The sequence below is a fragment of the Perognathus longimembris genome, chromosome 16 (genome assembly GCF_023159225.1).
Source record: "Perognathus longimembris pacificus isolate PPM17 chromosome 16, ASM2315922v1, whole genome shotgun sequence".
NCBI lineage: Eukaryota > Metazoa > Chordata > Mammalia > Rodentia > Heteromyidae > Perognathus > Perognathus longimembris.
In genome coordinates, this window is record NC_063176.1 from 45,212,860 (window position 1) to 45,356,066 (window position 143,207).

The window sequence follows — 143,207 nt, forward strand, 5'->3', positions numbered from 1 at the left end:
GCACAGGCCACCCTTTCCTGGAAGCCAATGGCTCTGAAAACAGGGCCTCACTCAGCTCCAGGTCAGTGCTGCCCCAGAGCTGGTGGGGACCCAGTGAAACAGAAACTCCAGGGCTGACCCCACCCTGCTGCTGCTCTAACAATCCCCTCAGGGGCTTCCCACCAAGTTGCTTGAGAACCTTGGAGTCTGTGACTGCCGGGGCAGGGGCCTCACCCAGGGCCAAGGCTCTTGGGTGACCTCAAAAATAGTAAGGGATGACTCAGCTGCCAGTTGACAACCCCAGTAGGACCAGGCCAGGGCCAAGGGCAGGTGCAGGCCCCAGGGGTGGGGCTAACTAACCCAGGACCCGCCAGGCCACCGCCTACCTTCTCACCAGGCCTGTGGCAACTTGACTGACCCACAGCAAAGGCACCTCCACGGGGAAAGGGCTGTGTCCTCTCAGACTTCCATTCTATTATTAGTTCCAATCCGCACAAATCCACCAGTGCCAAGGGGGAAGCTGCGGAGAACTTTCCGAGGTGGGTTAACTGTTTCGGAGCAACAGCCTTGGGCCCCCAGAGCAGTTGTCTTGAGCAGCAAGACCCAGCCAAGCTCTCCCCAGAGCTCCAGGGCGCAGAGCGAGCTGGTGGCCCTGGTGTCCCCTTAGTCCCCAGAACCCAGATGGGCGGGCAGCCAGTGCCAACCCACGTTCCCCAGGCCGAGGAGGATGTGTCCTGATTTCTTAAGCTGTTGGCGCACTTCAAGGGCCTCGCCCCTCTTTCTTTTGGGGCTGGAGCAGGATTGTACTGGCCTCATTAATTCATTTTCTTTCCGCTCCAAAGTGGAAGCCGGAGCCCAGGGATGCAAATCAAACACACACCGGCTCTGGGCGCCAATACTCGGGACAATTAAAACAAAGAGTGCGGCGACAGCGGGGGTGGGGTGGGGGTGGGGGTGGCACCGCACAACCTTCCCCCCACCCACCCCCTCCACCTCGGGGAAACCTCGGGCACCGCGGCGCCCATCCGCCGCCGGCAGGGTGGGGCTCGGAAACCGGGGAGCAGCCGGGCGGCCCCTGCCCTGCAGGTGGACAGGTGGAGGTAGTCAGGGGTCAAAATCCATCTTTAAGGACCGGTGTGTGTGGATGTGTGTGTGTGTGTGTGTGTGTGTGTGTGAGCGCGCGCGTGTGTGTGGAGAGACGCGTGGCACAACTCCAGGGGGCACACTCGCCCTGTGGGAATGGCGCCCCGGCCCAAACCAACCAAACAAAACCCTTCTGCACCGGCGGGAACTGGGGTGGGCGCGGGAGGGTGGGGGGGGGCGAGATGGGGGTGAGGAAAGAGCGAGAAGGAGGAGGGGAGTTGGGGAGAAAGTGGGGGGGGGAGGGAGGGAGAGTGGGTCGGGACCAGCCAGGAGAGAGAGAGGTGGGGGGGTGGTGGAGAGCGGGAAGGAGGGACGCCGGAGAGAGGAGGGAGATGGGGCGGGCAAGGGCGCGGAGGGGTGCCCAGAAGGGAAGGGAGGGCACGGGAGGGCGGGCCGGAGTGGAGCGGGCCGTGTATGGGGGGAGGGCAGGGGGAGGGACGCCGGTCGGTCTCCACCTGCGCGGGCTCCCGCTGCCCAGGGGCTGGGAGCGGGGTGGGTGGGGAGGGAGCGGGCGGGCGGGCGGAGGGAGGGAGGGAGGGGACGGGACGGAGCGGGGAGGAGCCGGCGCTCGGCGGGGCGCGGGGGCGGCGCGGCGGGAGCGGCGGTGGCGGGTCCGGCGGTGGTGGCGGCGGCGGCGGTGGCAGGTGGCCCTGCGCGCGCGCCAGCCCGGCCGGGGGCGGGCGGGAAGGTGGCGCCTCGGGCGGGGGCCGGTCCCTGCACCAGGTGACCCGTTCCGGCCGGGATCCCCGAGGCCTGGCCATGCAGCGGCGCGGCGCGGGGCTCGGGTGGCTCCGGTGGCCGCGGCGGCAGCAGCAGCACCAGCCCCCGCCGCCCGCGCTCGGCCCCCGGGCCGCAGCAGCGATGGTTCCCCAGGGCGCCCGGGTCCCCCCGGGGCTCGGCGGTCACCCTGCCGGCGCACTGTTCCTGCTCTGCTACCTGGTGAGCGCCGGACCCAGCTCGGGGTCTGGGGACGCGGGTGGGGGGCGGCGGGGACCCCCGCCACCGGAGGCGGGGACCGCGAGGCTAGTTTCCTCTCCTCCCTCGCTGCGGGCGCTCCGGGCACCAGGGCTGGGAACCCAGGGCGCAAAGTGGGGCGCGTGGACCGGACTTGCGGGCTACTCCCTCCCGTCCCTTCCTCTCCTCCCCTGACTCCGCGCAGACCCGGCCAGGGCCCCCCTGTAGACCCCTTCGGGTCCCCCACTGCCCCCCGGGGGCTTCGCCACCCCGCGATCGCTCCCTGCCCAGCGGCTCTCCGGACCGTCCACCCCTCCTTCCTTCCCCTCTCCCCTCCAAGCTCCTTTTCTTCTGGTGCCCAACTTGCCCCCTGCCTCTTTGTACCTGCCACCCCCGTTATCCCCCGAGTTCCCTTCCACCAGGTCCTCCTGGCCGGGACGCTTCTGTGCCAACGCACCTCGCGTTTCCGGAACTCCTCAACTCCTCCTTGGTCACTCCAGCCAAGTTGCAGATGCCAAAAGAAACCTAGTTTTCCGATCCCCGCTTACCGCCGGAGTGGTGACTTTAGCGGCGTCTCCAATGGTGTCTTTTCAGAGACTTGTGTTGGGTTTTATTTGCATGCGTCCTAGCTTCAGTTTTACTCTTCAGATAAATGGCAATAACTTTGTTTTTCCCTCCAGAACCCACTCATTTAAAATACCAGAGTCACTGAGCCCCTCAGGAGGGATGCATTTCTCAGATCCTTGGGTGGTTTGCTTTCTGCTGGGTTTGAATTGTCTTAAAATTCACCCTAGCAAATTGACAGGAGGCAACACCCTTCCAGCCCTGCCTACCTTCTGTTCCAGGACCCCTGAGGAAACCTTGGGGCTATCTCACTATATATTACTGTAAATAAATGAAATGGAAATTGCTGAATCATGAAACTGATGTAATAGGAAATTCACAGAATGCTAAAAAAAAAAAAAATGAGCAGTGTCATTGTCCAGAATTCTTTTCATTTATGTGTCATTGGCTTTATTTGCAATTTTTTTTCTTCAGAGTAGCCAAAAGCTGCTTCAGAGATACTGGCAGGAATTTGAATTTAATTCTGAACAAATTTGCCACCCAACCCAAGTGTTGTTGTTGTTGTTTTAAACACTCTTTACTTTTTGGATGTTTCATTTTCTGAAGTAAGACAATGTAAAAATGCACATTGTAATTCTGCTTTTTAAAAAATCTACCTGTTGAGCAATCTTTGTTTTTTACTTGTATTTCAGAATTAGCCAATATCAAATTTTGTGGCTGAGTTTACTTCATATTTTCATAAGAAGTTGTCAGTTAGCATGACTGATTTCTTTTTGGCCTAAGGGATATTGTTATTTAATATTTATGCCACAGGGTTAGAGCATGCAGGCTCATAAATAAATCTGCCATAACAAATGACAGGGTTTTCAGTTTAAACAGATGATCCTTGTACACAAGATGCTGCTGGTTCCCCACAGAAGCAGAAATGCTGGTGTAAAACAGTGTGTGGAATATCCACACACAGGTGAGCTCTGAAAAGTTCTACATGAGCGTCTCAACAGTTCAGGTTCAAAACCTGAAGGCTTTATAGACTGTCTGTGGGCATGGATGCAGAGGAGAAGACAAGTTCTAAAGTTCTGTGCGGGCCAAAGGGAGGCTGGAGAGAACAGGTCCCTAAGAGGGGACATGTCCACGGAGTAGACTGGAGCAGTGGAAGGAAGTGGTGGGGTAGAGCTCCAGAATGAGAGGCTCTAGCAGACACAATAAGCCAGGTATCAGTGGCTCACGCCTATAATCAGAGCTACTCAGGAGGCTGAGATCTGAGAATTGCGGTTCCACATCAGCCCCAGCAGGAAAAGTGCACACATTTCTTGTCTCTAATAAAACACACACACACACACACACACACACACACACACTCACAAATACTATAGTGTAGAAAATAACTGGTATATGGATGACCGCTTAGCAGTCAGAAAAGGAATGGATTGGGAGCATGTGGAGGGGACTTGTTGATGCTTCCTGCCTAGAGGGGCTTCCTTCTGGTGCTGTGATGATGTAGCCAGGGCTGGGGGCAGTGTGTGTGTGTGTGTGTGTGTGTGTGTGTGTGTGTGTGTGAAAGAGAGAGAGAGAAAGAGAGAGAGAGAGAGAGAGACTTAGATAAGCCAGAGAGGCTGTGCACCTAAGTGTGAAGGTTTACATACCCAAGACAGCTAAAGTCATCTTAGGAGATGGGCTCCATGCTCTATTCTGAAGGTCTAGCCATGTGCCGTGGGTTTTATTTTGCTGTCTAGCTGTATTCTCCTGATGTTTCTGAAAAGTTAGGCTTCTTGATCGTTGAGAAGGGTGGGAAAAATGTACACATCCACATGAAAAGCATGAAAGGTCCACAGACAGATGAAAATCCATCAGTGTCCATCCTGCTCAATCAAGAATGTGTCTTTCGTTGGCAGTGACTGGTCACAGGAGAGAGATGGACGGGTGAGACACAGCAGCTAGGCAGGATCTCAGCCACACAGCACAAGAAGGGGAAAGCCAGTCAAAAATTTGAATTCACAATAATAGCTTCCATTGTGCTAAGTCACTTTATAGGCGTTGCCCGATACTAGTTTTAACTGTAAACTTGTGAAGTAAGTGCTATTAGGGTCTCCTCCACTCAGATAAATAAGAGAGGCTCAGAGAGGCCCAGTAAGGTCCCTTAAGCCAAACAAATCGTGCAAGATTAAACCTAAGTCTATCTATCCTCCAGAGTCCTAGCTTTAACTCAGTGGTAGTATATTTATTGTCTTTGGGGATTTGCTGCTTGTAACCCTTTCCCCTCATGCATAAATGTACAATCCATTAGCAAAGCTCTAGCAATTAGCAGCTACTGTGCCATTGGTCAGGATGTGAGGTCAGATCTAAAGTAATCTAAAATATACAAAGAAGGAAGCTGAGTCCACAAAATAGAAGCAGGATGTTAAAAGCAAAAAAAAAAAAAGTAAAAGAAAATATTTGCCATTGATAATGGAGCGGTAAAAGATTAGGCCTTTATGTAGTTGGAGGCAGCTGGCAGGTTGAGCCTTTGGGTTTGTGTGAATGTGTGTCCCTGGTGTATAGTGAGTGAGTGTGCACGGGAATGTTCCAGAGACAAAGTGACTATGATTTGAGCACAGATTCTGGATTCCCAGTTTATGTTTGCTTGCTCACTAGGAAAGGATTCAAAGTGCTTTTCTGAGCAGATGGCTCTGAGCCCCTGCCTTGATGGGGAGTCAGGGTCCTGAGGGAAGGGTGCCTTTCTTCTCCATCAGCTGGGACAGAGTAACCTTCAGGATCAGCCCACCACAAGTAGTGTGACTGTAGCTAGGATACTGCCAAAGCGTGAATAATTGTGATGAGGCCTGAAAGATAAGTCACAGAATGATGCCAAGGAGATTTCTGAAAAGATGATCCCTGGTCCCCAACGACTGCCAGCAAATTCTGAGGTCACCAAAGGTCAACAGGCAGAGAGCGTCCTCAGAGAGGGCAGCCACCCCCAAAGTGAAGGGTAAGGAAATTGCTCTTACTGGGGTCACTGTTGCTGACAATATCACTCCACGCAGGATTCTTTTTCTCCCTGCCCAACAGATCCTCTTGCCATTTGCTTAAACCATTGAAATTCATTTCCTCTACTAGCTAGAGCCAGACTGAATCTGCCTCAGCCCTGCCTGTGACAAGGAAGCTTCTAGAAGGAAATTCTGTCCCTCCCAACTCTAGTCTCCCATGCATGGTTGTGTTTTTTTTCTTAAGTGAGAACATAAGTCTCACCATAACCAACACTGATGTCAACTGTAGTGCTGAAATATTCGGAATGGCCATTTGAGCTTGTTAGACAACTAAGTGACAAAGAAATCCGAGGACATTAGCAGCTCAGATGTATGTAGAGATCATTCGCAGACAAAAGAAGGTTAGAGACTCTTACTCAGCTTAGGGAAGCATGATTGTGTGCATTTGAAATACAGAGACAGTCCCCCAATTCCATGTCCTCCAGTGTGCTACACATTTGTATTAACGGTGGCTGTACCATTTCCCCCGCCAGGGTGTCTGCCTTTCCTCCCTTCTATTTCTCCTGGCTGCCTGTTGGTGAGAGCATAGGAGCAAGGGAAAAGGTAGAGGAGAAGAAATAAAAGAACCCAGGCAATTCACTGAGACGATGGATAGGCCTGAGTGCACCATAAATAGCCTAAAGTGAGTTCCGTTATCCTCTTTATTGGCTAGTCCTGTCCCTTTGAGAGTGGAGCTGAGGGGCAGGAGGGCACTGAGAAATTATGGAGTCTTCTTTGCTTTGGAAGCTCTTGCCTACCAAAAGAAAAAAGGGCTCCTCCCGCTGGCTAGTTGGCTCCCCAGAGGTGTAAGACTGTGGGGAAGACACTAGCTATATTCCCCCCAGACTTTAGGCACACGGATGAGTAGGAATCTTAGCCCTCTCTCACTTTCAAGATGGAAGTGATAGAGTTTCCAGATGCTCTCTAACTTCTAGCCAGAGAGTGGTTAACAGGCAAAAGCTAATGAGTGGAGAACATCCCTTCAGGTGTTCCTGGAAAGCAAGAGGCAAACCAGCTCTGCCTTTAAAGTTAGCCAATGTGGATTCGATGTTCTTTTTAGTAGCTGGTTGACCCTGGGCAAGTTACAAACCCACCTGAATCCAATCCATGCCCCCTGCCATAAAACAGGAATGTTGTGTTTCTCACAGGCCTCTCGGAGAGGGTTAGGTTTATGAAGTTATACATGAGAGGATGCGGTTAGTCTTTAGCAAGTAAAATGATTTTATGTACCTTTGCCAATGGCTAGCACACAGTAGGTCCTCCATGAAATAAAACCAGATCAGCCTTAATGATCCACATGCAATTGAGTTAGAAGGAAAGAACTAAGTACAGGGCAGGAGGAGGGGATCTTACTATTGACTGTTGTCATGAAGATGTTTTTCTCTGGCTAGCTCAGTTTGGGACAGAGCAATTCTGTTTCCCCAGGCACATCTTGAAATCCATATTAACATCATCACGTCCATTCTACTTAAGTGCATGCTTTGTTGACATAAACAGAATTTTTGCTTATATCTAGTCAGCAGAATTGGAAAAGAAAAAAAAAAAGGTCTTTTAAGCCAATACAATTACCTCGTTGACCTATGGAAAGTTTGATCCAGCCAATTTGGAGAGGGAGAAACCGCCAAGGTTTTCTTAGGTGACAGATGGAGAGAAATAAGCAGGAGTGAGAGAAACAGAGCTCCCATTACTGGTTGCATATCTGACCTATTCACACGTACGTATGTGTGCAAGTGTCCTTCCCGTTTAGGTTGCCTGGACAGTTCTGTTCTTATCTAGCTGGAAGAGACACGAATTCATTTGTGTTTTTTATTTCTAGCCTGGATTCGAATTGTCTACCATTCACATGCACTTTATTTTGTTAAAAAAATGACAACACATACACCATTGCACAAAGGCAGAGCTGTGGACAGTTTTGCGCCTGTGCATTAGGCTCCCTTCTGCTATCCACGGTTCTTTGAGAGCCCAGATTGCTTTCAGCTACCAGCTCCAAGTGTCTAGAGCAGCTCCGTGGCTTTGAGTGAGAGCATCTACATGGCAGCCTAAATGGCCCGCAAGTGCCCTCTCTCCACCCTAGATCTCTCGCATGGAGCTGCAGTGCATTTGAGCTGGGCTTTTTAGGGCGTTATCTCTCTAAGCTGGCATAGAAATGCAGATATGTGACGTTGTTTCCGTATTTATTCATCATCACATTAACGTGGACACATTTGCCACAGGAATGGGAGCCCAGGAGAGAGGAAAGGAAGGGGATATTTAAGCGTTTCGTTTTGTACTTACAGTGTGGAGAAATGGAAAAGCTCTAGAATGTAGGGTTGCTGTCTGAAAGATCCAGAGAGACAGGAAGAGCAAGGAGTTCCTCCCAAATGGGTGAGGTGGAGACCAGAGTGCCATCTTCTGGGAACTAACAGTCCCCAGGGGTCCCAGGTACCAATGGGTGAGGCTCTTTGGAGGGAACTGACATGAGTGAGTGGAAAGTAGAGAGATGTGTTCCCCTGGAGGACTGGGGGCTATAGGGGAAGGTTAATGGATGATTCTGATCTGTTTCTAGGCAGGTATCCCCCAGGCTGGACCACTGAAGTACCAGGCAGAAATACCCCTGCCCAAGACTTGATTCCAGCTAGGACCACACTAAATTCTTACTGTGTGTCAAGTGGTGTCTTAGAAACTGCCCACACAAGGACATAGACTCTGTCTTCCTAGTTTCTAGACAAAGGACTATGTGAATAATTTTTAACCTCATGCTAATGCGACTTGGCATGTGAAAATACCTATAAAGGTTGGACACGTGTCATGCCTGTAGCCGGAACTCTTCAAGTTAATTGCTTTATTTTCCTGGCAGGAAACAGCTTATAACCACACACATGGCTTGAGCCAGGAAATCAGCTTCAGCTTAATCAATATTTAGAGTGTGATGTGTTGCTAATCGGTGTTGGTTTTGTACATAACAGAGGTAGCCACAACTCATAGTGTAGCAGCTGCCCACTGGGTCTGGTCCAGTCTGTGAGATGCCAGTTTCCTTCATGGCAGAGGAGCCCCAAAGACCGAAAGTGGTGAGGCCTCCCTGAGGGACTCAGGCTACGCTTTGCCACAAAGGACCCTTCTGAGGCCCAGATGAGAGCCAACAGAGTTCCAGCACATTCTGAAACCCCTGTCCCGTCCCTCACGTTGCTCTTCCCCCACGCTCCAGCTTTTACTTCTTGAATAATCCATCTCAGTCTGTGAAATTATATCTCTCTGACTAGCCTAGCTTCAAGCTTTCATCTGACTTGGCTCTAAAATAAACAATAGCAAGACATCAACACCCACCACCTGGGAACTTTAGAAAACTATGGTGTCAAGCCTCATTGACTGCTGAGATATGAAACTGTGCCTAATTGGGTTTTTCATCCCATTTCTCCCAGGTGATAACTCCTTAAAAAACATATCTTCTGCCACTGTGTGCATTTCAGACCCTACCTAGGATAATCTCATGGTAATCTAAAACAGTGGCTGGCAAACTAGGGCCCATGAGCCAGTGCAGCCAGCTGCCTGCGTTTCTAAATGAAATGTGGGGCCACACTTCTATTTGTTTCTGTGATGCTTCTCTAGTTCCTTTCACACCACAGCAGAGCCAAGTCACCCGAAACACCTGGAATAAACCCCCTGCATCCATGGGTTCTCAATCCTGAAATTCAACCAACCCAAAATTTAAAAAAATATTTGAAAAGTAATTACTTCTGTACCAAACATGTACAGATTTTTCATGTCATTCTCCAAACACTATAGTACCACAATTACGTGCATTGCATTTATTTTGTATTAGATAGCATAAGAAATCCAGATATGAGATAAAGTATACAGGAGAGCCAGGTGTCAGTGGCTAATGCCTGTAATCCTAGCTACTCAGGAAACCTGGAATATTGTGATTGAAGCCCGCTTGAGCAGAAGAGTACAGGAGATGCTATCTCCATTTAACCAGCAAAATGCCACATTGGAAAAGTGATTCAAATGGTAGAATGCCATCTGAGCAACCAAGCAAGAGGCTGAGTTCAAACCATGAGAGAGAGAGAGAGAGAGAGAGAGAGAGAGAGGAGAGAGTGAGCATGCACTATCTGGTTATAATTATTTTAGTGCGCACTATCTGGTTATAATTATTTACAGAGAATATCAAGTGGAGAATGATGCCATCCATAGAAAATCTAAGCAACATACACAACTTTATATTCAGCAGTTATCATATTAATAAAATAAACAAAATCTGGGTACCAGTGCCTCATACCTACAATCCTAGCTACTCAGGCTTCTGAGATTTGAGGATTGTGGTTCAAAGTCAGCCTGGGCAAGAAAGTCCATGAGACTCTTATCTCCAATAACCAGCAAAAAAGCCAGAAGTAGAGGTGTGGTTCAAGTGGTGGAGTGCCAGCCTTGGACAAAAAAAAAAAAACAAAAAAAAACAAAAAACATAAAACAACTCTCGGACAGAGCTCAGGCCCCAGGACAGGTTCTAAACAAATAGCTAAATAAACAAATAAACAAGAACAAGTGTGATTCATTTAAATATAGTTTAATTGATGTATCCAACTATTAATGAGATAGTTCATCACCTTATTGAAATCAGCAAGGCTTTGAAATCCAGTTTATTTTTCCCCTTCCTGCCTGTCTCAATGAGGACTAACCACATTACATTACTGGTGGCTCATCTACCTTCTCGGGTGACGTGTGTCTAGAATCTGTATCGTTTGGGTTTGCTTTTGCACTTGAGGTATGGAGCCAGGAGAAAACAAAATAATCTTCCAGCGAGTATACAGAGATTTTCTTTGAACAAGGATTTGAAGGGAAGGCCCCAGAGAAGGACGGCAGGCATGAAATTTCCCCTTCCCACCCACTGTGTTAGGAGGGCAACATTTCTGGTCATGCTGACTGCCCAGTACATTGTGCTTATTAATGCAGAAAAGTATGATGGGGACATTTTTGGCAATCAGATGTAAAAGAATGAACAGGATTATTACTAAATGCACTTTGCAACGAAATCTAATGAAATCGAATGGGCAGTTCTCCAGCATACTGTTTTAAAAGAGTATTTTGCTGAAGTTTGTAGTATTGGCATTAGAAATGTGCTGGAAATCAAACAATCAAAACAAGAGCAAGAACTGGGCCCGGGTGAGATTTTCAACACTGCATAAAAAGAATGAGGAAGAGGCCTAGCACAGGATGGTATTTAACGCACGGGGAGGCCTCGGTGTCGGTGTCTTCCCTCTGTTGTCCGTTGGATGGGCAAGGGTCTTGTGCAGGAGCTACTGGGGAGGTCTGCCATCCCTGCCTGGCTTAAGGTGCATAGGCAAGTGGTCTGGGATTCTAGTGGCTCTGGAGAGCCCTAGGTTTGGGTGAACTTTGTTGTGTCCCAAAGGCTTGATTAGGTGCTGTGACTTGGCACACCTGGTCATTCATTCATCCAGTGCATGCTGCGGTGCTGGGCACATCTCTTTACTTGTGTGCATGCAGAATGCAGCCCAGACTTCAACTCCATCTTGCTGCCATGTGCTCCCAAGTGGGTAGGTGATGGAAAGGTAGGCCTGGATCTAGGCTGGCCTCTGCTCTCCGCGTCCCCCCGCCCCCCAGAGGAGCCATGTGGGAGACACAGGTTGTTGTGGGTTGTCATTTCCTCATCCATTGAGAGGGGGCGGGTGGGGCACCACCCAGGGCTCATCCGCTCTAAGGCGTGCTCTACTTCTAATTATAAGATTATTTTTTATAGTTGTTTTCTCCCTGTAATTTGGCAGTATGAATGAGAGCATGAAACAATTAAGCCAGGGTGGACAGTTTGGATTTTACTATTTACATATTTATTCCCATAAGATTCTCAGGATGAATGGAAAAGGGAATCGCCACCCCTCCTGTTCTCTTTTCTGCCTTTTCCAGAAATTGCGTTTCCCGTGTGCACCTTTTAATATGATTGCCCTCCACACTTTTTGAATATTCATGTGGTTCAGAATGGAAAGAGAAATGAAAGCCTATAATGTACGGCTTGTTCCTTCTTATTGTCTCCTGGTCAGTCCCCTCATCCTTATCTGTGGCCCTACTCCTTAGCTTTTTCACTGAGGCTGGCACTCTACCACTTGAGCCATAGCTCTACTTCCATTTTTTCTGGTTATTTGGAGATTAGAATCTCACACACTTTCATGCCTGGGCTGACTTTGAACCTCAATCCTCAGATCTCAGCCTCCCCAAGTAGCTATGATTACAGGCATGAGCCACTGGCACCCAGCTACTTATTTATTTTCAAGAAACTCCCATACTGTTTTCCATTGCAGCTGCTCCATTTAAGTTCCCACCAGCCATGCATGGGGATTCCAACTTCCCCACAACCCCATCAATGCTTATTTTCTGCTTGTCTTTCTTTTCATGGAAGCTATACTCATAGATACAAAGTGGTCTAAGATGACCTTTTCACTGCTGTGGTTTTGAATACCTGAACCATGGCCACGTTCACAAGAAATCCTAGCCGCACACATTTCAGAACCTCATACTCTAAACAGCACCTTGATTTCATAGCCAAGCTTCCTGGATTTTCTTCAGGAAGAAATGCCCACAGTGAGAGCCTTTGTCATTTAAAGAAGCAACGAAATGAACACATAGCTACAAATCTCCTTGGCACAGAGAGCATTGTTTGTGGTGAAAAGATCAGAGAACCCAGCTCCTGATTCAGGAGTGCCAGTGGGTGACCTGGAGAGGTAGAAACCCCCCACTGGCCCATCCATCTTGCAGGCTTGGGCACAAGGGGCCAGGTTGGCATCTTCCAGTGTCTCGCCACCCTTTGAAGTCAGGACAATAGTTTGCAAATGGCTGGAGCTGGGTGTCTTCGGTTCCCTGCAAAACAGGTTTCTCTGCTGCTGGATTGGAAGCGGGCTCTGGAATTACTGCAAGTAACTTTGAAAGTCACATTTGAACAACAGATGTTACTGAGCCTGGGGAGAAAGGGGTGTGTATGCGTGTGTGTGTGTGTGTGTGTGTGTGTGAGTGTGTGTGTTGGGTTTCTCCAAATGTTTAGTAATACATTTCTCCACATGTTCAGAGTTGCTTTTGACATCTCTAAGCTTCCACGTTCATTGCTTTCTGTCAATTTATCCAGGAAAAATAATGATTCACACATCTATTCATGTGATGATCTGCGTGTGTGTGTGTGTGTGTGAGAGAGAGAGAGAGAGAGAGAGAGAAAGAGAGAGAAAGAGAGAGACAGTACTAGAAATTGAACTCAGGGCCTCATATTCTCACTTGTCTTTTTCCAATTAAGGCTGGTGCTCTACCACTTGAACCACACCTCCCCTCCACTTCCTAATATGATATTTTTTTGTTAACTTTCTGTATCTTTTTTTTTTGTTGTTCTTCTTCACCTTTTCAGAATGTTGTACCATCTTTGGGTAGGCAGACTTCCCTGACTACGTGGGTGATGCCCAAAGCCGAGCAGAGCACGACTTACAAAGACTTTATTTCTTTTACTGCCTTTGAAGGAAGCGTGCGCAACGTGTCTGAGGTCTCGGTGCAATATTTATGCTCGCAGCCTTGTGTTGTCCATTTGGAAGCCGTGGTGTCCTCCGAGTTCAGAAGTAGCATCCCCGTGTACAAGAAACGGTGGAAGAACGAGAAGCACCTTCACACCAGCAGGACACAGATAGTGAGGGTGAAATTCCCAAGCATTATGGTGTACAGAGATGACTATTTCATCCGGAACTCCATTTCTGTCTCTGCCGTGATACTACGGGGCTGGATTACACACAAACACCACGGTGGAGACTTGAATGTGAAATGGGAGGAACACTTGCTCCATGCCGTGGCCAAGAATTACACGCTGCTGCACACGGTCCCTCCTTTCCAGCGCCCCTTCAAAGACCATCAGGTGTGCCTGGAGTGGAACATGGACTATCTCTGGAACCTTTGGGTGAACAGGATCCCCCAGTGTCCTATGGAGAATGGTAGGTCATTGGCTTTGCCGGGAATCCTGTGGCTGTGTCTTTATAGATGGCAGGAGAAGTTTCTTTAATTAGCAGTGGGGATGCGAATGCAAATATAGGGGGGGGGGCATTTGGACTTTGGGGACAAGAGGAGAAAAGTAAAAAGACTAAAGATCTCTGGGGCCACTTAGAATTGGGTCTGAAGTCCTGAGGGTTCCAGGAGTCCCCTGGCTGTGGGGAGACTGAACTTCAGCAGGTTCTGCCCCCTGCCCGTACCAAGGAGTGAAGCCAGGCTGATACCCAAACCCTCAGCCAAGATCTGTTATGTTCCTACTAGAGCAGCCCCCTGCCCTCCGCCCCAACTTCCTGAGAGAATTCCCCAGAGCTCTGTGTGTGTGTGTGTGTGTGTGTGTGTGTGTGTGTGTGTGTGTGTGTGTTCATCCACACACATGCCACTACTAGGAAGGGCTTGAACTCAGGGTCTGGGCTGCTGTCCCTTAGCTTTGTCATTCAAGGCTAGTTCTCTATCACTTAGGCCACAGTTCTGGCTTTTTGGTGGTGAATTGGAGATTAGAGTCTCTCGAACTTTCCTGGCCAGGGTACCTCAAACTGTGATTTTCAGGTTTCAGTTCCGATCCTGAGTAGCCAGGACTACAGGCATGCACCACAACCATCCAGCCAGGTTTTTGTGTGTGTGTGTGTGTGTTTTTAAATAAATGATGTTTTGGAATTAACAGACATTTCTAGGGCACATAATGCCTTTTGGACAATTTCACGACCTTCACATGCTCTCTTTGCTTCCTTCCCTCCCCCCTCCTTTGTCAAACAGCATTTGGTGGGGTTCATTATTCTGTCTTCTAATATGTAGAAATCAATGTGTGCGATGCCCTTTGATCTCCATCGGCCCTCAGGGTCCCCTCTTCGCCCCCTCCAGTAAGCCACCTCCTAAACAGTCGTTAACTCTAGTACAATTGCAAAGCCAGAAAACGAGCACTGACGAGTACTGTTAACCAGATGGCAGGCAGAACTCAGGTTCCTCTGCTTTGCGCAGTCATGTCTGTGTGTGCATGGACACGTGTGTGTGTGTGTGTGTGTGTGTGTGTGCATTCTCTTCAGCTTCATCCTGCAGCCTGGTGGTACTTTGATACAGAGCTCCATAGAAGGAGGCAGACACTCACCCATGTGCACGCATGCGCATGTGTCACAGGTAGAGTAGGGAGGGTAATTAGATGTCTGAAATAAGTCGAGCTGCGTGCATTTTCATGACCGATGGGCGGCCCTCCTCTAGGCGGAGCCCCCTGCTCACATCTGTCTGGAATGCCTTCCACGGGGATTCTTAATTTGTTGCGCAGAAGGAACACGGGGCACACGCAGCCACAGTTTTTGCTTCGCCTCCGACTTTGCCAGGCCTTAATGATTCCATTTCATGTTTGGCAAATCACATATTTCTCATTGAAGAATGGCTGGATTGCAAGCTGGAAGTTTCCAAATGAAATCATTTATGAACCGGCTCAGTTCTTCAGGCACCTGAACATGCCCTGAAAATGTGAAACGTCCTTCTCATTCTTTGGTTGTTCCTTTCTGGTGCTTACAGGGCACAGGAATGGCACAGTGGGATTTTTTTTCTCCCCGCCTTTCTTGGAGCACTAGTTTGAGTGTGAGAACTAACCTAGTCAAATCAGAATGCAGAGGAAAACCTTTGCTAAGAGCTAAAGTAGCTGAAAATGATTTGGGGGAGAGCCGACCCCTTCCAAAACCAGCCCGGTTCCTACCATGTTTTGTTGGTCAGATTAAGGAAACATTTCCTCTTTTTCTCCTTGAAAGCCAGGTATTAGTGGTTCATACCGCTCATCCTAGCTCCTCAGGAGGCTGAGATCTGAGGATCACAGTTCAAAGCCATCCCAAGCAGGGAAAGTTTGTGAGACTTATTGCCAATTAACCAGCAAATAGCTAGAAATGGAGGTGTGGCTCAAATGGTAGAGTGCCAGACTGAAAAAACTAAGGGACAGCACCCAGGTCCTGAGTTCAAGCCCTAGTACTCCCACCCTTCCCACTCCACCCTCCCCCCCCCCACCCCAGATACAGAGCAGCGGCTTTGTGGCAGGTATTCCTGACCTTGGCCCTCTGCCCTCTGCCCCCCTCTGACAAGAGAGTCAAGTCAGAACAGGAGACAGCGTGGTGAGGCACAGAACTGAGCTCGGGGTCACCTGCCACATCTGCTCCTTGCCACCATCTATAGCCCCCACTGCTGCGCGTTTGGGGGTGTTTTGTGTCATAAGCCTGAGGTCCTGCCAGGGCCTCTGAACTGTATCATCTCCGGCTTCTCCCAAGTGGGTTGCATAGCTCCTTCACTGGGACCCCGCCAGGCCACTGATCAGACTTTTCTCTGGCTCTGAGAGCAAACAGCTCGAATCAGAAGTCAGCAGCCTTCCAGACACGTGTGTGCCAGGCTCAGCCATGGCCCCTCTGGCGCCCCTTTCCCTACTGCCTGCAGGGTGTGGGCCCCACAGGTACTTAGACAGGCAACGCCCACTGCTCCATTGTGGTCTGCTTCCTTGAGGGAGAGGACAGGTGGAATCTACTGTCCCACACAAATCACGTGAGCCTGACTCATGCATGAACTCCTGTGGAAGAAAAGAAGTCACATACACACACACCCTCAGGGCCTTAGGCTCCCCTGTCTGGGGCCGCTGGACTTCTCTTCCTGCCACACCCTTTGCTGAGACTCCGCCGGCGCCGTGAGGGACAGCTTCAGCCCTGTGTATCACATGTTACAATCCCTCCTTGCCTCAACCTGGTCTAAGTCACCTGCAATGGCCCCCAGCCTTACCCTGTCCCTCCCTCCTTCTGCCTGTGGGGGCTGTCTCTGCCGCCTCGCAGACTCTGTCTCCTACTTCTTATTCTTATCCTCAGCCACACAGGCCTGCTTGCTCTCCCTGAGCAGACCAAGTTCATTCATTCCCACCTTGCACATCCGGGTGACTGTTTCCTCCTCCCACAATGCTCTTTTGCAAGATCACTGTGTGGCTCCTTCTTGTTTCCTCAAATGCCAGCTTCCCTGACCACTAGTCCCAGGCCTGCACTTCACAACCCCCGAATACAGCCTTCCCAGCCCCCAGCAACTCTGCCCTAGCACCCGGCCCTCACCTCCTCCCTGGGCAGCCCCACGCCACTGCTATCCGCTTTTACTTTTCTCTACAGCCTCATCAGCACTGGGCATTATAATTAAGAGAACATTCTTGCCAGTTTGCCTGTTGGATGTCTCCCATATTAGAAGTCCGGCTGGGGAAAGGCTAGGGTCCCTGGTTTCTTGTCCTGGGACAACATGCAAATGTCCTCAGTTGCTCTTTTGTGGCATTGGGGAACATGGAAAGGTGAGGAGCAGCAATATACACTGCCATAGCTCCCCAGGAGCTCACCCCCAAGGGGCACTGGTTAAGATGGCAGACTCCTATCCTAGTCATCCATTCTCCTCTGCAAACCCATGTGGACCTCCTTAGTGGGCGGGGCCTGTGGTTCTCACAGCCCCTCCCACTGCTCCTGCCTTTGCTAACTCTGCTCTTTTATCTAGCCCCAAAGCTCTCCACCACCTTCAGCCCATTTCCTCCTTCCCTGTGTTCCTGGCACAATCGTGCTAGTCCCTCCATAGCCAGTTCAATTTCTACACCCACCCTGAATTTAGATATGTATGAGTCTATATATGTGAATATGTTTATGCAGATATATGTAATTTTCTTTTGGTGCCAGTCTTGGGGCTTGAACTCAGGCCCTGAGCTTCTTTTGCTCAAGGTTAGCACTCTGCCACTTGAGCCACAGTGCTGTTTCTGGCTTTTTCTGTTTATGTGGTCCTGAGGAATCAGACCCGGGACTTCATACGTGCTAGGCAAGCACTCTACCACTAAGCCATATTCCCAGCCCTACTTAATTTTATTTCCACCATCAGAAATGAACTCCCTGGCCTCCCAGAGCCCTCTGTGGGTACCTCTTATGTGATCAGTATCAAATTCAATTCCATGAAACAAAGGCTGGCTCAGCCCGTCTACTAGGTTCCAGTTTCTAGACTCAGATTTGGAAGCTCAAGGATGAAGGCCCAGCGCCTCTCTTGAAGGTAGTTCCTGGGAGGCGAACAGTCCTCCAGGACTGTAGCCGCTTTGCATGGTAAGGCCTCCCTGTGTGCCAGGCACTGTGTGAAGCACTTCTCGTGAGAACGGGATTCTTCTGCAGGACAGAAGAGGGAAGGGACTTGTGCAGGCAGCACAACTCGGCCAAGGCTACTTAGCCATGAGGCCACCCCGAGGGATGAGATCTTGAAGCTGTTTCTCTATTCGTTTACATATTTACTTAAAAACATTCACCTTTGACGGTTTCTGAGACACCTTTATATATTAGGTGCTTTGCTAGGCTTCTTTACAGAGGTGACATTTGGACAGAGATCTGAACTGTGACTACAGCTTTCACCGTCAAAAGAATGTAGTGAAGGACATCCATGCAGAACGGAAAGCATGAGCCACCACAGCCTGATCAGGGAATAATGACTCACCTGCCTCCCTTGATATACAGATGGTGGAGAGGCTTCGCTGTGTGTGCTTCCTAGGGCTGATGGGAGGGGATACCCAGAGCACCGCGTGTGTGTTGATGGACAGGTTCTGGGGCTGAGTCTATTGGTGGAGAGCCATGTCAATTAGTTAAAACATCTGCCATGGGACGGAATGTAGACATATTTGAACTTGAAAGCAGAATGTCGGGTGTGAGATCAATATTTCAAGTTAGGACCATACTGCAAAGTGCCATGCCAAGGGTTATTAAACAATCTCTCCTCGTGCCAGCCTTTATGAACATTTCTCCTGTCTCCCTTCTTTAGCTAAGAAACTCCTCAGAAGCCTGACAGTTCCCTCCTTTTCCCCTAAAAATTCATTGTGATCTTCAGCTCAGTGGATCAGAAGTATGATCTCTTTGTAACACAAGTCCCCTTATAACAAAATAATTCAAAGTTAAGTCAAATGTTAGAGTCAGGCTTGAACTGTCTTTGGAAAAAGAAAAGTGTATGCAGCAGCCTGTTCAAGCCAAGGCAACCATCCTTCTTCTAATTATAAGCTATATATTTGGTACTTAAAAAAAAAAAAAACGAAAACCATACAGACCTAGTTCTTTTTCCCCCCTGTTAATCACGGTAGTCTGAATTTTTCAGTAATAGCACTAATTAGTGCCTAGCATCTGCATTGCCCTTTCCAATTTTCAAAACACTTTTTTTCCATGCACAATGTCTCATTTAATCCTCCTGATAGTCCCAGGGGAAAGACAGTATTATTTTCATCCCTTCCTTAACGAGGGGGAAAAGCAAGACTTAGGGAATTTATTTAACTAGTTCTTCCTCCTTTCGACTCTGTTAGGCCGCCTCTGTGCAATATGCTAATACAATCCTAACTCAGGTTCTAAATTAGAAGGAATACTTTTTTTATAAGTTGAATTTTTATCTGTGTGAATCATCCCGTCTCCTTCCCCCACTGGACTTTGCCTCTTTGAAGCCAATTGGGCCGTGCGGAAGAGATTCAGAATCTCAAGTGGAAGACTGTGGATTATGGCTGATTTCTTCTCTCTACCTGTGCAGAGATGTTCAGGGCGTTTATTTTCATCTTCCTTAGCTGCCAAAGTAATTCATGTTGCTGCTATAAAAAAATTTAAATAGTGTAAAAGGTTTAGAAGAAAGAATACGTTCTGCCCACCCTAGTCTTCTGGTCCTATTCCCAGAAGCAAACTTGGTACAAGAGTTTCTTGTGTCTCCTTCCAAAATATTCTCTGCACATAGAAGCATTAAGTTTAGCTTGTCTGCATGAGCAAATGAGAGAATTCTAGCAACTCTTGTCTGTGCTCATTAGCAATACAGTAGAGATCTTTCTTTATCAGTACCCATGCATGACCTCATTCTTTTTCAAGTGATCTTTAGCATTCCATTGCCTGACAGTCTATAATTTATTTAACCCATCTGCTATGGACAGTTACACAGGTCATTTCTAGTCTTTTTTTCTTTTAACCAGGCTTCACCAAACATCTCTGCACATGTGTCTTTGTACAGACATGTAAGTGTATTTGGAGGATAAATTACTAGGAGTGGGATTTACTTTACTTGACAGGTACCACAGACTTTTTATTCTCAATATTCCATAGACTTCCACGTCCCCACCTTGTATTCTTCTTGGGGGAAGTTGTGACTTAAGTCACCTCTGCTAGAATGTAGCATCTTTATTCTCAAGCTTTGGCTTCAAAGGAAATAAAACACCTGATCGTGGCTGCCTTTCAAATGCCCTGTCTTTGGAAAGTATTATTGAATTACCTGGGCTTTGGGCTGTACGTCTCAAGTTGAAAGATTGTACTTTCTCTGCCCCCAGGTTGCAATCACAGACTTTTAGACACTGATTCTTCGCAGGGAGCCTGGCTAACTTCTCCACAAGCAAGATGAAGGTCGGGCTCAGCTTCATTCTGGGCTGAGTTTGGAGTTCAGTCTGACTACGTTTGTGTCACGTGGTAACAGGACCTTTCCCAGATGAGGTTTTGAACCCCCTGGCTAAACTAGAAAATGGGCCTTGTGGTTCACTCACCAGGGATAAGATTAAAAGTGGTTAGCAAGCTGGGTGTTAGTAGTTTATATCTGTAATCCTAGCTACCCAGGAGGCTCAGATCTGAGGATCATAGTTCATAGATAGCCTGGGACAAGAAATTCTGTGAGTCTCTTAACTCCAATTAACCACCAAAAAAACTGGAGGTGGAGCTGTGGCTCAGGAAGTAGAGCATTAACCTTGAGCATAAAAGTTCAGACCTAAGTTCATACCTAGGCTCCGCCATGCACACACGTACGCACATGCGCACACACACACACACACACACACACACACACACACTAGTTAATAAGCAGGAAGGGTTGCAAGCCCCCAGTAGCTTTATAGGAGCACTAGACTTAGTACCAAAGCAGAAAGCTCCACAGCTCTAACCTGAAGGTGGGATTAGGGTGGGTAGTGAGGCCTTAGCAGTTTACTTTGAATATAATATTCAATAAAGTATATGATATTCAATACTTTATCATAAGCTAGGCTTTGCCCAACTGTAGGTAAATGTACATGTTCTGAGACTTCCTTTTTAGTGGTACTAGAGTTTGATCTGAGAGCCTCATGCTTGACATTCTACTACTTGAGCCACTCTACCAAGCCATTGCTAGAGATGGGAATCTTACAAAACTATGCCCAGGCTGGCCTCAAGCCATGGTCTCTTGATCTCTGCTTCCCAAGTAGCTGAACAGGCCTGAACCATCACACCCTGATCTGAGCATATTTAAAGTAAGTTAGGATAGGTTAAGCTATGATGTTTGGTGGGTTCGGTGTATGAAATTCATCTTTGATACTTTTAAGTTTTGCCACTTACATTTACTGGGCTGTAGCCTCATCACTAAGGAATATCTCTGTAGCCTTCTTAGCAGTCACAATCAGCAATAAGTCTAAATATTATCCTGGGCTAGATGAATTCTAAAGTCCAGTTCCAAAATGGTGTTCAATACTTCTGATTATAATGGAAAGATAGTATTATAGCCAAGGGGACTACCACAGAAGTCTAAATTGTCGATTGCTAAAGCTGCAGATTTTATAAGAAAATGATTCTTACTATAGCTTTGCTGGGTAAGAAAGAGATGCTTTAAAATTATTTTAGATAACAATCAAAAGGCTTCCTGGGGTCTAACCTGGTGTCTTCTGCTTCATTCAACATGGCGGAAGGCAAACCAAGTTTGAACTGATTGTCAACCTGTCTGGGAAATCTCTCCCTCAAATTCCAATGATACCTTTGCAGAATTTCTATTTAAGCTCCTCTCCACCCTCAAAACACACCAGCAAGTCCAGTGTGCCCAACTGAGTTCAAATAAAAAAAATTTCTAAGTGTTTCTGTTGGAACTGGTAATTCTACCCTTTTGGGTCTTCATATACATCTTTAAGAACATTTATAGGCACTGGGGGAACACTGGCTTATTTAATCTTATTAAATATATACACAAGGGCCTGAGATTCTCCAAACTGCTCTTATGATTTCCAAATTATATTAAACCAAATGTACAGCTCTACTTAGTAAAAAAATTTTTTTGTTTCCTTCTGGGAAATGAGAGCGAAATTAGCTAGTGCCTCAGGCTGAAGACCCCATAATTTGTGCCAATATTGGTGTTTGGTGACTCTCATAGGAGACAACTCTTTTCCTTCTATGACACTCAGGAAAGTGGATGCTTCTACCAATTAACTATAGATGTTTAAACCTAGAAACACTTTTTGCTACTTTAAAAAATTAGTATAGCTTTTTTTGGTGGTTAATTGGAGATGAGTCTCATGGACTCTTCTGCCCAGGCTGACTTTGAACCATGATCCTCAGATCTCACTCTCCTGAGTAGCTAGGGTTACAGGCATGAACCACTAGCGTCTGGCCATAAGAAACATTTTAAGAAAGAAAGAGAAAAATATTCTTATTCCTTGGTTGATTGTTAAGTGAGTTTCTTTCTTTCTTTATTTGTCAGTCATGGGGCTTGGGGCTTGAACTTAGGCCCAGGCTCTGTCCCTGAGCTCTTTTGTTCAAGGCTAGTGCTTTACTACTTTGAACCACAATGCTATTTCCCATTTTCTGGTGGTTAATTGGAGGTAAGAGTATCATGGACTTTCCTGCCCAGACCAGCTTTGAATATGATCATCAGATCTCAGTCTCCTGAGTGGCTAGGGTTACAATCGTGAGCCACCAGTACCCTTTTTCTTTGGTGGGGGAAATATGGAAAAAAGAAAATGTATCCTTAGCCTTATTCATGGCAGTAAGTATTGGATAGAGAACTGAAAGAATGCAGTTTTCCTTGTGTGATAATAGTTGGGCATCTCTGTGTTTGCTAGAACCACAGAAATCTCCCAGGTTTGTGAACCAACTGTAAGGGGTGTGCTTGGTCACTTTTATGTAGGGTAATGTGCTCAGTGTATCTGGAAACTTCATACCAAAGCCAAACCAAAACAGCACTTGGGATGTAGCTCTGTAGTAGAGCATTTGCCTACCATATAAACCATTAAGTGTGTGTGTGTGTGTGTGTGTGTGTGTGTGTGTGTGTGTCAGTACTAGTTTGCCTCAGCATTGTTCTTAGCTTTTTTTTTTTTTTTACTCAAGGCTAGTGCTCTACCACTTGAGCCACAGCTGCATTTACCACTTTTTTGGTGGTTAAAATTCCTGCCCTGGCTGGCTTTGAACTGGGATCCTCAGATCTTAGCTTCCTGGGTACCTAGGATTACAGGTATGAGCCACCAGCAAATCTGGCTAAAAAAAGGTTTTTGGTGTTGTTTCTTTTTTTTTTTTTGGCCAGTCCTGGGCCTTGGACTCAGGGCCTGAGCACCATCCCTGGCTTCTTCCAGCTCAAGGCCAGCACTTTGCCACCTGAGCCACAGCGCCCCTTCTGGCCATTTTCTGTATATGTGGTGCTGGGGAATAGAACCTAGGGCTTCATGTATGGGAGGCAAGCTCTCTTGCCACTAGGCCATATCCCCAGCCCTGGTGTTGTTTCTTAATCCCCAAATAAATAGAAACCTGAGTTCAAGACCTGAAATGGGGCTCTGCCACTGCTAAACTTTGTGAACTTAACCTTGGACTTTCTGTCTGTAGAATGGGGCTAATAATAGAATCCAAACTCATAGGGTTGTTAGAAAAACTGGTGAGAATAGGCTTGCTAAAATGCATAGCATTGTTCCTGGCTTGTATTTAGTGAGCCATGAATGTTTGCTGGATTTTCTAGGCGATCACATTTATGTGCTTGGTTGCAGCTGGGCAGAGGGGCCCAGGGGGCGTGATTTGGAGAGGCACGCTTTCCTAGAGCTAATGGATGGGGACTTTGGCTGTTTGCAGATGAGGCTACTCTCCTTGCCTTTCCCTATGCCTCCAGTGGAGAAAACACAGGCATTGTGAAGAAGCTCTTGAGGTTTCAGAACCGAGAACTGGAGGCCACCCGAAGCCAGAGGACCGACTACCCCGTGTAAGTAAGGGTGGGCGATGCTGGGGGCTGGCTTGATAGGATGTGTGTGTGTGTGTGTGTGTGTGTGTGTGTGTTGGTGTTGAGGCTTGGGCTGAGAGCCTGGGCACCTCTGATCTTTTTGGCTCAAAGCTGGCACACTACCATTGATCTACACCTCCACTTCCAGCTTTTCGGTGATTATTTGGACAGTAGAATCTCATGGACTTTCCTGTTCCATCTCATTTGGCACAGAGATCCTCAGACCTCAGCCTCCTGAGTAGCTAGGATTCAAGGTGTGAGCTACCAGTACCATAGGGTAGGGCTTTTTTTTTTCTTCTCTGAGCCAAAGCTGGCTAGCAGATGAACTGCTAAAAAGGACACAGCTTGGGCAGGTGCTTTGTAAAGATCCAATATTCAGCTCAAATGTGCAGCTAGACCTGTGGACCTGGAAGCCTTGCATTTGCCTTTATAGTTTGGTCCTTGGAATGAAGTGATCAGGTAGCAAGGGGTTCATGCTCCAGACCTTACAAGGTTTCCAGGGCAGCCAGCCCAAGCCAGCACAGCCTTGGTTTTGCCTGTTCTGTTCTGGAAGATTTGGCTGAGCTGCTAGAAATCTCACAGCTTCTGATCTCCTCCATTGATTTGGGCAAAATCCACATATATCTATTTTTGCCTTCTGCTGAATTGAAAATGCCGAATATGGTTCCTGATTCACCTCAGATCAGATGGATTTAGCAGAGTGATTTAATTCTTCCATACTGCCGGCTGCAGGAAGATCTTGACTCACTTTACTGAGCGTATGTTCTTGCTAAGCTTCCTTGTAATAACTTGTCGTCATGAGCTTGCTCAGCTGGGCGGGTCAGGAGGGAGCTTTGGGACACCATCTGTTTGCATATCATGTCCCTGATTTTGAGACTGGATTATAAAGCCAAGAATATTCTAAAGGACTCGTTTGGATATATCCCCAAAAAACCCCAGAGCCACTGATCCTTTATTCCAAACTGAATTGGCTCCAGGGGCAAATGAAGAGAACTTGGTGTATTTTTTTTTTTTACTTTGGTTCTGCTTGCCTTTGACCTTGACTTGTGTTTCCTATGGAAAAGGCATCCATTCCCAGCTCCTTATCTTTGAATTACTGGCCATGGTGCAATGTGTGGTTTCAAACAAGTGTTCAGCAAGTGTTTTCTGAGTACCTTGATGCATCACACTAGCTTGGCTAAGCATGTACTAGTTAAGTAGCTGTTATTTCATCTTCGCTCCACACATCACAGATGTGTGTTTGCAATTGAAATAGCCCTATCTTGGTTAGACAGACATCCAAGACTGAACAACCTGAAGCAAGTACTAAGATGTATCTGTGTGTCCAGTTATCCTATAAGGAAGCCATTTGCAGATTATTACATTGTTCTACCTTAGGGCTTTTATCTTCGAAAGAAACAAAATTGCCTAAGAATCCCTAATTGTGCTTTTTTTCTCTTAATCATACATATTAGAAGAGCTTCTTATCAAACCACCTCTTATTAAAATCCATATTTTTATTTGATGTCTTGGCTTTATTAGCCTTAATCAAGAATTCAAATGGCAAACACGTGAGGTACTCCAGGAGGCAAGGAAGAGTTAGAATGTCTATTGGTCTCGTATGATGAAACTTAAGTCTTGTCTCTGCATTTATGAGGACTGCTACTTTTGTCTCAAAATACCAGGCTTTGCAAGCTGATCTCCCACGATGAACACTAAGGCAAAGAAAGCAATTTACTCGGTCATTGTTAACTGTAATTACCCATTCTTGGATGATATAAATCTACAGATTATTTTTCCCCCTCACTCCTTCAGGTTTACTGTTTCAGTGTGGCTTTATTTACTCCATTATTGCAAGACCAATCTCTGTGGGATTCTGTACTTTGTGGATGCTGATGAGATGTATGGCACTCCTTCCATATTCCTTACTGAAGAGGGTGAGTGTAAACAGAACCTTAAAGTGACACTGTTATTTTCTTATCCGCTGTCTGTTGGCAAATGTATCTGTCTAGAACAAGGAGGATTTTCTCAATGTAGGAGGCTCAGTATAAAGTGTGTGTGTGTGTGTGTGTGTGTGTGTGTGTGTGTGTGTGTGTGTGTGTACTGGTCCTAGGACTTGAACTCAGGGCCTGGGTACTGTCCCTGAGCATTTTTGTTCAAGGCTAGTGCCACTTGAGCTATAACTCCACTTGCAGCTTTTTTGGAGCTTAATTAGAGATTGGAGTCTCACAGACTTTCTTACCAAGGCTGGCTTTGAACTGGGATCCTTATATCTCAGTTTCCTAAGTTGCTAGGATTACAGGCATGTGAGCTCCTGGCTATATCTTAATCATGCCAGTTACTTAAAGATGAAATCCAGTAAGATTGGACTGGGCAAGAAAAATGTAGTCCTTCTATAAAAACTAAGTTTAGCCGAGTGTCGGTGGCTCCTAGCTGTAATCCTAGTAAACTCAGGAGATTGAGATCTGAAGATTTCAGTTTGAAGCCAGCCTGGACAGACAAGTTTTCAGTTAACCAGCAGGACTGGGAGTGGAGGTATGATTCAAGTGGAAGAATACCAGCCGTAAGTGTAAAAGCTAAGTGAGAGAGCAGGGTTCAGAATTTAAGCCTTAGAGCTGACACACACACACACACACACACACACACACACACACACGCACACACACACACACACCAAAAAACCCAAGTTGATTATTTTGGATAGACTCAGTAGAAAGAGGTTACAAAAAATGGTTATGGAATTAAGACAACTAAAGGTCGAGAATATAAATTGAGAAAATCTAGATGGCTGTTGGGCTTGGATTGTTTGCCAAGTCTCATTGCTTTCTTTTGATTTGGAAAAAACAAAACAGATTGGGTTTTTTAAATGCAAAATAAAGACCACAGGGAACCAAATGTGAGCTTCAAATGAAACCTTTATGTTTTTTTCTAGAAGCTTAAAATAAATGTCTTGTTTATAAAGGCATTTTTACTTTTCTTTTCTTGCCTGTGGGTGTTTAAGGTACAGGGTCTTGCTAGGTAATCCAGGCTGATCAAGAACTTGCAATCCACATTGTTCACAAAGAAATGTACTCATTACCTAACGTGTGTAACTGTACCCCTCCGTATACCAGTGCTGGGATTACAGGTGTGCATCATCACACCTAGCTTTTGATTTTTTGTTTGTTTGTTTGTTTAAAGGGAAAACAGAACATAACTTAGTATTATAGCTTCTTAGGACAATTGTTGTAAAGGCATAGCCATTTCAATTACATCTGAGAAGTGTTTGTTTTCGTTTTTCATTTTCATAGCCTGTAATTTTCTTTTTAGGACATTTGCATATTCAGATGCATCTTGTCAAAGGGGAAGACCTGGCTGTCAAAACCAAATTCACTGTACCACTGAAGGAATGGTTTCGCCTGGACATCTCTTTTCATGGAGGACAGGTGTCTATCAGCATACTCCATTTCGAGCCATGGTGGTGTTTGCCTTTCCACTCAAGCAACAGCTAGAAAGCCAGAAAATAACCAAATCTGCCAGTAATTTTGTAGTAAATGATGCCTCTTTACAGCACTGTACTTGCTAAATCAAACTTTTATAGTAGAAGTTTCAATCATAAGAATCTCATCCCATTTAATTAACTTTTAAAGTGCTTCTTTTGGCTGTGGCATGAATGAGTAAATAATCTAGCTACTCTTGAGACACAATTATCTGAGCAAATCCAGTCCTTTTCCCCCTAGGGAGGTAGATGTTGTGGGAATTGATGTGAAGACTGCATTGGCCATGTTTACATTGTGTTATCAGAGCTAGGACTTTTTTCAAAAAGGAAATTTATTGGCTTCATTCAGCTGAGAAATGGTTGGACTGTTTTTTTTTTTCAGTCAAAATAATTACTGTGTTTGGCGTTGAATGCATTTGTAAGAAACCCCTAAACAAAAATACTAACGCTGGTAGGTTGGAGATCTTTATCTGCTTTATACATAAAAACTAACTGTTCCAAACTCCCATAACACAGATCTTATGGATGATGGCAAATCTGTTGTTATAATTGAAGACAAATCCATTTGTTTCTGTACCCAAGGCCAGCATACTGCTTTAAAAAAAAAAAACAAAAACCTTCTTCTTTTCTGGTTACTTTATTTTTCGCATCAGCTTTCTTTATTGATTTGTGATTTTCCTGTAACAAAACTGGATGAAGCATTTTGTTTGTTCTTACATATTAGATGCCACACAGCTTTCCCTTGATGCTTGGGGTTGATCACATTTCCTTTTTTTTCTAAAGAGAAAAATAAATCAAGCCAGTTCTTTTCTGCCTTCCCTAGAAGGCTTTGCAGACTTTGTAGCTGAGTGTTTTGGGGTGTATATTTCCATAACACTGTGAAGTGACTTAGCTGTGGTCCTTGGTTTCTCTTTGGTGTCTGGAGGCCGATGATGGTAGCACTTTCCAGCTGCTGTTTTCTATGGAGTGCTGTGTGTCATCGAGGCAGGCATCCGGTCTGCAGAGCACATACACGCATCTTATTTGCACCTGCTGCATGTAAAGCATTAGGCTCCAGTTGCTTATAGACTATTTATGGAAGCAGCATTAAGCACGTGAAGTCACAAGACAAGTTTAATTGCCAAATGATTCATATTGATTTTGAGGAGGGAGACAGTGTTTCATGCGGGGATGCTTCGGGGGGGCGGGGAGTTTGGGGAGCAAAATCTTTCAGCTTGAGTAGAATTTAGATGGGGGAAAAAAAAGGAAGCAGCTTTTTGAGATATCTAAAAAAACTTTTCTGCCCAGGCTGGCCTTGAACTCTAATCCTCCACATCTCAGTCCCCAGAGCTGCTAGGATTATAAGAGTGAGCTACTGGCACCTGGCTACAACAGAAAATCAGAGACAGGATATTTTATATAAAAGGTATTCTTCTCTCACAGTAGTAAAAGGTAGCAAGCTCAACATCAAGTTTCAGCATCTGGTGAGGGCCTTCTTCCTGCATCCCAACATAGCCGGAGAGTAGGAGCATAAGGACGGAGACCTCATCGTGGTGTGTTTCTTCCTCTTTGTATAAAGCCACTAACACCATAATGGCAGACATCTGAGGACTGAGGTTCATAGCCAGCTTAGGCAAGAAAATCTGTGAGACTTTTATCCCCAAAAGCCAGAAGTGGGGCTGTGGTTCAAGTGGTAGAGCACTAACCTTGAGTGAAAAGGCTCAGAAACAGTGCTCAGGCCCTGAGATAAAGCCCCAGGACTGGCACCAAAATAAAACAAAACAAACCCACAAAAAACAAATACAAAGAGAAGGACACAGGAGGACTTTATTGTTGTCGTTACATTTAATGTTCTCAGTGAATTTCCTTTAGGCGTACATGGTTACTGTATATGATTTTGGTACACTGGATATTGTATATACACTTACCTGAACTAGGGAAGGGCAAGAAAAATGAGGGAGGGTGTAACAAACATGACAAGAAATGTACTCACTACCTTATTATGTAACTGTACCCCCTCTGTACATCACCTTGTCAATAAAATTCAATTAAAAAAATACAACACAAAACAATAAAAACTAATAGAAAGTAAAAGTATATCTTTCAGGCTAGAATATGTAGAATCTTGAGCATCAAGGAATTAATTTTTCAGCTTGCAAGGCAGTATGGCATCTTGGAGAGGTTTTGAGCAGAATAAGAAAAAAAAATCATCCCTTAGAGGGTGAACTTGATAACATAGTACATGTCGGGTAACGTGGATGAGAAGCTGAGTGGACAGAGAGGTGAACAGAAAACAAAGAGTTTTTCTGTGTTAGGAAGACTTTTGCCCACTGGTCATCCTTTCTGTTCTATCTGCTCTCCCTAATGCACACAGCATAGGTGACTTGAGTTGGTTTCTATTTTTTGTTTTCTGAAAATACAGTAGGGTCTCCACAACTGTGTTTACCTAGGGAAACCAGGAAATCTACTCAATGATTTTATGTGTGTGCCAGTACTGGGGCTTGAACTCAGGGCCTGAGAGCTTGTCCTGTAGTTTTTCTTGCTCAAGGTTGAAGCTCTACCACTTGAGCCACAACTCCACTTCCAGTCTTTGATGGGTTAATTGGAGATAAGAGTCTCACAGACTTTCCTGCCTGGGTTGGCTTGGAACTGTGATTCTCAGATCTTAGCCTCCTGAGTAGCTAGAAATAGAGGCACAAGCCACCAGCATCCAGCTGCTCAATGATTTTTATGGAAGTGTTGGGGGAAATAAAAGTAACTTGTAAGTCCAGGGACTTACTTTATCACTCACAGCAGGAGCAAGACCCACATGAGACCTCAAACAGCATTCATGACAAAAACACTGTCCCTGCTGAACAAGGGTGATGATTTTTTGTGCTTAGGGGCAGGCAGGGAGGTAGGAAGAACAGAGTGTGAACATCTAGCCACAATCTTATTTCTATCCCTAAGGCTTTTAGGGAATCAGAGTGAAGTTCAAAACCTCCTTGTAGTATCACACACATTGCCTTGTCTTTTCATGAAACAAGCTTGTAAGCCCAGACACATCAAATGAACCTTTGGCTTAGAGTTTGAAAGCATCTGAAAGCCATTGGCAGAAACTACGCCGTAGATATTTTTAACCGAGCCATTTAGGGACGTTACATTTGTTAAGTCTTAAAATATATGCAGGGCTAGTAAACTGTCGAATTTATTTTTGCTGAAACGGATCAGGTGAAAGACTAGCATATTTTATGAGCAATTTTTATCAAGGACTATATTTGTAACGGAAGATAACTAATCCTTGTATCTGTCTTCCAATGTAGATAATGGTGACCACCAGCCTTGGCCAGGACTTGAAAAGCCATCATAATCAGACCATAAGGTAAGTACAGTACTTGTTTAGGTAGTTACTGGAGTTTGAACCCAGGGTCTTGCACTTGTAGTCACTGTACCTCTGAGCTATATTTCATCCCTTTTGTCAACTATTTGCCATATTTTTGAGTTTGGTTCCTGCTTCATGCCCAGGCATGTACCTGAACTGTGATCCTCCTATTTGTTGCTTTTTGTCATAGCTGGGATGGGCGGAGGACACCACCATGACTAGCTTCTTCCACTGAGACAGTCTCATGGGAAAGAGTCTCACTTTCCTGCCTGGGCTAATCTGGAACCTAGTCCTCCCAATCCCAGCCCACCATGGAGCCAGGATGTACCCCATTGCACCCAGCTATTGGTTGAGAAGAGGTCTCGTATATATTCCTGGACTAGTCTCAAACCATAATCCTTCTGATCTCAGCCTCCTCAATAATTACAGCATGAGCCACTGGTACTTAGCTAATGAGTGTGATTTTTTTTATCTTAGCTAAGTCAAGGGTTAAGGACTCTTTATACTTTAGCCTTCAAACATGATATTACTCTACACATCTAATTCAGCTTTTCCAAGCATAGACTGTTCTCTGCCCTGTAGCTAGGCTTTGTTCCTGTTTTTTTTTATTTTCCTTTCACCAGGCCCCGACTCCCTCTACTTTCCCGCAACCTTTTTTATTTCTAAGCAATAGAAACTAGTTCTCTCTCCAGATCTCATTGTAAATTCTTCCTTTCAAGGCACTTCATAATTCATTTTCTTTGAAAATTATCTTCTACAAAGGATTCTGCAAAATATAAATCAAAGTATTAATGTTGCTTATTGAGAATGGTTGGTAACTTTGGCTTGGTGTAAAACATAAAAGCAGACAGTCTTCATATTTATGATCATAATCTAGATTTGAAATGTGTGCAACTATTGATATTAGAGTAACTTTTCATCCTTGTAGAACTATTCTTTCCAAGATTACTGCAACAGAGAACTGGATTCCTTGCATTTGCTTCATAATTTTTTAATTTGCTCCTCTGTTTGTAGTGTTGTGTTTTTTTTGTTGTTGTTTTTTTTAACAGAGTCAAAGCCACAAACCACCTTCCTTAGGAATTTGCAATGCCTAGGGTTACACTGGTGGCTCATGCCTGTAATCCTAGCTACTCAGAAGGCTGAGTTCTCAGGATATTGGTCCAAAGCCAGCCCAAACAGCCACATCCATGAGACTCTTATCACCAATAAACTACCCCCAAAAAGCCAGCAGTGGAACTCTGGCTCAAGTAGTAGAACACTAGCCTTGAGCAAAAGAAGCTCAGGGCCAACTCCCAGGCCCTGAGTTCAAGCCCCAGGACCAGCATAATAAAACAAAACAAAAAAGCTAATCGATAGCACACAGGGCTTGAGTTCAAGGTCCAGTATCAGCACAAAAAAAGAAATAATAATAATGAAAAAAAAAACAGAAATTTTCAATGACCCACTGTAGTTAGATAATATATGTATAACTGAATGTTTGTAAGTGTAAAGATTAGAAAGAAGAACGATCAGATTTTAAGTATACGCCTTTAAAAAAATGTCTGTCCAGCTGGGAACTTTGTGTGGAGTGGGGAGGGGGTTTATGACTTGCCTTCATTTGAAGATGCCTTTCCTGTAGGCTCAAGATATGACGCCTCACCCAACCCAACTTCTGTCATAATCAGATTCTTAAAGAAATAAGGCAGTGGTGGGACAGAAGAGGCTCTCTCTCTCTGTCTCTCTCTCTCTGTCTCTCTCTCTCTCTTTCTCTCTCTCTCCACACCTCCCCTCTCCTTTAAGCCATTCCTATTTACATTTAAGTCAAACTGACTTCTTTTGGACTCTGGCACTTAGAACAGTTCTTATTTTCCCAGCTGGATTAGAAGCTTAGAGGTTTACAGTCAGGCTAAGAAAGTGTTGTCACTTAGCCTGCAAGGAGAAGGTCAGAGGATGCCTTGATCACTCCAGTGAAGTCTAGAAGAGGGGCAGGATGGAGCAAAAGCCTTACAGTGCCCCAGGGTCAGCAGACTGCTGCTTTTAGTTGTGTGGCTGGCTGTGAGTCTTGGGTGACAAACTCGAAACTGGAGAGGCTAGAGACTTCCATTGGCAAAACAGGATCTGTAGTCCTTTGGAAATCCCTCCTAGAGCTGTGTTCTGTGAAACTCGAGGAACGGAAGGTTTTTATTTTAGGATGTGAAGTCGAAAATAGTAGCTTCTCCCCTTCCCCTGCCTCCCACTCCAACCTAAGGATGTTTTCTGACAGCGGATCAAATATCACTGGCTCCTGTCTATTTCTCCTGTAAGGGCTTCGTTGCCTCTGAGATTCCAAAAGCCTGGAGGCTGATGTGAGTGAGTGAGGGGGACAGGATGGTGACGTGATGGGGACCGGATGAGGTGACTGACAGACATGCCTACAACATATCATTTTGAGGAGTACCAGAAAGCTCAGTACTGGGGCATCCAGAAGCAAGTCTTGAAGCTGTGTGTCTTTAGGAACTGAACCATATCTTCCTATTTCTAGAGGTCTCAGGTTCAAAATCATGGTTTCTGAAGGCCCGCTCTCCCTCTAAAGGTGCTAGGAGAGGATTGGTTTCTGGCTTCTCTTCTGGTTCCACTAGCTTCCTGTTTGGAACAGTAACTCCATCTCATAACTCTTCCTGTGCCTGTGTCTGTGTCCTGATGTCTCTTCTGATAAGGATATTTGTCATATGGAGATCATCTGACTCCAACATGACCTTACCTTAACTTACTGCATTTGCAATGACCCTACTGGCAATTAAGGTCACAGTCTAAGGCTCAGGGCTCCAGACTTAAGCATATGCCAGGCTGGGGTAGAGAGGGGGGGAGGTTGGAGGGCAATTCCACTCAATAGGAATCATGATCACACAATACTTGAATACAGTTTTTCCAAGAAAATGAGTAAAATGACTCTACGGTAAGTAAAATACCAAATTTTGAAGTAAAGATGGGATTAAGATGACTGTTTAAGATCCCGAAGACCAGAATAGATTGGGGGGTGGGGGGACATCAATTCAGCATCTCAGTTAAATCATCAAAAGTGATGCAGGCAGTAGCAGCCCAAATTTACTTCATCACCACCTCGGAGGCCCTGCCTGTTCTACTGGGATTCCCCAACAGCAGAAGTGCTAGAATATAGCCAGTCCCAACAGAGTAAAGATCAGTCCTGGGGCTCCTAGGCTTAGAGACCTGGACTCTGCCTTGACAGAGTCCCACTTTCATAGTGAGCCAAGCCAGTGAAGTGAACATCAAATATTTCAGGCTTTCTGGTCAGAGATGTTCTAAGTAAAGTTTTATATGCTCCATTTGATCCTGAAATGTAAACATGATGTTGGCTCTGCCCTACAAAGATGGTGTTAGAAGACCATGAAAGAAAGTGCTCAGGAGTGTACTGCTACCACAAATGAAAATTTGTCAGTAACGCTTGATGACAGGAACAACATCCATCTATCCATCATCTACCATCCATTTATCATCCTTCCACCTTCCATCCATTCATCCATCCATTCTCCATTCTCCATCCATCCATTATCTACCATCCATCATCATCCATCCATTATCTACCATCTATCCATCATCCATCCACCCATTCATCCATTCATTTACTCTCCCATCTCTCCATCCATCCATTCATCATCCATCCACCTATCCATCCATTCACCCACTCACATATCTATCTGTCCATCCATCCATTTATCCATCCTCCAAAATTCATCCATCCATCATCCACCCACCCACCCACCCATCCACCCATTCATTCATCACCTATCTGTTGAGTATATATCATGTGTCAGACACAGTGCTTGAGTCAGAGAATAACATGATAAACAAAAAGAATATAGTCCCTGCCTTCAGGGAGCTGAGAAACCAAATAGAGAAAAAAGGTAATACAAAAGTCACGAATCGATTAAAATTTTAATGTGGAAAAATTGCCGAGAAGAAAACAAGTAGGGTCACTTCAGAGGCTCTCTAGTGGGTCAAACTTGTGACCAAGTCCCTCGGAAGTGACAGGGCAGGCAACTATTACATCGGTGATGAAGGACAGCTATTGTGAGGCTCTAGGTTTCCTGCCCAATCAGTTTCTTTCTTTAAAATTTTTTTTATTGCTGTAAAGGTAATGTACAGAGGGGTTACAGTTATATAGGTCAAGTAAAGAGCACATTTCTTTTTGGACAATATCACCCCTCCTCTTGTACTCCCCCAATTTTGCCCTCCCCACCCGACCCACACACCTCTGTTTCTTGGCTCTGCGTGGGGCCTGTCTGACAATGTCTGTGAATCTTTTGGCCCCGTGGTGCTCAGCAGTAATAAAGCAGGGCACTCTGTGTCCAGATAACAGGAAAGATAGTTCGTGGGTTATGTCTGAGATTGTCAAAAGAGACCAGTTTGGGCTTTGAAAGAATGTTGCTCAGCTTTTATGTCAACAGAATTGATGGCCATCTAACAACGCACAGTACAAGGGATCCTCTTGTAATCTTTGTGCAGACACAGAGGAATTTCAGAAGAGAAAGTGGGAACATCAATATACAGATGGAGGAGACCATTAGACAGATCCACTGATGGCTGATAATAATGACAACTTAAAAAGTATAGTCCAGGGACCGAGAATGTGGCTAAGTGGTAGAGTGCTTGCCTAGCATGCATGAAACCCTAGGTTCAGTTCTGCAGTACCACATAAATAGAAAAAGCTGGAAGGGGCGCCATGGCTCAAGTGTTAGAGCACTAGCCTTGAGCATAGAAAGGCTCAGGGACTGGCAAAAAAAAAAAAAAAAAGCCCCAGGACTGGCAAAAAGAAAAGTATAGTCCAGTGCCTTAAGAACTAAGTAATTTCTTGTTGGTTGAAAAGTATCAGTTAAATCAAAGACCCATTAAAAAGATATCCAGACTGGACGCCAGTGGCTCATTCCTATAATCCAAGCCACTCATGAGGCTGAGATCTGAGGACTGCAGTTCAAAGCCAGCTTGGGCAGGAAAGTTCATGAGACTCTTATCTTCAATAAACAAGAAGAGGTGGAGATGGAGCTGTGGCCCAAGTGGTTGAGCACTGGTCTTTAGCACAAAAGCTCAGGGACAGTGCCTAGGTCCAGATTTCAAGCCCCCAGACAAGAAAAATAAAATTAAAAAAGGTTTGAAAATCTGTAATCTGAACATCTTAAATCTAAAATGCTCTGAAGTGTGACAAATTTTAAGTACCCATCATGTCAGGTTTTGTACTGTTTCATAGGCTCTAAAAGTTTCGATTTCAGAGCACTTAGGATTTGGATTTTCTGAGTAGAGATACTCAGCCATTTGAATCTATTCAAATATCCCCAAATCCAAAAACAAAATCTCCACAATCTAGAAGACTTTTTTTTTTTTTTTTTTTTTTTGGCCAGTCCTGGGCCTTGGACTCAGGGCCTGAGCACTGTCCCTGGCTTCTTCCCGCTCAAGGCTAGCACTCTGCCACTTGAGCCACAGCGCCGCTTCTGGCCATTTTCTGTATATGTGGTGCTGGGGAATCGAACCTAGGGCCTCGTGTATCCGAGGCAGGCACTCTTGCCACTAGGCTATATCCCCAGCCCCCACAATCTAGAAGACTTTTGATCCCAAACATTTCATTTATTTCAACCTGTCATTAATTTTACCTCAATAATCAAATGGTTAGGTGTTATTACTATTTTCCTGGGGCTTGAACTCAGGGCTTGGGCACTGTCGCTGAGGGGTGTGTGTGTGTGTGTGTGTGTGTGTGAGAGAGAGAGAGAGAGAGAGAGAGAGACGACAGAGAGACAGAGAGACAGAGACACCTAGGACTTGAACTAAGAGCCTGGGCTCTGTCCCTGAGCTGCTTTTTCTCAAGGCTAGCACTCTACCCCTGAGCCACACCTCCACTTCTGGCTTTTTTTGGTAGTTAACTGGAGATAAGAGTGGCACAGACTTTCCTGCCTAGACTAGCTCTGAACCATGAGATCCTCATAATTCAGCCTCCTAAGCAGCTAGGATATAGGTGTGAGCCACCAGCGTCCAGCTGCTATTTCCATTTTGAAAGTGGGGAGATGAAGGTACCAGAGGAGCAGCCTGTGGCTGGAGACATGATCACATCCTGGACTGGATGGCAGAGGAGATGGGACTTCCAGTAACCTGCTGGGTTGGTTAACTGCAGGCCATTTCTGCTTCTACAGCAGAAACCTTGTATCCAGTGCCAGACCTGTCTCCTGGGAGTTGGTAGAATGTTCAAGTCTTTTCAAGGTCTTGGAAAAGAGAGTCTTTTTTTATTCAGACTTAATAACTCTGTCTTCTGTCCTAGAGAAAAAACAAACAAAACAAAAAAAAAAAAAAAGAGGAAGATACTTCCTCCTCTAGTTTTCAAGGCGAAGTCCTTCCTTTCCTTGGGGTTGTGTGAGTGTAGACTAATGCATGAGCGGGTCTGGCCTTCCCACTTCCCCTCCCCTGCCTCCCCTCAGCCCCGGGCACCTGCTAGATAGCTAGGACTGTGGTCTGTGCTCAGAGGCAGCCGGCTCCTCCACTGTCCTGGAATGACCCTGGCTGGCCTGACTTCCCTGGTCCAACTGCGTGTTTATCTTGCCTTGCCCCGTCCACGTCACCCTGGCCCTTGGCCTCCTCGGCTCCCCAGGCTCCTGGTGGCCTGCCTAGCATTTTCCTCTCTCTCCTTGTGCTCCCATCTGCCCTCAGCGCTTCTTGGCTCTTTCTCCTTTGCCTGCTCTGTCACCTGGCTCCTGTCCTGGTCCTCACCCGTCCCTGCTGATCACATATGCTCCGGTCATACCATGGCCATCCATTCCTATTGTAACTTTTGAAACAGCTAATAAGTGCACGTGCATCCAGAGAGGAAAAAGTAAGTCATAATCATCATGAAGAAACAATGAAATGTTTCCTTTCAACTCTGCCCCCACCCCCATTCGCCTATATTCCTTATTCTCCATCCTATGAGGAAATATCATTATTATTTTCTTATATAGACTTCTAGGGTTTATATATGGCAAAAGAAAAAAAACATTCACTTCTTTTTTAGATGGATGCTATAATCTGTATTCTGCACCTTTATTTTTACTGTACTATTTTATTCTATTTGCTCTGCTGGGGTTTGAACTCAGAGCCTTATCCTAGCTAGGCAGGAGCTCTACCTCTTGGCTCATACCCCTAGCCCTTTTTTGACTTTTTAGGTAGGTCTTTCTTTCTTTCTTTTTTTTTTTCCTTTGGGACCAGGCTAGCCTTGAACTACAATTCTCCTACCTATGCCTCCTGAGTAACTGAAATCACAGAGAAGGGCCTCCTTGGCTTATTGATTTAGATAGGGTGTTCGTTAATGTTTTGCCTGGGCTGGATCATTTTGGTGGATAATCCCCATCTCACCTCCTGAGTCACTGGGATTACAGATGTGAGTCACTGCTCCTGCCCCTGCATGTTTGTTTTTTACTGGACAGTATGTTTTGGAGATCTCTCTAGGTCTTGCCTAATAAACAGCCCGCACTGTAGGCTTTGTGAAGGAATGTGCCAGCCCTTACTATTAGACACCTGGAGTTTGCCGATCTTTGGTGAATGTAAACAGCACAGCAAGGAATGTGTCATGCATTTCACATGGAGCCTTCACTTTCTGTGTTCTTTCTCTTGCTTCCAAGGCTCTGGACAGCCATCATGTCACCTGGGGTGGCCTCAAGGTCTGTGGCCAAACTCACTGACTATGCCATAGCCTTCTCCTCAGCAGTCCTTAGCACAGTTTGCCTTTTAAGCCCTTTACATTCACCCCTTCTTTTTCGTTCAATAAGTTTGTGTTTCTTGTAGAGTAGAATGATTTCAGTTAAGACCAACAATTGCAAACAAGTCCATCGGCATTATTGATTGATTCATTTTCAGTATCAATACTCGGCATATGAGATTGGTTGGGATACAGGGTACTCATGTGTAAAAATGTTACAGTGAAGTCCTCAGAAAACTAATGGGTACTTATTATTATTGTTGTTGTTGTTGTTGTTATTTTGGTGCTGATTCCAGGATCTGAACTCAGAGCGCTGTCCCTGAGTTTTTTTGGTCAAGGCTAGCTCTCTATTACTTGAGTTACCGCTCCACTTCTGTCTTTTTTTTGCTTATTTGGATATAAGAATCTTGTAGACGTTCCTGTCTGGGCTGGCTTTGGACTATGAGCCTCAAGATCTCAACCTTGTGAGTAGCTAGGATTACAGGCATGAGTCCCAGGCACCCAGATGCTCATATTTTTTAGTAGCATATATTGAATATTTATTGTTGGCTAGGCATTCCATTGGATGCTTTACATGTATACAAATCTTAACAGTCCAATAAGTGAATAAGTTAATTTGCAAAAAAAAAAACAGTCTCAGTCAGGTCTTAGAACAAATCATGTTGAGCGGAATAAGCCTAGAACATAGAGACAAATGGCTCATGGTCTCCCTGATATGTGGGTGTTATAAATAACAAAGAGACATGACAAAGAAAGCAGGACCCAAGGTACCAATTCACAGGGAGACCAAAAAAGGACAGTCTTGGGAGAAAAGCAGCAAAAATTAAACAAACACTAATTCATATGTACATAAACTAATATCCAGGCTATACAGAACTCCAAAGATAAGGAAGCAAAGAACTTCTTTGTATTTAGTCTTAGAGAATTTAAAGGACCTGTACTCTTTACCTCACACAAGGTGTACACAGGTACACATCTGAAAGGTGGGAGGAGGGCACAGAATGAGTGGAAAATGGGGGAGGGGGAGATATACAGTAGAAAGGGCCCAACAGCTGCAATGGACAGTGATGAGAACCAACTAAGCAACTCAAGGGCAGTAGGGAGGAGGGAAGAAATTAGAGAAAAAGAAGGAACAGATTACACTAAGCAAAAGAAAAGAAATATATATATATATATATATACGTATATATATATATATATATATATCACCCGACCTGGAAGGAATTGTTTTATGGTTAATAATCAGAGATCATAAGCATTGTAGACTAGATTAATGATGTACCTCAAGGGTAAGATTGTTTTTTTAATTGAAGAAAGCAAGGGGCGAGGGTTGAGGGGTTGGGGGAAGGAAGGAGGAAGAAAAATGAGGAAGGAGGTAACAAGTATGACAAGAAATGTATATGTATTCACTACCTTAAGTATGTAACTGTAACCTCTCTGTACATCATCTTGACAAAAAGAAAACAAACCCCAAAACATCCAAAACCAATCTCAGAGAGGTTAAGTGACACTAGGTGACACAAATGGAAACTACCAATCTATCTCATCCCACAGTGGGTCCTTCTGCTTCATCCCTGAGTGAAAGGCTTGTGATGATTTGAGTTTGGTCATGGAGGGTCAGGATCAGTGAAAAGTCTGTATTTATTCATTTAGTAGGAACTGGCGCCTAGGTATTCTCCTTAGCCTTTTCACTTAAGGCTGGTGCTCTACCCCTTCAGCCACAGCTCTACTTCCAACTTTTTGGTGGTTAATTAGAGATAGGAGTCTCACAGACCTTCCCTGGGCTGATTTTGAACTATGATACTCAGATCTCAGCCTCCTGAGCACCTAGGATGATAGATGTGAGCCACAGGCTAAAAAGTATGTTTTAAAATAACCTAGTTGCAGTTCAGTGACCCTTGGTGCGTGTGTGTGTGTGTGTGTGTGTGTGTGTGTGTGTGTGTGTGTTTTTCTAGTTTCCTGGAGGATTTCCATTACAACGACACAGCTGGATACTTCATTATTGGAGGGAGCAGGTATGTGGCTGGTATCCAGGGTTTTTTTGGACCCCTGAAGTACAATCGCCTGCGAAGTCTCCAGCCTGCCCAGGTGAGATGGGGGGCTGGCATCAAGAAGAAAATGATGGGATGCATTGGTGATGGGTGGGCCACTTGCAGGCAAGGAACCCACTGTAAACAAAAGATTTACCCAAGCAGATCAGGCCCCGAGCCATGAGCTCAGTCATCCAGCGTAATTAATACCGAGGTCTTTCCCCCAGCCAATACAATAATAGATTTCGGTGCACATTTGCTTCATTTAGTACTCATAAAATGGAACCCATTTACTTCCTCTGTTTTAATAACTACTAGCTTAATTATAGAGTAGATTTTTATCAGGCCGTTGCCTATCTAGTGATTAAGCTAATGAAAGGAGCGAATCTTAGTTATTTGGTAAAGCTTCTTTTATACGCTATTATTTAAAGTATCACAAGAGGAGATAGATACTCCAGCGAATTAAAATCTTGATGGTGTCTCCTGCTCTCTGCAGAAGCTGGGATTTGGGCTCCTGCTGGGGTGGGCTGAGGCTTGAATTGCAGAGGGCTAAGTACTGCCTAGAAGAGCTCCCATCCAAACCCACCCATGAAGGGACCTTCCAGCTGCAGGCAGCTCCAGCCAGCTGGGGGAACAGAGGGGCACTTTAGCATGGAGCTTCAGAGGGGTCCGTTTTTCAGCTGTACTGAGGAGATCAGAAGCCCCATATGCTATCTGGAAGTTTTATTCTCTCATGCTCCTGATCTGCAGAGTTTCTGCTGGAGAATGCAGAAGGCACTAGGCAAAGCCATAATTAGAACAAATGGGAAGTCCTTCTGCCCATAGAGACATCTTAGAATTTCTGGGAGGTGGAAAAAGGAATTTCATTTATTTGGCTTGTGCAGTAAATACCGAATACCTACTGCACATCAGACTCTGGCCTAGGTTCTGAGCTGGATTAGAATGGTGCTTTAAACACTTTTTGCAGGCAGTCTAGTTAATAACATACATCTACACATGTGTATTCCTACAAAATGCACACCACGATTTTTTAATAAGAAGATATGTTCTTGCTATGTATGATGTACAGTGGTATGTTGTATTCTCACTCAAAAAATGCATTGGTAGCTATTCAGGAAGCTGAGATCTGAAAGATTACAGTTAAATGCCAGCCTGGTCAGAAAAGTCTGCTTGCGAGCGTCCACCTTCAAAATAATTAGCAACATGCCAGGCTGGAGGTATGGCTCAAGTGGTAGAATGCCAGCCAGCAAGCAAAGTAAGCAGGAAGCCGGGAGTTCAAACCCCAGTACTTAACAAAACAACAACAGCAACAAAGGGAAGAAAAAATTGTGGCTGAGAATATGCCTTAGTGCTTGCCTAGCATGCATTAAAAGCCCTGAATTTGATTCCTCGGTACCACATAAACAGAAAAAGCCAGGAGTGCTGTGTCTCAAGTGGTAAAATACTAACCTTGAGCAAAAGAAGCTCACAGACAGCCAGGCCCTGAGTTCAAGCCCAAGGACTGGCAAAAAGAAAAGGAAAGAAAAGGGGGCTGGGGTGTGGCTTGATGGTAGCAATTTTCTGGGGGTAATGTGGGGATGGGTGATGTGTGTTTACACACATCATGGGGCTTGAACTTTTTTTTTGGCCAGTCCTGGGCTTGGACTCAGGGCCTGAGCACCGTCCCTGGCTTCTTTTTGCTCAAGGCTAGCACTCTGCCACTTGAGCCACAGCACCACTTCTGGCAGTTTCCTATATATGTGGTGCTGGGGAATCAATCCCAGGGCTTCATGTATATGAGGTAAGCACTCTTGCCACTAGGCCATATTCCCAGCCCTCTCTGGGCTTTTTGCTTAAAGCTAGCACTCCACCACTTGAGCCACAGCTCTACCTCCAGCTTTTTTTAGTGATTAATCGGAGATAAGAGTCACATGGACTTTCCTACCCAGATTGGCTTTGAACCTCAATCCTTAGGTCTCTGCTTCCTAAGTAGGTAGGGTCACAGGGTTGAGCCACGAATTCCCTGCAATCAAATGGTGTCAGTTTTGAAGCCATGAGTTCAAAGCTCATTTCATGAGCTTCTATTGGGCCCAAAGATACATTTGGAAACTCAGGGTTAAGATAAATCCACTGTTTCTGAGGTGCTCCCTTTCTGGGCCTTCAATGGATAAGTCACAAAAGACCAGGTGACAGGTTTTAAATCCCACATGAGCATGTGTTTGGTCATGCCAAGATGCATGTGTGTACCCACATGTGACAAGGGTGTGTTGTAGGCAAATGTGTCCAGAGGTAGCTTCCGAACTATGGCTTTATGTAGAGACTCCTGCTTGTGCTTGTATTGGGCTTTTGCAGGTAAGTAGGAGCTTGTCAAGCAGAAAGAAGTGGGAGGCAGCAGGCACAGCCTGGTCAGAATTGGCATCACTCAGTGAGAAGAGAGACCAAGATAGATCCTACTTTCTAGGGACCACCATAGCAGGAGAGAAGAAGAGGGTAGAGGCCTGGTGTCTGGGCAATCCTAACAAAGGAAGATGTCACAACAGGAAGCCAGAGGTGGCATCTTCTTGAACCTTTACTAATAACCTTGATTTACGCACCTAGAGTAGACAATGTGCATTCAGACAAGACACCTGGTGATGTCATGGAAGAATAAAGTAGACCGATCGTATCCTACTAGATCAGCAGAATCTGATTCTACCTGTTCATCCCATCTTCTTCTTGTAGATCCATAATCCCTTCTTCCAGGAGCAACTAGCTGAACAAATCAAGTTGTATTATGAGCGGTGTGCTGAGGTGCAAGAAATAATATCTGTGTATACTTCAACAGCACAGGTGGCACGAGAGAGGCAGGAAGCATGTAAGTATCGAGGGCCATTTCTAAACAGTGCATCTGTAGTAGCATGATTGGCTTTCTGCTAATGGTCTAAAATAGAACACGTATGGCTTGGCTCAGATAACAGTAGGGACAAGAGTGACCCCGAGCCCCTTACAGATGGATGCAAATGAAAATGAACATTCCACCTGGATTCAAAATGCACAAAAATAAAAGCCCACCACCAACAGCCAAGAATAACCAAGATTTGTCTCATTGCTTCTGCCAAACCTGATCTCGCTTCAGAATACAAATGCAAAGGGGTATTCTGAGCTTTGCATAGTATTATTTCTATCCAGAAGGCTAGTTTCAGAAAAGAAAAACAAAAAATGAATTGGAAAATAAATTAATCATTAGAAGTGTTTCCTCATCGGTTCGTCTTTGTCTTGGGTCATTAGGATCTTAAAGATGAGCTTCCAGAAATAGTGAACAATGGCTTTGTGTGGAGCGCCGATTTGTTTCTTTTAAATCTGAGTCCTGGAAGGCATCAGTAAATTTCAGCAGGAGGAATGAGTCTCATACAGATTAAACCCTTTTCACCAACCTCTTTCAATCAGGAGTGTTAATCAGTTACAAAACTCCATCCTGTCTTGTCTCCCAGGATCCCAACTTCAATTGAGCGCATATAAATTTCCCCGGGCTGTAGATCTTATTTGATATGATGGCACTGGAGTTAGCCATATATGGCTCGATGGCTCGTCTGGATGAGAAATTCCTCTGCGGTCTTCGCCACCAGAGAAGCCAAGCATGGTGGTTCACACCTATAATCCTAGCTATTCCAGGGGCTGAGACGTGAGGATCGAGGTTCAAAGCCAACCCAGGCTGGAAAGTTTGAGAGACTCTCTTACCTCCAGTGAACCAGCAAAAGAGCTGGAAGTGGAACTGTGGCTCAAGCTATAGACTGCTAGCCTTGAGCAAAAAGACTAAGGGATAGTGCCTAGTCCCTGAGTTCAAGCCCTAGAACTGGAGCATGCTCACATACACAACACACACACACACACACACACATGCACACACACACACACACACGCACACACACACACACACACACACACACACAAATCAGTACCGTTTCAGTCCTGCTGGCATATTTAATCATATTCAAAGTGGAACTTCCAATTCCAGCCCTTGGGAGGGATAAGTGTGTCCCAATCGTGCCCCAGCTCACAGACGTTTGAGAGGAAAGGCAGCAGTCCCGCAGTGAATTCTAGTTAAGAATAGATTGTCCTGATAGCCTGGCTACTAGAGGGGTGGAGATTGGGAGGACAGAGGTTCAAGACCTCAAGCCCTCCTACACCCCCCTCCCTTCAAAAAAAAGCAAGATCTCATCTTAACTTCCAAGTTGGGTATGGTAGTACATGCTTATTATCCAGGGAATAATATAAGAAGCAGAGATGGGAGGATCAAGGCCTAAAGCTAGCTCTGGGAAAAAATGAAAGACCTTTTCAAACAACAACAACGACAAAAACACGTGAGCATGGCTTAAGCGGTAGAGCACATGCTTAGCACGAGGGCAGCCTTGAGTTGAAACTCTGGTACCACCAAAACCAACCAAACAAGCCGGAATAGGCCGTCCTGGCTGTCAGGCTTTGTGCTCACTACTGAGGCACCCGGAAACTAGGACACTGTCAGGAATGGGGAAAGCCTGATTTGGGTGACATGCAGCATCAGAGGTCTCCCAGTCAAGTCCAGCCTGAGTGCTGACCTGTTGGGTGGCGTCAGGGAGATTTTCCTAATGTTCCTGAGCCATCTTCCTGGGGGTCCTTGGGCTCCACTCTTTAACCAAGATGGCAACAAAATGGCTGCCTAGTTATTGGCTTCCCCAGGGCCCAGTCCAAGGCCAGCTGCTCATGCTGAAGAAGCAGTCAGCAGCCGTCAGCAACATTGCCATGTTTTTCTGGCCTTGGCTTTGAATGCTGAACTCGAGGTAGCAGCGTCATGGTCCATTTGAAATCCCTCTAGGACCAAAGCCAACATCCAGTGATGTGAACATTGACCTCTTCTTCACAGCAACTCTTAGGAAAGGCATTTGTGTGTGTGTGTGTGTGTGTGTGTGTGTGTGTGTGTGTGTGTGTGTGTGTAAATCCTAGGCCTTGAACTCAGGGCCTGGGCACTGTCCCTGAGCTTTTGTACTCAAGGCTAGTGCTTTACTACTTGAGCCAAAGCTCCATTTCTGTTTTTGGTGGGGGTTTTCTTGGAGGGGGGGCGGTTAATTGGAGATAAGAGTCTCATAGACTTTCCTGCCTGAGATGGCTTTGAACCACAATCCTCAGGTCTCAGCCTCCTGGGTAGCTAGGACTCCAGGCGTGAGCCACTGGTACCCAGCAGGAAAGGTACTTTGCTAGGGAAGACAGCTCTGTGTCTTCTAAAGGTGTAACAGCTTGTGTTCCTATGTAGGCGACCTCCGAAACTCCTACCTGGACCTCCGGCGCAGGTATGGAAGACCCTCGATGTGTGCCGCCTTCCCCTGGGAGAAAGAGCTGAGAGGCAAACACCCTGGCTTATTCCGGGCGCTGCTGGATATGGACGGTAATTGAGCCCTGGGTTCCTTTGGACACTGGTTAGAATGGTTTTCTGCTTTTCTGTTTTACTCACCCTCTTTTGGCGATTCAGGCCTCTGTTATTTTTAACCCTGGTGTTCTAGATTAATTTCAATTTAAATTCTGCCCTTGTGTGCCTACAACTCTCAATATATCTAAGCACGTATTCAATGCTAAACATAAAGACTTAAATTTAGGGATCGCTCAGGCAATGCTTTTTTCTAAAGCCAAGGCCACAAATGGACCAGCTCACGGGCCGAGCTGATTTCTCAAATGCAGTTGATTTGCAAGAGACCTTGCTGTGTATTTTAAACGAACATGAGATCTGTTCTAAAAACTTGTAGAGGGCTGGGGATATAGCCGAGTGGCAAGAGTGCCTGCCTTGGATACACGAGGCCCTAGGTTCAATTCCCCAGCACCACATATACAGAAAACGGCCAGAAGCAGCGCTGTGGCTCAAGTGGCAGAGTGCTAGCCTTGAGCGGGAAGAAGCCAGGGACAGTGCTCAGGCCCTGAGTTCAAGGCCCAGGACTGGCCAAAAAAAAAAAAAAACTTAATAAAAACTTGTAGAAAAAAAGTGTAACTTTCTAGCTCTACTTGAGAGTTCCATAGATCTGTGTTCCTCCAGGCAGCAGGGCTGGAGGTGGGTCTGGGCATTCTGTGTGCATCCACAGCCCCTCTTCGCCGAGCCGAGCCTCCTGCTTCTTCCCTTCGAGGACCTGCTCCCCTGGGCTGCTGATTTTACATTGAAGGGCATTTTCCAGGAGTCTGCATAGCCTTCCCTACAGGGCCAGCTTCTGGTTAGACCCATTGCGGTCTGGGTTTGCTTAGTAACCAAGTGTCCACTGGAAGGCTGTGAGAGTTTGTGATACCGCACCTGTGAAGAGGAGGAACTGGGATTATAACGGCTGTCAGGGGCCATACGTGGTGTTCCTAGGCGTGGAAACAGCACTCTAGGTCAAAGTGCCAGAAACTTAACTAAGAAAGACAGTAACTGGGCACTGCTGGTGCACATCTGCAGTCCTAGCTACTCAAGAAGCTGAGATCTGAGCATCGCTAGTTGACGTCAGAGCAGGCTGAATAGTCAAGACTAGCTATTAAAAAGCGGGAAATGTGGCTCAAGTGGTGGCATGCCAGCTCTGAGCGGAAAAGCTAAGTGAGAGCATGAGGACCTGAATTCAAGTCCCAGTAACAACATGGGTAAAACAAACAAACAAACAAGATTCACTGACATGAGTTTGCTTTGTAGAAAGGGGCTCTCTGCCTGGAGGAATTTATGTAATAAAATATTCCATCTCCACTTTTCCCAATAGTTGCTGAAGTGACTATCGGGTCCCTTGGCTGGGAATTAAGCCTAAGGACACAGGGTCCCCAGGGATAGATTTGAAAGCAAAGACAAATTGCGAGGCATTTTAATTGAAGTAGCAGAGTGGTCAGTTGTACCTGGAGTGCCAAGAAGGCTTCCTGCAGGGGCTGGGGATATAGCCTAGCGGCAAGAGTGCCTGCCTCGGATACACGAGGCCCTAGGTTCGATTCCCCAGCACCACATATACGGAAAACGGCCAGAAGCGGCGCTGTGGCTCAAGTGGCAGAGTGCTAGCCTTGAGCGGGAAGAAGCCAGGGACAGTGCTCAGGCCCTGAGTCCAAGGCCCAGGACTGGCAAAAAAAAAAAAAAGAAGGCTTCCTGCAGGTGGCGACACCGGGGCTGACTCTTGAAGGTGGTGGCCGGGTAAGTGAGGTGGCTGTTGGCGGCAGGGTGGAGGCTGGAAGGACAGGAGGGCACAGCGCGGCGAGGGATGCTCAAAGAGCTGCAGTATGAGGCGTTGAAACCCTCGAAGAGGGCGGAATCCAGCTGCAACTCAGACACCAGCTTGAGGGGCTGGAGCCCTCTGTGGATGACTGGAAGCTGTTTGAGGTATCAGGCATGGAGGGAAGCATAATACGGGGCTTTCTGAGGTGACTTTTATAGCAGTGGGGTTAGGGTTTAGGTTAAATGTTTAGAGTTAGGGTTAGGGTTTAGGGTTAAGAGTGAAGTTGGAGGCCATGGGTGCATTGACATGGCCCCAGGAAGAAAAGCATGCAGGGAGAAAACAAGTAAAAGACAGCAAAAGAGGGCTGGGGATATGGCCTAGTGGCAAGAGTGCTTGCCTCGTATACATGAGGCCCTGGGTTCGATTCCCCAGCACCACATATACAGAAAATGGCCAGAAGTGGTGCTGTGGCTCAAGTGGCAGAGTGCTAGCCTTGAGCAAGAAGAAGCCAGGGACAGTGCTCAGGCCCTGAGACCAAGCCCCAGGACTGGCCAAAAAAAAAAAAAGACAGCAAAAGAGTGTTCCCAGAGAACCCATGACTGCTGGCGTATGGGCAAGAAGGGCAGGGCGCTGACAGATTAGGTCTCGTCCTTCAACAGCACGGCCTCAGGTGCAGGGTAATGTGGCTTCAGTGTTGGCTCACACTCATTAAATAGATGCTCTAGGAGGTGTGATTTCTGTGAGCCTCAGTTTCCTCATCTGTGTTCTGAGTGTGATGGTATTACCTCTATCCACCTGCTGGTTAGAGACCTGATGTGTTCGTGGACTTCTTGGGAGCTTTGGTGACAGTCTATGGTCCCCAGGGAGCAGGATTTCCCAAGCTTTGGATTATGACATTTTGGACAGGAGTGTGTGTGTGTGTGTGTGTGTGTGTGTGTGTGTGTGTGTGTGTGTATGGGGGTGTGCTTCTGATACCTCTCTGGCCTCCACACTGATACCATTCGTTCCCTTCTCCTTCAGAAGTCTCTACGGGCAGGAGGCCAAGTCACATTAGACTGAGAGCCACTATTGTTGGGGGTATTACCAGGATTACTAGATGGAGATAATTCTGGGTTTCCCTTCCTTCAGCCCCCCAGATGGTTCCAACAGGGAGGGGAGGGAAATGGTATAGAATGTAGAAGCCAGTACCACAGCCATCTAAAATTACTTTTATGCAATATCTAATCATTGTTAAATATAGTACCATTGGTGAGAAGAGGAGTGAATCATTTTCACAATACATTCTTTTTAAAGAAAAATATTCCCAAGAAGAATATTTTTATGTTATATATATACATATATTTTTTATAGCTCAAGGTTTTGTTTATAAAAAATACAGGACTATTTTATTCTCCACAGAGGCCTAGAAATGGGATCTAATTAAAAACTCAAATCATAAGCTCTGTAACCACAAAAACTCCCAGGATCTTATTGTTAAAGGACAGTGAGATTCCATCAAGTTCCATTGACCACAGTTTGGCTACTGAGATCCCCATAGATAGCCAGGGGGAGGGGCGAAGCCCAGATATGCCACTGCTGGTGCTAGACCTTCCAGTCAAGTGTTATTGGGGACACAAATGGCATCCTGAATGACACACTAGGGGCTGTACACACCATGTCCCCATGCCTCCATAGCACACACACACACACACACACACACACACACACACACACACACACACACACACACCTGCCTCCTGCACCAGGAAGAGAGGGAAGGGAGAGTGGACAGGCAAATCACACTTCAGCACCAACCCCAGGGCTCAGGTCTGCCTTTAGAGCCTGTTTTTCTAAATTAGAAAGGATTCTTCTTCCCCACTTCCTCCCCCCGCCCCCAGTTCTACCTGGCTCAGCGCCCTCGCCTAGGGCTGTAATAGCATCTTGTAGCTCCCTCAAGAGAGAGTCCAATGTCATGTACCATGTACCCAGCTTCCTAACAAGGCTGAGGAAAAGGCAGAAAACTAGATTTTATAAATGGAGGCTAAAATAATAATGACAATCAGTTCACGTTGAAACATCTGTTTGGTCTCTTACAAAGAGAATGATAGTGAGCTTGGTATAACTCTCCCTGGCTGTTCTCTCCAGAGTTCTTCCTCTTTCAGTGTTGAGCCGGCCCTGGCATTGTATCTTTGTTCTGTTTTCTGCTGCTGTGCTGACCTGTTGATGAACAGACTTTATAGAATCTCCTCTTGCCATACTTTAGATGTGGCATTCACAGAGTCGGTGTGTCGCAGGCTTGGTCACTAGCGTGGTGACGTGGGACGGGAACTGAGCTTGGAGAGTTGGTACCTGATGGGAGAGCCTTAGGTCTTTGGGGAAAGACACCTCAGAAAGGGATTAAGGTCATTCTCAGAGTACCCTTGAGTCTTTGAGAGAGGGGGTTGTTTGTTATATAAGAGTAGGCCCAACCTTGGACTCACTCTCTGGTGATATGATTTCTCTCACATGTGAGACCTTTCCCAAAGCCAGCCTCTCAGGTAGCTCAGTGACAAAGTGCTTGCCTGGCAAGGGCAACATCCTGGTTTCGATCCCCAGTACCAAAAAAGAGAAAGAAAAGACAAAAAAAATACAGTTAAAAAGCCAGAAATTATCTCCTGAGCCCCCAGAACCATGAGCTAAAACAACCCTTTTTCTTATATAGATAGTATGCTTCGAGTATGTTATTACAATAACACAAAACAGACTAATACATTCATCACATTGCATTTTCCATGCATGAGATCATCTAGGAAAACGACCTTGAGTGTCAGATATTTGATGCTTGGAATTCTTGCCAAAGGAACAGAATAGGTGCAAAAACCAAAGGCAAAGCATTTAAGTTTAGCATCCATGCCTAAGTCATTCTCAACTGCCCATTCAGTCATTCACTCACTGTGGGATTATATTGAGCCAGGAGAGAGCAAAGAATGAACAAAGGCTGAGTTTAAATACAAGTTACTGGGAATGAACTGTAAGGAAAGACATCAGCTCCCTTACTTCCCCCAGGGGAATTAATATGTGGAATTGTTTTTCCTGCATTTAATAGATAAGGTGGACAGAGCCTGTGGCCTAGCATGTCTGGCTTTCTCTGAGGGGTCCTCTTTGTTCTGGGTAGTATCTCCTCATAGGCCCAGCCAACACTCAGCTCCCAGGCTGTTTCTTCCACACGTTTCAGACTGGAGCGATTTCTGCCCACACTGTGATTTTAAATGGCTCATGTCCTCTCCATCTAAGCCGAGCCCACACTTCACGGGAGAGATGGCCGCCTTGCAGGGGTGGGGCGTGCCGGGATGCAGGTTCATGCCAAGTAGGAGGCACTGGAAGAGCCAGGAGTCTCAGAACCCTTGCCGGGCAGGGTCAGCAGTAGCCACCACCTCCTGCTTGTTCACAGCCAACTTTCTCCCTCACATACAAGAGAATCACCAGACATCGACACCTGTAGTTTTGTGATGTTTAATTTTTAATGTGCTCTGATACACATGGTGCAAAATTTGCTCTCTGACCAGTTCCAAGAATATAATTCTGGAAAAACAGATATTTCTCCTTCCTTCCTTCCTTCCTTTCTTCCTTCCTTCCTTCCTTCCATCCATCCTTTTTTCTTTCTTTCTTTCTCTCCTTCCTCCCTCTCTCCTCCTCTCCCCCTTCTTTTTTATGATCTTAAAGTAGTTGTCCAAAGGAGCTTCAGTGGAACATGTAGGTTTATGAGCACAAAGACTCTCTCCCAGCCCACCCCATCCCCTTAAATTACCTGGTTCCATTTTCACATATATACATAGAGTATTATGACTGCATTGCCCACCCCTCTTCTCCCCTTTGCCTACTCCCCTCCCCTTGACCCCCTCCCCCTCCCCCAACAACACCTCACGTTCCAGCTTCCTGGTATGTGTTTTGTTAGACCCTAAGTTCATTGTTCAAAGGAGTTACACCATCGGAATCCTCCTCTGTATACTTCATACCATGCTTTAGTCGATACGGTTGTGTATATATGCATATGGCCCTGAATATCTTTACATATATATTTATAGATTAGATCTAACTTCCACATATGAGAGAAAACACGTCTCTTCCTTAACTTCCTTCCATTGAAAAATATTCCATTGTATGCATATGGGCCATTTTATTTATTCATTCATCCGCTGGCGGGCATTGGGTTCCTTCTACCTCTTCCCTATTATGAATAATGCTACTTTGAGTACAGAAGCACAAATCTCCCTTAGATGAAGCGTCTCTCACTTCCTTTGGCCACATATCCAGAAGCAGAGCCGCTGGGATCCAGGGGTAATGTTTTTGAGGAACCTCCATACTGTTTCCACAACAGCCACATCATTCACCTCTTCCCTCCCACTGACGGTGCCCAAGGGTTCTCTTCTCTTCTTTCTCCGACACACAGCCCCTCCCTTCTCCAACACATCCTGGCCTAGGAATACTCATTAGCAGTAAGGTAACTGTGATGGTGTGTTTGCCTGTTTCTAGGCTCCTAAAACACAGGGCAGAGGGCCCTCACCTCAGCAGTAGCTTGCTGGGGAGTTGAATGGTCTTCAAAGGCATAATGGATCTCTGTACCTGCGGTGCTCAGAATATCTCTTTGGGGCCGATGGCTCCCGGGAGATCCAAGTTCAAGACCTGTACTGATAGAGTCTAGGGGCAGTTCCAGTTCTTTTCTCTGCCCTCTAAAGAATGAAAGGGCAGGAACATGTTTAAAGTAAACAGTAAGTTTATTTGAAGGTGAAAGAATCTATAGAAGAAAGTAGGAAGAATTAGCAGACTCTCTTAAGTGCTGAGGGGACCCCGCTGTCATCCCATGAAGGAAAGTCCAAGTCCTCTTTGTCTGTTTCTGTGGGATGGTTGGTCCTGTGCCCCCTCCCTCCTGGGAGATGTGTCTTTGCTTTGGTTTGTTAAGCAGCGGTTCCTCAGTGTCAAGGACCTCTCCAATTGGGTGCAAGGTTTTGTCTGATTGGAGCCTTCCCATCCTGGGAGAAGGTGGGAAGCGCTTGCCTTTTCCTTCTAGGTCCCGTCTGTGCTCTTGCACTTGTTCTGGGACTTGGAACCTGAAGACCTGTGGAGTAATAAGAAAAGTAATTTGTGTCCTTTCTTTGTTTCCCACCACATGGGCCTTTGTCCCAGTCACTGTCTACCCCTAACTGCCTAACAAGGGTCAAATATTTGTCCCTCAGCACTAACCAAGTCATAGCTCAAGTCCAGAATTTGCTAAAAGCTGGGCATCAATGGCTCATACTTCAAATTCTAGCTACTCAGGAATCTGAGATCTGAGGATCCTAGTATGAAGCCAGCCTGGACAGGAAAGTCTGTGAGACTCTATCTACACATACACACACACACACACACACACACACACACACACACACACACACACACACACACACACACCCTGGAAGTGGAGCGCTAGCTCAGGTGGTAGAGCACTAGCCTTGAGCAATAATAGTCAGAGATAATACCCTGGCCCTGAGTTCAAGCCCCGGGACTGGCACAAAATTAAAAAAAAAAAAAGAGTTTGCTGGGCATCTTGTCCTTCCTTCTGTGTGTTTCTTCTCTCTTCCACTCTTGCCGAGGCTGGGAGCTGCCGTCCGGGTCCTGGGTCACACTGGGCCCTGGCAGCCTTCTTCAGTGATACACAAAAGCAGCCCTGAATCCTTCTCAGTCTGTGCCCAACTCAGTTTCTGAAGAATTCCAGAAATGTAGCCCTGGCAGTTCTTGGCTTCTTCTTATTTGTTATCAGGTGGCTATACAGGTGCCCAGATGTATAACAGCCTCAAGGTAAATAGCAGACCCAGCTTGGGACCATGTATTGGGTACCTGCTGGCACTGTGCTAGGCCCTGTGGCAACCACAGAGAACAGCAGGACCAGCCCCCACACAGCTCTCTGCCAAGTGCCTGGGGGCTCAGAAGGGGAGGCTTGTTAAACGTTGACAGCTGATATTCAAACGCTGTAGGAAGCACAGCCGGTCCCACCAGCATCTCCCACTCGGATGCGTAAGATGTGTAACTGTGTAAGATGTGTAACAGGACTTCTCCTCACCTCCCAGAGTCTCACAAGCCTTTGAATTAAAGATGGCAGCACTCTCCAGGGATGCCCTGCTGTATTGCATCTGGATGGATCCAGGCTCTTCCTGCCCCTGGCTTTCCAGAGCTCATTCTGCATCCTGATCACCTTGCGTGGCCTGGGAATTTTCTGGTGTTCGCTGCCAGCATTCGCCAGGCTCTGGGGTGGCACCAATATGGCATTTAACATCCCCATCAGGACTTGGGGAAGGCATTTGGAGACGCCAGCCTCTGGAAGGTTTCCTGGGGAAACCAGATTCTCCAGGAAAATGGTCCATCCTGTGAGTGGAAATGGTCCTGTTGTTAGCATTTGGGCTTTTTACAAATGCTAGAATAGTGGGTGTTTGGTAGGCCTGTATTTCTTTATTATAAGATGGCTATTTCTTTCTTCTGCTCTCCTGTCATATATTCCTTGTCAAAACTGAATGGTTTGAAATCAAAAGCTCTTTGAACAGATCCCTGGTATGAAGGGAAGTTAAGATGTCTGACCAGGCTTCAGAGAGCCCTCGGGGATGTCAGTGTAAGCCCGGCTCCCTGTGAGCGGGTAGGGAGCAGCAGGGACAAAAGGCTCAGGCCCAGGCAGGTGACATCAAGGCTTCTGAGCAGATGATGGGGGGCCTGAGAGGGACAGGAGATAGAGCAGAGGCGAGCTGGCCGGCGTGTTTATTCTCTTCTGTCCCTTCGCCCAGCACAGGGCACTGCTGAGCCCACAGGATAGGTGCCTGTGGCTAGAGGAAGTCCAGAACTTGCCAATCATTGGTTCTCTGGGATGAGGCCAGATCCAGGCCTGGGCTCATCTCCCAGGCCTGCCACCATCTGCCTTGCTCCTGCAGAGTCCCTGCCTGCCTCTTGCCCCGGGCTTTGCAGAGCTGTGGAGGGAAGATTTGGAGAGCTGTGGAGGGAAGAAGACACGTCCCCTTGCAATATGACAAGGGGTTGCCGGCTACACCAGAAAAGCTCAATTTTGTTTGTGCCAACAATTGCAGTGTTAATTCAGAGATCCTCAACTGCAGAGCACAGACACAGGAGAAATACAGTTATGTTAGTGAAGAGCACCAGGAAACTGTTTTTCTTTATGAGCTATTTTCATGGTCATTTGTTGAAGAGGTGCCATCTTGAGTGTTTTTTTAAATTATATATTTGTGGGTTATTGGTTTTTTTTTTTTTTTAACAATATGTAGGCATAAAGAAGAAAACCAAGAATGGACCATGGAAGAAAGAGAGAGACAGATCTGAAGGAGAGAAGGAAGGAAATCACATGCATCAAACTAGAAAATTTGCACTATGCCAAAAGGTTCAGATACTTACCTTGCCGAGATATGAGCCATCTCCTTAAGTTTTAGGAGCCATCGAGCTTCCCAGATTAGCATGCAAATAAGAAATAGACTGTGGGGTGTGTGTGTATGTGTGTGTGTGTGTGTGTGTGTGTGTGTGTGTGTGTGTGTGTGTGTGTGTGTATGCATGTCCTGGTACTAGGGCTTGACTGACTGGCACTCCACCCCCTGAGCCACACCTCCAGTCCATTCTTGCTTTTTTGGGTGTGTGCTATTCCTGAGCATTTGTGCTGAGGGTTATAGCACTCATACCACTTGAGCCATAGCTCCACTTCTGGAGACTTTCCTGTCAGGGCTGGTTTTGAACCATGGTCCTCAGATCTCAACCTCCTAAGTAGTTAGGATTACAGGTGTGAGCCACTGGTGCCTTGTTCTAGGCCAGCTTTTTTTTTTTTTTTTTGGTTTATTGGAGTCTTGTGGACTTTTCTAGGTTGGCTTTGAGCCACAATCCTCAGATCTCAGCCTCTATAGTGGTTAGGATTATAGACAGGAGCCACTGGCTCTGCTGTGTGTGTGTTTGTGTGTGTGTGTGTGTGTGTGTGTATGTACATATGTACATGTTTTAAACCAATACACTTGATGAAGCACACGCCTTTTAATAGTTAAGTGACATTTTCTCCTTTTAATTTTTTTTCCTCTTTCAAACTTCTACTTTGAATGCATTATGCCTTTCGGAAGCCTGAAACTAAAAATGACTTTCCTATTGATGTCTCCATTCTCACAAGGCGTGAGGGAGTCTTTCTCCTGAATTCTCAATCAGCTGCAGCTCTGGCCTATATGGGGCCTTCCATAAGCAGCTCGCTACCTTCCCATACTCTGCTTCTTTGCCTCTTGTCACGGTGAGCCCAGAAATGGTGATCTCATGACATTACTGTAAAACAGGCCAACAGCAAAATAAGTGACACTGTGCTACTTGGGAAAATCATTGTGGCTAATAGGCAGGGCTGGAATTTTTCATCCTCAGCTTTTGGTGTAGAAAGAAAATAAAGGGGAAATGGCTTCGGCTATCTTGGTTGTTTATTTCCTCATGACTCCATTAATCTCCATAAACAAGGCATGTTTTTAGTTAATGATCAGCTAGGAAAAAATACATATGCTAAACCAGATGGGTCAAATTAACAGTTTCATTAAACCAACTTTCAAATCACCAGTTCTGCAATATCAACCAAAAGACATCATGGTTTTGATTTTAGGCAACAATTGAAAACGCAAACTTGTAACAAATGTGCTGAATGAGCAATTTTACCGAAAAATTATTATTATTTTTTATTAAGTTCAGTAGTGCAGAAAATTGTTTAGATTCTTGTGCAGAGAAAATACCTATTGGCAATACTGATGGGGGTAAAGGATTTTAATATATGAAAGAAATAATGAAGTCCTTTCAGTTTGTAAGGTTATTTTTGTACTAAGAACTTCAGCTTTGTGAAGGGTTTTCCTGGCAATCTCAGCTTCCTGGGCATTCCTGTTCATAGTTTCTGGGGTTCTGTGAGAGGGGTCAGCAGGGCAATTGCTTCCTTTAGAACTTCATTTGGTTTGAAGTCTGTCTCCTCCTCTGAGCTCACAAAGCGCAGGCTCAGACATGCCCAGGCAAATCTGGGCCTCTGCGTTAGGCATTAGCACAGCAGGTAAGGTAAGGCTGAATCGTTAAGAAAATGTCGATGTTGCTTTGCCGAGAATGTTCACAGAGAGGCATCTGGAATGAGCACATTTAAAACTAAACACACAAATTAGCAGAGGAAGGGTTAGCTGCAACCCTCTAGTGCAGGCGTTCTGATTGTGGCAGTTGGTTGAGTGGGATGGGAGTCTTGTCTCAACTCTGCAAGGGGAAATCCCAGACTCAGATGGGAAAGGACGTGATCATTTAGCTTTGTCCCAAGGGGTGAGTTCAGGAAAAGCATTCTGGGTAGCCCAATTCTGTGTTTTGGGTTATAGAAATATTGCTGGAAGCAACCCAAGAGTCTAAACAAAATCTAGAATGAGTTGGGTACATGAGGCATCCTAAAGGGCATTGCAGTTGGTCCTCTGTACCCATCTGCAGCTTCAGTCAACCATAGAACAGAAATATTTGGAAAAGCTGGCTGGAATGTGGCTCCATGGTAGAGCACTTTGCCTAGTATGTGTGAGGCCTTTGGTTCAATCCCCAGTATTGGGAGAGGGAAAAAAAAAAAAGAAGAATTACATCTGTAATGAGCATTACAGACATATTTTTTTCTGCTATCAGGGTCTCTAAACAGTATAGCATGACCCCGATTTCCATAGCATTTCCATTGTATTAGATAGAAGTGATCTAGAGATGACTTAAAGCTCATGGGGACGTGTGTGTTATATGCAAGGACTATGTGGTTTATATATATATATGGGACTTGAACACTGGAGGAGTTTGGTGCCTATTACCAAAGACAATCTCAAAGCCACACCTTACCCCAGGCAACAAGGGATGGTGGTATTATTGAAACATTGGAGAGAATGAGCCTCCTGGGACTGGGTCAGCAGTAGAGTGCTTGTCTTGCACGTGCAAAGCCCCTAGGTTCAATTCCCAGTACTGTAAACAAAAGGAAAAGAATGAGCTTCTGTCAAGCATTGACAGTTCCTCATACGATAAAATTAATTTAGAAAATAAAATTGAGAGCCAGATGCTGGTGGCTCATACCTGTAATCCTAGCTACTCAGGAGGCTGAGATCTGAGGATTGTGGTTCAAAGCCAGCCTGGGCAGGAAAGTCCATGAAACTCCTATCTCCAATGAATTACAGAAAAAGCCAGAACTAGGGCAGTAGCTCAAGTAGTGGAGTGCTAGCCTTGAGTAAAAGAGCTCAGGGACAGTGCTCAGGCTCAGAGATCAAGGCCCAGGCCCAGCAAAAAATAAATAAATAAAAATAAAATTGAGAGTCAGAACCTGTAACAAATAGACCATTTTTGAAAGAAAATGAATATGTATGTATGTAAATAGATTTGTCTATGAATTATTGTATATGCAGAGGGAGAGGAAACTTCTGAGGTTTTTTTTGTTTCATACAATTTATGTGTGTGTGTGTGTGTGTGTGTGTGTGTGTGTGTGTGTGTGTGTGTGTTGGTACTGGGGCCTTGTGCTCAGAGCCTGATGCTCTTGCTTTCATTTTTGCTCAAGATTGACACTTTACTTCTTGAACTACGCTCTGCATCTGGCATTTTGCTGGTTATTTGGGGGTCTCAGATCTGTCTATCTGGGCTAGCTTCAAGCCACAATCTTCCTATCTCAGCCTCCTGAGTAGCCAGGGTAACGGGTGTGTACCACTGGGTGCCACATTTTTTTTTTCTAGCAACAAACAGCTATACAAGAAATACAGAAGAAGGAATAAGTCCATTCATTCAGTAAGATGAGATTTGTTTTGGCCACACAGTCTGGGTCTGTCCGTGCAGGCACAGTGTCCCCATCCAAGGACAGCCCGGCCCACCTCTCTGCCCACAGGGATGGGCACCTGCTCGTGAACGTGGCATCAGCGTTCACGCTTCCATCCCTGGAGCTTTCTGATCTTGACCTCTGATGTTAGCATGGACCTCCGCAAGAGAACTGACCTGAAATAAATGAACCCCAGACTTGCCCATATTGGGCAACTCCTCTCCTCTCCTTCCTTGTCTGAGGAATGAGTCCCTTGTTGCCTCTTAAATTTTTTTTTAAATCACACTTTTATTTTGAATAGAATAAAGAAAAATTAAAATGTCGTGTGCAACAGATTTTTGGCAGGTGAAATTTTAGTTTGTATTGATATTTAACTTTCAAGCTGACATTATTTCCATGTAGCTTGGGATGTAAGTTACATGTAAATAACATATGTTGGATCCTGTCTAGTCTTTTGTAACATGACACCTGCAAAAAAAATAAAAGTGTTCCCTAGTCATCTGGGTGCTGGTGGCTCATGCCTGGAATCCTGGCTACTGAGGAGGCTGAGAGATGAGGATCGAGATTCAAAGCCAATCCGGGCAGACAAATCTGAGAGACTCTTGTCTCCCGTTAACCACCAAAAAGCCAGAAGTAGAGGCATGACTCAAGTACTAGAGCATTAGTGTTGAGCAAAAAGCGAAGGGCCAGCTCCAGACCCTGAGTTCAAGCCCAAACATTGAAAGAAATAATAAAAATTGTTACCTAGAAAGTAAACATTCATTGGGCTGAACTAATAAACAAGAGAGATGAATAACAAAGATAGATTTTAGCTGGCTCCACCAGTGACCTCACAGGGCTATTAAACTTCTTGTTTGCTTACTTATGGGTCCGCTTATAGACTCGTGGCAGGGTTATGTAAAGGGAACCCTGTAGAGTAAAGCGGCTGTATGAGTGAGACTCCTTTTGCAGCACAAAGGTGCATGTAGTACCTGGCTGGCCAGCGGGGCTGGGGCTACGGATTGCATGTAAACTCTGATATGAGTGATGGAGACAAAGCTGGGTGCAAAGGTTGGTCCCACTGCAACTTTAGCCAAATTACAACATTGCTTCTTTGGATCTTAGTCTCTTGTGAAAAACAAGGAGGCTAATAATAGCACCAATCTCATAAGAGTTTACAGATCAAATGACAGAATTTGCAAAGGATACTCCCCCAGATATTGGACACCTTGTGGGAAGGCCTCCATGAAAGTTTACTTGCTTTTTATTGAATTCAGAGATCCACCAAACCCACCCCCCCCCAAAAAAAAAAAACCCTGAAAGCTAAAGGGGCAGGGGAAGGGAAAGGTGGGAGAAAAAGGAGGGGAGGGAGGAGGTAACAAGTTTGATAAGAAATGTACTCACTGCCTTATGTATGGAACTGTAACCCCTCTATACATTACTTTGGCAATAAATAAATTTTAAAAAATCAGATGGGGGGGGATTTTTGATCAGCCTCTGGGAACTATTTCTGGGCTAAAACACATTCTTTTCCAGAGACTCTTAAAGGGAGAAAAAAGGTCTCTTGGAAGTTTCAGTGGTCCTGATTGGGTGGTGAATTACGCGGAGTGAATTCCTCTTCTCCAGGCACTTTCTCAGCTATGTAAGGCACATCCGTTCTCCCAGGGTACTAGGCTGTCATTTAGTGCCAAAGAAAAAGCTATTAAACAGAATGACACCATGGCATCCCCAAAGGGTTCAATTTATGCCTCCAGAAGGTGGTATATTTCAGAGTATGGCAGAACCAACTGTATCAATAACTCAGGTGATTTAATTGGCTTTCCTCTCTTCTTTCTCAAGCCACGTCAATCCTGTGGTAATTAATTTTGTGTGCTCTGAATTGTGTTATTTACAGTGCCAAGGAGCCAAAATGAATCTGTATTAGAAATCGGTGGGAAGATATTTGAGCAGGCTGTAAAGAGACTCTCCAGTGTGGATGGGCTTCACCAAATTAGCTCAGTCCTCCCCTTCCTGATGGATTCCAGCTGCTGTGGATACCATAAAGCATCCTACTATCTCACTGTCTTCTATGAAACCGGATTAAATGTACCTCGAGACCCGCTGCAGGTGGAGTATTTCATGGGTTCCGGGAGCATCTGTCACTAGGTTATGCTTGCCGAGTAATGTCCCTGCTAGACTTCCACATGTGGCTGCTCCTTGGGGTCCTTTAAAAGTCTTTACACCCAGAAAAAAATGTCCTTGGGCTGTGGAAATATATAGGATAGCCAGTTTCCAATGAGCAGAAAGGGCACATCATCCATTTCCACTCTGGGCCTTGAGGGTATGGTTGTTATATCATCGAAGGGACCATTTGGGCTGGTGGGATAGAATCCTAGTCCTTCGAAATCGGGGGCTTCTGATGTGTGCAACATACTGCGAGCTTCTTATCCATCCCATTTTAGCTTAGAGAAGCCATTTGAATCTCTAAGGACAGGGTGGTGACACCCAGCCATCTAGCATCAGAGTAAATGGCATTCTACTCAGTTTCTTTTTCGGGGGGGAGGGGGAGGAGGAGGGAGGGAGGGAGGTTTTGCAATGGAAATTGATGATGCAACTTGTCTAATATTTAGAATGCCATCTTCATAAGGGAGGGAGGGAGGTTTTGCAATGGAAATTGATGATGCAACTTGTCTAATATTTAGAATGCCATCTTCATAAGTGCCTTAGTCAGGGGTATCTGGAGGAACAGAACTGAGGAGATTATGTAGATAGGAAGAGATTGATGAGGAAGAATTGGTTTGCATACTGGTGGAACTGAGAAGTCCCGTGACCGACCATCCCTGAGTGGGAAGCCGGGAAGTCTGCTGGTGTGTTTCCAGCCCCAGCCTGAAGGCCCGAGGACCAGGAGAGATGATGGTGTGAAGTTCTAGTCCACAGCAGGAAAAGACCAGCATCCCATGGGGCAAGCCAGTAGGCAGGACACAAAAAGGGACACAGTCCTCCTTTCCAGGCCTTTCAGTCTGTTTAGGATCTCAGGTGACTGGCTGGTGCCTTCCCACATTGCCACTTGCTCTACTCAGTCCAAATTCTAATTTGTTTTTAAGTACTGGAGTTTGAACTCAGGGCCTCATGCTTGCCAGGCAGGCACTCTGCTACTTGAGCCATACTCCCAGTTACTGCTTTAGATAATTTTCAAACAGAAGTCCAGCATTCTTACCTCTGGCCAGCCTGGACCTCCATCTACCTCCATATGCCTCCATTATAGCGGTCACAGCTGGGATTTCAGGTATGGGTTACCAAACCCTGATTTATTAACTGAGATAGGTTCTCCCTAACTTTTCTCCATGGAATGGCCTCAGACCTTTTTTTTTTTTGCCAGTCCTGGGGCTTGAACTCAGGGCCTGAGCACTGTCCCTGGCTTCTTTTGCTTAAGGCTAGCACTCTACCACTTGAGCCATAGCGCCACTTCTGGCTCTTTCTGTATATGTGGTGCTGAGGAATCAAACCCAGGGCTTCATGTATGTGAGGCAAGCACTCTACAACTCGGCCATATTCCCAGCCCTGGCCTCAAACCTTGGTGCTCCTAATTTCTGCTTTCTGAATAGCTGGGATTATAAGTGTGCGCCAGTGCTTGCAGCCTTTCCAATGCTAATCTTACCTGGAAAGACCATCCCAGATAAGCCAAGAAATAGTGCCCAAACTTGGCGCCCAGTAGCATAGCCAAGTTGACTTAATGGCCTTCGTGTGACCTCCTTTTGAATGTTTGCCTTGTTTTGAAGGTTTTTTGCCTCTGTTTAGTTGAAACTCTTACTGTTTTGACTTCCCCAAGGTCAGTCCATTGTCGCTTTTCTGATTTATAGATGCTGCTGATTGATGGAATGTTTTCCTGAGACCCTGAGGCAGCCCCACAAATGGAATGTTGTAGAAAATCTAACCCTGTCCACTGGCCTTGGGCAAATGACTTTATTTCTCTAGGCCTCTGTTTCCTCAACTATGAAATGAGATTGTGGGACCAGCTGGTCTGTATGGACTTGTCTAGCACTGGTATTCTGATAGTGTGACGTTGGAGTGCATACGTGTTATTTAGATCATGAGTTCATAGCCAGGATAGCTCAAGTACAGGGGTCTTCATACAGATGGAAGGTACACACAGCAGGGTTGAGGGAAGCCAGGGAAGAACTGTGTTTCTACCAAAAGCTGACCCAAAGAGCATTCTAAGCGCTAGACATTAGGAAAGCCAAAATCTGGGAATTAGGAATCTATTACAGAAGTGGATCAGCCTCTTTATTCAAGATTTATTTATTTGCCAGGCACAGGTGGCCCATGCCTATAACCTGGCAACTCAGGAGACTGAGATCTGAGGATCATGGTTCAAAGATAGCCTGGCTATGAGTCCAGAAGACTCTTTTTTTTTTTTTATCATGGGGCTTGAACTCAGGGTCCGGGCACTGTCCCAGAGCTATTTTGCACAAGTCTAGTGCTCAACCACTTAGAGCCACCATCAGACTCTCATCTCCAATTAACTACTAGAAAACTGGAAGTGGAGCTGTGGCTCAAAGTGATAGAGCACTGGCCTTGAGCTGAAAAAGCTCAAGGACAGCTCCAAGGTCCTCAGTTCAAGCCCTGCAACTGACAGAGAGAGCGAGAGAGAGTGAGAGAGACAGAGAGAAAGAGAGAGAGAGAGAGTGCTTTAAATGAACTCCAGAAAATGGAAACAAGCGATTTTTTCTTTTTTGCTGTTCTTGTTTTCTTTTTTCTTTTTGTCTTGTTTGTTCTTTTATCTGTCTTTGGGAGTGTAAGGGGAAGCACAGAAATGGAGGGGCAAAGGGCCAATAAAAACATTAGTGGTACTCACACTAGACACTGTGGAAAATGAACTATACAACTTGTGAGTGGAGAAGGGAGGGGAAAACTGAAAGAGAGCGAGGGCAGGGGTGCCATTGTCCAAAAGGAAATGTACTTCTCACCTGATTTATGTAACTGGAACCCCTCTGCACATCACCTTTAGGATAACGATAAAAATTTTTCAAGATTATTTCTTTGGAAAGGGAAGTTAATCTAGGATGACACGAACTTTCACTGTTAGAATTTTGTGACCCTCGGGCACCAAAGATCTTGTAAAACACACGGTTCATTTCTTCCTAACAGGGCATGTTGTATAGTTTGGTTGGCGGCCAGGGCAGCGAGAGACTGTCTTCAATGAATCTCGGATATAAACACTACCAGGGGGTGGACAACTACCCTCTTGACTGGGAGCTCTCTTATGCCTACTACAGCAACATCGCCACGAAGACCCCACTTGACCAACACACACTGCAAGGAGACCAGGTAGGACAGACAAGGCCAGAGATGGTTATGGGCCTGTTTACCAGGGCTTCCTGCACACTTTCATTGGGTCTGCACCCGTAGCTGGCTTATTGGTTGGCTTGCAGAGAAATATGCATAATCGGATAGAGAGACAAGCTTCTTTCCTCTCCCCACGTCCTAGTTCCTGGCGTGTGAAGGGGTGATTTGGCTCTGGACAGATTTTGATTTTGCAAAAGTAGGCACCAGAAACATTTAAGCATCTGGTCTGGTCTTTGTCCCAAGACACCATGGGAGATGGCAAGATCTAGAGATGTGAAGAAGCATGAAGTCAAATTGTGTGGAGGCAATTATCTCTCCGGGCTCCCGTGACCATGTGACGAGCAAGCACGCTCTAGGATGCACAAAGCCAGCCCCACATCCATCCAGGGTGCCAGGAATGGCCACTTGAGAAATGTCTGCCCCCATCCCCTGCACCTTCTGGACCACTGCCCTCACACGTGAGGCTTAATGCTTTTACCTTTGCAAGAATGAAGGACTGGATCTAGCCCCTCGTTTTGCAGGCTCTAAAATCTTATTGATAAATCTTATTGGCAAAGAAATTAATGGATTACATCTGCCAAAAAAAAAAAAAAAAACCAACCATAATGTGTTAGATTAGACTCACTGGTGGCTTGTTTCCAGACGTCTCTGGAGGACAGAGAATAAAAGAGTTTTAAGGAAAGATGGGGGAGTAGGAAGTGTAGGACACCTCTTGATGGCGACTAAGCAGCGAGGTTATTGACTTTGTGGCCATTCCATGTGTGTGGTCAAGTTGAGCAGTGCAAAGCTCTATTCTAGGTACTGGCTTTTGTTTTTCTATAAAGGAACAACTCGTAACTATTTTAGGCTTTGTCTGTGTGGAGAAAAGCTTTCTTGCCCTCTTCAGCGGTGGTAGCTGCTCAGCTCTGCCGTAGGTACACAGAAAGAACTGAAAGCCTGGGTTTGTGCAGCCACGGGTGGTATGCAACTGTGTGGCAGGATTTGGCTGTGATCTGGGCTGCAAGCTGGACTTTGCCCTGCTTGCTGTGCAGGCCCAGGGGGAAGCCTGGCTAGGCCAGGGTTATTGAATCCCAGCCTTAGTGACTAACCGGGAGCCAGATCACTGGTCTCTAGCTGTGCTGTTGGATGATGCCAGAAGCCTATGGTGCAGAAAATGAATGCTTTACTATTTGGAGATGGATGTCCCTGTACAAGGATTCTATAAATTCTAGGATATTATCTAGAGTGAGTGTTCTTCCAGTGTATAGGATAGACAAAATCTGACCTCAGTTTGGGCTAGTAATATGGGTCAAGTGGTAGAGCACACATTCAGCAAGCATGAGGCTCTAGATTCACACACACACACACACACACACACACACACACACACACACACACACACAATTAGCCAGGTGCCAGTGGCTCATGCTTGTAATCCTAGCTACTCAGGAGGCTGAGCTCTCAAGATCACAGTTCGAAGTCAGCTCAATAGGAAAGCTCATGAGACTCATATCTCCAGTAAACACAAATGCACACACATGCACACACACACATACACACACTGACACACAGCAAGCTAGCAGTGGAAGTGTGTAGCTCAAGTGCTAGTCTTAAATGAAAAAGCTAAGGGGGAAATACCTAGTTCCTGAGTTCAATCCTCAGTATGGACATATACACACAAAAATTATATTGACCTTAATAAGAATTAGTTTCTTAATCAATATTTTTGTGGGTGTGCCTGGGCGCAGCCCCTGAGCTTTTTTTGCTCAAAGCTAGTGTTCTACCAGTTGAGCATACATATACATACATATACAAATACATATATGTAAAACATATATCCTGTAAAAGCAGTTTTACAAAATCAAACCACAAAATAATATTGCCTTTGTCTTTCCACTAAACATGAGTGTGTTAATAATGTCCTGTATGTATAGATTATACTTTTAAGATTTCTAATTCAGCATAAATTAGCAGCAGGAAATGATACGTTGCTAACAAGCTCCTTTTCTTTTGAAGATTTGGCATATGAAATGTTATGATTATGAAAGGAAATGTTTAATTGGTCAGAAGGGGGTGGGAGAGATGAACAGGACAGATCTGTCTTGCAGCTGAAAAGTCCTGTGATGAAGAATCACAGATAGGAGTTATATACTTAGATGGGTTGTGTCATAGCTCATTTTCTTAAGAATATGTAATTAATGGCTTCTTGAGCATTGAAGCAGGTGTCATGCATTGATGTAAATGTCCTTTTGTTGAGATATCTATTAATTCATGAGCATAATGCCACCAAAAGGAGCTCTCGAAAGCTAGACCTCTAATTAACAAAGCAAGGATCTGTCAATAGCTCCTTTCTCAAGTCTTGTTTCATCTTCTCGTTTGTGGAACTCACCCTTCCCCTTGTTCCTTCTTCTGTACCCAAGCTCTGGTTGCACCCCTCTTTGGTGCTGGAGTAAGGCCCGCCTTATACACGAATCAGAAAGTGGGGAATGGCTAATGTTTCTGTTTGTTTTTGTGGTTTAAATTGCAAATAATTTCTCCCATTTCTCTCATTCACTCCTTAGAAGTTCCTCCCCTTCAAGGCTCAGCCTCGGGTTTCTGTGCTCTGCATCTTCTGGGAGTTTTAACCACTCTCTGTGGAATTCCACCTTGATTTCTGACTGAGATCTTTCTTTCTTATAGTTCTTTATCTGTCATCATCACACCCAGAAGCAACACCCCCACTCCAACACCTCTACCATTGTTGGTACTGGAACTGGGGAGCTATCCTTGACCTCTCCATCACCCTATCCCTCTACAAACCCCATGGTTTTCCATGCCCGTTCCTCTTCATCCCCAGCACTACTGCCTAATCTTTTTTTTTTTTTTTTTTTTTTTTGGCCAGTCCTGGGGCTTGAACTTTGGGCCTGGGCACTGTCTCTGAGCTTCTTTTGCTCAAGGCTAACCCCTTCCACTCCAGCACTCTGCACTTGAGCCACAGTGCCACTTCCACCTATTTCTGAGTAACATTGGAGATGAGAGGCTCACAGACTTTCTTTGCCCAGGCTGGCTTCAAATTGCAGTCCTCATATCTCAGCCTCCTGAATAGCTAGGGTTACACTAGTACCTGGCTCCACTGCCTGATTGTGTCCTTCATAGGTTCTCCCCTGGGCTATTATAACAGCTCCCCTCCCTTCTGGAGTCTTGCTGGGCTCCATTTGTCCTCTCTTCCTGTGCTGGGGTATGCCCATTGCATACATGCCATTGCACTGGGCATGGCTGACGCAGGCTCCCAGGAGAGGGATGGGGGGATGTGGGTGCAGAGTTGATGTGGTGATGAGCATCTGGTGACTGATGGCCTCCCACTCTGGTGCTTTTTGGCGGGGGGAGGAGAGGGGAGGGCCAGGCCTGGGGCTTGAACTTTGGGCCTGGACACTGTCTCTGAGCTTCTTTTGCTCAAGGCTAGCACTCTACCACTTGAGCCACAGTGCCTCTTCTGGCTTTTTCTGTGTATGTGGTATCGAACCCAGGGCTTCATGCATGCAAGGCAAACACTCTATCATTAAGCCGCATTCCCAGCCCCGATCTGGGGCTCTTGATGTAACTGTTTGTCCACTGAGGCTGGCGCTCCTCCCTCTCCACGGCTCTCAGCTTTAACCCTTGCCTTTGTGGGTGCCCCTTAGGGGTGACACCTATCCTTTAAAATTCCTGGGATGTCAAATTTCAACAAAGCTCACACACACCCCCCTCCAGATGAAGAGCCTGAACGCCGCTAGAGGCAGCTCCTCCTAGCAGGTGCCAGGGCCGCTCTGAAGGGCATTTGTGCGGGTGGGTGGCGCAAATGGAGGCTAGGGAATTGCCCGTTCTTCTTGCCCGCAGTGCCTGGGTCCCCAGGATGCTGGCCAAGCCATTATAAATCTGCAGAACTACAGAAGCTTCTGGAAAGATGGGGCTTCTTAGAGCTCCTCAAATCCAGATCCAGGGGACTTTCACCTGCTTGACCTGTTCTGTCTTCCTGTCCTCTCTCCCTCTCCCTTCCTCCTCTTGTCCTCTGTCTGTCTGTCAGTCTCTGTCTCCTTCATTCCATTGTTCTCTCTTCCTTCATTTCCCTTCTTCTTCCCTGTCCTTTCCCCCCACCTCCGGTTCCCTCCCTTCTTCTCTTTTCTTTTCTTTCTTCCTTTTTATCTCTGTCTCCTTTTCCATCCCTCCTTTCTGTCTTTCCTCACTCATTTCCTCTTTCTTCATTTTCCCTTCCTCTCTAGCACCCTTTCCTCCCTCTTCTTTTCTTTCTGTTCCTTTCTATTCTTCCCCTTCCCCTGCTTCTTTTCCCTTCTCTGTCCCTTTCTCTTCTCTCCCTCGCTTGTCTTCTCTCTCCCACTCCTGTTCTCCCCCTCTCCCCCCTCCCCCCAGCCTTTCCTGTCATCAGTGAGAGCAGCCGCCTGGGGCTGACAGGAACGCTGTCTTTGGCGCCTACAGGCTGAGCAGAGGAAGCAAGCAAAGCCACCAGCCTGGGCCTCTCCGGGCCAGTGTGCTGCCTCCAGGGCGCTTGGTGCACGAGTGGGGGTGGGGGTGGGGTGTGAGGACCGCTTGCTTTCCAATCACCAGGCCTCCTGGGAAAATCACAGCTGCTCATTCTGCAGACGTAGAAAATAGGGAAGATCCCAAGCGTGGGCCCTGTGGGACTCTGGGTGCTCACCGGCGGGCGCTCCAGCTCTGCCTGCCCTGCCCCACCCTGGCCACTGCTGCTTTTCTCCTCCCAGCTTCTTTCCTGACCACCATGTTGATGTGTGGATGAAAGAACAACTGGCTGTTGTTGCTCCTTTTCAGTCGTTCTGTCTCCAGATGGCCTTGCAGCTGCCAGTCACCCGCTTTCTCAGCGGGCCCAGGCGTGTGGCTCTGCCATGTGCCAAGGGCTGCCTTGGTTAGCCTAGAAGTATGAGACCCCCCCTGGGGAGGAGGCAGGCAGTAGGGGCCTCCGGACTGACTTGGCTTGGGTCCCAGGCCTGATTTCATTGGGTGAAACCATGTGTTTGCCCACCTCTTCCCTAGGAAGTGGGCAGCATGGGATCACATGGTTGTCGTAGCACTGATGAATGCGTCCACACGCCATACGCTCACCTGAGCCCAGCGCAGACTACGAGCTCTCCATATGCCTGGCCTTTGCCCCCTCTCCCCAAAGGGTCATCCTCGCATTTTCAACCCTCCCCTGTGTGTGTGTGTGTGTGTGTGTGTGTGTGTGTGTGTGTGTGTGTGTGAATACTGGGGGGCTTGAACTCAGGGCCTGGGCTCTGTCTCTTAGCTTTTGTGTTCAAGGCTGGAACTCTACTACTTGAGCCTCAGTTCCACTTCCAACTTTTTCATGGTTTATTGGAGATAAGAGTCTCTTAGTTTTGTGTGCCAGGCTGGGATTACAGACGCGAGCCACGGCACCTGGCAAAGCTCCATTTTATAGATATACATTTTAAATAGGAGTATTTCAATAAAGTAACCGGCCCAAGACCCCCAGGGAGTTGATGGTGAGTTCAAATTCAAAGCGCCTGGATCACGTAGGAACTGTCACGCCCCTAATGGCCCCGACTTGCTGGAAAAACTCAATGCCTCCACTCCTGGCAGCAGGAAGGGGTCAGTGGTCCACACAAACAACGGTGATTTGTCCTCAGTTATGCATCGATCACCCCAAAACATGAACGCTGCCAAGACAACATTCTGACCATCCTCAAGGGCCCTGCGGCTCATTCCAGACCCATAACAAGAAGGAGGAAAGCAAACAGAAAAGGGAAACCACAAAGCAAAACACCCAAACACACACCCTCCCACTGAGAATTCCTTATCAGGATGGCTCCAGCTCTGGCCCAACCCCAGGCTCCTCACAGAAGACAGAGTGTCTCCTCAAGCTAGAGCTCAGGCCAAACCCACAGCACGCGCAGACACAGGCCACGCACTTGGCCAAGAATGAAGCAACATGGCTCCTGCCTCGCTAGGGGGCGCCGTCGTGCAGGGGAGCCAAAGGGCTCTGTCACTGGAGTCCAGCCAACTGGCTTCCTGTGACTTCATTTTCTCAGGGCTCTTGTTTTTAGTGTTTTGTTGTTTTGCCTAGACACTGGGGGAAGTGATACCTAGGTCACAGCTTTTCTTCGAGGATTGAATAATAAAGCTCTTGTTAGATGCCCAGTACTTAGTAGGTCTCAAAAAAAAAGGTAGTGGCTGTCATGATTCTCTAATTGTTACTATTCTTAGCCTGGGTGGCGTCTGAGGTGAGGTATCATTCTGGCTGGGCTCTGAGGCTAGCTTGCATGGTCCCTAGTGCCCCTCAAGGGGACCCCAGAAGAGACGTTGGAAAGGACAGGCACAGATTCCACTTGAGACTCTCACTCCTTGGGGGCGGAAGGGAATTCCAGCCTGGCTCTTTGTTCTGAAGCTGCGTTTGCACACTACCCACATGCAGTTTCTCACACCTGCCTATGGCCTGTGCGGGCACAGAAAACGTTCTCCAGCGTCCCCGAAGGGAAGATTCCACAGGCCACAAGACAAAGGGACCAGATTTCCAATAAACAGCCAAAATGGATACAGCAACATGAATTTTATTTTCTTCAAAAGAGCCGGATAGCTAGAAGGTTGGGCACAAATTCAAGTCGCTTTGTGAATGTTCCCTTTGGGTTCCTATCCAGAGGGTTTTGTTTTTTTGTGTTTTTTGTTTTGTTTTGTTTTAATTCTGAGAGCTAACATGCCCTCTTCTTTGCAGGATAGATTTAAAATTTGCTGGAAATAACCAAAAGATGATCAAAATGCACTGTACTTACAAACTGATTTGTTGGATGGTACTCCTTTAGTAGAACTGCTGAAAGATAATAAAAATGTAACACACACACACACACACACACACGATATCTGAAGCTGTGCCTGCAAAATAAAATGGATAGGAGTATTTGGGGATGAAAAATTAAAGGCATACTCAGAAAATATTGATTTACTGCTTTGATGTTTGTGTGTGTGTTTGTGTTTGTCTGTGTGTATGTGTATGTGAGAGGGAGCAAGAGAGAGAGAGCGAGAGAGAAAGTAGGGGAGATGGAGCTGGCACTGAGGTCAGTGGTAGCAAGTGAACTTCCACACAAGCTTGAATAATAGAAGCAGAAGTGGGGGGGTGGATGCTTCATTCCAAAGCAAACACTTTGATAAGAACAAATGCTCATATACATAGATGAGATGTGAGACATTTGTTTTAAAAGAATTTCATCTTGTGGCATTGTAGTCTTGCCTCAGATTTTAATTATTCATCTGACTTTTGCTTAACACTGCTGGTTTTAAAACAAGTCATGTTCTTTGTGTGCCCATAAGCATTTGAATTCTTTCCTCCCTTTCTTCTTCCTTCCCTTCCTCTCTCACTACCTCCCTCCCTCCTTCATTCTTTCTTCCTTTCTCCTCCCTCACTCCTATTCCTCCCTCCTTTTTCACTCCTTCCATCCTTCCTTCTTTCTCTCACTCTCCCTTCCTTTTCCTTCCTTCTTCTTTTGTCCCTTCCTTTTCTTTCTTTCTTCTTTCCTTCCTTCCCTTCTTTCCTCCCTCCTTCTTTCCTTCCTTCTTTCTCTCATCCTTTTCTTTCCTTCCTTCCTTTTTTCCTCCCACCCTCCTTCTCTTCTACCTCCTCTTATTCTTTCCTTCCTTCCTTTGTAGGCATATGTTGAAACCATCAGATTAAAAGACGATGAAGTACTTAAGGTACAGACCAGAGAAGATGGTGATGTCTTTATGTGGTTGAAGCATGAAGCTACCCGAGGCAACGCCGCAGCTCAGGTACCAGCGAAGCCCACTGTGTTGCAGGCTCGGTCAGCCACGCAACAAGACCTCCCAAAGGCCAATGCCTTCCAACAATTTCATGTGTTTCTTCCTTATCCTAGGAAGTCATGAGGGTGGGCAGGGGCTCTGCCCCCACGGTCCCCAAGAGCCCAGGCTGACAAGGCTCCTCTCTACCTGCTTCCCAAGTCATGGTAGAGCTGTGACCCCTGCTCATCCCAGGCTGGCTCAGTGATGCAAGTCACTACTGCACTGACATTTCACTGGCCAAAGCAGGTCACAGGACCACGGTTGACTGCCACGTGGTCAGAGCCTCACCTTGGGGGGGGGGGCAGCACAATAAGGTTAGTGGGCTGCCCAAAGACTCCTGATGGATTTGTGTGTGTGTGTGTGCTGGTCCTGGGCCTTGAACTTAGGGCCTGGGTGCTGTCCCTGAGCTTTGGTGCTTAAGGCCAGCTCTCTACCCCGTTAGCCACAGGTGTATTTCCAACTTTTGGGGGGTAGTTTATTGGAGATAAGAGTCTCATAGCTTTGCCTGTCCAGGCTGGCTTTGAACTGTGATCCTCAAATCCCAGCTTCCTGAGTAGATAGGATTACAGGCGTGAGCCACCAGTGCACAGCCTGATAGATACTTGAGTGCATGCATCAGAAAGAAAACAAGCATCTCAGGGGGAGGAGGAAGTAGATGCACTGAGACGAAGCTGTATCCACAGCTAAGGGACAATGAAGGAAAATCACGGTGTGTGAGGACAGAAGGATCACTTCATAGGACATCCCTTGTTTTCGGATGGACTGATGGGAGGCTCCAGAAAGGGCCGAGGCTGGAGAAATGGCCGAGGCTGGAGAAATGGCTTCCATGTCATGTCACCAGGAAAGACCCTAGCGGACCCTGTGGAGGCTGGTTGACCCTGGAGGGAACACCCTTCTTGCAGGGAGGGTTTCTCTTATTCTAGAGCACCCATGGGCTCTAGAGCACCCAGCCCCGTGGGGCTGAGCAGGTCGAAGAGAAAAGGAAAAGAAAACAGATGTGAATTGGGGCACCGATAAAGCAACCCACCCCGGACTCTTGGGGCACGGTCGGCCCCTTCTCCAGAGAGACCTTCCTGCCACGCCTGTGGAGAGCTCACTGGATGTCTTAAGTATCTAGTGAAAGACTGGGGAAGGAAGTAGAGGAGGGAAACATGGAGAAAGCGAGACGATCAGAACCCACGCAGGGGCAGGACGCGAGCGTTCTCCATCCTGATTTCACTTTGGGAGTGACACTGAGGCAAGTGATTCCTAGGCCACAGCTTTTCTGTGAGGATTAATTTTTTTTTTCTTGAACTTCATGTGAGATGCCCAGCACTTAGTAGATCTCAACAAAAGGTGGCTGTCGGGCTGGGGATATGGCCTAGTGGCAAGAGTGCTTGCCTCCTATACATGAGGCCCTAGGTTCAATTCCCCAGCACCACATATACAGAAAATGGCCAGAAGGGGCGCTGTGGCTCAAGTGGCAGAGTGCTAGCCTTGAGCAAGAAGAAGCCAGGGACAGTGCTCAGGCCCTGAGTCCAAGCCCCAGGACTGGCAAAAAAAAAAAAAAAAAAAAGGTGGCTGTCATGACTGTGGTCATCACTATTATCTGGGTGGTCTCTTTGAGGTGAGACATTATTCCTGCTGGGCCCTGGGCTTAGCATGGCCCCATGGGCCAGTCTCCTAACACCCTCAAAGGGACCCCAAGTCCCACCTGGTTGCCGCATAGGAGGCAGCTGGGAAACACTCCAGAGTCTTTCCAGTCTAGGAAGAAGTGCAGTAGTGCAGTGAGTAGTTCTGGAAATTCCATTGGCATTTCCCCAGGTGTGCCAGAGCTGGTGTTACCCTTCCTGACACTGAGCACTGATTTCCCTTCAGCAAGTCTTTGTAGAGAAGCTTCTAGAAACTTCTGTGGAGCTCTGCTGGACGGGCCTGAGACAATAGGGGTAAAGACAAGTCATACCTTGAGGCTCCTGCCTTCTCAGAGTTGCCAGCCTTGTATCTAATGGTAGATCCAGCCGTGTGGACAAATGGTAGAAAAGAGGTCAATGCCATAGGGGAATGTGCTAAGAGACACCGCCATGTTGAACACTGGGCGAAGAAGGTGGGCAGTGCCTCCTGAGGAAAGAGGAGAGAGTGGTGAATTGTTGGTGACAAAGTTCTATCCAGTCCTGGGACTGTTGGACACACACACACACACACACATACACACACACACACACACACAGCATGTGTTGTAGGCTTATGTTTATACAAACCCACCTTCAGGCTTTGGAAGATAAATATGTCTAATTCTTGCTTCTCAGTGCAAAACATTATACACCAGGTTTGTCCTCCCACCGTTAAAGTCTTCTGTTGAATGCGTTTGCACAGGAAGAATAACTGTTCCAAATTGCTATTGTCTTTAAGCAACGATTAGCCCAGATGCTGTTCTGGGGGCAGCAAGGTGTGGCCAAGAACCCGGAAGCAGCCATTGAGTGGTACGCCAAGGGGGCTCTGGAGACGGAGGATCCTGCATTAATATACGACTATGCCATTGTGTTATTCAAGGTAAGAATTACTTCATCTGGGCTGAGCTTGTGTAATTTGGATAATAGACTCCCGGAGTCATTTCCTGTGGGTGTACAGGCAAGCGGGGAGTCTGTCACGGAAGACATTGAGCACATGCTTCTGTCATTTATGATAGGGAAGGATGTGAGAGGAAAAGGCAGCCTGAAGCACTACTCTGGCTAGTCCAATGGCTCATAGCTGTAATCCCAGCTACAAGCAGGAAGCTGAGATGGATAGGATTGAAGTTCCAGGCCAGCACAGAAACAAAGTTGATGAGGCCCCCATCTCAACAGAAAAGATGAGGCATTGTGATGTGTGTGTCATCCAGATATGTGGGAAGAATAAATACGGGATTGCAAGCTGGGCTAGCCCTGCCCTCCACCCTAAAAAAAAAAAAAAAAAAAAAAAAAAAAGCAAGAGCCTTTCTCAAAACTAACCGGAGCAAGGGCTCGCTCAAGTACCTGCCTAGTGTGCACAAAGGCTCAAGTTTGAACAAAAAAGCCATTTTTTCATTACTTTTTTTTTTCCTTTTTTTGAGATAGTAGGGCTTGAACTCAGGACGTCACACTTGCTGGGAAGGCACTCTACCACTTGTCCCGATCTGCATTTTTCATTCATCTTCTGTGTGGGACCTAGATTCTGTATTGTTCCATGCACTGTGGCATTCTGAAGCCAATGTCTGAGTTCCGTGGGTTCCCACACAGCCATGACTCATCCCGGGGCTGCAGAGTGGCCACGGGACTTGTCACCAAAAGCTCACTCCAGGACAGGGCACACGGGGACCAGATCCCTACAGCCTGTGAATGGAAACAACCATCTTGGTTTTGAGCCGGGTGGACAGCGAGAAGGAGGAGCTGGTAAGAGCCCAGGACAGAGGACAGGGCTGAAAATATCTCTGTAGCAACTGTGGATGTCTTTAGAGACATGCGATCGCAAGGGATGATGGTCATCATCCTGGACTGGATGGGAGAAGATAACCAGAGTCCACTGAGTATAGTCATCTACACTGACTGAGGGGCCCTTGGTCCTTGCTTTACATAGATGAATGCCTTGAGCCTCAGAAGCCCATTAACAGGGTGGATCAGATCACGTTACGTGTAAAAACGGTGGCACAGAAAGGCCTTGTCACTTACCCAAAGTTGCCTAGCTGAGCCCTTGGGACAGAGATCCAGACAAAGCTTTACCCTCTGTATTCTTCATCTTCTCCAATTGTACTGTTTTTGTCAGTCACAGGGCTTGAACTTGGGGCCTGGGTGCTGTCACCAAGCTGCTTTTTTGTTCAAGGCTAGTGCTCTACCACTTTGAGCCACAGCACCACTTCCGGTTTTCTGGTGGTTAATTGGAGATGAGTCTCATGGACTTTTCTGCGGGGGCTGGCTTTGAACTGCCATGCTCAGATCTCAGTCTCCTGAGTAGCTAGGATTAAAAGCATGAACACCCAGCATCTTTACCTATAAAGTGAAAAACTTTAGCTTTGGGAAAGAAACCCTTGACGGCTTATATCTGTGCCCAAGATTGTAGCTGCCCCCAGAAATGTGTGTCTTTGAACACAATGGCCTATATTCACACAGGTGGGCCTATCTCTAGAACCACAGCTAAGGCCACTCATTAACCAACAACCAGGACTCTTGTATCACTTCTACCCTGTACACCTCACCAAAGCCTGAAAACCTATCCGTTGTTATGGTTTCCAATTTGAGAGGCTAGACCTTGTCTTCCAAAACATCAAATCAGCATAGAAATTTTTGAATTTTTTGCCATATGCCAATGCATCTGTGTATTTATTCAGTAACTATCCACTCGGGGCTGACAAAATGCCTGACCATGTGCTAGATGGAGGGACATACGCATGCATGAGTCATGTTCCTGGTCTTAGGGAATCATATACCGGAAGAGAAGACAGCAGACAGAGATGGTACAGAAGGAAACATCGTCCTCCAGACTTGAGGCTGGTCACTGTGCAAAGTGTGAAGCTAAAGGCAGAAACCAGCCCTGGCCAGTCCTGGTGGCTCCCACCTGTAATCCTAACTACTCAGGAAGCTGACATCTGAACATCTCAGTTTGAAGCCAGCAAAGGCAGGAAAGTCTGTGAGACTCTTATGTTTACTCAACTACCAAAAAAGCAGAATTGGAACTGTACCTCAAGTGGTAGAGCACCAGCCTTGAATGAAAAAGCAAAGGGACAGTTCCCAGGCCCTGAGTTCAAGCCCCAATACTGGCACAAAAATAAATATCTAGATAAATAAATACAGTAGAATGAAGCCTTAGATCTGCCTACCAAGAGCTCCAAGACTGGAGGGAGCGGCAAATGGATAAATAAATGACTCTGCAGGTGACATACTTCTTCAGAGTTTTGTTTTCATACCTTAATGCTTCCTGTTTTTCTGCATTCTAGAGTACCCAGTTATCTCTGGGTGGGACGAAGGAAGTCATTTATTAGCATTTCAGGGAACATTTTCACGTCTGGCTAGGTGGTCTTTCTAAGTACATGTCATGGGAAAGAATCCCCAAATGGAAAAAATAGGCTTTCCAAATGTAAAGGATGAGGCCATGCATTTGGTTGTGGGGATACCCTACTTACGGCGTGCAAAGATGGCGACAGGACGGTGGCCCTAGGTTGTCCAAGGCAGTCACGCGCATCCCATCTTCCATCCATGTGACAAGCTTTGATTTTGATGGTAGTAACTGGCTTTCCTCCATGCGCTAGTGAGCACACCCTCTGTACCAGGACTTGACATTTATCTCCTTGACAGCTTCTGATTCTCCTCAGAACCAGGCAGAGTGTACATTGTCTTCGTGTGAGACGTTTTCTCATTAAGCTAGCAAGTATACTGACTACCTAGCAGGCACACAGGAAGCCACCCTACCCTAGAAATGGGAATATATTGGTGATAGTTATAGCTTAACTATGAGGCTTTACATATACCACTTTTTCTGGATCCATTTTATTCCTTCAAAACAAAGATTTGGAGAAGACAAACGGTGAGTTCAACCTGGTTCTAACACTCTATGAGTCCAGTCCGTCTGATGCTTTTCTAGCCATCAAAAAAAAAAAAATACCGGGGCTGGGAATATGGCCTAGTGGCAAGAGTGCTTGCCTCGTATACATGAGGCCCTGAGTTCGATTCCCCAGCACCACGTATACAGAAAATGGCCAGAAGTGGCGCTGTGGCTCAAGTGGCAGAGTGCTAGCCTTGAGCAAAAAAGAAGCCAGGAACAGTGCTCAGGCCCTGAGTTCATGGCCCAGGACTGGCAAAAAATAAAAATAAAAATACCATTTCATTTCTTATCCAGTTTTTTCCAATACCTTCTATGTCCTTCTCTTCCCTCTCCTTCGCTAATTAGAAGATGTAATGATGCACTTCTGAAAAATAGCTTCATCGTCCCCCTTTGCTGCAATTCGTCAGTTAGATTTAATAGGAAAGTTTGAAAAAACTTAGTAGAAACTCGGTACATGGAAGTTAACCTTTAGTTCCAATCATAAAAACAGTCAGGCAGGCTGTATTTCTCCTTTATCCTGTGGGAGGAATGAGCCACAATGCTTTCTCAGCAGTAGGAAAGTGCGCCTATCCGCCTGCCTGAGTCCACTTGTCTGAATTCAAACCTGCCTCCAGTTATCACAGTGAGGGACTCTGGGAGGGGAGTTACAAATCGCCCCGGGAAGTGTGTTGTCATAGTTAGATGTGATAGGACTACATGTTACCTGTACTTAAATATGTGTGTGTGTGTGTGTGTGTGTGTGTGTGTGTGTGTGTTGTTTTTACAAAGGTGACGTGTAGAGGGGTTACAGTTACTTAAGTCAGGTAAAGAGTTAATTCTTTGGGGGCAATGTATGCCCAAATTAATGAATGAACACAGGAATCTAGATGGGAAAAAAAAAGTTCTGGATGAGTTTGGATCCACAACTGTTTCTAGCAGGCTCCTTTGCCAGGCCTCTTTGCCATCACATGTGGTTCATAAAGGCCTCGGGGTCTCTCTCCCCTTCTGCCTTGCTCAGGCCTGCCATTTCCCCACAAGTCCCCTCGATACCCGAGCCTGGTCCACAGAATTTCTTTCCTACAAGAAGCATGCCAAAGACTTGTTTCTGTCTGTGAAAGACAAACCACTGCATGTGGAAAATCCTGACTTTCCTGGAAGAGTCTTGTTAGTTGCCTGTGACTCAACCTGATTTATGGGGGTCCTATCATCTTCATAGCAAGTTCTGAAGCCACCAATGTTACACTCTGGGGCTCCAGCCAGGATCGGGGGGCTGTACACGACAGCCTAACAAGTCCTGACTGTCCAACACAGGTAAAGTTCTTTTTCTGGCTGGCCAATCAGACAGTACTTTCAGAGGAAAGCATTCAGGATGACCAGACCCATTCCCCCGATGCCTGGCTTGTCCCCACGCAACCTGAGCAGTGGTTAGTAAGGGGACCTGGCATCATTGCTGAGCTGGAGGCAGAGGTTTGTGGCCTGACTACCATGAGTTGGAGGATCACGGAGATGTGATGGAATGTGCTAGGCATCGGTATGTGTAAGATGCAATTTGGAACTAAAAAGATTCAGGTTGGATTTGTGCTTTATATTGCATACCAGTGTGTCTGTGGGAGTTCTGAGGATATTCTGCGTTTATTTTCCCCCATGACCATGGCTATTTATCAATGTTTTTAGGGTCAAGGAGTACAAAAGAACAGACGGCTTGCCTTAGAGCTGATGAAGAAAGCGGCCTCCAAGGTAACGCACGCCCAAGGTCAGCAGAAATAGTCCCCCCCCCATGCGCTCACAAGTCTGAGTGATGAAATAGCCAGCCACTTCCATAAAGCCTAGGTGGAAACAGGGTGGGGTGGGGGGGCTCACCCAGTCACTGACGAGTTGGTTTTGAGTTACAGCACACACGGAAACTTGCTACATCGGAATCAGCAACACTCAAAAGCTAAATTCACCTTCCCATCCATATAATTCAGGCTGATTTTGTTTGAAGGCTGAAATTATCATCATGAGCCACCCTGATAACAAGCAGCGGGGCTCCTTGAAACTGAATGGTAGAAATGCCATCAAATTAGGGGAACCCAAAGCCTTATTTTTTTGAAAAGTTAACCCTCTCCTGTCCAATTCACATTTGCTTTCTTGTACTTTGATGCTGGGCCTTTGTCACTAGTTAATACTTTCATCATGTCTTCAAGTAAGCACATTTCTATACAATATAGAATAGAGGTCATTGGGGCTGGGAGTGTGGCTTAGTGGTAGAGTGCTTGCCTAGCATGCAGGAAGCCCTGGTTTCGATTCCTCAGCACCCCATACACAGAAAAGGCGGGAAGTGGCGCTGTGGCTCAAGTGATAAAGTGCTAGCCTTGAACAAAAGTAGCCAGGGACAGTGCTTAGGCCCTGAGTTCAAACCCCGGACAAGAGGAAGAGGAAGAGGAAGAGGAAGAATAGAGGTTATCATAGTGCTTGAGAGAGGTGTGTATGTGTGGGTGCATGTGCACTCACTGATTCTGTACTTCGACACTGCAACGTCATAACTCTTTTGAGTCTTGGCAGCGCCTCTGTCCCAGGACTGGCCTTAGTCATTAGGACTCCTAAAGTAGCTGTGCTGACTTTTCTTCCCCATTCTTCTTGAGGAGCTCAGAGGGCAGGAAGTGGCACCAGGGAGGGAGAAACTCAGGAGGCATCCCTCTGGCCAGGGGCTGCGAAGAGGAAACATGATCGGGAAAGAGGGACCTTGCCAATGTTTACACCCGCTCCTGACCCAACCCCAGTGACAGAACAGGAATTCAAGAAAAGATCCATGGTGGTCTTTGAGAGCACAGGGCCCAAAGCATCCTAAGTGGGGCCTCCAGAGGGCTTCCTGGCAGGTGAAAGGCACACCTTTTAGCACCTCCTAGTAGTGATTCCATGTCTAGGTGCTTTCTTTTCAGTCCCTCCTACCTACCACCTCACCAGAGCTTACACAAGTGTTGGAGAAATGCAGTCTTGTGCCCTGAAGCATTCACGTCTTTGAAATGTGCTTCTTATTAACCCACTCAGCGAAGGCCTAATCTTTGTCAGGCACTGTGGAGAAAGGTGCATAGAGTTTTATTTTTGGGATTAGAAGTCACACCCAGGCTGAACTATTGATGCAGCTGGGTAAATTGTTCAGACTGAAGTCTGAGTACTAAGCGATAAGGCAAGATTTCTTATGGACTTCAAAACTAAGTTCACTGCGATGTCAGGAGGAGCGATTCTGCAGAGAATTTAGCCAAACACAGGTATGTCTTGGCAAAGGCCATTTCATGAGTCATGTCCCAAAGCAGGTTCTGACCACTATAGAGTATCCTAGTCTAGTCATTTACTAAAATGCAGTCTGCAATCCTTGCTGAGAGCTTACTTTGCCCTGGGCTCAAGAAGAATGCATGTAGCCTGGCCCTGGTGGCTCACACTGTAAACCTAGCCACTCAGGAGGCTGAGGTCTGAGGCTCTCGGTTTGAAGCCAGCCCAACTAGGGAGTCCATGAGACTCTTATCTCAATTAACCAGTAGAAAGCTGGACGTGCATCTGACCATATTATTGAAATGAACTCCCAAGAATTGGAAATGAGGTTTTTCTTTGTTGCTGCTAAGCAAGGGGGGGGGGAGGAAGTTGGAAGTGAAGGGATAGCTCAGCTGGTAAAGCTCTATGCTTGAGAAAAAAACTCAAAGACAGTGTGTAGGCCCTGAGTTCAAGCCCAGGACCAGCACAAACAGGAAGGAGGAGACGTGTACGATTGTGTGTCTACAGCACTGACATTTCCTGTCACTTTCAGTTTATCTTTGGTGGTCTGGAGATGTTAGTTCTCTCAACCCCGCAGGTATAGGATTTGGAGTCCATTTGGTTTTGTATCAGTGTGCAAAGCATAACTTTTATTTATTTGACACATTATTTGCTGCATAGCTACTCTATGCTTGTGATAAAAATCAAGATGCTGGCCCTCAGGAAGCGTCCATTCCAATGGCCTCTGCTAGCTTTTCTTTTCTGCCGGTCCTCCTGGCATATGGCCTAGGACATAGTGCTTTGTAGGAGCCAGAGTTGATTGGGAAGGTCTCGGGCTGAGATCTTGGCATCTGTGGGAAAGGCACATACATTGTTCCTTTGGGAAAGGGGTGACTAAAGGCATTTGCTTCCACACCTAGCCTCTGCCTTCACAAGTCCACAGATGCAAGGACGCTGCTCGCCCCTCCTATCTGTTCCCTGAAGCTTGCCTGGGTCTTGCCGGCCAGATAGGAAGTGAGGAATAAGAGCAGTGTAAGCCTACATTTGCAAAACAGTGTCTCCCAGCAGTTGGCTGTCAGGACCTCTTATAACCTGTGGGACCCTAGAGCTGTCACCAAAGCATGAGCACTTGCATGAAGCAGAACCTAGAACCCTGTGGAATGCATTTGATAAGAAAGAGGCTCAAGAGCCTCCTGCCTGTGATCCTAGCTACTCAGGAGGCTGAGATCTGAGGATTGCATTTCCTAGCCAACCCGGCAGCAGGAAAGTCCATGAGACTCATCTCCAATTAACCACCAGAGAACAGGAAATAGAGCTGTGATTCAAAGTAGTAGAGCACCAGCTTTGAGCAAAAAGAGCTCAGGGACAGCTCCCAGGCCCTGAGTTCAAGCCCCATGACTGGCATAAAAAAGAAAGAAAAAGAGGAGACTCAAGGCTAGAGTGATGTGAAGAAACACTTCCTTGGAACAGCTCCAGGTTCATTCAAAAGCCCTCTTTCATTCTTTACCCTCCCCTTTTGCTTTAGCTCCTTCCAGACTCTGAACCCCTTAGGAACTGGTGACAACAAGCTGTCACTGAACACCAGGGCTCTGCTAGTGGCTTGTCAGGGCTGCTTCCCTACCAGGGCTTGATGGCGTTCAGGCAGACAAAAGGATCTGATGGGCAGCCGTTCACCTTGAAACCGTCCCAGCAAGGGCAGTTTTGGGCCACCTGCACAGCCCAGGGCTCCTGAATTTCAAGGGCACTGTTGATCCTTAGGGTGGAAAGAGGTGTAGCTCTCCATGATGATTTGGAGGCCTACATCACTGCTGAACAGGGAGGCAGAAGTCCCAGCAAGCAGCTGTGCAAAACCCACCAGGGCAGTCTCCTTGGCGAGCTGGTGTTCTCTAGCACTTAATTGTCTTTAATGCCATCTGTCGTGCCCCCCCGTCCCTTACCCTCTGCCCCCCCCCCCAAAGGGAAGGTTCTGCTCAGACTCAAGCAAAATACACAGCAATGACTTCCAGATCTCCTTAAGATTTCATTAAAAACAAACAAGATAATAATCATTTCTTTCTTGGTTTAACATACAGGGTTTGCATCAGGCTGTCAATGGCCTGGGATGGTATTACCACAAATTCAAGAAAAATTATGCCAGAGCAGCAAAGTACTGGTTAAAAGCAGAAGAAATGGGGAACCCTGATGCATCCTACAATCTGGGGGTCCTCTATTTAGACGGCATTTTCCCAGGAGTTCCTGGAAGGAATCTGGTGAGTGAAGTCGGGACAGACCGGTGGATGGCTAGTCATGTGATCACGAGTGTCTATGGAAGGTGCGTTGTGTGCCAGCCTGAACTAGGTGCCAGCAGGGGTCAGGACATGAGGACACGACCTGTCCTCCTGCAGCTCAGGATCCAATATGGGGGCAGGAGGGTGAAGAACAAGAGACGTAAGTGGCACAATGCAAACAGTTCTTGAGAGGAACATCGGGAATGGCCAGAGCAGCCAGAATGGCTGCGTGGAGGAGGTGAGGCTTGAGCTCGGCGAGGGCAGGCAGGGGACGGGGGGGGGGGGGCGGAGGTGAGTGGAAAAGAGCCATCACACTGGTCCAGCGAGCAGTGAGAGGGTAAGTGCAGCGGGGGCTGCCCCGTGCGTTCCCCTGCGTTGCAGTACTGAAAGCAGCAGTGCAGTGCTGGTCTTTGGTACTGACTGTGCCCTGCACCTCACACAAGGAGCTCACTTCCTGTCCCCAAATATATATATATCCTTAAAATATGCCCATGGTCCAGACAGTGATAGAATCTGTCTGTGAGCAACTAGGTAACAGCATCCTACCCTAGGCCCAGTCAGTGCTGCGACCACAGGGACATGAGACCCTCTGTATCCAGAACAATGTCAGTGATGGAAACAACGATCCAGCCTTGTTACATCCAGCCCTACCAGGCACACCTCTGCACAGGGCCGCAGCAGCGGGCCCAGCAGCCCTGCGCTGGGGAGCTTCCACGACCCTTTGGAGGACAGACAATACCAGATAGCTAATATGGGGGTTAGGCGGAGAGATGCTATTTCACAAGGGAAGACAGGGAAGTTGCCTCTGCTGAGGTGATGTGACATTATCCAGGCTCCTGGAGGAGTCTCACGGCCACCTGGAAGAACATTCTAGTCGGAGGTGGTACATGGGGCAAAGGCCCTGCGAAAGGAAGCCGGCTCAGTGAGCTAGAGGAAGCAGGAGCAGTCAGCGGGACTGATGGGAGATGAGGCCAAGGAGCTCGCTCACCAGCTCTCCTTGACACCTGACTTCACTGGGCGCTGCACACACGTGTGTGTCAGGTGTGCTGAGTGTAGAATAAAGTTTAGAGAGAGTCATTAATATGTGAGAGGCCACATGGCTTGTGCACAGAGCCAGAAACACAAACCTACCTGCCTGCAAGCCCAATGCTTCCAAACGTAGCATTTCATGCCAGGTGCCAGTGGCTCGTGCCTCTAATCCTAGCTACTCCAGAGGCTGAAATCTAAGCATCACATTTCGATTCCCTGTTGGATTCTGATGGCCAGTATTTTATTAAGAACTTCTGCATCTCTGTTCATCAAAGAGATGGGTCTATAGTTTTCTTTCTTCACTGGGTCCTTGCCCGGTTTGGGGACAAGTGTGATGCTGGCCTTATAAAATGTGTTTGGTAGTGATACTTCTGTTTCATGGAAGAAAGTTTGAGGAGTATTGGTGTTCTGTAAAGGTTTTGTGGAATTCAGCTGTGAATCCATCAGGACCTGGACTTTCCCTTAAGACTCTATTATTTCCTTGATCTCATTGCTTCTTATGGGTGAGGATTGTATTTTGAAGCCAACCCAGGCAGGAAAGTCCATGAGACTCTGATCTCCAGTTAATCACCCAAAGGCTGGAAATAGAACTGTAGCTCAAATGGTAGAACATCTGCTTTGAGTGAGAAAGCTAAGGAAGAGCCCCTGGTCCCGAGTTCCCTAGTTCACACTCACACACACACACACACACACACACACACACACACACACACACACACACAAAATAGTTCGCTGCCCTGAAAATAACGGCGATCCATTATTTTCATTTGCCAGTCTAAGTGTTAGTTTTCTTTATTTCCCTCCACCTCTCTGATTACACACAAGGCTGATATTTTGGGGCATTGAAAATGTCTGGTAACACTCCCACACATTTGTAAGCATAAGATTTATTTTATTGTCATATTCTAATTCTCACCTTCCCACTGGAAATGCAGTTTTTGTGCATGAGTTTGAAGAGAGGTATCAAGCAAGGTTAGAGAAGCCGAGGCCTGCGTTCTCACCCAGCATGACCTCTGATGCTGATGTCGTCTCCAGTCTAGCGTACAGGGTGTGGGGGATCAAAGGAGGTGTAGTGGTGCTCTGTGATTTCAGGGTGTCTTATGTATGGAGTCAGCTTAATCAACACCATTGCTTATAACCAGGTCATAGGTCCCTGAGGCTGGCTTTGGTGATGAGCTGCCTTCCTGGAACTATTGCTTGGCCTGGTTTTCTGACAAGTGTCAGAAGTCCTGGTAATATTGGGCTTCGAGAACCTCCCCGCCCTGGCTGTAGTGGTAAAAGTGGGGGCTCGGCCTGGGTGCTACCACTGAGAGCCATATTTGGTCTTCTCTTCACAGACCTTAGCCGGGGAGTATTTCCACAAGGCTGCCCAGGGGGGACACATCGAAGGGACCCTGTGGTGCTCCCTCTACTTCATCACTGGCAACCTGGACACCTTTCCCAGAGATCCGGAGAAAGCCGTCGTGTAAGAATGACACCTGTCACCTGGGACGGGAAAGTCCTGACCTCCCATGCCGCCTGAGGAAAGGGGCTTCCCTCTTCTTCCTTCCCTCTCTTCCTCCCTCCTTCTATCCTTCTCTTCCTCCCTTTCTTCCTTCTTCCCTCCCTCCCTCCTTTCTGCCTTCCTTCTCTCCCTTCCTCTGTCCTTCCATCAATCTCTTTCTTCTTTCTTCCCTCCTCTCCCTTCCTCCCTCCTTCTGTCCTTTACTTCCTCCCTCCCATCCTTTCTTCCATTCCTTCTTCTCCCCACTCTCCTACTTTCCTTCCTCCCTGTTGCCCTCTCTCTCTTCTCTATCCCTTGCTTTTTCCTCCCCCTCACCTTCTTCCTTTGCATTTAAAAAAACTAGGTTTGTTCTTCTATCACTTATACATGTATTTAGTTCAAAGAGCCCAATCATTGACAAGGCAATTTTTAGTGTTTTTAAAATTAAAAATTAACTAAATCATCAAGGAAAGCAGGCAATCCCTGACTTCCATCCTTCCTGACCCCTCCCCCCCCCCAAACCCTCCCTGCCATTTTCTGCTCCTGGAATAAATCACTTCCAGTCTTCTCATTGTTTCTTTGTCTGCCTGTCTCGTGCTCATGCCCTGGCTTTGGTGTTCTCATCATGAGCTTTGTCTCGTGATGCCCCTGGGAAAGCCCAGCTGTGGTTCTTTTCCTACCAGCAGACTGACACTCTCTGCCCGCTTCCATCTTCCCAGTAAAATTAACTGGCGGTGGGGGGGGGGGGGGTTGACATCGTCAAGGCCATGTGAATGGCGCGTGCAGCTGAGCCGGGTTGCATACGATGCATGGCTTTCCTATCTTCCACTGTATATATAATCTTTTTCTCTACCCTTGATCTCCAAATTCTCCTCCACCTAAATCTGTACTTGGTGTAGCCAGACCCATTTGGTGTTCTTGGTAGACTCTCACGACACTGCCAAGACCAGAGGCTGACTTGGCCATCGCTGTGAGGGTTCTCTTTTCCTCCTCCTACCTGTTTTGGAGAGACTTTTTTGGCCTTCTTTACTGGACCCCTTTCCTCCTCTTTCCTGGTTTACATCTATGTTTTTGCAAAGCCTATCCACAGTAATTTCCTGAGGAATGGGCATCAGGAGGCACATTTTTGAGGTGTTGCCTATCTGAAATGTTTTATTGGGTTGGTAAACCCTGGCCTGTTGTGTGAGGCTCCAAGTGCAAAGCATATCTCTCTCTCTCTCTCTCTCTCTCTCTCTCTCTCTCTCTTGCTCTCTCTCTCCATATATATGTGACAATTTTGAAGAGAAAGAGGAAGAAGAGTAGGAGGAAGAACAACAATAACAAGACTTCTTGTGGCTACATAGATAAAATTTTTTTACTATCTTGTCCTTAACAGAAAAAACCCATTACCAAGCTGCCTTGTAGGCCACTTCCTACCTATAGCTTGACTCTCCAAAATGGTGTTTTTCTCCTGAGATGTGAACATCTCAACCCATTCTGACTTGAACATGGTGCTCTAACTTACACTGACTTGAAGGCTTTTATCAGTTATGTGGCAGAGTTGGTGTGAGTCTTCTTGTTTTGGAGATTTTCCTGTTTGTCTTTTCCTGTTGTGGGCTGGCTTAGCTCTTGTTTGCTCAGAGAACATATTCTGAATGGCTGCAGCCCTTTAAAATATATGGAGAACTACTCCATGACCAGAATGCAGTCACTTTTGATCAATGCTTTCTGGCCCATTTTCTGAACTTGATGAATTCACCGTCAATGTATTCATCAGTTATCTCAAGTTCATTAATTATATGGCTCAGACCTGCATCCTTTTTCTATTTACTATATTAGTTATGAAAAGAAATGTGTTAAAATTCCCCACTGTGTTTATAGATTTACTCATCTCTTTTCAGTTCTGTCAGTTTTGCATCGTTTATTTTGAATTTATGCCATTGAGTCACACAGATTGAATATTTTTTGCCTTTTAGTTGACCTTTTTATCAGCTTAGAGTTTGTCTCTATGAGGCTTCCTACCTTATCCTCTGTTTTCTGATGCTCATTCAATAATACTAAGTTTTATTGTCAGAATATATGTATCTCTCTCTCACTCTTTTTTTTTTTTTTTTTTTTTTTGGTCAGTCGTGAGGCTTGAACTCTGGGCCTGGTTGCTGTACCTGCTCAAGGCTAGCACTCTACCCTTGAGCCACAGTGCCACAGCAGTTTTTCTGAGTGGTTTATTGGAGATAAGAGTCTTACAAACTTTTCTACCTGGGCTGGCTTTGAACCACAATACTCAGATCTCAGTCTCCTAGGATTTTAGTTAGTAACAGTTATATTTACTCTGCCTACACTTAGTGTAGACATAAATATATTGTTTCACCTGTTTTGTTTGTGCCTCGTCTTGTCCTTTGTTTGTATTAATCAAGTCTTTTGTTGTTTTGGGGGGCCTTCTTATGGGGTTTTTGTTTTGTTTGCTGGTACTGTGGTTCATTTCAGAGTCTTGGCTCTCCCTTGACTTTCTCAAAACTCAAAGCTGGTCTTCTATCACTAGAACCATACCCCCAGTTCCAGCTTTTTGCTGGTTAAAGATAGGAGTCACACCGACTTTCCTGCATGGGCTGGCTTTGAACTGTGATCCTTAGATCCCATCCTCCGGAAGGGCTAGGATTAGAGGCATGAGCCACCAGTGCTCAGCTTTAGTTAAGTCTTTTTTTAAAGACTATTTTATTTCTCTCTTTTGCTTCCTGTTACGTGTTCTTACACTAGTCTATTTCTCCTTTTAAGTCTAAAGATTATAACATACCATTTCATTATTCATAAGCCCCACAGAAGAAAAAAAACCAGAAAGCTTATGATAAATTAGTAAGTATATTTAATTTTAATTTTTATTTTGTGGCACCCAGCGTCTCGCCCCTGATAGTCAAATACTCTTCTACTGAGCTACACACCTAGCCCAAATAAACATAGAACTCCTGGTGGAAATTGTTTTTTCCACGGCAGTAGAGACTTTTCATTATGTATGTCACATGTCTTTGTTTCCATTGAACACCATGCTAAGCATTTGTAAGTAAGGCCGCTGAGCGCAAAGCCTTCAGAGTACATTTGCTTTAACTTCTTCACATTCAGTTCCGCTTTGTTGCTTTGTAAAAATTCTAACAAGCAAAATATTCCCCAAATGGGATTTATCGAGATCATCTGAAGAAAAAAAATGATTATTTAATTTGCCACGATTTGCTTATTTTTCTGTTCCGTTTCCTTTTCAGATGGGCAAAGCACGTAGCTGAGAAAAATGGCTACTTGGGCCATGTCATCCGCAAAGGCCTCAACGCCTACCTAGAGGGGTCCTGGTAAGGTTTGGTTCCATGTTGCAGCCAACTTCTTTTTTTTTTTTTTTTTCAAATTTTTATTATCAAACTGATGTACAGAGAGGTTACAGTTTCATACGTTAGGCATTGGATCAGCCAACTTCTTTAGCCCTTACCTTCCGGTCTGTCAGTCGTCTTCGGAGATGGAAGGTGTTAAAATGCAACAGAAAAAGTAATTTGCAGGGAAATCAGAGCCTCTCAGTAATGATATTCAGAGCATCACAGACTGATTGGCTGTTGATTAGAAAACATGGCATTTCCATGTTTAATTATACACAAAAATTAGTTCTCTAGGGTGAATGTCCACAGCCATCAAGTTTAGGCACACACACAAATGCACTGACTTCCTTTCCTTCAAGCTTCTTCCTTCTGGCTGTAGAGCTGGAGGCAGTAGGAGAGGCGGGAACCGTGGCCTCCCTCTGAAGTACAGGATCTTCCCTCCTTGGGATGAATAGGGATCAGGATGCTTAAGGCTAAGGCTCTGGGCACCTCCTTTTATGAAAGATGGTTTACTGTGTCTGCCATGACCCAGAGTCTGGGAGTTACTGCTGGAAGTCACTTGCCAGCCTCCCGAGTTAAAACCAAACAGGATGCCCCCTTCCTAAGTGTGTGTGTGTGTGTGTGTGTGTGTGTGTGTGTGTGTGTGTGTGTGTGTGTGTGTGTGTTCTGAGGCTTGAACTAAGGGCCTGGGTGCATATACCTGAGCTTTTTGCACAAGGCTAGTGCTCTACCACTTGAGACATAGCTCTGCTTCTGGCTTTTTGGTGGCTAATTAGAGATAAGCTCCTGACAGGCTCTCCTGCCTGGGCTGGCTTCGAACTGAGATCTCAGCCTTCAAGCTGACATGTCCTGTCCTAACCTATAAAAGAGTTGAACTCACACACGCACACGAGCGCAGGACTTCCAGGCTCCATGTTGTGGCTGAGTAGTTTGCACATAAGATCTCCCCTTCAGACACTACCTGGCTTCTTTTCTCAGTCTTGTTTTCTTTTGGCATTGCACCTTCGTGTGCCCACGGGGCACATTTGCTTGGCTGCTTTATTGCCCAAAGGATTTGGGTATTTCCATTCTCACTAAAATGGATATGCAAATCAGCAAGTATGCCTTAGTCTACTGCCTCCCAGACATTAGACCAGACCTAACGTGAACCACACCTTGATCTGAACTTTAATTAAAAATAAAAATACAGGGCTGGGGATATGGCCTAGTGGCAAGAGTGCCTGCCTCGGATACACGAGGCCCTGGGTTCAATTCCCCAGCACCACATATACAGAAAACGGCCAGAAGCGGCGCTGTGGCTCAGGTGGCAGAGTGCTAGCCTTGAGCGTGAAGAAGCCAGGGACAGTGCTCAGGCCCTGAGTCCAAGGCCCAGGACTGGCCAAAAAAAAAATAATAATAAAAAAATAAAAAATAAAAATAAAAATACAGATCGGAAAGAATGTTATTGTCCCTTTTGGCTTATCACTGACACACAAATTCACAGATCCCATCTGGGAGAACAAGAATCGTACATTAGAACTTGTAGGAGAAGTGAGACCAGCAAAAAAGGCACGGAATACAGATGTTTGTTCTTGAAAGTTTATTGTCTGTGGTGTTACTTCACACAATTAGAAAGAAATTTCCTTAAATGAAACTACTGTTTTCCAATGATAAATATACCTTTTCATTTTTGTGGGGCGTCATCTGGTTTTCTGAGTGAATCTTAGTTCATAAAACTTAAATATGGAGCTGAGCATGCTCATGCATGACTGTAACCATTAGAAATCTGGGAGGCTGAAGTAGGGCTTGAGTTCAAAGCCAGCCTGGGCTTCACAGTGAGATCTGTTTCTCAGAGAGAGAGAGAGAGAGAGAGAGAGAGAGAGAGAGAGAGAGAGATATGCTAGTACTGGGGCTTAAACTCAAGGCCTGGACCCTGCCCCTTATTTTTTAATATAATTTTATTGTTATTATTAAGGTGTTGTACAGAGCCCTTAGCTGTTTTTATTCAAGGCTGGTGCTCTACCATGTAAGCACTAGCTCCTCTTCTGGCTTTTCGCTGGTTAATGGAAGGAAGAGTCACACAGACGTTCCTACCTGGGCTGGCTTTAAATCTTAGTCCTCAGGGCTTGCCCCGTATACATGAGGCCCTGGGTTCAATTCCCCAGCACTATATATATAGAAAATGGCCAGAAGTGGCGCTGTGACTCAAGTGGTAGAGTGTTAGCCTTGAGCAAAAAGAAGCCAGGGACAGTGCTCAGATCTTAGTCCTCAGACCCCAGCCTTCTGAGTAGCCTGGATTACAGGCCTGAGCCACAAGTGCTAGGCTGTCTGTGCCTCTGTTGTGAACCAAACAGAAATAAGCAAAGCTACCTCTCAAATCCAACTTCAGCGCTCTCTCTCTCCCACCCCCATTCTTTGTTCCACCCATGACCTTCTCAGGGTGAAACAAATGTTCTAATTCAAAGCATTTCTGTGCAAACATGTCTACACACACACACAGAGAGAGAGAGAGAGAGAGAGAGAGAGAGAGAGAGAGAGAGAGAGAGAGAGACCCTGAAATGACACAGTTTTTCCTGTGAAGAGAATATTTGCCTACTTTTTGTTTTAACCTCACAGTGCACTTGAGCTAACGCATGTAAGTTTGTGCCGTGAAAGGTTAGGTGAATTAAGATGTCCTGTTTCCTTTCTCAGCACTCTGAGACACACTGTGGGACTTCCCTCCCCATCCTGGGTAGCAGGGGAGAAGTGGAAGTCTACTTCGCACTGTGTGTGTTTTCATTCCAGTCAGCAGACTCAAATGCAGGCACCCTGCCATATACCACCGGGGACAGCACGGGCTGCGCTTGGGATGCTTGCTGCCCTGCCCCTTCCACATGCATTTTCTCACATGACCCGCGTCCGGCTGACCTCAGGGCCCTTGCACCTGCGAACCCCACCTTACTCCTTACTCCCTCTGACCTCTTGGCTGCTCTCTCTCGTGACTTGTATCCTGATACTTTGCACAGAGAAATCCTGGGAAGTGCTCAGAAACCACCAAACAAATGAACCATAGCAAAAAAGACAGAGCAGCCATAACGCTGGGGCCTTGATCAGTGTGCAAAGAGCTTGTGGAATTGGAGGAGGAAAGGATGCTGTCTGTCTGTGACCCCTGTGAGCCTCAGTGACAGAGGTGTAGATAGTATAGCCTTGGATGGTGGATGGGATTTTCCCTTAGCCTTAGCCATGCAAGGAACAGCATTTACTATGAAGGGAAGTTGCAGAACAAAAGCAGAGATGAATTTTGGGTAATTCTGGAAGGGTGTGTGTTAGTGTGGTGTGTGTATGTGTGTGTATGTGTGTGTGTGTGTGTGTGTGTGTGTATGGGGGGGGGGCTTAAACTCAAGGACTAGATTCTGTCCCTTAGCTTTCAGGCCCAAGGCAGGCTCTCTGCCACTTGAGCCATGGCTCCATTTTTGGCCTGTAGGTGGTTAATGGGAGAGAAGAGTTTCACGGATCTCCCTTGTTTCAAACCTCCATCTTCAGATCGCAGCCTTCTGAGTAGCTAAGATTACAGGTGTGAGCCCTGGCGCCCAGCTCTATATCTGGAAATTTTAAAGTCATTTAATTTGCTACCAGAATTAAGTGTAGGATGATGTATGTAGTAAAACCAAAGAAATATTCTCCTATGGAACTTTGAATAGCAGATTACATACTTTTTTCTTTGGTCTTCTTTAAGTGGTAATGCACAGGGAGAAGCTGAAGGTGGGGACTGGTTTGGGGTCCAGATGAAAGGAAGCCAGCATTTAATCTGAAGATGTGGCATGAACTGGTGAAGTAGTTTTTGTTGATAGCACAGTGACACATATGAAATCATATGCGACATTTTTGTAAGTTCCAACGTATAAGAATATAATGAACGCCTGTAAACCACCCATCCTACTTGAGAAAACTAAGACTGCCAGTAGCAGCCACTCCTTCTCCACTTGTGTCTGTCCCAGATTAAGTTCCCCCGCACCGTCCCCCAGAAAGAACCATCACTCTGAATTTTCTGGCCCTTCTCTCATTTTCTTTATACATTCTGCAACCTATCCATATATTCCTATGCAATGGATTGACTTGGGCTTATGTTGACCTTTATGTTATTAAAAATCATATGTCATTCTTCCATTTCTTTTTACACTTAATACATTTCTAACATTCCTATACTTTGATGTCTGCAGCTTGCCTTAATATATTGCAGTTTATTTATGAGCTTATTTATGAACTCTCATGTAAGCAGGTATTTGTACTGCTTCCCCTTTCATTGTGGTGGTTTCTCTTAAGGACAACAGGGCCATGAACATTTTTCTGTATATCTCCTGGTACACGAGGAAGACTTTCTATAGAATATAAGCTTGGGAGTTGGGCTCTGGGCCCCAGGATAGGGACCTACTAAACCTTCAAGCCAATGCCAGTAGTTTTCCAAGATTAAGCAACAACAACAAAAACCCCACTAATTTACTCTTCTGCCCACCATTCACAAATCTCTGTTTCTCCACATGCCTGCTGGTCTTTTTTTCCCCCTTTTGTGTCAGTACTATGGCTTGAATTCAGGACCTCCAGCTCTACGTTGGCTTTTTCCTCTCAAGGCTAGCACTCTACCCCTTGAGCCATACCTCTACTTCTGGCTTACTGCTAATTAACTGGAGATAAGAGTCTGTCAGGTTGGTCTGCCTTGGCTGGCTTCAAACCTGCATCCTCAGATCTCAGCCTCGTAAGTAGCTGAGACTCAGCAGTCCCCAGCCCCTTGCTAAGTATGACTGAAGAGAAGATTCTTTGGGGCTTGGAGAACTCTTAGTGTCCACCAGAAGAAACACCTAGCACCCGTCCCAATGAGAACGTCTTTGTCAAAATGGAGTCTAGACAACTTGTTTGTTGGCTTCCTTATGGTCACCTTCTCAGCCCTCCCCCGGGGTAAACAGGAAATAGATGTGCGCTGGCGCGCTCCCACCTACAATGTGACTTCTTTATGCCATCCATTTTGCTGTGACGGGATGGGAGTATCCATCAACGTCCCCAGTTCATCCCTCCTTTTCATTTTCATGTGAGTGAATTTACTCTGGGTGTTATTTCCAAATTACATGTGTCAGTTTGCTGCGCTTGGGCTTGGCTGTGTTGTTCCAAGATTTATGTGGGATCGTTTTGGAAAAGAATGTGATTGAAAGCAGGCTTTTTGCTGTCTTGGCATAATGGGGAGAATAAAAGCTGTCAGGCCCCAGGCGGGTCTCGGACACCCGAAGGAGTTAGCAGGGAAAGTCCAGCTGTCATGTTTTATTTCTCTTTGCCTTACCCATGCATGTTTTATCTAAGAGACACGTATTTTATTGTCCTTTGTCTTAAACCCCAAAGAGTTAAGCCTGGAGGTTAGCCAGTAGAGGGGCAGCTTGAGGCAAGACTAGGAGATGTAAGTTCCTGCTGAAAGAGATTTGCCTTTTTCAGTACAGCAGTGAACTCCACAGAGACTCCAGGATCTCCTCTCCCCAACCCCATCCTTCCTATCTGAGCTGTAGCAAGCGTTGGCAGAAAAAGAAACCACAGAAGAAATAATGTACTTGTTTGAGAAACTGCTCAGAGGTTCTCAAATTCACAATTCACAGCAAGTAGCTGAAGAATTATTAAAATGTGTTATTCTAGCTGGGTGCTGGTGGCTTATGCCTATAATCCTAGCTACTCAGGAGACTGAGAGCTGAGGATCATAGTTCAAAGCCAGCCCAGGCAGCAAGTCCAGAAAAACCAGAAGTGGTGCTGTGGCTCAAAGTGGTAGAGCACTATCCTTGAGCAAAAAAGCTTAGGGACAGTGCCCAGGTCCTGAGTTCAAGCCCCATGACAGATAAAAAAGTAAATGTGTACATACAATAAAGTGTATTATTCTAAAAGTTCTAGGACACATCTGTGGCAGGTAGCAGATGAGCCCCTAACCTCTTTTCTGTGCATGTCTTTCTTGTCTGTACCCATGCTTCATCTCAGTCACGTGATTGTTGAGATATAGGGGGTTCAATTCAGGATATTGGAAATGAAGCCTAAGTGGTTTCCCTACCTTGAATGAAGCCATGGTAGGACAGGAGAGTTTTGAGGTTTGTCTTTGAGCTTCCAGCCATGAGCAAGTACTGAGCAAGTGCTTCATCTAAAATATAAGTGTAGAAATCACTGTTGATAATACTTGGAATGGCTTTTTGTGTATGTGTATGTGAGCCAATGCTAGAGCTTGAACTCAAGATGTGGGTGCTGTCTTAGTTCTTTTTTGCTCAGGCTGGTGCTCTACCACTTGAGTTACAGCTCCACTTCTGGCTGTTTGCTGGTTAACTGGAGATAAGAGTTTCATGGAATTTCCTTCCTGAGCTGGTTTTGAACCTTGATCCTCAGATCTCTGCCTCCTGAATAGCTAGGACTACAGTCACGAGCCCCAGTATTGTAATGGCTTCTGTTGAGACATGGTCAAATGAATGCAGAGAGGCTGCTTAGGGTGGTGGTGGCATCTGTGTCAAATTTTAATAAGCTGGAAAGGTTGGTGAGGGACTCCAATCTCCCCCCCTCCCCCAGCTCACGCTTCAATATCCAGAGTGAATTGGATGATAGTAGCATTGATGTACACAGGCACCGCGTCTTGATCGATTTTGCCAGATGGAAGACAGGGGCGGATTTCTGCTCAGTACTTCTGTTGACATCAGTGCTTTCAGATATCAAATTTTGATAGATTTTTGGGTTTCTTCCTTGATGGAAATGCTTACACATCCTAGCAAATTTCCCCTTGGTTTATGTAATAATAGGGGAGTAAGAAGTCTTCCTATAAAGCTTATTCCTTTCTGCCCTCCCCTATCATCCAGGTAACTCCAGAGAAGTGAGATATTGTCTTCATAAAGTTTCTCATATGAGCACATTTACCCTGCACCCATACCCCCAAAATCCTCAGTTCTAACAACTAGTGACATGGGTTTCTGCTGTCCAACCAAGACTCTTGACGTTCCATTTTAATAATAACAGTCATCGTCCAGCTGGTCATGGCAGCAGAGGGTGAAGGTCTAATGCTTGACCTTGAAACCTCCTCACGCATCCAAGCTGGAAACAGAGGCATTGGTACCCACCCAAGTGTCTCCAAACGACTGTGAGATTACACAGCCTTCACAATAAGACCTTATCATTAAAGAATGGGGCTTTCTGCCGAGCCGTCCTGGACTTTCTTCTGTCTGGGGTGAGACTGCCCTGAGGATTCTTGTGTCCTGCCCTGGATTTTTGTTGTTCTTGTTGTTTGTTTGGGCTTTTTTATGGTCCTGGGGCTTGAACTGAGGGCCTGGGTGCTGTCCATGAGCTTTTTTGCTCAAGGCTGGGCACTCTAGCATTTGCACCACAGTGCCACTTCGGGCTGTTTGGGGTGGTTAATTGGAGATAAGAGTTCCCATGGACTTCTCTTCCTAGACTGGCTTCAGATTGCTATCCTCAGATCTCAGCCTCCTGAGTAGGTAGGATTACAGGTGTGAGCCTCCTGAACCCATCTTCTTTCTGTGTTTTTCATGGCCACTGCAAAAGTGGGCTCATCCTTGGTTCATTAAACCAGTCACTGACTTTCAGGTGTTCAAGTTCTTTCTAGTTTGCTTTGTTGTTATTGTTGGCATGAACAGCTCCACTCTGGACTCTTTGGCAACGGAACCTGTGCACCTATCTCTGATTGTTCCTTTCCAGTCAACATCACTGGAAGAAGGATAGGGCTAAATGGAGTGTGAGTTCCTAAGACCATTGTAAGAATTGCCAGTGGCCTGCACACTAGGGCTTGGGGAGAGGGGTCTGTCCACTTCCCCTAGCCCCTATGATTAGTGCACATGAGAATCCTATGTCAGCCTCTGAAAGGATTGAGAAGTAGCCACTGATTGTTCTGTAATTACCAATGACATCCAACATTCATTGAATCATGTGCTTTGGCCACTGCTATCAAGCGCCTGTCCTTTGCCAAACTTGTAATGCACGACAAAAGCTCTGCTTTAATTAAGCTTGTTCAGAATCCTAAGCCCTAGAAAGCTTTTCACAAAACAGGACTGTAAAGCTCAGAGCTTTTTCTTAATACCTCTTATCTCCTCTAAGCCACGAAGGAAGAATTCGAGAGCTCAGGATTGATAAACACATCCCCAAGCCTGCACTTGGCCTACCATTTCGCCAGTAGAGGTCGCTGTTGCATTGACTAGCTCCCAGTTTCATCTGCAACTCCAGCCTTAAGGATAGAAAATAAATCAGCGCTGGTAGCATTTTTAACAGTTCTTATTTAAAAAAAAAAAGACATAACAAACTCATGACTTTGTGATTCTATTTTTTAAAAACTGCCTATTTTCTGCACTGTTATGCTTGAACATAAAGCTCTCTGCAAATATTAGGAAGAACCCGTTTATGAAATTTATTATTAATCATCTATTTTTAGGCATGAAGCTTTGCTGTACTATGTGTTAGCAGCAGAAACTGGCATTGAAATATCACAGACAAATTTAGCCCACATCTGTGAGGAGAGGCCGGTAAGTACATGAATTATTTTCCAAGTAGAATCTCCGGGATCAAAGATGGTGAATTGAGTTTTACGGGGGAGGGGGGGAGGGGAAGACAATTAGTCACTTGGCTAAAATCTTAACAAATTAACATTTTCCTCCCGGTTTACCTCGTAGGACCTGGCTGGGAGATACTTGGGTGTGAATTGTGTTTGGAGATACTATAACTTCTCGGTGTTTCAGATCGATGCACCTTCATTTGGTATGTATAGAAAAACAGGTGCTGAATGCAAGCCTTGGAAACTTTTCATCTTCCGTAATGGGGAAACAGCTGACAGCTTTGTGTGGCGAGTGACATTGCTAAGCAATTAGGAAAAGAAGTGAGAGACCTCTGCTACTAAAGTTAATGCTCAACTGCTCTCCAGGCCCACAACTTCCTCCTTGCCCCCAGTCCTGTGGTGTAGGAACCCATGACCACTCCAAACTGAGACAAGTCTAAAGAGAATGCTGGGCTGGGAATATGGCCTAGTGGCAAGAGTGCTTGCCTCTGGCTCAAGTTGGCAGAGTGCTAGCCTTAAGCAAAGAGAAGTCAGGGACAGTGCTCAGGCCCCGAGTTCAAGCCCTAGGACTGGCAAAATAATAATAATAATAATAATAATAATAATAATAATAATAATAATAGAATTCTGGGAGGGTGCAGGGTGCAGACCCCTAGGAACTAGGATGCCCGGATGTTGCCCAAGGGCTTCTGATGGATTTCAGCCAATGGAAGGCCCTGGGGGGTGGTAGCCTAGTAGGAGACACTCCTCCCTGTCTCTCCCCAGTTGTGCTGTTTCTGCCACTGGCTGCCCTTCTGTGGCTCCACCCACCCCCCTCTAGCCAATCTGCTTCTCCAAGACCCGGATGTGCTCTGATTGTGCCACAGCCACCTTCAGACCTAGCTTCCTCCAGGCTTAGCTTTGCAGCTTCCCCAATGCCTAGCAATCACTTCTCCGTGAGGAAACCTCCCTCTCCAGCTCCCCACGATGAATTCTGCTTTTCCAGTTGGACATTGACGCCTGCCCTCTTAGCCAAACGTGTTCCCTTAGTGAAATAAAATAAAAAAATTTAAAAAGGAAATGCATGGCAAAACCAAATTAAAGAGCATGGCGCCAGTAGCTCATGACTCTAAGCTTAGCTATTCAGGAGATTGCAATCTGCGGGCTGGAGGTTTGAAGCCCAGGCCGACAAATCTGGCACACTCTTTTGTCCAATTAACCAACCAAAGGCCAGAGTGGAGGTATGGGTTAGGTGGTAGAACACCAGCCTTGAGCCAAAAAAGTGAGAGCCCAAGGTCCTGAGTTCAAATCTCAGTACACACACACACACACACACACACACACACACACACACGTAAAGAGGAACCAAGACAGCCAGCACAGGAAGCAATACTTTAGATGTGAACTAAAGCCAGCCTGGACTATGAGCCACTTGGAAGACAAACTATGTCTAGAGATGAGGGATGTCTTGTAAACCAAGACAGCAGGGCAATGTAAAGATGTTCTGAATTCACAGTATATGGTGAGCACACCCCACTGGGTCTAGAATAGAACTACTTAACCAATGGGTGAACTACTTGCCCAATGAGTCCCTTGACTTGTGTTCTGCAGCTTATTTGAAAATGGGGGACCTCTATTACTATGGCCACCCAAACCAGACCCAAGACCTGGAGCTGTCTGTGCAGATGTACGCCCAAGCAGCCCTGGATGGAGACTCCCAGGTGAGTGGTCACAGCTCTCGCTCTGAAGGTGAGCTAGTACCAGGTAGTAACTGAGGCTCTAGGGGTGTGGCCACAGCAGGTATGGGTTATGTGTGGTTAGCCCATGCTTCTGTAATAAGAGTTTTTCTCAACGACTTTTTGGGAGTTTTTATGAAACTTATTGTATGTATGTATGTATGTATATATGTATGTATGTATGTATGTGTGTATTTGTCAGTCATGGGGTTTGAACGCAGGGCATGGGCAGTGTCCCTGAGCTCTTGTGTTCAAGGCTAGCACTCTACCACTTTGAGTAACAGCACCACTTCCAGTTTTCTGGTGGTTCATTGGAGATAAGAGTCACACAAACTTTTCGGCCCGGGCTGGCTTTGAACCGTGATCCTCAGATCTCAGCCTCCTGAGTAGCTAGGATGACAGGTGTGAGCCACCATTACCTAGCTTGAAACTTATTTTAAAACAATGTTTGTTTTATTAAAAAGCTACAAAAAGAATATAGAGAGTTCCTGTGTGCCCTTTACTTACTCTGTGTGTGTGTGTGTGTGTGTGTGTGTGTGTTTGTGTGTTGGTCCTGGGGCTTGAACTTAGGGACTACACACTGTCCCTATGCTTCTTTTGCTCAAGGCTAGTGCTATGCCGCATTGAGCCACAGTGCCACTTCCGGCGTTTCTCTCAGTAGCTTATTGGAGATGAGAGTCTCATGGACTTTTCTGCCTAGGCTGACTTTGAACCACCATCCTCAGTTCTCGGCCTTCTAAGTGACTAGGATTACAGGAGTGAACCACCAGTGCGTGGCTACTTCCTTCCTTTAATATGAATGAAGTCATGTTCATGAAGCCATTCACATTATTTATACTTCAGACTTAAGATTTCATCTTCCTTTTACTAATATTCTCTTTCTGTTCTCTAACTAATGCAGGATTCCATGACATCTACTCGGGGAGCAAGTAGTACTCTCTCTCTCTTTCTCTTTGTCTCTCTCTGTCTCTATCTATCTATCTATCTATAGTTGATAAGTTATTTCTTCCTGGTACTAGGGCTTGAACTCATAGCCTTGCTCTGTCTCTGAGCTTTTTGTTCAAATCTAGCACTCTACCACTTGAGCCAGAGCTCCACTTCTGACTTTTTGCTAGTTAATTGGAGATAAAAGTCTCATGGACTTTTCTGCTGGGGTTGGCTTTGAGCCAGTATCCTCAAATCTCAGCCTCCTGAGTAGCTAAGGTTATAAGAACAAGCCACCAGTGCCTGGTGCCAAGTACCTGGTGCCATCTTTCTTTTTGTCTTCTTCGGCCTGTGGCAGCTCTTCAGTCTCTCCTCATAGATACTTCATTGAGTATTTTGTAGAAGGTCTCTTGATTTGGGTCTATACTCTGTTTTCTCATGAATAATAAGATTGTAGATTTGGGGCAAGAATATAGAATACTACAGGGGTGATGTGTTTGTGTTGGGTCACATTAGGGGTGTATGAGACCAGCAAGGTGCATTTCATTACCTGGTTAAATGGTTTCTGTCGCATCTCTCCTCTGTCAAGTTTATGTTTTTACTTTGCTAACTTGTAAATATCTTGAGGAGATCGTTTGAGATTATATAAATATCCTTCTTGGCCTCAGAAATTTTCCCCTGAGCTTTTAGTGCATTGTACCCCAGCAATAATTATTAGCCTAGCATTGTAATGATCATTTTTCTATTTCCCTCATTCCCTCTCCAATTGCTAATTGGAATTCTCCTGTGAGGTTCTCAGGGTCATTTCCACAAAGGACGCTGGAATAGCCGTGGCCTATTTATGCAAGTTATGGTGTTGTGCTTTGTACTCTGATCACAGAGCAGAAGTTGGAAATTTGTCCCAGCCTTCCTCTGTGTTTCTTGGGTTTCTTTCCTCTTCTCCATCTTCTTCTTCTTCTCTCCTTTCCATTTCTCTTTTTCTGCCTCTCTTTTTACGGAGGTGTTAAATTTCTTTATTCCCTCCCTCCCTTCCTCCATCTCTTCCTTCTCTACTTATAGCTACTTGTATATGGTGAGTCCCCAAGTCTCTATTTTGTCACCTGTCCATTGGAGAAATAACAGCCTCCACCCCATCAGGTGTGAGGGTTAAGTGATATGTTTGGTGCGAGGCTCTGGTTCCCACGTGATGTACGTTCAATAAACACGATCTGCTCTCTTGTTATTATCTCCTGGAAAGCAACAGGAGTTATTGCTAAGGGGATTTTCTGTACAAAGTCCCTCAGATGATATAAAGAGGCCTGGCTAATTTTTTTTTTACAAAGACAATATTTCACAAACAAAAAGATGTTAAAAGAAAAGTAGTGAAGAATGCATCTGCCGTCCTATCTGCCATTCGTTCTATCTTCATATTACCTTCCAGGCCAGGCCTACCAGCACTTGGGTCTGCCATGTTATCTGTGTTGTGACTTCTGCTTTAAACCTGCCTTATCAATAATCACAACACTGTGCATTTTAATTACATAGTGTCTTTATTACTGCCCTAGATTCCTTTGAGCAAATGGATACTAGTTCTTTTCTCTCTTTTTTTTTTTTTTTTAACTTTTTGGTATGGATCCTAGGGCTTGAACTCAGGGGCTGGGTGTTGAGAGCTTTTATCCTCAAAGCTAGTGCTCTACCACTTGAGTCACAGCTCCAGTTCTGGCTTTTTATTGGTAAATTGGAGATAAAGAGCCTCAAGGACTTTCCTGCCCAAGCTGGCTTCTAAGTGTGATCCTCAGATCTCAGCCTTCTGAGTCACTAGGATTACAGGCATGAGCCACCAGCACCCAGCCTATACATTTTTATGGGTGCAAAGGAGACATTTGACATAGATCAAAAGCCATGAGTAGAACCCCAGCCCTGAAAACATCTTGTCAGATTTCTGACAAGTTGATAGTGACCAAAGGCCTAGTCCACTTTGCACACAGTGTCTTGCTTCTGTGGCTGGTCCACTGGCGTGTTTTCCAGTGAGTTTTGTTTCCAGAGTTTGGATGGAGAAGGACAGATCTCTCGGTTGACTGGCTGCTGAGCAGATGGGATGCGGCATCCTTCATAAGCCTCCTGGTTCTCCTGCAAATAAATTTCTCAGATGCGTGTATTTAGGGAAACAATTCATCAATGAAATGACAAAGCCATCTGGCTCTAGGGACTGCAGAAAAAATATTTTTAGGGGGTTGTAAAAGTTTATATTCTAGTGAAGGACGTGTATGTGTGTCTGGGTTATCATATATATTCTGAAGATTTGATGAGTTTGGTTTGTGGCTTGCTTTCAGGGATTTTTTAACCTGGCCCTGCTAATTGAGGAAGGTGCTATAATCCCACACCATATTTTGGATTTCTTGGAAATTGATCCAACACTCCATTCTAATAATGTCTCCATTCTCCGTGAGCTGTACGAAAGGTCAGTCTCCAGCACATCCTCTAACACCAGGGACTCTAGCAGACCCCAGTGGGCAGGGCTGGCTCCATGATGCACGTTAGCCTCTCCCTTCTTTTGTGATATCACATGTTGGAAAAAAGAACTCCGGATTTGCTTTTATTGGAAAGCACTCAGCCAAACCCACAAACCTTCATTTCCCTGTTGTAGTATCTGAGGGGTAAGATAGAGAATGTACTTGATCTGAAGTTCAAGTGCTGACCAAGAGTTTCCATGCAGGGTGGGAAATGTAACACACCTGATTGGCTTACACTTTCCTGAAAGATAGCAAGCAGACCTACACTTGAACTTTGGACAGACAGACACTCAGAAATACAATTCCGGCAAGTTCTGGGGCTCAGAGTCCTCCTTCATAATAAAGTATGCCAATGACCTTTGGGAGGGGGGCACTTTCTGCTAGGATCTCAGAATTCCAGATCAGGCCCAAACTGCTTAGAACTCATTTTATGCCCTGTATCCCTAATGGAGTGCATCTTGAGTGCAAAATCCCGGGTGCGGGTGGGAGAGCTTGAAAGGTGGGTCGTGTACGGGGCCATGACAGCTAACTGACACATCTGGGCTTCATCCATACATAGGTGCTGGAGCCTCAGCAATGAGGAATCCCTCAGCCCCTGCAGCCTGGCTTGGCTTTACCTGCACTTGAGGCTTATCTGGAGCGCTATCCTGCACTCTGCCCTGGTAGGTATCTCCCCGAGCTCTGCCCTCCTGGTCCCAGCCCCGTCAGTCATCTAACATGTGCTCCGGATGTTTGCAGATCTACTTTTTGGGGACCTTCCTGCTGTCCGTGTTGATCGCCTGGACTGTGCACCGTTTCCAGTCCATCTCAGGTAAAAATCTTACAAAAAGCCAAGGTAGGATGGAAAGGCAGGGGTTCTCAGCTCCTCTCACCCTCGGCCCTGCTATTTCCTTTCTTTAAGCGTCACACACAGAATGCGGGGAGGGTCTCCTCTAGTGTATATATAACCCCTGTCAGGAAGCCACTAAACACCTTTGTCAAAGGAAGGGCTGTTGTTGTTTTTTTTAAGAGCTTAAGAAATAAAGAAGTAAAAGTGTGGTTCACGTGATAGAGCACTAGCCTGGAGTGAAATCTAAGAGACAGTACTCAGGCCCTGAGTTCAAGCCCCAGAACTGGTGAAAAGAAATTAGTCTAGAATGTTTTCTCCCATTGAAAAGACATTATATATTAGAATTCCCCCTCTGTGCTTGAGAACCCAGTTCCAAAGCCAGATCCTGCATGAAGCCTTTCATTTTTTCCAGTCAAGCACCAAATACAAGAAAGGTCGGACCATCACTCAGACTAAGCAAACATGCCGAGCCCCAGGGACTGAGAGGGAAGGGCCACGGGGCATTTGCTCCCCTTTGTTTTTCACTATCGCTGCTGTTCTTCTGAGCTACAGTAAGGGACAGTTAAGGACATGCTACCTCTGCCACTTGTATTCAGGCTGAGCCCAGATTTGACTTCTCATTAGCTGTGTGACTTAGGGTACCATTACTCAACCTTCCTGATCTCCCGGTTTCTCATGAACCAAATGAAGTTCGAAGAATAGCTATTTCCCAAGGACATAAGATGAACAAAACTGCATTTAAGATACTTATCTAGGGGTTGGAGGCATGACTCAGTTGGCAGATCTCTAGCCAATGAGCAAAAGTATCAGGTACCAAGTTTGAATCCCAGTCTTGGGCCCCAAATTTTAAAAAGATGCTGATCTAAATGATAGCTGGGGTTAAATGTAGCTTCTGCACTTCTCTGGCATATTACGCCCTCTGGATCTATCTTAACCATTACTGTTTGTCTTCCCTCTGACAAGGTAAACTGAGTTAGGGGACATGCTTAAGCCTGGCATTCATGAAAACTCATACTACAAATGTCAACCCTATAAATGTCTCTCAGTGGAAAATTGCCATTTCCCACCATCTTGGATAGTGACCAAAGGCCGTTTTAACTCACAAAACCCAACAGAGACTTACAAAAAGGTAAATCAGAAGCAGGGTGCTATTTGAGTATTCTTTCGGCCATTATTTGTGGAGTAGACAATGAAAAGGAAAGGAATGCAGCTGTCCCACCTCTTCTCGAGAAGGAAGAAATTGCTGTTTGCAAGGTGACCCAGGGTCCTTTCCCATGATTTAGCTCATTCAAAGCCCTTCTCGCCTTATGGTCTCAGCCTGTCAGTTAATAAACCTCCCTCATGCAAATTCTGTCCCATCCCTAAATTTGTTGCCAGGTAGGGCACATTTGTTTTGCATCTTGTCAGTGTTTTTCCATTTCAAATTATCTTTGTCATTTTTTTCACTCTGTAGAAATATTGTTATGATTATTACAAATGCAGTTCCGTTAGAGGAGCTGGAAATTGTCTTGATGATTTTATACCAGCTGGTAGCCATGAAAATTCATGGGCGGTGGAAGAGTTTTTCCAGAAGTCGGCTTTTTCTCTCTGTCTTCTCGTCTTCATTATCAGTCTGTCTGCATTCTCCTCTCCCTGTCCTTCCTGTCTTTGGAGATATCCTTGCCTTCCTGTGGCTCCTGGATTCATTCTGTCGCACATTCTCCTGTTCTTTCAAACTTTGTCCAGCATACCCCTCCTGCCCTGTGGACCAGTGCAGAGAATGCTATATCTAGAAAACAGTGTGTGTGTGTGTGTGTGTGTGTGTGTGTGTGTGTGTGTGTGTGTTCATGTTGGTATTGGTCTTGAGCTCAGGGCCTGGGGCTGTCCCTTAGCATTTTTACTCATGGCTGGAGCTCCACCTCTTGAGCCACACCTCTACTTCCATCTTTGTAGTAGTTTACTAAGAGTCTTATGGACTTTCCTGGCTGACTTTGAACAGTGATCCTCAGATCTCAGCTTCCTGAGGAGCTTGGATTATAGTTTCTAGGTGCCACTGGCATCAGGCTTGCCATAGCCTTTGCCTCATCACTTAGAAATCTGTGGTAGGCTTCTATGATTCTGGCTCTGCAACACACTGTGTGACTTTAAAAATCAGAGGAGCCTACCTGTGCTTCAATTTCCTTTTCTCTACCAGCAGAAATAGTAGCACATCGACTTCTCATGAAGTGACACTGTGTGTACCACTGAGATCTTCAACTTTGGTACTCCCAAGGAGTTAAGTTTTATGGAGCATTTTACCTGCAATTAGAGGATGCTACCACCAGGGGTGCCTGCTCCTAAATTGCTTCAATTAATTCTAACAATTACCAGAGCCTGTAGCATGGTTTTTGGTTTTTGGTTTTTTTCCCCCTATGTTGTGATACTCTTTCTACAATGGAAGATTCTTTTTCAAAGAATTTAAACTTTTTGACGATTCATTCATCAAAAGTACCAAGACAGTGTGTGACTATTGCATATCTTGTATTTCCTTTAAGGGCCTTATTTTTCATTCGGAGCTTGGAGTCCACGGGCAGCTTCATCCTTCATGAGGCTAATGGTTCCCAGGGTAACAGAAAGGTCCCTGGGTCTCTTTAGTTCTGGAGTCACTTCACTGTCACTAGTCTGAGAGCAAAACACACATCTTCCCTGGCCCAGACTGTCCCTCTGGGTCCATTGGATGTCTAACTTCAGAGTCACCTAGCAGCTTTACCATCCCTGCAGAAGATAAACACCATTTGCCTTCCTCTCCCCATCAAGTCTTCCTGTCTCAGAAAGCTGCAAGGACAACCCGCAGACAGGCTCAGCCCCTCTTCCGGATTCCAGAAAGCTCTTTCCCTGCCTCACAGCATCTCAAAAGCACCCTCTCTCCCACCCCATTGAGGATGCCAAGCATAATTACCTTAATGGAGCAGGCTTTTGAGAAACAAAATAAAACCAAAAAAAGATCCCAGGGTAAAACACATTTAGAGTTCTGTCCACTCTGCCCACAACCTCCGCTGGAAACAGCCTGGAGCCCGACTGGCTGCCGGGGGCGGGTAGGGGAGGAAGAAGGAGATTTAGATAGAAACACCATTTCAAAGAAAGAACCCTGTCTTCCTGGAGATTGAGCATTGCTCATTTGAGAGTGCAAAATCTGAAGTGCTCCAAACGCTGAGACTATTTTGAGCACCAACATGACTCCCCCAGTGGGAAATCCCACGCCTGGTGAGACCCCATGTTGTATGGTTACAGTCAAACTACAGGTGACTCCATGTATTCATTGTATAACATTGCCTTTCAGGCTCTCTGTGTAAGGGGTTTCGTATGGAAAGCAGGTGAATTTCATCTCCAAGATCTCCTAATATGTGTATACCAGTGGTCCCAATTCAGGAACATCTGGGATCGAAACTATTTCTGATCTCAAGTATTTTAGAGAAGGAAAACTCAGCCTGCAGTTTGGGTGTTAACTTTATGTCTAAGGAGGACCCTAGAGCAAGGTCCACAGAGCTTCATCCCTAGATACAACTAGACCAGCCCATCCTAGGTCATCCCGATCACCAAATTTACCATTTAAACCAATTAAACCATATTATCCTTTCTGGATAAATGGCCGGGCCCCAGATCCTTTTGAAAAAGAGTAAGATGATCTGAGCAAGGTTAATTAAACCTTTCCTGCTCTTTTTCTGTCACTGTACTTAAAGATAGCCCAGCAAGATGTCAGAGTGATACTCTTCAAGAACAGCAGCAGCCTTGGAGTCTGGGGTTCCACAGTCCGGGGTCATCCTGTGTTACCCGACTTACTGCCCTGGCACCCTAAAGAGTTGACCGGAGTCCTACGCCAGCACGGAGTGTTGCCACTCTGAAGTCCTATCCCTTGTGTGAGCTATCCAGGGTCTCCCCCTTGATCCCCATTCTTGCAAGCACTCTGCCACCCAGCATCAACCCAGGGCACTTCAGCTGGCAAGCAGATGGAGACAATTGTGTGCAACAGGGGTTGGCAAAGTTTTCTGCAAAGACATAGATTGGCAATTATGTGAGGTTTCTGGCTCTGTCTCAAATCACCTCTACCATGGAACTCAGACACTCAACTCCATGTCAGACATACTTAAACTTCAAAAACATTTAATGCATCATGAAGTCTTTGCTTTTTGTGTGTGTGCTGATACTGGGACTTGAACTCTGGGGCAGAGTTACCCCTTTTTCCCTTACCACTTTTTCCTCAAGGCTAGCACTCTACCACTTGAGCCGCAGCTCCACTTCTAACTTTTTGTGTCCTAGAACTTGAACTCCAGCCCTCGTTGCCATCTCTAAACTTTTTTTTCTTTTTGTAAGGTTTTCGGGAAAGGAAACCTGCCCCATGGTTCAGGCAGAGATGAGTTTATAAGGGGGAGAGCAAACTGCCTCCCACACAAGATGGAGGCATGGGGAGACAGAGGGGAAGGAAGAAGAGAAAAAGAAAGCAAGAGAACAAGACAGAATAAGAGAAAAGGAGAGAGAATGGGAGCAAGAGAGAAAAGGAGAGAGAATGGGAGCAAGAGAGAGTAAGAGAGAAAAGGAGAGAGAGCAGGGACTTGTGTTGAGCCGGATTCTATGGGGAAAGGCAGGCGGTGTGGCCAGGTGGATTGGATGTGAGTTCAGAGAAGCGGGAGGTAACTGCCTCCAGGTGTGCCAGTTACCCAGGTAACGGAGGTACTGGGTGCAGACTTGAACAGGAGGGGGTCTCTGCATGGAGCCCTCCCGGGGGGTGGACCTTACACTTTTCATTTTACTTTTTGTCAAGGCTTGCACTCTACTACTTGAACCATAGGCTCCACTTCTGACGTTTTTGCTGATTAATTGGAAATAAGAATCTCATGGACTTTTCTGCCTGGAGCTGGCTTTGAACCTGGTTCCTCAGATCTCAGCCCCCTGAGTAGCTAGTATTACAGGCATGCACCACTGGCAGCAGCTTATTCTTTTTTTTCCTTTTTAGTTTGTGCTCACCCATTAAGGGCGTAAAAGCCAATGTAGCCCACAGGCTACAGTTTGAGTCTGTACCTGGTTATGCTCACTAATGTATAGAGAATGGCAAGGAATCCACAAACCCCTTCTATTTGGCTCTGGAATCTACTCTGTCATTTATTTTAACAGCACGCTGGTTTTCCTGGTTACCTTGATTCCAGTCCAGTAATAAAATGAGCATGGGTTCCAGGTGAGCAGAGACAAAGGGACCACTTTAAAATTAGGACAGACGGTGGGGGGGGGGGGTTGTGTGGTGATTACAAAGCCTGCAACCCAGCTCTCACTGGATAATAAACTCCCCGCAGAAGCTTCTAGGGGGGTTTTATTGTGTTCTTATCAGAAGGCTGAAATGGTGGCAGTGCTAATTAGGCATTCCTTCTACATTTACACACTGGCACTTTTTGTTTTAATCAGAAAAGTGATTGCTGATTTATCTTGTTACCATGGTGATTTACACATTTCCCTCAGCTTGAAAAATTCCAGGCTGTTGTGTGCATTCCCATGCACTGAGGTCAGCAGAAGGATAAAACCTAGCCAAAGTGGAGCTGGACTTCTCTGAAGTCCCTCCATTCACAGGGGAGGAAACCAGTCCTGTGAGATTCAGGCACTTTACAACCAAGTCATCCACCATTCCATATCTCTCTAAAGTAAGTGAGTGGCAGATAATGGAGATTTTCTAGACTAGCTCTCCAGACTGCAGTCAAATGGTCTCTGTACCTCCTTCCCTTTTCTGTTCGTTTGTTTTGGTGCTGATACTGAGGCTTGAACTCGGGGGCCACTCCACTTCTTCTTTTTGGGTGGTTACTTGTAGATAAGAGTTTCAAGGACTTTCCTGCCCAGGCTTGTTTGGAATTAAGATCCTCAAATCTCAGCCTCCAGAGTAGCTAGGATTATAGGCGAGGGCCACCAGCACCCAGCTCATTCCAGGCTCTCCAGATACTAAGTTAACAGCCAGTGATGGCTTTAGTGCCCCTAGCAATGGCCCAGTATTCTAGAACATCCTAGATTCCTCCCCTGCCCCATTGCTGTATATATATTTTTTGCCAGTCCTGAAGCTTGAACTCAGGGCCTGAGTGCTGTCCTTGAGCCTTTTCGTTCACAAGGTTAGCCCTCTACCATTTGAGCCACAGTGCCACTTCTGGCTTTTTCTGAGTGGTTTATTGGAGCTAAGAGTCTCTCAGACTTTTTTGGCCCTGTCTGGCTTTGAACCCGGATCCTCAGATCTCAGCGTCCTGAGTAGCTAGGATTACAGGCCGGAGCCACCGGAACCTGGTCCACTGGTCTATTCTTTTAGAGAAGTCTCTGGCTCCACAGCCTCTTCTGTAGGTGGGAAAGGGGTTTGATGGAGAAGACCTGTATGAGGCCCAGAAAAGCCAGGGCACTGTGAGATCCCTACCACGGCTTTCCGGAAAAAGGTGATGACCTTTGGCTCTTGACAGCCATGAAAGAACTCCTAAATGGTTTTATCTACAAGTCATTGTCTAACTTGTGGCCAGATCTACTTAGAACCCAGACAGATGTCTGAGAACCCTTCAAAATGGCCTCACTTCCCAGGCATGTTGGCAAACCCCTGTAACCCCAGCAATTCAGCAGGCTAAGGGAGGAGGATAGTGAGTTCAAGGCCAGCCTGGGCTACATAGTAAGACTATGTCTCAAAGAGAAAAAATATGGACCCACTTACTAAGAACAGACAGCCAAGACATTGCTGAGGGTAATTAAGATCCCTGCTGAAAGCAAAGTGACAATCATTTGCACAAAATTTGCTTGCTGAGTTAACCATCCAGCTCTGTAAATTGCTTCCCCTAATTTACCGATAAAGATCCGAAAGCTCCAAGAAGGTTAGGGACTGGCTCAAGCTTACCTAGTTGATAAGCATCAGAAGTATTTTTTTCTCCTGGTATTTCTGGCTTTGAAGTTGATGTTGTTTTCTTAGGCTCTTGTGGCCCCAAAGAGAACTGTAGACATCACACAATCTAATTCACCAACCTTTTTATCAGTCCTGTAAAGCCACGTGCCTGGAATGAACAAATCTTAACACATTTCCCCAGTAACCCAGGTCATAGCTAACATTTGCCCAGTGTAGTCATTCATGTCAGATATTGATTGTCTGAAGCACTCTGTAAATATTAACTTGTTCAACCCTTACAACAGGCTCAGTGAGGTAGAGATGCTTTGATTTCTTCCATTTTTCTTGGAGGTAGGAAGGGCGGCTAACTTGTCCAAGATCACACACAGCTATGACAGGCTAGAGCAGACAGGTTCCAAAGCTCAGTCTTAACTGAGACATTTCTGTATCTCAGTACATATAGGATTTATCATCTCCAGGAGTTGACATTTAGAACTCAGTGCTATTTTTTTTTTTTTTTGCCAGTCCTGGGGCTTGAACTCAGGGACTGAGCACTGTCCCTGAGTTGTTTGTTTGTTTGTTTGTTGCTCAAAGCTAGCACTCTACCACTTGAGCCACAGTGCCACTTCCAGCTGTTTCTGCTTATTTGGTTCTAAGGAAATGAACTCAGGGCTTCATGCATGCTAGGCAAGCACTCTACCATTAAGCCACATTCCCAGCCATAGAACTCATTGCTCTTTGTCATGGAGTTGCCCTGTGCATGCCAGGAGGTCTAGAAGCATCCCTGCGCTCTGCCCATTAGAAGGCCCCTTCCCACCCTGGGATTATGGCAACCAACAATGTCTCTGGACACTGATAACCTCAAAAGCCACTCTCATTTGAAAATGAGTGATATGAGAGTATAACACTATAAGCACCCCTAAAGCAGGGAGGTAGGTCCAATCTCCTTTCTAAAGATAGATGAATAAATAATTAAACCTAGCAATTATGTTTCCAAACTTTGTGACTGTGTGTGTGCACGCGCCAATCCTAGGTCTTGAACTCAGGGCCTGGGCATAGTCCCTGAGCTTCTTTTTGCTCTAGGCTAGCATTCTGCCATTTGAGCCACAGCGCCACTTCCAGCTTTTCTGAGTTCATTGGAAATAGAGTCTCATGGACTTTTCTGCCTGGGCTGGCTTCAAACCGTGCTCCTCAGATCTCAGTCTCCTGAGTAGCTAGGACTACAGGTGTGAGCCACTGCTCCCTGGCTGTTTCCAAACTTTCATATAGTTATTTAAATAAAAATAATTTCCGGACAATTTGGCTCATAGCCCGATGGAATGATTTATGGCTTAATTTGCATTATCATTATGGAAAAAATAGAAGAGATATGGCCACAGCCCCGTTCGGAAAGATGGGTTACCTGGGAGTCCTGGCAGACACGCATTATCTTTGAATCCCAGGATGTCTGCACCCTCAGAGATCTTTGCACATCCATTCCAACCTACCATTTTATAGAAGGAGGTAGCAAAGTCCAGAGATAACGAGTCCAAGATTGCCTGTCCCCTGCGTGTCAGACGCCCTGTTTGCTGGAGTCAGGGGGAGCTGGGTGCCTTCCACACACAACTTTAAATATTCAGCCTTTCTTTGTACCTGTCTCTGCAGCCGGCACATCCCCTCCAGTGCCAGTCTGGGCCTCGCCAGAGCCCACTGTACCCGCAGCAAGCCCAGCCGTGCCTCCAGCTGCAGAAATCGCTGACCAGGACCGGCCCTCGATCACTAACCACCCCGAGCCACTCGGGTGAACTGCGCAGTCCACATCTCCCCAGCCGAGAGAAAACCGAGAGAAACAGCCGGTACTGACAGGCTGGGGGCTAGGGCATTATACTGACCAACACCTTAAAAGTCTTGTCAGCTGGATGCAGATTTTGCACTTGGTGTCTTTTTCTTCTCCTTTCTTCTTTTTAACCTTCAATCAAATTACAAAGATGTATCCAGAACAGACAGTGGTTATACCAGAGGTTATCAAACAAATCCAAGGAATATCTTGATCAGAGAAGGGTGTGTGTAACTGGTGATTGATTGGGAGCCAGAGTTTGCCCTGTGTTGCGGTAGCTTATGCACAGGGAGGTGTCTTCATCCTTTGTATATTCCCTTTTATCAGAGAACAGAAAATCCTGGCTTGTCGGAAAGGCAAATAATATTTCTGTATGGGTCTTTGCAACAGCCTGTCTCTCAAAGCCCACTTGACAGATTGCTCCTTGACTTCCAAAACACAGTAGTTAGGAATAAATCATGTGTGGTTAGAAATAAGAGGAAGGCGATGGTTTCGTAAATTGGTTTACATTTTTCCCCCTTGAATTTTTCTAGGGTCATAGTGCTTTCGAATCATCGGGTAACATTGTTTTATGTTTCCATTGCGATCCCTAAAATTAACATCGAGCAAATCCTTAGTATTTAAGTATAGTCCTTCTCCATGAATTACCCATGAGGACAGACTGGTGGCAATGCAATCTGCAGAAAACAAGCCTTTAGCTCATAGACCCTTCCGTCCCAGCCCCTTTAAGCCTGCCTGAGTGTAAAAGGGTGTGTATGCGTGTGTGCACATGCACGCACGTGTGTGTCGGTGCATATATGTGTGTGCGCATGCGTGTGTCAGCGGACAAGCAAGGGCAGAATGTCTGACTACAGTATGCTGCTAAGGTAGTAAATAAATCAGTAATGCAATATTGTGGGTCCAAACTACTCTTTGCACTACTTTATTTACAGTAGTAAATAAAATTATTTTTATACACTTGACTACCGGAAATTGGTTTTCTTTTCTTTATCAGTTTCTGTGGTCAGGATACAAAGTGCTAAGTTCCCCCACATTCCCCTGGCCTTGGGGGAAGGAGCTGTTTCTAGTAACCATTAACGTGAGTGATGGAGGTGGCCAACAGCCCCTGTCCAGGAACCCTGAGCTCAGGGTGTGCATGTGATGTTTGCATTGCAGCATGCATTGTTTTGGGGCTTGCCATTAATTCTAGAATAAATTCGCAGTTGGCCCTCTTCCTCCTTTCTATGCTGCTCTTATTTCAGCAAACGTTGTTCCTGCCTGTTGGCAAAAGGACAGATTCCGATTCCAGGTATCTACGGTCATGGGTTCAAATTCTGTGACTTACTAGCTCAGCATCCTTGGGGGCGTGATTGATCTTCTCTGGTTCTGTGCTGTAAAATGGGGGAGGAAAACCTATGTCTTGTGCCTCTATGAGGCTTACGTGTGCAAAGTCCACGAGACGCAGTCCTGTGGCCAGGTCATTGTTATTAGTAGCAGTAGTAGTAGTAGCAGTAGTCATCGTCATTGTGGTAGTAGGAATGGAACTGAGGGGCTGGACAGTGGATACTAACCACTATCTAGAATTGTTCAAAGTAAGGACTCACTCCCAGCTGCCAGTCACCGATCTGTGGACATTTGGGCTGATGGCTTTTTGTTATAGGAGGCTGCTGTGTATGTGGGGTGCTAAGCAGCACACCTGGCCTCTCTAGGATGTCACTAGCACCCCATCTTCTCAGCTTTGCCCATCTGCCCATCTGTAACAGACAGTGCCAAACACGCCGTTGGGAATAAAATTCCCACCTTCCCCAGTCTCCCCTGCCTATGAGAATGACTGGTACAGGAAAGCAAAGTTCCCTTGCCTCCAGCTAGAAGAGCCCAGCGGGCTCCAGAACTCCGCATTGCTGCCACCCACTTTCTCTCTCTCCTCTCGTAACACTGATCCTGAACCTTCACCCTGAGTTCTGTACCTCAGCTCCAAGAAACCCAAATACATTAGCTCGATGCGGCTGCCACAGGGAAGGGCCACTTCCCAACTCGAAAGTGCCATGGAATGGTGCCCCAAACTGTGTTCCCCTTTGAGGGACATTTAAGATCCAAACCATAGCCAGCTACAGTGATGAACACCTGTAATCCCATCTCTCAGGAGGGAAAGGAAGGAGGGTCATGAATCTAGGTCATCTTAAGGTACATAGAGAGAATCTGTCTCAAAGATCCAAACACGGAGGACTGAAAGTGTGGCCCAGTGGCAGAATGCTTGTCTAGCATTCCTGAAACCTTGAGTTTGAGCACAGCACAATAATAATAATAATAATAATAATAATAATAATAATAATTTTATTTTTGCTAACATTGCTAGGCTGGCCTCAAGCTCCATAACCCTCCTGCTTCTACTTATAGAATAGCTAGGATTACAAGCATGTACTACAATATCCAACTAACAATGTACAGTATATGACAGGTCAAATATACCTGAAAAAAACATCAAATAATTAGGTTTTAAATTTTCTTGTGTGAGTTTACTCCCTCCCCCTCCCCAAGAAAATAAAACGAGTCTTGTTTCTACTTAGAAAGGATCGAGACGATATAAAAAGCTGCTCATATCTCAAGGTTTTGTGGGTTTTTTAGGAGTGTTCTGGATGATCCTGGCAGATGTGACTAGGGAAACAAGAGAAAACCCACTTCTCCTTGTCTGCAGGATGGTTGGAAACAGTAGAAAAGGGGAAACTTAGGGAATGGGGACAACGGCCTTGGCCGGCGGGGCCTGGTCGTAGCACTGAGGCAGCATAGGGCCGCATCACCGGGAACAGTGAAGGGGTCCAGGGGCCGAGGACTCCTGTTGACAAGGAGAGAGAGCCAGGCCTCAAGTTTGGTTACAGTGACCCAGAAAGGCAGCCATGCGTGAGCTCAGGAAAGGCAGCCTGTCCACAGGCCGGGACTTGCCTTCAAGAGACTGCCGAGACAACCTGGCTTGTGGCCACCCAAAGGTTAGTGGCTTTCTCCTCGGGTCAAGAGGCTGGAAGGCACCATCTGATCATTTGCAGAGCTGCAAACAGCTTCCACGAGTCACAGAGAAAAATGGAGAGCACTGTTTTGCTTAGGGAGCATGAGACACACCAAAGGTCATGCCTACCTCTCTAATCTTGGCAAAACAGCATTAAAATAAAACACCCAAAACAGCCTTGAAAGCCAGGCTGCCTGGCGCCCTGAGAGAGCTTTTATTGTCCAGATTCTCTTCACCTCACGATCAACTGTCAAAAACCAGCCAGAAGTCATCACCTCTCACCTCCCAGCCAGGACATATTGTCACTCTGTGGCCCAGGATACACACACCTCCCCCCCACCCTCCCACCCCCTTCTCTCTCTCCAACCCAGAAGAGAAGCAGACTTAGCTTTGAAAAGATATCAGAACCCTGGGGTAGGAGCAGACATAAGGTCAGCTGGGACAAGCCCAGAAACCCAAGAAGTGGACCCCAAACAGTGTTGCATGAGGGACTGTGCCATGATTGGTGCAAACATGGCCCTTCTTTTGCATGGACTACTCTGATTGGCAGACACCCTTGTCACGCCCGGTTTCTGGCTATGGTAAGCAGACTGACTATTCAGCTCACTTTGGGAACCGCCCAGGAGATATCTTCCAGTGCTGCCCCCTTAGTGTTGCAACCATAAACATAATAAAATGCTTCTCTTTGGTGGTCTTTTCTTGCCTACCTTTGATCTTCATCATTAGTACCTCAAAAAGAGGATGGAAGAAGTGACAGCAGTCGAAAAGGTGGCCACCAAGACACTAGCAACAGCAATGAGAGGGTAGATGGATATCTTCCCAGAGCAACCTGGGCAGAACCAATGGGAAGCAGAGCCTTTGGATACGGGCTGTGCCCTCATCCAGTCCCTTCGGAGACCCAAAAGGCTCTGGGTAGAATAGGCTTGAGTTCCTGCTGCTACAGAAAGAGGTTCTTTTTCTAAGCTTGTCATTGTAGAAGCATTTCCAACAAACTTGAAGAGTTACTAAATTCGAACTCGCTGGGATCTTGACCAGATCGTGGAGTTCACTACGGAGGACAAGTAAGGGGAAGAATTTTTTCTCTTTCCATTTTCCTGACTGGAAGCGATTGCTGTAATTCCGGAACCTGGCTTACCAGGCCTCTATGCACCACTTGGCACGTATTAGGTACATGATGGATGGCTGTTAAGTCAATAAGTGAGTCAGGCTGTCTTGCTTCGTGAAATGCAAGGCCTGTGGTCTTTGCTGGTGAGTCTCCACCATACTTCCATTGATGAATGTGGAGTGGTTCCCGGGCCAAGTGGGGCTCCAGCTGCTCATGGAGGGTGGGAGAGAGGGATACCATAACCCTGAACACATCAGCTGTCTATGGACCCTCTCCTGGGAGACTTTCCCATGAGTAGAAGAATCATTCCAAGCAAGGCAGCCATATCATGTGACAGTAGTATATTCTTAGAGTGTTGAAATCTGAAGCCTTTGGTTTATAGTTCACTAATCTTCACAATACCACTGCAAGTTAAAAATACACCATTTCCCCATTTTACAGGTGAATAAACTATTGTTATAGTAATACTAAGTGCTGGGCAAACACCAAATGCTCACGTAGCTGTGAGCATTTTACTTTCTCACCCAGGAGGTGTGGGTTGGCTACTTAGTTGAGCTAATTTAGTGTCACATAGCTTTGAGGATGTTGAGGATGTTGAGTGGCAGGGAGGATGTCCAGGTATGTTCTATGTGTCTTTTATTCTTCTGACATCAGAAGGCAACTGGGCCGTGTCCATCTTAAGTGAGATCAGGATACACCGTGGAAAAAATATGCTACTTTTGGTATAAGGATTATTGAGGATCTATGGATATAGCCAAGTTCTCTGCCTTCCATGTTTCTGCCTAAATCAGGGCATAACATTCCCTTGAGAAAATGTTCCTTTCTCCTATACCAGGGAAAGGAAAGAGAATCTTACTGCTAGACATAAAATCAGCACCTAGCTGCATAAAACCAGCATCACTAAATAAAGCCTTTTCTTCCACTGGTTTCCTATGACCTGCTTCTCCTTCCTTGAAGTCCCAGATCCTTTTTCCATTGTTAGGATGGTTTATACGAGGCTGGGAATATGGCTTAGCAGTAGAGTGCTTGCCTAGCATGCGTGAAGCCCTGGGTTCATTTCCTCAGTATAACATAAACACCAAAAGCCAGAAATGGCACTGTGGTTCAAGTGGTAGAATGCTAGCCTTCAGCAAAAAGAAGCTCAGGGTCAGTGCCCAGGCCCTGAGTTCAAGCACCAGGACTGACAAAAAAGAAGAATGTGTGTGTGTGTGTGTGTGTGTGTGTGTGTCTATACTTCTGCTCATGTTTCAACTTTTTCTCCTATAAACTCCTGTGCATGTCACATATTTATAACAATTATATGCCTTTCCTCTTGTCCATCTCTTTCATTAATTTAGTTCTCAAGCCCCCAGAAATAACCTAAGTGGGTTGTTTTCCCTCCTCAGAAACCTCAAGATAAACAGGCTCAAAAGCACAACATAGTAAATGCATTTTGAAGTCTCTTTTAAATTTAAAATTTTTTGTTGGTTCTGAGGCTACAACTCGGGGCCAGGGCACTATCCCTAAGCTCCTTTTGCTCAAGACTAGCACTCTACCACTTGAGCCACTGCACCTTTTCCAGTTTTCTGGTAGCTAATTAGAGATAAGAGTCTTATGGACTTTCTTGACCTGGCTGGCTTCGAACCGTGATCTTCAGATCTCAGCCTACTATTTCCTCAGCCAAAGCAAATCAGAGGAATAAGCGGAAGCCAAGAAGCAAAGCAAGTGTATGTTTCCCATGAAAGTGGGAGGGGTGTTCTCCTTTGTCCAACAGGAAAGCTTTGAGCTGTTTTCCTTGAAGGCCCTTTTGATAATTCCCCTTTCTCATTGTCTTCACCACTCAATGAAGCACTTAATTGCATAACTCTGTCATTATTTAGGCCTTAGTTCTTCAGGGATCGCTTTGACTCCCCAATGGAATGGGTGAGTTACTAAGGCAAGGACACTTCTGGTCACTCCCAGCACTGCACAATGCAGGCATAGAGAAAGCACATTGATCATCATGTCAATTTTGTTTTGAGGTGCAAAGAACAGGGCTAGGGATATAGCCTAGTGGCAAGAGTACTCGCCTCGTATACATGAGGCCCTGGGTTCAATTCCCCAGCACCACATATACAGAAAAAGATGGCCAGAAGTGGCGCTGTGGCTCAAGTGGCAGAGTGCTAGCCTTGAGCAAAAAGAAGCCAGGGACAGTGTTCAGGCCCTGAGTCCAAGCCCCAGGACTGGCCAAAAAAAAAAAAAAAAAAAAAAAAAAAAAGAGGTGCAAAGAACATACTTTACCACTAAGCTACCCAGCCCATAACTATGGAATATACCAGTTAGGTGTATTTTTCCTTCTACCTACCCCCCGAGAAGTCTGCAATGAGTGCCACTATGGGTAGCCTGGCAGATTACATCAAAACAAGCCTCCAAAGAGCAGGACTTTCAGAGGCTCCAGCACGTGAACAATTGGACATTATTTTGGAGCATAATCAACACTGTGTCCTTGAAGACTTCATTAGCCATTTTATGTCAGAACTCAGATTCTTAGAGTAAGATCAGGAGACAGAGAGAGAGAGAGAGAGAGAGAGAGAGACAGAGACAGAGACAGAGACAGAGACAGAGAGAAGGAAAGAAGAGGAGGAAGAAGGAAGGAAGGGAGGGAGGAAGGAAGGGAGGGAGGGAGGGAGGGAGGGAGGGAGAAAGGGAGGGAGGAAGGAAGGAAGGAAGGAAGGAAGGAAGGAAGGAAGGAAGGAAGGAAGGAAGGAAGGAAGGAAGGAAGGAAGGAAGGGTCTAAGATTATATTCTTATTTTCTGTTACTTCTCATCCAAACTTGAGCCTGAATTCGCCCTCACACAGAGCAAAGAGCTAAGAGTCCAGTGACTCAAAGTTGCCCTTCCCCTAGTTTAGTGGAGATGGGATGATGATAACACTGGTTCACACTTACAGATCACTTCCTACACACTAGGATTGTTCATTCGTGGCATTGTTTAATCTTTATCTTCCTTAATCTAGCAACTACTCTATAATTATCTTCATTTTGCCTCTTTGGAAAAGAGGCTTAAGGAGATTATATGACTTGCCAGGGGTCAGAGGCCTCATGCATGGGAGTAAGTTCTCAGATAATGATATAGTTCTTTAGTTTTCTGTGCTGGATTTCTACTATGATCACCTAAACTTCAATGAATTATTCTAAACATAAAGAAACACAGAAAATAATATTCAACTACCCACCAGCAAAATGTAACCTTTGCTATTTTTTTTCTTTCAAGGATTGTTTAAAAAAATTACAAGCAGGGCTGGGGATATGGCCTAGTGGCAAGAGTGCCTGCCTCGGATACACGAGGCCCTAGGTTCGATTCCCCAGCACCACATATACAGAAAACGGCCAGAAGTGGCGCTGTGGCTCAAGTGGCAGAGTGCTAGCCTTGAGCGGGAAAAAGCCAGGGACAGTGCTCAGGCCCTGAGTCCAAGGCCCACGACTGGCCAAAAAAAAATTACAAGCAGAGGCTGGAAATGTGGCTTAGTGGTAGAGTGCTTGCCTAGCATGCACGAAGCCCTGGGTTTGATTCCTCAGCACCACATAAATAGAAAAGGCTAGAAGTGGTGTCTCAAGTGGTAGAGTGCTAGCCTTGAGCAAAAAGAAGCTAGGGACAGTGCTCAGGCCTTGAGTCCAAGGCCCAGGACTGGCCAAAAAAAAAATTACAAGCAGAAAAATAACCTCATAATCCTTCCTCCTCTCCTTAATCCATTTTTTTTCTGCCAGTCTTGGAGCTTGAACTCGGCCTGGGAACTGTCCCTGAGCTTTTTTGCTCAAGGCTAGCACTCTACCACTTAAGCCATCATTTCCAGCTTTTTCTTTGTATGTGGTGCTGAGGAATTGAACCCAGGGCTTCATGCATGCTAGGCAAGCACTCTACCACTAAGCCACGTTCCCAGCCTCCCTGATCCTTTTGCCTCTACTCTATGTCTGTAGGCATTCCTTGAATTTACTGTTTCTCCTTCAGTGCAATTTAAGTACCATTATTTATTAATTTTCTTATTTTACTAATACCAGTATGTCAATGAATATTTTCTGTACAGGTCTCTTTTTGCACATATGCTAGATCCTTTCCAGTATATAGTAAAAAGGCACCGCTAGGCACCACTGGCTCACATCTGTAATCCTGACTATTCAGGAGGCTAAGATCTCAGGATGACTGTTTAAAGCCAGCCCGGCAGAAAAGTGTGGACTTTTAGCTCCAATTAACTACCAAAACAGCCCGAAGTGGAGCTGTGGCTCAGGTGGTAGAGAGCAAGCTTTTGAGCAAAAAAGCCCAGGCCCTGAGTTCAAGCCCCACAGCCAGCACATTCACACAAAAAAAGTTCAATTACAGAGAGCACGCATCATTTACCTACTTTATTGCCATATTCTACTGATGTGGCAAAATCAAATGTCACCCCCCAAGCTGAGGGATGGAAAAACAACTGTGCACCAGCTCTGTTGTCAAAATTCTACACAGTTTCTAAACTAGGCACTGAGGGCTCATCTCAGTAATCTGAGCTTCTCAGAAGGCTGAAACTTGGAGGATCCATGTTCTAAACTAGCCTGGGAAGAAAACTCCTCAAGACTCTGTCTCCAATTAGCTAACAAAAGACTGGACTTGAGGCATGAATCAGGTGGTAGAGCTCCTTGAGGTCCAGAGTTCAAGCCCCCGTACTGCCAAACACACAGACACACAAAACTCTAAATATTTTCCAACCTAATGGCAGCACATTTTCACTTATGATCACCTGACTTTTCCTATGTCCCTTGACCACTCATGCCCATTCTTCTGTGAATGCTCTTATCATATTTTCTTTTATTTTTGCCAGTCCTGGGGCTTGAACTCAGGGCCTGAGCACTGTCCCTGCCTTGTTTTTACTCAAGGCTAGAACTCTACCACTTGAGCCACAGCGCCACTTCTGGCTTTATATGTGTGTGTGTGTGTGTGTGTGTGTGTGTGTGTGTGTGTGTGTGTGTTACTGAGGAATCGAACCCAGGGCTTCATGTATACAAGGCAAGCACTTTACCACTAGGCCACATTCCCAGCCCCTGTTATCATATTTTCTGTCCATCCTCACATGGACTTCTTTTCTTATTTATTTGGAATCCTAAATGTGCACCTTTTTTCCAGTTATGCCATTTTTAAATATCAGTGAGGTTCATTGCCTATATTATCATCGTCATTAGTCAGTTCCAAGGTTTGAACCCAGGACCTTGTGCATGCTAGAAGAGTGCATTACTGTTTGAATCAAACTCTCAGCCAGGAAGGAGAAAGAAGAGTTTGCCTCTGTGCATCAATTAAATAGGGAAGTTAAAGTGTTAACTATATTGTATTGTATGTTGATATTTTGCTAAGAGCATAAGATGCTGTTAACACACAGAGATTGTGTGTACAATCATAACGGCATGGTTTAGTGGCTCACACTTGTAAATTCCCACACTCATGAAGACTGAGGTAGGAGGATCATGAGATTGAAGCCATCCTGGGTTACATAATGAGACCTTCTCAAACAACAACAACAACAATACAAAAAGTAATGATGGAAGGTGTGATTATGTTACATTGTTGACCTGTGGTGATCATTGCCCTAGGCATGTTGAGAATGGGGACATGCTGTATCCCCTAAATCTATGCAACTACCTTGATGAAGGAGTCAAATGTAATTAATTCTGGTGTATTGGCAGCCTGAGAACTATTTCAGTTTAGCTGGCTTCAATAGAGAAGCTCAGGCATGAATTAATTGGGTCATTTGGGGGCTTGATCTTGGTCACTGAAGCTCACCTGTGTATGCTGCCGTTTCCTCTAGAAGAGATTGAGAGGAGGGTGTGTAGACTGTGACTTGAGATCAGATCGGCCTCTAATCCACCTTAGAAATCTGCCTTGAGCAAGAGCCTTAGCTTTTTTTTTTTTTTAAATCTCAGTTTCCTTATCTGTAAAACAGGGATGAGAATTGTTACAAAAATTAAATGAGAACCTGACATCAGTGGCTTATGCTATTCAGGAGGCTGAGATCTGAAGGTCTTCGTTGCAAGCCAACCAGGTCAGGAAAGTCTGAGAGACTCTTATCTAAAACTGATCACCAAAGGGCCAGAAGTGGAGCTGTGGCTCAAGTGGTAAGAGTGCTAGCCTTGAGCAGAAAGAGCTAAAGGATAGTCCCCAGGCCCTGAGTTCAAGCCCCAGTACCAGCACAAAATAAAGAAAAGGAAAAAAAAACAAAATTAAACAAGGAAACAAGGGTTCTGCAACACTTCAAAAACATCAATCCTCTTTTCCTCCTCCCTCATGGAGAGGGAAACCTGGCGTGGTTTACACATTGTACACGTGGAGCTCTTCCCCAGAGTATTCACTGTTTCTAGGTCACTGGTTCTCATGAATTGGTGGAGTCTGATTTCAGGTTAAGCACTCATTGTGGTAGAAGGTGCATGTGCTTTGGAAACTGCAACGTACTATACTATATAATTACCAGCTTGGTCCGTGTTTTTACATTCAGGACTATGAGGAAAGCAAATGGAGGAAGTAAATCACTCAAATGAGGAGATATCTGTAGAAAGGTGATACCTTCCTATACAAAGATTACCACTGTGTCTGTTGTGTCTCACACAGCACGCTCCAACCTGTTACCACAGTGGTTTGCATTGTTGCTTATTCCCATTTCACTTAACAAAATCACTTTAAAAGGGCCACTCAGATGCTGGTTGATAAAATCACAAACCCCAGTGTTCCCTCATCCCCACAAAGCTGTAGAGCTCGAGAAACTTTCTTCTCTGCCTTCCTTCAGTGCTCAGCAAGCTGTCCTAAACCTTCCTTGCTCCTCGACCAGAGTTTGAAGCAACTGGCCTCTCCTCTCCTCTCCTCTCCTCTCCTCTCCTCTCCTCTCCTCTCCTCTCCTCTCCTCTCCTCTCCTCTCCTCTCCTCTCCTCTCCTCTCCTCTCCTCTCCTCCTCCTCCCCTCCCCTCCCCTCCCCTCCCCTCCCCTCCCCTCCCCTCCCCTCCCCTCCATCTCTTTCCTCTTCTTTCCGTTTCCCTCCTCACTTTCATCTTCTCTTCTTTCTCTCTGTCTCTCTTCTCCTCTCCTCTCTCTTCTCTGTTTCTCATCTTCTCTTCCTTTCTTCTTTCTTTCTCCTATCTCATTCTTTCTCTCTTTCCTTCTTCTTCCCTTTCTTGTGCCATCCTGGGGCTTGAACTCAGGGGCCCTGGGCATCTTTGTTGTTGTTATTGTTGTTGTTGCTCAAGGCTAGCACTCTACCACTTGAGCCACAGCTCCACTTCCAGCTTTTTGATGGTTAACTGGAGATAAGACACACACACTGTCCTGCCTGCGCTGGCTTTAAAGCACCATCCTCAGATCTCAGCCTCCCGAGGGAGCTAGAATTACAGATATGAGTCACCAGCTCCTGGCTACAACTTGCTTTTCTTAACTATCTCATACAAGTTCCAGAAAAGACAAAAATCACACAGGACCCATTTGAGGGTGGTGGCAAACCCTGGGAAAGGGGCCCTGTGGAGACCTCAGGCATACTTGGAGGGTACAAGATGCTGGGGACTGCCTGCCTGTCCCCCAAGTGATGCGCATCACCTTGCTTCCCAACATGAACCTTTGCACCCAGCCACTTCCGGTTGCCAAGTCTGCATTCAGATACATTGTGTCCCAGCTCCAGAAGACAAACAAGTCCTTGGGAAGATGTCTGCCATGCACAGATGTTTAAGAAATCCCCACTGGAGAGGGGGTATTATATGTGGCTTCCACATGTGGGCGTTCTATGACTCCCACACATCAGCACCCACGTTATATGGGGGGGGGGGCTCATATCAGCACCTCACAGCAGTGGGTGCTGTCCACCCAGTGCTATCATCATATGGGCCCCGGGTACCAGGTCCAAAGCCATTCCACAAAGAATATGAAAGAGGAGGACCTCAAGGCCAGCAAGGGCCACCAGGTCCGCTGAGTCCCGCAGTTGCTAGCACAAGCCCTACTTTGCCACCTTCTTCTAAGCACAGGACTTCCTGTCCCCCACCCACCTCCCGAACTTCCCACATAAATTCACAGCATTAACTTGGAAAAAAAGAAAATTACAAAGGGAACAACCTTCAGGGAAGAAAGAATAGCCTCTTCAATCTGGGCACCCTGGCTCATGCCTTGAATCCTAGCTTCTGCGGAGGCTGAAACCTGAGGATCAAAGTTTGAAGCCAGGGCAGAAAAGTCTGTGAGACTCTACTCTCCAATTACTCAACAAAAGTCCAGAAGTAGAGCCATAGCTCCAATAGTAGAGCACCAACCTTGAGCAAATAAAGCCAGGTGAGAGCATGAGGCCTGGCGTTCAAGCCCAGTACCACCACAAAGGAAGGAAGGAAGGGAGGGAGAGAGAGAGGGAGGGAGGGAGGGAGGGAGGGAGGGAAGGAAGGAAGGAAGGAAGGAAGGAAGGAAGGAAGGAAGGAAGGAAGGAAGGTGGGTGGGTGCTGAATATCAAGTTTCCAAATGGAAAAGAAACTTCCTCTGTCTCATATCCTACAGGAAATTAACCTCTAATGGTCCAAAAGGCTAAATATAACAGTGTATACTGTAACATTCTTAGTAGACAACTGGAGAAAATTTTCATAACATTGGATTGAGAAATCAAAGAAAAAAATGAGAAAACTGGACTTGAACGAAGTTAAGAAAAACTTGGACAGTTCAATGAACTCAAAAGTGAATATCTATAAATATTAGCACACATATCAGATACAAGTCTAATATCTATTTTGTATATCTATCTATCTATCTATTTGCCAGTCCTGGGGCTTGAACTCAGGGCTTGGGCACTGTCCCTGAACTTCTTTTGTTTAAGACTAGCACTCTACCACTTGAGCCACAGCACCACTTCTGGCTTTTTCTGATTATGTGGGAATTATGAGGAACTGAACCCAGGACTTCATGCATGCTAGGCAGGCACTCTACTACCAAGCCACATTTCCAGCCCAAGTTTTTATATCTATACAATGCAGATCCTTCACTTACGATGGCTCAACTTCAGATTATTTATTTCTTCATCATTTATTTTGGAGCTAGTACTGGGGCTTGAACTCCGGACCTGGGTGGTTTTTGTCTCAAGGCTAGTGCTTCTACTACTTGAGTCAGAGCTTGTAAGAGTCTCACAGACTTTCCTGCCCAGAGTGGCTTTGAACTACAAGCTACCAGCACACAGCTTTCAACTTGTTTTCTGACTCATGATGGTCCAAAACCAAGTTATTTCATGTTTTGAACTTTTTGCTGATTTTGGTTTGGTTTGCTTTGTGGTGCTGGGGCTTGGACCTGGGGCATTGTGCTTGCAAACCGCACATTCCTAATCACATGTTTTGAACTTTGATCTTTTTTCTGGGCAGAAAATATACCATACATTATTCTCGCACAGTTCTGGATAGAGGCAGTGAATTGTACTCCCAGGCAGCAAGATGAACATCTTTTGGTGTTGTTTAAAAGACAAAACAATTTATTTAAACAGATAAGCAATACTTTACAGTGTAGTGTTCTGCTTAGCTATGACACTTCATAGGTTATTCAAGATATTTTCATTTTTTGTCTGGTTTTTTATTTTGCCAGTCCAGGGGCTTTGAACTCAAGGCCTAGGCACTGTTCCTGAACATCTTTGTACTCAACACTAGTGTTCTACCACTTAAGCCACAACACCACTTTGGCTTTTTCTGAGTAGTTTATTGGAGATAGGAGTCTCATGGACTTTCCTGCCCAGGATGGCTTTGAACTGCCCTCCTCAGATCCCAGCCTCATGAGTAACTGGGATTACAGGTGTGAGCCGCCAGTGCCCAGGTTGTTCTTCACACCGTCTCAGCCTCCCAAGTGCTAGGATTACAGTTGTGCGCTATCATGCCCAACTTAAATGCATGTTTGACTTGTGTTATATTCCACTTACGGTGAATTCATCTGGATGTCATTTCATCGTAAGCTGAGGAGCATGCATAGAAAGCATTTTCACAACATCACAAACCAACTCTCCACCATGGTCCCTAGCTAAAGCTCGTGCTGGAATGTAATTGCCTGTGGCTCTGTGTGATAGTGCACACCCTGGGATTGTTCTCATGCAGGGGGGACCGCGGGCACCAACATACTTCAGGACCTGCATCTGCTGGGTGCATGTAGCCGACCATGCTTCAAGTGAAGAGCTCAATGCAGGGGACAACTTATCCACTTCCTAGAAGAGTGGAATGGATTCGGTCAATAAGTAAATATTACTGATACAGAAAAATGTCATTGCCTTGTAGCAGTGCTGAGGGGTGGGAACTCCGCGAGTCGATGAGGTGATGAGGATGTGACCCGAAGCATGACGAATGACCTCACTGTGGGTTGGGGAGTCCTAGAAGAGTGGGCTCTGGAGAAAGGGACAAGCTTAGCCCCCCTCCTCTCTGTCTCTTAGGTGAGGGTCCCCCAACGTCATCACGCGTCGCAGAGCCCAGACGCTGTCGCTGTGCTCTTAGCCCACCCCTGCATCCCACAGGAGGAGCCAGCTCCGCTCCTTAGCTTTGCAAATCACTCTGTCTGTGGCCCTCGGTGATAGCAATGCCAAACACAGACCAATCTAACGAGGTACCAGACCAGAATAGACATTTTTCCAAGGAACATGTGCAAATACCCCCCCCCCAGGACATGCAAATATGCTCTGTATCATTAGTCCTTAGAGAAATGCAAGCAAAACCCACCGTGAATTACCCCTTCCTACCCATTAGGATTATGTGTTAAGGAAACCCTAGCCAGGCACCCATGGCTTATGCCTGCAATCCTACCTACTCAGAAAAGCTGAGTTCTGAGCATCTAGGTTCAAAGCCAGCTTGGGCAGGAAAGTCCCTGAGACTCTTACCTCCAATAAGCTATCAAAAGGCCAGAAGTGAGCTGCGGCTCAAGTGGCAGAGCACTAGACTTGAGCAAAAGAAGCTCAAGGACAGCACCATGACCCCAAACCCAAACCCTAGAACTAGCACCAGCCCCCCCCCCCAAACTCAGGAGTAGAAAGCAATACAGGTTGGCAAGAAAGTGGACAAATTGGAACCATCACACCTTACTGATATAATAAAAAATGGTTCGACATCTGTGGAAAGTAGCTTGGAGGCTCCTCAAAATGGGAAATGTCGAATTATCATATGACACTTCAATTCCACTCCCCAGAAAGAACCCAGTCAAACTGAGAACAGGTACTAAAACAAGTTCATACACCTGCATGCGCACAACAGCGTGACCAAGCGGTAGAAATGGCCCAATGTCCATTAGCCAATGAATAGACCAATAAGTTATGCATTCCACTAACAATGAAGTATTTACTCAGCCATAAAAAGTACTAATGCATGCTACAGTGTGGATTAACCTGCAAAACATTATGCTAACAGGAAAAAAAATGAAAAAGGTCACACTTTATAGGATTCTATTTTTATAAGCAATTTCCCAAATGGATGAATTCATAGCAACAGAGCCCAGACTTGGAGGTCAGCGGGTGGGAGCCCCGCTAGGGGGAGGGGTATGAAGGAAATATATGCATAGAGAGATCTGCTTTGGAGTGATGGAAGTGTTTTGGAGCTAAGCAGAAGTGGTCCTTGCAAAACACTGTTGTGTTCTACCACATGAGACACACCTCTACTTCTGGCCTTATGCTAGTCAGTTGGAAATAAGAATTTCTCAGTGTGGTCTACTTGGGCTGGCTTTGAACATTGATCCTCAAATCTCAGCCTCCTCGGTAGCTCAAAAACAACTTTAAATTCCCCTACATGCCTTCCATACCCTAATGGATGCGGGAAAGCGCCGAGGCAGCCTCCGGTTATTATCAGTTGTGTTTAATGAACTGTGAGATTTGCTAAGCACTTCGCTGTCCTTCATTTTGTGAAAAGCTGCCATCCCCAAAGTAAATGGTTCCCAAAAGCCAAGTATAAGTGAACGTGTTGCCAGGCATGGGTGGCTCATGCCTGTAATCCAAGCTCCTCAGGAAGTTGAGATCTGGGAATCCAGGTTCGAAGCCAACCCAGGCAGGAAAGTCCATGAGATTCTCATTTCCAATTAGTCATCAAAAAGCTGGACATGGAGCTGTGGCTCAAGTGCTGGAGAGCTAGCTTTGAGAGAAAAAACTCAAGGAGAGCACACAGAGTTCAAGCCTCAGCACAAAGAAGAAAGAAGGAGGAAAGAGGAAAGAAGGAGGAGGAGGAAGAAGAAGGAAGGAGGTGGAGGAGGAAGAGGAGGAGGAGGAGGAGGACGAGGAGGAGGAGGAGGAGGACGAGGAGGAGGAGGAGGAAGAGGAAGAGGAAGAGGAAAGGTTGTATAGTAGTGTGGGAAACATAAATCTAGTGTCCACAGTACAGCCTCAAACTCTGCATCCTGAGCATGTGCGAGTTCTTCCTCAACGGCCGTCCCCTTGGAACCATGTGCCTCAGATACTAAGAGTCTAGTGTATACTAAGTGCCTCTGTTTTTTGTTTGTTTGGTGGGTTGGTTGGTTTCTTGCCAGTCCTGGCCTGGACACTAACCCTGAGCTTCATTTGCTCAAAGCTAGCACTCTACCACTTGAGCCACAGCGCCTCTTCTGTCTTATTCTGTGTATGTGGTGCTGAGGAATCGAACCCAGGGCTTCAAGCATGCTAGGCAAGCGCCCTACCACGGAGCTACATTCCCAGCCCAGTGCCACTGTTGTGGGTTTTTTTTTTTCACTTAATCTGTTATAGGAATTTCATTTCAGTGAACTATTGTTTTTAAGATCAGTAGAGGGACAAAGCTTCTGTCGAGCGGACAAAGGCCCCAGCAGTATGAGGAGTGAGCCTACTCTCTAGGTGATGTTGGTTTTCCCTCATGGGGAAAAATCCAGATGTTATGATGAGCTTGCTTGCCAGCACTGATGGGCACATACGTGAGTTAGTCCACGAAAAGCACTTGGGTCGGGACTACACCGATGATTAAGTTTTGCCCAAGAAAGTCACTAGAAAGCTTCCTCAACAAGTTCTAATATAATCACTTCCTCCATTCTTGAGAAGATTATAAGGATCAACAACCCTTTATCTGAAAGAAAACGATACATTAAACTAACCTGTGAGTGTGAACCAGGCGATGAGTGACGAGCCTGAGTGGAGACTGCCTTCCAGACAGCTAGCACACACGACACCACTCAGCTTCCACTTCCTGGGAGGGACACAGCTCTCATGGGGCAGCTTGGGAAACTGAGGCTCAATCCTAACAGATAGTCCGTGGCAGATTCAGAATGTAAACTCATATCTTGTTTCTGAATCTCCCAAGTGCTGGCATGTTTTCTCTCTGAAATAAGGTAGGGATCACAGGTACGGGCAGGAGGTCAAGTTGGGCAAATAAAGGTCCCTCCCCTCCTCCCCTCGGTACAAGCCCTGCTGACTGACGGGTATTCCTGACACCATGGACTTTCAAAGTGGCCTCATCCACACAGAGGCAAACGCACCAAAAGCAAAGTGTTTGTTCCAGCAAGAACATGTTAGTAGTCCACTGTGGATTTATTTGGAAGCCCTAGTTAAAGAACAAGACGTGCTGGGTGCTGGTGGCCCATGCCTGTAATCCTACCTACTCAGGAGGCTGAGATTTGAGGATCATGGTTCAAAGCCATTCCAGGCAGAAAAGTCCATGAGTCTCTTATCTCCAATTAACCACCAGAAAACTGGAAGTGGTGCTGTGGCTCAAAATGGTAGAGGGCTAGCCTTGAGCAAAAAAAAAATCTCAAGGACAGCACCCAGGCCCTGAGTTCAAATCTCCCAACCATCACCACCACCACCACCACCAACAACAACAAAAAAGAAGAAAAGCATGGATGCTAGAAAGCCATTCCCACAACCATCTCAGCCTACCAACCTCTGCACGCACGGCCTGTGTCCCCCGTGTCGTGCACTATTCAGGATTCTCCTGGGATCTGCACAGGCAGCAAACTGGAATGTGTGACTTGATGGAAGTCTGTGTTTCCTACACGCATCAGGACCAAGTCCAAGCTCCTTCAAGACCACTCCGGCTCATCTTTATCTCAATCTCAGCTTCTCTCTCACCTACTCCTCCCCAGTCTTGCCCTGAGGACATTTCCTTGCGTGTCCTAACGTGGTGTTGTCCCCCACTTCCCAGACTCCTCCTATGCCCAACACCTTCTACTTACTTGGTGACAACTCAGACCCACTGCTGTTCTGTGACCCCCTGTGGGGTTGCTTTCTGCACTTGCTTGTCTTTCCTCTGTCTCCGCTCCTCTCCTAGCACATTTTAGAATCAACGAAAGCATCTGTCCAATCACTTAGCACCCAGCACTGTGCTAAGTGATTGCATGCCGGAGCTGAGTCAGTCCTGCACTCATTCCCTTGGGTACAGAGGAAATATTTCCAGGGGGCACTTGATGGACTTGGTAACATTTGAGGGGTAGGACATGATGCAAAAGCCTCAAGCCCCAGAAGCCCGAGTGCATCCTACCTAGGTGGAGGACTTTAATCAGTCAGGAAACTTTCATCTCCCTGGCATCTTTTATAGTCCTTCATTATCACCAAGTTTCCACTTGACTCACTGAGGAATTTGAACTCCACTGGGGGTCATCTCCAACTCTGGACTGCCAGAAAGGTAAATTGAGGCACAGTAAAATATTCGTTTATTTGAACAGAGAGTGTTTCATGCATCAGGCCACTCCCACCCCCGAAGTGATTCAGGAGCTCCACAGAAGGACTCCAAGACAACCTCATAGACCTCTAGGAACACAAAGCAAAGGACATGTTTATCGGGCTACTGTTATAAAATTGCCCAAATCGGTCTGCCCATCAGAAGTCCCTAGTGACATAAGTTGGTTGGCTACTTCTGATTAAACTCATACAAAGCATAGTTCTATTTTCCTTCAATGTAGACATTTATAAGGGGCTGAAGCGATAGATAGCTCAGTGGTAGCATGCATGAGGCTCTGGGTTCAATCCCCAGTAACAAAATAAGTACATAAACAAAATAGCTCAAGTTGTGCCTATGTGTGTGCCACTGAGCTCATTTGCCCGGACCTTCCTACCTTTGTCTCCTAAAGACACTGCTGACCTGGTCTCCATTTCCATGGTGTAACAAGTCCCACATTGTTGCCATGCTCTCAGCAAAGCTGAGGTTTCCAATGATATCGCATTTATCCTGAAGGCACAGCTGGCACAAAGTCAGGAGACATAAGGACAGTTCATGGGGGAGGTTATCAGCTGCAAGGCCATGCAGTCAACCCTCACCCAGAGTCACAGAGTCATTGTTACCTCTAGGAATAAGACTGTTGACTTTTGATCCTGATGGCAATAAACAGTTTCCCTGGCAAACAGACAATTCACTAGGGATGTAACTACCATGAACGACTGCAAGGAGAATAATGGGTCAAGACTGTAAAATTCCTCAGAGCAAAGAATTAAAGGAGATAAGTGTGAACCAATGAAATCCGTCAGTGGAGGAAGTGGGACCTCTCCCATGAAAGATTTGCATGAAAGATCCTTCAGGGACTGGGAAGGTGGCTCAGTGGCAGAGCATTTGCCTAGCATGCATGAAGCCCTGGGTTTGATTCCTCAGTATCACATACACAGAAAAAGTTGGAAGTGGTGCTGTGGCTCAAGTGGTAGAGTGCTAGCCTTGGGCAAAAAGAAACCAGGGACAGTGCTCAGGCCTGAGTCCAAGACCCAGGACTAGCAAAATCAATAAATATCCTTCAAGTATCATACAATGATTTCTAATTTATTAACATGGGCACCACATATTTTATCATTAAGAGCACAAGCTATTCCTTGTCACACAGCTGAGTACAACTGAGTCTAATTGTTTGTGTCAGAGTGTATTACTTGGCAGGAATGCAAGAAATCACTTTACAAGGATGAAAGAAACACAAAGGTCGGTATTTGGAGCCATTTGGGGGTCTCATTTGAGTTCAGCTAGGTAGGATTTCTAAATGTACACGGAAGCCTCTTTAGATGGTGGAACATGGACAGCAGGGGCAGAGGCCCATGCTGGCTCTTAACTGTGATCTTCAAGGTGCCATGAGCCTTCCCAGGATATCCACGGCTGTCTGTGCTAGCAAGTGTTCCTGTCCCATATTCCAGATGAGGAAACTGGATGTGCAAACCACGAGCTACATCATCGCAATGATTCACACGTGAGCAGAAAGCTCTTGGTTTGCATTCAAAACTGGCATGGCACAATATACAGATTCCCAAGCATATCTTACGTTCTAATGTTTTACTTAGCATAGCACTCAACAGCAGGTTCCATGAGAAGTCAGGAGAACAAAAAGAACACTAAAGCAGGCCAGCCATGCACGCTGTCAGGACCTCTAGAGGCACTTCTCCCTCTGAGTTTTTGGAAGGGCCCTGCAGCGAGTGGCTCTCGGCGGCAGGTTGTGAGGTGAACTGAACAAAGCGAACCTATATGCTTAGCAAGTGGATTCAAGAAGGCCCCTATTTCCTTCTGAAGAAAAAAACAACTCATTTCTCTTGGGTTTGATTATCTTTTATTTCTCCCTTCCCACAACCAGTAAAAAAAAAAAAAAAAGAAAGAAAAAAATACAAAACAAACACAAGGATCTCATTTTAAAAATCAGTGTCAGGGAAGCCAAAGCCACTGCCTGGGTTTTAACTTACATATTTACAGAGGGGAGGGCGGCAACATGGCAAAGGAGTCGTGTTCAAAAGGCAGCATTACAAAATATACAAAGATGCTCTTTCACACAGGAGCCCTGCCTCATTTCCAAATGAGACGCTAGGAAACAAATCACACTATTTACTACATAACTTATGAAAACTGCTGTACAGATGCGAGACTATAAATATGGGGTAAAGACGGATCTGTTTGGGAATTGGTATCTACATGGATGGGGCGGGGTCAAAAGGCTCAGTTGAGCACCCTAACCTGTTCAGATGGTGATGATGAATGGGGGAGGGGGTGTATGGGATCTTTGGGGCCTAGCTATATACTGTTTCCTCTTCCCTGGGTAAGGCTGAGGCTCACCTGCTTGGTGAGAATGGTGACGGCTAAGGTGAGAAATGGTGTGAATGAAACGGGGATGGGGGGTGGGGGGTCTGAAGCCATGTACCAGTGGCTCATGCCTGTCATCCTACCTACTCAGGAGGCTGAGATTGGAGGATCTAGGTTCAAAGCCAGACTGGGCAGGAAACTCCATGAGACTCTTATTTCCAGTGAATCACCAGAGAAACGGAAGTGGAGCTGTAGCTCAAGTGGTAGAACACAAAAGCTCAAGGACAGCGCCCAGGTCCTGAGTTCAAGCTTCAGAACTGGCACACACACACACACACACACACACACACACACACACACACACACACAAAAAAAAAAAAAAAAAAAAAAACAAAAAAAAACGGGGTTCTAGAAAGTACCTGGGATGAGGAGTACGTCCCCTGAACTACAGCTACCCCGGGATGAGGAGTACGTCCCCTGAACTACAGCTACCCCTATGGAACTTCACAATCCTGGTTTGGTGGATACCCAGCCACACCCTGGGCTCCTGGGGCAGATGAAGCTTTCTGGCAGAATGCCTTGAGAACTATCTCCCCAAATGCCCCACCCCTCAGAGGAGAGCAACAGGGGTGCCAAGCACAGCCCAGATGTGGCTCCCATCCTAGAAGCCCAGGGATGCAGGGAGTCACACCTGCCAGGCAAGGAAACCCTTCCTGGGACTGGGGGAGCACTGGGAATCAGATGGGAAGCCCCACACCTGGTCCAGTCTCCCAACATCCATTGCTTTCCCGGAGCAGCTGCTCGTACAGTGAGGCCATCGGATTAAAGAGAGGCCTGGGCTTCACCACCATAAAGGAGAGCTTTGCACACATATATACACAAACCCTTAGAGAGGCCCTTGGAGAACCTTCCTGAATCCTTGATTTGGACCTTTCCTTTCCAAGGAAGATGCTGAAAGTTTAACAACAGATCTAGTAGTGTGTCCTGAGGAGTGGTCTTGGTCATTGGTCTAGCCGGGCTTGGGTTCTAATTCTCCCTACGCCTTTTGGGAGGGAAAGAGCAAGGGAGCGAGAGGTCGGGATGAGGCTGACCTACAAGCTGCCATCCTAGGCCGGGGGAAGGACAAAGGGGGTGGAGGTCACCCTCCCCACCCCCCCCCCCCGCTTCCTCGGGTGGGTCTCGGGTCCTCCCTACTTCTCAGGCAGCTTAGAAGGCGGTGCTGAGGGTAATGGTCTTCATGTCCAGGGTGTCCACTTGGGCCGTGCCCCCGTCCAGGCCCTCTCTGCTCATGGCTAGGTTGTCAAAGGCCTCGGGAGCCTTGACAGGGATGGCCCGGTCCTCCGGCGCCTCCTCCAGGTCCTCGCAACACTTGCTGCAGCGGCAGCACTTGTTGCAGCCGCACACCATGCAGCACACGCGGCAGCACACGCGGCAGCAGCAGCAGCAGCGCCTCTGGAAGCAGGTGGTGGCCAGGGAGATGTAGCGGTCCCAGGGCTTCAGCGAGTGCATCCACGTGGGCAGGAAGTTCCAGTCCCGGAGCCGGAGCGGCAGGATGCGCGGGCAGCGAGCCTGCAGCATGCGGAGGCAGACCACCAGCAGTAGCAGCAGGACGATGGGCACCCCCACGCCCACCAGCACGGGCCAGCCAGCCAGCGACAGGCCGAACACCGCCAGCGGGGTCAGGAAGAAGAAGAAGATCAGGTAGAAGACGGCGAACCAGCGGTACTTGGCCGAGATGTTACCCAGGCCCTTGGCCAGGCGGATGGGCAGGCGGGTGAAGGGGATCGGGTACCACAGCAAGATGCCGGAGATGTTGAAGAAAAAGTGGCACAGGGCGATCTGAAACATGGAGGGTTGGACCATTAGCACTCTGACACTCGTTTTTAGTTTGTTCATGTCTTTCCGGGCTCCATCTCAGAGCCAGTAGGGAAAGGCACCCGTGGCTCACACCAGTTATCCTAGCTACTAAGGAGGCTGAGATCTGAGCATCCCAGGGGCAGAAAAATCTGGTAGACTCTTATCTCCAACTAACCAGCCAAAAGCCTGAAGTGGTAGAGTGCCAGCTTTGAACATATGAGGCCCTGAGTTCAAGCCCCAGTGGCGACACACAGAAAATGAGCCAGCAGGCACACACATAAGGGCCTAGATGGCTTCCTGGCCTCACAGCGCCCATTCCAGGCAGAGGAGAGAGAAGCAATGGCCGGCCACCATTCCTGAACACAGAAGCAGCCTCGGGAGCCATAACTGCTGCGTCAAGGCCACTGTAGCAAGCACTTTAGGGGAGATACAGAGTGACGGCCACTCTGATGGGATGAGCAAGAAATCTAGCCCCCCACTCCCCTGAGCAGAACTGAACCCAGGTCAACTGGTACTTGTCTACTTTTCCATGGGTGTCACCAATCATCAGCTTTGGACCAGCTTTGTCAAATACATGAGCTTCTAGCCACATGACTGCTGAATACAGCACCGATTGCCAACTTCTGTATTCATTACATGGCGAGGTGATAATGGGTTGTATTATATGCATTATTAAAATGGGTCTCATCTCTTCTTAAAAAATGGCCAGGCACCCATGGCTCATACTGGTAATCCTAACTACTCAGGAGTCTAGAGAGAATCTGATGATCATGGTTCAAAGCCAGCCCAGGCAGGAAAGTCTGTGACACTCTTATCTCCAATTAGGCAAGAGGAGAGGTCTCTGAGCAATTTCTACTCTGAGCTCCTGTTGTGTCTCCCTGTGGCTTCTCTTAGTCCCATCTTTTGGACATGGTATGGAAAGCCATGGATTTCACAAGACTACAGATAGGCTTGTATCCTGCCCTGCCCACAGACCCCGGGCCCTGGGTGGCAGGTGCTGACCTGGAGCGAACTCTTCAGTGTGTCACCTGGGCTGGCTAAGGCAGCCAGGATGGCAGTGGTGGTGGTGCCGATGTTGGAGCCCAGCGTGAGAGGATACGCGCGCTCGATGCTTATCACCCCAATGCCTGAGGGGAAAAAAGACACAGACATGTGAGCATGCGCCACTGGCACGAGGGATGGGGACAAAGCGATGGCGGTGAGAGAGAGAAGGCGGGGAGGAGCTCACCAATCAGCGGAGTCAGAGCGGACGTGAACACGGAGCTGCTCTGCACAATGAAGGTCATGCCGGCTCCCACCAGGATAGCCAGGTAGCCAGTCACCCACGCGAAGGGAAAGGGGAAATCTGGATGACAGAGGAGGTGAAAACACAAAGGCTTCAGAACATGGATTCAAACAGCTCCTGACACAACAAGTCCAGTCACACTGAAAACCTGCCAGGGACAAAGCCAAACGCCTGGCTCTACTGGAGTTCATCTGGCTTTTCTCAGGGCCTTGCTATCCTGCAATGAAAGAGAGTCCTCCTCCTACAGCCCACTCAGGACCCCCATGGACATTTCCACAGCTTACTGCATCCAAGAAACACCACCCCCTCGGAGGCCATTCAAAGGGGGAGCCAAAGGAGCCCCAGAGGGGTGGGCAGGACAGGCGGGAAGAGCGCCTACCTGTGTTGAGGGTCTTCTTGATGATCACAGCCACCTGCCCTTTGAGCACAGAGCCCAGGAGCTTGACGATCATGATCAGGCAGCCGCAGAGGACCAGCAGAGAGACGGTGAGCAGGATGAGACCCACAGCAAGATCAGGGAGGTTGAAATTCACAAAGATGTGCTGGCCTAGAGACACAGAGAGAGTCTAACTAGGAGGTAGGGGGCTGCCCCAGCTAAAGATTCTTCCTGGCCTAAATCAAGATCTTTTGAGCATCTGGACGCCTACGGCAGCTCAGAATATGACCCTTTCCAGATCCTTTTGCAGTGGAGAATATCACAGACTCTCTGCCTTGTTCAGTGCCTTGCATGGAGCCTGCTATATATAGGACTCATGGTGAATATCTGTCCTATGGGCCCAATTCAACTTTTTTTTTTTTTTGCCAGTCCTGGGGCTTGAACTCAGGGCCTGGGTTCTGTCCCTAAGCTTCTTTTGCTCAAGGCTAGCATTCTACCAACTGAGCCACAGTGTCACTTCTGGCCTTTCCTGTTTATGTGGTACTGAGGAATCAAAACCAGGGCTTCCTGCATGCTAGGCAAGTGCTCTACCAGTAAGCCACACTCCCAGCCCACTTCAACTTTCGTCACCCCAGAGACATTGACAAAGAATTACCCTTCTTTTGGGGTACTGTATTAGTCACTTCAATCCTTCATCCTTAGCAACCTCTGCTTTGAGAGCAGATTATGCCATACCTGGTGTGGGACAGGGGCTCAGTACCTCTTGCCACCCTCCTGTCCTACATTCAAGAGCCCCCCCCCCCACATAAGCAATGCCCATCTTAACACTCCTCCCTCCCGTCCCGGAGACCAGCTGGCTGAGTCAGCTCACATTTGGCAATGTTCTCCTTGTGGGTCACATTCTTGATGGTCCAGGTATGGATGCCATCCGTCCAACAGAGGGAAGGGGAAGTGCAGTTGACCGGCGAGGGGACAGTGACATTCATCTCAGTCTAAAGGACAAACATGAGAAATGCCCATGACATCCACTCCTGGTAGAGAAAGATGGGCAATGAGGAGAGGAGGGAAAACCCTGAACACACAGCGGGTATATGCAGGAACTCTCTCATTGTGTCTCTTTCACCTCTGGACACTGGCTTACTCATCTTCATTGGGAAAGCTCTTGAACCGACTGGGACCAGCTGCTCTTTTGTATTTCAGTCTCCAGTTTTGAGCACACCGCAAAAAGAAACATGAACACAAGTACACCCTAGAATCAAGGAGCAGCCACAACCATACTGCATGGCCAAGAGGGGAAAGGATATTCTGGAAGAGTCTGAAAAATAAGAGATTCTTCCTGTTCCCAGCATTCTAGAACAGTATGACATATCCTTCCAAAACCAGAGCAGAGAGACAGACAAGGGTAAATAACCTTGCTCCAGACAACAGGAAGAGAATGAATGGCAAGCCAGTTGCCCCGGTGGCCCAGGGTAAGGCAAGATGGCTGCCGCCGGTCCCACTGCCCGAGCCCTCTACCACGTTTCTATAAGAACTTGGTTGTCAAGATTCACCTGCCCAGTAACACTTGTGAAACTTACCACATTGGTAAAAGTTTTGCACCAAGTCTTGACCAGACTCTTGTTTTGGGCTGAAGGATCATTCATTGCAATTTGGTGGATGACGTTTTTATCCAGCTGGGAAGACAATGGGTAGAAACAGTCAGCATGGCCCAGAGCTGGTTTAGAACAGAAGTGGAAGGAGGTGACTATGGGAGGGCTCTGTGGAGATGAGCCTGAGCTAGGTGTGACTTGGGACTCACACTTGTGCTCATCCATCCCTCTGTCCCTTTAGTGCAGGCCCCAGACATGAGCAGAGAGGCTCAACAAATGAAGGGTTTTATATGACAAGTGCGCTGATATGAACCTCACTGGCGAAGTGACAGAGAGAACTCGAAGGTAACATTGGAAGCGCAAGTCCCTTCTGTCCCTTCCTCCCCAGGGCATCCTCTCTAATGGCTTTCATTTTGATATGGCCAGGAGATGGTTCCTGGCTGAAAGTGCAATAATCACCTTCCTTTGCTAGGTATCAGGTAAGACAATCAGTGAGCCCAGAAAAAGTGGTCTCAAGTGTCTCGTTCCGCACGGACTCACCATGACACCTCACCCCAAGCTAAAAAAGCCACACAATGAAGCAAAGGCAGAGAACACTATCTATCAAGTGGGCCTAAATGTCTGCCTCCCTTGACCTTTGTCAGAGGCTACCCCCCACAGCAATTTTTGGACCCTCCATGTCTCTTTAGGCTCAGAGGTGGTGGGACAGGGGTAGGGGGACAGTCATCCTGGAGAATGGCTACCTGGATAATAAGCTTTGTGAAGGGATCTGTGATGACTTTCAGAAGGGCTGGGGCATCCTCTCCATTCTTGAAGTGGAAGGACTCCACCACGAGGTTGGTCAGGAGCTCCAGGTAGTGGGTGATGGCCTCCAGGGGCAGCAGCACCAACACAGACAGCCAGTTGAAGAAGTCGTGGACAGTGGCCCCTGCGAAAGCCCTGAGAGAGGGAAACCCCAACCGCTGGATGAGCCAGCGCTCAGGTGCGCATTGCCTGCCTGCGTGTACACAGCTGTCTGGTCCCAAGGGGGACGTGCTGATATTCCCATGGGCCCTGTGAGCACCCTGAGCAGATTGAGGCTGGAATGATTCTCCCCCCAGCCACTCTGAGTTGTGCACACTGAACGCTACCTGCCCTTGGAGAAGTGGCGATCAGGAGGCAGGTAAGAGTCAAAACTCCTCTCCACCAGGGAATTCTTAACTATTAAAAAGTAACCTCAGTACTAGTGTCTCATGCCTAGTATCCTAGCTACTCAGGATGTAAGGATCATAGTTCAAAGCTAGCCACGGTAGGTAAGTCCATGAGTCACTCTTTTTTTTTTTTTTTGCCAGTCCTGGGCCTTGGACTCAGGGCCTGAGCACTGTCCCTGGCTTCTTCCCGCTCAAGGCTAGCACTCTGCCACTTGAGCCACAGCACCACTTCTGGCCGTTTTCTGTATATGTGGTGCTGGGGAATCGAACCTAGGGCCTCGTGTATCCGAGGCAGGCACTCTTGCCACTAGGCTATATCCCCAGCCCCTCCATGAGTCACTCTTATCTCCAGTAAACTACTAAAAAAAAAAAAAAAAAAAAAAAAAAAGGCCAGAAGTACAGCTGTGGCTCCTAAGTGGTAGAGAGCTAGCTTTGAGCCAAAAGAACTTCTGGTGCAGCACCTAACCTAGGCCCTAAGTTCAAGCTCCAGTACTGGTACAATTTAAAAAAAATACAATAATAGTAATAATAATAAGAATAATGACATCTTGAGCTGCAGATTTTCTCACTGGTGGGTGGTACAATGAACCGTGAAATACTGGATTTGAGCCCCAGCACCAGGGGAAAAAACAAAGAAGAAGAAGAAAAAAGGCTGCTGTTTGGTGCCGTATCTGAGGGTCCTCAGAGCTTCCCACCCCTGTCTCATCGCCAGGTGAAGAAATTCTGCTCTAGGTTCTTCCCCAGATATGCAGAAATATTTACATATTGGAAATCCCTTAAAACCAGGTGGTTTGTGGGTCGGGGAGAGACAGAAGCAACTAATTTTTTTTTAATGGAGAAAACACTCAACTTCACTAGGAAAAGAACTATATTGAGAGTGTAAAAATTCACTATTAGCTGTTGTTTCTTAAAAATATCATTATTCTTTCCTGAAGAGGGTGATTTAAGACTTTCTCATGCACAGCTGCTGTAGTAAAATTATTCTTTACTTCAGAGCAGTTTTCTGTGCAACATAGAAACATTTAAGGCAGCCATTATTATTCTAGAAATAGAAGGTCATAATCCAAAGCGCTAACACGGAAACCTCCGCATGGGATGAGCTAAGCAACAGCAGTCCTCCACGCAGGGACCTAAGTATCCTAAATGTTCCCCGGGCTTTCCCGAGGTAAAAAGGCACCCCATCTAACAGTGATGAGAACCTCAAGTCTGGAACCCCAGCCGTGCCCCCTCGATGACAATGTCACCTTGTCTCCTTGAGTTTCATTGTGGGTAAATTGGGGTGTAGGAAAGCCTGCTTGGCTTCCTGAGAATCGAATTAAGAAAACGCCCTGTTTAATGTGTATTGTTGTGGCCATCGGGACATTTCATCAGGGACCAAATGACCGGCTCGATGTTGTCTGCTAACTACAAATTCACCAGCAGACAGCTGACGTTTCTGTCTTCCCCAGACCACACTGTGAACGCATCCCATTGACACACCAGGGGACGCTTCTGGAAGCTCTCCCACGGATTAGAAGAGAACTGAGGAGTTACACTTCATTTTCACATTCACTTTTTTCTTCTTGTTCAGAAGAAAGGATTCGCCTCACCTAGCTACATCCCACCTGCTCTATTTTGAGGTCTTCTGTGCCCATGAAACTTTATTTGTTCTTTTATTGGCAGGCAAATGAAGAACAAAGAAAACGTGGCATTGTGGATCTGGCCAAAAATAAATGTTTTAGGAAGTTATAATTATTTATGATTCAGTGAGACAGTAAATCATACCACCCATCAGGTAGAGTCAGGCTGGAACTTGCCTTAAGTGAGGCTGGACCGGGTGCCAGGCCTCTTTCTAAATAAATACCCACCTGCCTGAGTGCGCTTAATCCTTAAGATAACACAATGGCGATGGGTACTGTTATTATCCTGCCTCTGCAGACCGGGGGTCAGAGCTCTCAGCTTAGAAATATGTGATGCCATCCCTGCTGGACTCTCCTGAGGCTCCCACAGAAGCTCCAGCAACGAACTGACCATTTTAGCCCTAAACGGAGCTGGCCCCCTCCCCATCTCACGGTTGCCAAGGAGATGCCGGTTCTGAATGTCCTACCTTCTGAACTCACTCCGGTCTCCTGCTTGCATGAGTGCCACGATGGTGTTGGTGATAGATGTCCCAATGTTAGCCCCCATGATGATGGGGATGGCAGCCCGCACGGTCAGCACTGGGTGGGGGGGGGGCAGGGGAAGAGCCAGTGATAAGTTTAAGAAGGGAGCCTGTCTCGAGCCAAACTTGTTCATACAGGAATCCCCTGAAGCAGCTGCTCTGAGCTGCTTTGGAGGTGAAATGGGCTCAACACAGAAATCTGAATGTGTCCTCTCAGTTTTAGGGGCACCATTACAAGTCTCCCAAAGCTCCTCCTACAGACTTACCCCAGTGCCTTTGCTTCCTCCCTGCTCCCTGGTAGGAATGTAAGGCCAGCTCACAGGAGACCAAGAGCCCGCCAGTGTTTGGGGACGCAGGTCAGTTGTACATAGCATCAAGGCTCATATTAACATGCGTCAGCCACATGCCAGACATCAAACACTTGCACATTTATGAGACCAATTTCTGGCAGGAAATGGCCAACAAAATCCCTGCATTGTTGCCTTTCTGACATACACAATAACATGCCTGGCTCACGCCTGTAATCCTAGCTACTCAGGAGGCTGAGACTTGAGGGTTGCACTACAAAGCTACCATGGCAGCAAAGTCCATGATATTCCAATTGCCAGCCAAAAGCCAGAAGTGGAGTTGTGGCTCAAGAAAGAACACATTTTTTTTTCTGACTTGTCCAAGAAATTTAATTATTTTTAGCTCAAATGTTGGTATGTATTGAAAATTGATCCATTCAAACTGGTCCCCCTCACAAGATTTATCAACCTAACCAACCCAAGTATGAAGCGGCTGGGAGTTGGAGCATTACTCCAAATATAGTTACCCCACCTCCCGTGTGTGATGTGATTAGAGCTCTTTCCTTGAGAGCACTGACTAGGTAAAGCTCTAAGGAAGCATACTAAGTTGATGGAAGTGATCCGTATGGTGTTGCTCATGTGGCCCATGAGCACTCGAGATGCAGCTCAGGCGATGGAGAAACTAACTTTAATCAATTACATATCAGTGAAATAAAACAGCTACTTTGTGGTTAGTGGCTGCTAGGCTGGGCAGGGCACTATTGATCTATTCAGCAGAGTCATAAAACATCAGGATTATTTTCCATCCCAACCATCCACAGGGGACCAAATTTTGCTATTTCTCAGTTGGACAACATGGGGCAGACAATGAAAGCTTGGCCTGATAGGTCCAGAGAAGGTTCCAGGCTTTTGGGGCAGACATAGGTGCTTGGAGCAATTCCCAGGTACCCAGACTCACATGAGGAGGCCACCATGCTGACGATGATGGATGAGGAAGTGCTAGAGCTCTGCACCATGACTGTCACCAGCACCCCAATCACCAGGCCTGCCACGGGGTTGGACATGATGGAGTTGTTGCTGAAGAACTGCCCAGCCATCTTTCCTGAAAGATAAACCAATGGCACAGGATGAGGCAGGGGGAGGGCGGTGGGCACAGGGTCCAGACTACTTTCCACAGTCAGCTGGTTGTGGGGTAGGAGCCCAGGACCAGTCTTGCTGAGCCCTTTGGGATTCTGCTTCTGTCTTTCCTACACTGCCTGACGGGCAGAGACTGCTATGTGGGCCTCCTGGCTCTTTGTGACTCCTTACCCTCAGCTGCCCCCTTACCTGCTTGCTGTCTAACCAGCAAGCCCTTTGCTAGCCTGGGATCCCAGTGCTGACCTCCATTCTAGGGCCCAACAAGCTGCCTGATGTCCTCAGCCTTCTGCCTCTGGAATTTCCCCCCAAGGCAGCAGAAGACTGATTGGGCCCCCTAAGCAAATCTTCTTCTTCTCTGTCCACTCCTAGCTCCAGGTTAGCTTTTGATCTTTCATCTGTGCTTTGGCCTAGGACAATATTCTTTCTTTCCTCATCATCTCCAGGCAGAGAAGCTGCGACAGCAGGAACTCCTCAGATAGTGAAGGGCAAACTGGCTTCCTGCCTGGGTCTTGTGAACAAAGGCAAGTCTGGTGAACAAAGGCTGACAGCTTAGAATGGGTTCCAGCCCTGGCTCAGGGCCTACCTTAGACACCTGAGTCAGGCATAGCCATATTTATAGGCCTCAGTGTTCTCTTCCACACAATGGAGGGTGTAGACTTTGCAAGATAATCTGGGGATGGATTCTAGTCCTACAATCCTCTACAAACACTCAAAAATACTCTGGGTGGCTTAAGAGGGCTAGTAAGTGGTGACTCTCTGAACACAGTCTGCTTACAGCATCCACAACCCCTTGGGCCCAGCCCCAGGGTCTTGAGTCCTTACCTCCAACCAATTGGAAGGCACTGCTGAGGACGTCCAGGGAGCAGACAAACAAGTAGAGAAAGCCCAGGAGCAGAATGAATTTCCCTATCCCTTGGAAGATACAGAGAATCTTCCCTCTGGTGTCTCTCTCTGCGAAAGAGTCAGGCAAAGAGTTTTAGTGGGTGCCACTCTGATTAGACTGGCAGTGAGCTCATGGCTCCCTCCCCTCCTCCCTCCCCATTGGCTGGTGCCATGTAGCTTCTTGGGTCTAAAGAGCATGGATGGGCCATGTCTACTGCCGTGGCGTAAGGTGATTCACCCTGTGTTCCACTTTATTGAATCCCCCTCGTGTTTCTAAAGGAGTGCATCTGGGAAGATTGTTCTGGGTTCCGGGATACAAGCAGCAGACCAGCCGAACCACA

General features: G+C 46.4%; 2 protein-coding genes across 3 annotated transcripts in view; one reads left to right on the forward strand and one right to left on the reverse strand.

Annotated features, from left to right (window-relative positions):
• The first annotated feature begins 1,759 nt into the window (after positions 1-1,759).
• Sel1l3 (SEL1L family member 3) lies at positions 1,760-112,087 on the forward strand. Of its 2 annotated transcripts, none has more exons than XM_048363862.1 (24): positions 1,760-2,061; positions 13,018-13,588; positions 23,465-23,591; positions 25,404-25,525; positions 26,898-27,013; positions 30,348-30,406; positions 40,052-40,184; positions 42,827-42,959; positions 45,372-45,503; positions 59,928-60,139; positions 63,161-63,340; positions 70,985-71,104; positions 73,523-73,663; positions 78,317-78,379; positions 81,946-82,122; positions 84,507-84,634; positions 87,883-87,966; positions 96,386-96,476; positions 96,624-96,708; positions 98,096-98,205; positions 101,457-101,584; positions 102,196-102,298; positions 102,375-102,447; positions 110,954-112,087. In XM_048363862.1, the coding sequence occupies exons 1-24, from the start codon at positions 1,882-1,884 to the stop codon at positions 111,091-111,093; spliced, it is 3,408 nt and encodes a 1,135-aa protein (XP_048219819.1). In that variant the 5' UTR covers positions 1,760-1,881; the 3' UTR covers positions 111,094-112,087. The 2 variants fall into 2 exon arrangements, with proteins under 2 accessions (XP_048219819.1, XP_048219820.1); XM_048363863.1 differs by having other exon boundaries at positions 1,946-2,061; positions 13,127-13,588.
• A 20,497-nt stretch (positions 112,088-132,584) lies between these two features.
• The window catches only part of Slc34a2 (solute carrier family 34 member 2), a 20,785-nt gene continuing 10,162 nt past the window's right edge, over positions 132,585-143,207 (reverse strand). Inside the window, exons 4-13 of the mRNA XM_048364521.1 lie at positions 142,807-142,935; positions 141,806-141,949; positions 140,507-140,618; positions 137,974-138,169; positions 137,219-137,314; positions 136,513-136,633; positions 135,645-135,812; positions 135,209-135,325; positions 134,983-135,107; positions 132,585-133,962 (exon numbers count right to left, since the gene is read on the reverse strand). Coding sequence (XP_048220478.1) covers positions 133,330-133,962; positions 134,983-135,107; positions 135,209-135,325; positions 135,645-135,812; positions 136,513-136,633; positions 137,219-137,314; positions 137,974-138,169; positions 140,507-140,618; positions 141,806-141,949; positions 142,807-142,935 — 1,841 coding nt within the window. The 3' untranslated portion in view covers positions 132,585-133,329. The remainder of the gene's footprint in view (positions 133,963-134,982; positions 135,108-135,208; positions 135,326-135,644; positions 135,813-136,512; positions 136,634-137,218; positions 137,315-137,973; positions 138,170-140,506; positions 140,619-141,805; positions 141,950-142,806; positions 142,936-143,207) is intronic.

Coding starts and splice junctions, on each gene's coding strand:
- Sel1l3 (XM_048363862.1), top strand. CDS start 1,882: ATGCAGCGGCGCGGCGCGGGGCTCGGGTGGCTCCGGTGGCCGCGGCGG. Junction 2,062..13,017: donor TGTTCCTGCTCTGCTACCTG/GTGAGCGCCGGA, acceptor TCACCTTTTCAG/AATGTTGTACCATCTTTGGG. Junction 27,014..30,347: donor TCTCTTTTCATGGAGGACAG/GTGTCTATCAGC, acceptor CTTCCAATGTAG/ATAATGGTGACCACCAGCCT.